Source organism: Pseudochaenichthys georgianus, chromosome 1 (genome assembly GCF_902827115.2).
Source record: "Pseudochaenichthys georgianus chromosome 1, fPseGeo1.2, whole genome shotgun sequence".
Taxonomy (NCBI): Eukaryota; Metazoa; Chordata; class Actinopteri; order Perciformes; family Channichthyidae; genus Pseudochaenichthys; species Pseudochaenichthys georgianus.
The window spans coordinates 10536572-10667191 of record NC_047503.1 but is presented as its reverse complement, the minus strand read 5'-3'; the positions used below and the strand labels follow the sequence as shown (position 1 = coordinate 10667191).

The 130620-nt window shown below is 41.2% G+C and overlaps 3 protein-coding genes and 1 long non-coding RNA gene across 4 annotated transcripts; 2 read left to right on the top strand and 2 right to left on the bottom strand.

The window, feature by feature from the left end:
* Positions 1 to 7344: 7344 nt before the first annotated feature.
* LOC117452234 (prostaglandin D2 receptor 2) lies at positions 7345 to 8742 on the top strand. The gene has a single exon (XM_034090742.1). It carries the CDS (start codon positions 7345 to 7347, stop codon positions 8740 to 8742), a length of 1398 nt encoding a protein of 465 aa, XP_033946633.1.
* Positions 8743 to 27564: 18822 nt separating this feature from the next.
* On the bottom strand, positions 27565 to 28316 carry LOC139434459 (uncharacterized). Its single transcript, XR_011643812.1, has 3 exons — positions 28263 to 28316; positions 27813 to 27873; positions 27565 to 27700 (listed from the first exon to the last, which is right to left on the bottom strand). It is a non-coding gene; the product is annotated as an uncharacterized lncRNA (long non-coding RNA).
* A 21643-nt stretch (positions 28317 to 49959) lies between these two features.
* On the top strand, positions 49960 to 112088 carry LOC117454368 (calcium-binding protein 5-like). Its single transcript, XM_034093587.1, has 8 exons — positions 49960 to 50019; positions 50907 to 51089; positions 83953 to 84174; positions 87345 to 87375; positions 95692 to 95826; positions 110524 to 110633; positions 110759 to 110906; positions 111164 to 112088. The coding sequence occupies exons 1-8, from the start codon at positions 49960 to 49962 to the stop codon at positions 111187 to 111189; spliced, it is 915 nt and encodes a 304-aa protein (XP_033949478.1). The 3' UTR covers positions 111190 to 112088.
* Positions 112089 to 112275: 187 nt separating this feature from the next.
* On the bottom strand, positions 112276 to 122011 carry LOC117452224 (up-regulator of cell proliferation-like). Its single transcript, XM_034090731.2, has 3 exons — positions 121967 to 122011; positions 121893 to 121906; positions 112276 to 114730 (listed from the first exon to the last, which is right to left on the bottom strand). The coding sequence occupies exons 1-3, from the start codon at positions 122009 to 122011 to the stop codon at positions 112276 to 112278; spliced, it is 2514 nt and encodes an 837-aa protein (XP_033946622.2).
* Positions 122012 to 130620: the final 8609 nt, after the last annotated feature.

Below are 130620 nucleotides of genomic sequence, written 5' to 3'. Positions count from 1 at the left end.
CATAGATGTAATATAAAGAAACTCACAATACAATTCGCTATGGGATGTACAGACTGGTAGATAACCTAACATTTTTCTTTAAGTTAATATAATGGGAAAACGGTTGTATTGCTCTTTACTATGATAAATTATAAAAAGGAGCAGTTTAATTTATGAAAAAATATTGACTACATAAGGAAATATACAACAACTAAGAGATACTCACACTTGAAAATGTTTGGATTCTAATAAAATAGCCCTGCAATAAATCCTACCACTGTGTACTGTTGTTTTAACAGTTTCAGAAAGGTGTGGATTCAACTTTATGGGGCTGTTGCTTTGTAATATTTCATAATGAGATGTTGTTCTAATATCGTGTCCAACTTATCCAATGGGGATAAGTAAATATAAAAAACACACACGCTTTGAGTGGAAAACTACAATATTGATATGAAGTCATTATTGAAAGAGCACTGCTACAAATGTCAGGCACCTAAGTAAGCACAATAAGCGATAAATCACAGCCCTTTGTTCATGGAAATGTTATCCTTATAATGAAGGAAGCATAAAGAAACCCACAGAACAAACAGTTTGGTGCTGTAAAGTAGTACAGTATAGTTTCATTATGTAGTCAAGTCCAAAGGTTAGGGTTAGGTGACACCAAGGTCATAACTCAAATGATAACTCAAAACGTTATTACAAGCACAAACACTATTTTATCACTAGCCATATATGCAGTTGATGGGGAAACAGTCACGTCAGCATTATGTCATGGATATATTTCTTCACATGTCTGTATTCATGTGCAGACAGGGTGCCGTGTTTGCCTCGTCTAGGAAGTCACTAGTGGGGCATGAGTAAGTGACCACGGCTGGATGTAATACAAGAGTGAATATCTTTGAATACACATGGACAGAGCAGTGGAAGTAAATAAATGAATATTTTCTCAGACACACAATAGTGTAGCACTAAGAGAGAGCAGGAGAAGGCTTATTTGAATTTCATCACAGTACAACTAGGGTTGGGTATCGTTTGAATTTCCACGATTCTGATTCCGATTCTACTTTTCGATTCCGGTTCTTAACGGTTCTCAATTCCGATTCTTTGAGGGGGAGGGTACAAAAAATGATTAAGTTCTTGTTGAGAAAAACAAGCATATCTGCCTTCTCAGGCATACCAGGAAGAAATGTTTGAACATTTTAAAGCAAAATGCTTCAATCTGGTGCACTTTAAGCAGAATTACTAGAGACTAGATCTAGGGGGTACATAAACACCCATATGAAAAAGATCGGTTTACATTTGAATAATTAAATAAGTATGTGAGCATAACCAATAACCCATAGCCAATAACAAATACATGGAACGTATTTTATTTTGTTGTTCATTCATATTTTATTTTACTATTTTATTTATGCATATTTTTTTAACTCTCCAGTTTAAAACGATATGTCTGGTTTACTGTCCTATAGTATACATTGGAATGATTTCAAACCTGTTATTTCCAGTGCCTTGGAAATATGTGTTTACATAAATTGTGATCAAAACGTTTGAGACCCACTGAGATAACTTAGACTAAAGTGAACTATCTAAACACTCAGAGTCCTTTACCTCACTGAGCTGTAGTCATCAGCCTCAGTCTGACTGGAGAGGACTCTCCCTCCACATCATTGTAGAAACATCTTCTTCTTCTATCCGTTAGAGCCGCTAGCACCAGATGCTAATAACAACAGCGCCGGTTCCAGTGCACCCTCCCTTTCTCCCTCGCTCACTCGCACTTTGGCTGTGAGCTGCGGGTGCCAGATAAGCCAACATCCCCCATTTTCATCACTTGCAGCGTCCATCGTACAGGGCGAATGAAACGTGTAACCGGGGTGAAAAAGGGTGTTATATTTACTTAATTATGAATGTTGTTACATCAAGGCCGAAAATTAGGATGAGCACCAACGGTCAAAACATTTGTTTTCCCTCCCAGAGCTGTCAGCGCAGCGCCTCCCAGATCTGGCGCCCTAGGCGAACATCTATAATGCCAGTGCAACGGGCCGGCCGTGTCACTACCCGATCCGTCCCCCTGCCCGATCGGTACTGCGCATGTGCGAGATGGTCCGCCATATTGGACAGCTCCGGACGGCATCCCACGATGGACACTTGACACAGTGGCTTTTAGCAAAGCTCAAAAAGAAAAACCGAGAGAGATTAGTTATTGTTATTACAACGTGACTTAACTATTATTTAACAACTCTTTTTATTGCGTTCTTTTATGTGGGGTTAAGTACATTGTCAGAATAACTGAGAAATGGATTTAACTTCTGTGAGACAGCCATATGCCATACATTTTTGCATACATTCACAGTAAATATGTATTCAGTATGATAGCTGTCTAACAGAAGTTAAATTAATTTCTCACTTATTCTGACAATGTACTTAACCCCAAATAAAAGAACCCAATAAAAAGAGTTGTTAAATAATAGTGAAGTCACGTTGTAATAACAATAACTCATCTCTCTCGGTTTTTCTTTTTGAGCTTTGCTAAAAGCCACTGTGTCAAGTGTCCATCTCGGGTTGCCGTCCGGACTTCCGGACCATCTCGCACATGCGCAGTACCGATCGGGCAGGGGGACGGATCGGGTAGTGACAGGCCCTGCCGCCCTGGTCTCAGGTTACACTGTAGGAAGTGTAGGTACAACGCTACATTTCCCGCCTCGCCGCAGTCATACAGTAGGCTACGGAGAGCGGCGAGAAACATTTCCTCAGGCATCGAAAAGCGGAACTGAAATTCACATTTCTAAATGATGCCGTTGGAATCGAAATGTCGTTATGAACGTATCTCAAATACGTTTATTTTCTACATATCTTTGCCATTTATTGTCTTGCTTAAAATAATGATAATAGTCATTTATAAATCAGTAGGCGAGGCTGTAATTTCGCCAGCTGTTACTCTCATGAGCGAGGCAGAACATAATAGTTTTAACATGCCAAAAAGCTGCTGTGTCGTTTATTGCACCTCAAACATTAAAACAAATCCAGAGTTACGTGTTTCTGTACTTCCTCTAAGAAGAAAGGACAGTAACAGAAGATCTCTGTGACCCCAGATGTGGTGTTGTTCATGCGATATGATATCCGGAAAAAAATTCAGATTAGGATGGCCGAAGACACGACACTACCCATAATCCCCAGCTCTCGTTTGGGACTACAGTCCCGTTGACAAACCCCGTGATTAATCTTCAAACTCTGGGATTGGATGTTGGAGTGGCAGTGCGCCAAGGTTACGCCGAGCGTCAAGCGCTTTGAAATGGAACAAAACCACTGCAGACTATTCACAACTGGACTTGAACGCCCCCCCAGAACTACACATGCTGGCTATTGTGTTTCGCAACATGTTCTCTATGGCACGTCTCTACTGGGAATTGTAGTTTTAAAAGACGTTTTCGGTTTTCCCAAAATTAGAAGTTGACAGTATTACATTGTGTACAGCCCTGGAGGTTTAGGCGATAGGAAACACATTGGTGTGTACACATTTAAAACATGTAATTACTAAATGGGTGAAAATCGCTTGTAGGCTATCCATAATGGGCAGCATTAATATATATACATGACAGCTCATTGTTACTTTGTAATTCTACTCCACTACAATGCAGAGGTTAAGCTGGTATTTTTACTCCACTACATTTATTTTAGTTACTTTGCAGATCCTGATTAATGATGTGAAATATAAACAACCCTTAAATCAGACTTTAGTTACACCTGAGTACAATTCAGGGAAAGAGGATTGTCAAGTGCCAACAATCAGGCGAGATATTTGATAGTTGGTGCTTGAGAAGACTAAAAATGTATCTCAGATCTCTATAAAGTATATTAATTACTCATTATTCTTTACTAATAGTTAATTAAAAACTGTATATAATTGCTATTTTGCACATCCCTTTCAAGATTTCAAGATTTTCTAAGGTTTATTGACATATCATATACACAACTAGGGAGGGACTGTCATGGTTGACACGTCTCATCAACGTTGCGTGGAAGTCGGAAACAGTACCGAAGGAGTGGCAGACCGGGGTGGTGGTTCCCCTTTTTAAAAAGGGGGATCAGAGGGTGTGTGCCAATTACAGAGGCATCACACTACTCAACCTCCCCGGGAAAGGTACTAAGGTACTCGAAAGGAGGGTCAGGCCGATTGTCGAACCTCAGATTGAGGAGGAGCAATGCGGATTCCGTCCTGGTCGTGGAACGACGGATCAGCTGTTTACTCTCGCAAGGATCCTGGAGGGGGCCTGGGAGTACGCTTATCCGGTCTACATGTGTTTTGTAGACTTGGAGAAGGCGTATGACCGAGTTCCCAGGGAGTTACTGTGGGAGGTGCTGCGGGAGTATGGGGTGAGGGGGTCTCTACTCAGGGCCATCCAATCTCTGTAGTCGTGGGGGAGGGGGTCTGCAGTTCGGTGGACTAAGGATTGCACCACTGCTTTTTTCAGATGATGTGGTTCTGATGGCTTCATCGGTCTGCGACCTTCAGCACTCACTGGATCGGTTCGCAACCGAGTGTGAAGCGGCTGGGATGAGGATCAGCACCTCCAAATCTGAGGCCATGGTTCTCAGCAGGAAACCGATGGACTGTCCACTCCATGTAGGGAATGAGTCCTTACCCCAAGTGAAGGAGTTCAAGTATCTCGGGGTCTTGTTCTCGAGTGAGGGAACAATGGAGCGTGAGATGGGCCGGAGAATCGGAGCGGTACTGCAGTCGCTTTACCGCACCGTTTTGACGAAAAGGGAGCTGAGCCAGAAGGCAAAGCTCTCTGTCTACCGGGCCATTTTCGTTCCTACCCTCACCTATGGTCATGAAGTATGGGTCATGACCGAAAGAACGAGATCGCGGATACAAGCGGCCGAGATGGGTTTCCTCCGCCGGGTGGCTGGTGTCTCCCTTAGGGATAAGGTGAGAAGTTCGGTCATCAGGGAGGGACTCGGAGTTGAACCGCTCCTCCTTCGCGTCGAAAGGAGCCAGTTGAGGATGCCACCTGGGCGCCTCCCTAGGGAGGTGTTCCAGGCACGTCCAGCTGGGAAGAGACCAAAGGGTAGACCTAGGACAAGGTGGAGGGATTATATCTCTTCGCTGGCCTGGGAGCGCCTTGGGATCCCCCAGTCAGAGCTGGTTGATGTGGCCAGGGAAAGGAACGTTTGGGGCTCTCTGCTGGAACTGCTACCCCCGCGACCCGACCACGGATAAGCGGGAGAAGATGGATGGATGGATATATACAACTACGGTGTAGTTATGCAATTAATGAAAAACTTGGGTCACAGGTTCCTCAACAGTGCATTACAAGACATAGATATGTAGAAAATAAACGTATTTAAGATACGTTCATAGGAAACAAGGGAGAAATATGGGAGAAATATGTTTCTAGAAGATATGTAGAAAATAAACGTATTTGAGATACGTTCATAACGAACGTAACGTGGGAGAAAATACATTTCTAGCTAAACGTAATTGAGAATGCAGTTTAGTTCTGTGGGAACGTAATTTTTAGGAGACAGGGTTGCACAGTATGTATCATTCTTTACAGCTCTTCCTTTTAGGAAGAGCTGTAAAGGTTGAGACATTCATTTTAAGCTTTTAATGTAACTTCTTACAATTATTTTTTATAATTATCCCTTATTTATTTTTTGGGGATATTCATAAGCTGGTTTGCAGGCAAGTAGGTCATTTATTTACATAGTGTGACGGTCAAAAATAATAATTACTGTTTGATTGCAGTATAGACAAACATGTCCGGATTAGCTCTGCTAATGTTAGCTCACATTAGCGTAGTTTAATAGCTGGCTTTAATCAGATATTTTTCCAACTTCTTTTATCAGCCAAACTAGCTCTTTCGGTTAAAGAACTTCACCCCTCACAAAAGATTGTATCTTAAGAAAAAGTTTCATAACCAAGAGAAAAGATATTGTGGCATTTTCTGAAAGTGTATTTTGACAACTTTTATAGGATGGTAGGGGTAACTCCGCACATTAACATCATAGCCTTCCCAAGCCTGATTGGATGGAAAGAGGTCACAGAAAAGTAGTCCATATTTTGATATGCAGAAATGGGTTTTAATGAACCCATTCTCATCATCAAAATATTTGCAGATTTTGCACTAATCTTACCTCATACAAAGGGCAACATTATTGTAAAGTATATATCAGTACAGACAGTCTGGGCAGGAATGTTTTCCGTTATTAACAGACATAAAGATCATCGAGATTCTTTCATTGAGATTGTGCTACCACAACCGAAATAAACAGCATGCTGGTATCAACTTTAGTTCTCAAGCATTCCCCGACTGTATTGCTGAACTAAACAAGTGTTGTTTCCCAAGAGCTGGTATGTGGTTAGACCACAGGAACAGGATTTGACATGTTTTTTTTGTATCAAAGGGACGATTGTAAATGGGTTTCTACTCCTTTGGGGTTCAAGATAATCAGGGCTAGGTAACTCTAATCAAATCAAATCAAGTTTTATTTATATAGCACATTTATAAACGATTTTTGGTCTACCCAAAGTGCTGTACATATAATAAAAATAGCCTACAGTAGAGACACTTTACAGCAAATACAACAGGACAGATTGTTCAGAATATCAGTATGAGAAACACGACACCCTCTATCCTCTAACTCTAGACTTTTGTCTTATCAGTGTACTGTGGTACGCTCACCTATACTAGCTGGTATGTAAAGCATTTTCCTCTTGAAAAAGGCACGTATTGCCTTAGGGTTGGCATTACTGTACGTAAGTGTGTCAATGTGCAACTTGAAAGGCTGTAGCATGAGACGGAAATATATCATAAATGAAAATGTCCTGGCATTATGTCATTCTTGCTCTTGTAATTAAAATCCCAAAACCTAGGAGATGGTTGCAACAAAACTGAGTCACGGCAGATTACAGTAGAGGAAGATTTCCTCACCTGTAATCATGTCTGCCATGTTGTTGATTTAATTCCTACTATTATCAGCCTATTGCATTTCACAAGATTTAGTTCTCTCGGCAGCCAAGTATTGTAATTGATCAATAACGACTGACGAGAGAGAATAATGGTGCTCATTTAATTGAGTCACTTTATATAAGGAAAGGGAGCGGTTATCAGCTGTCGACTCTACAGGCAAAGGCATGTCTATTGCTCATAAAATCTTCAGCATCATTCTTGTTGATGTAAATCTTTTCCATTGCACAACCGTCCAACAACATGGACAAACATCAGCTAGTGAAAAATATAACATGTATTTGGCTTCCAAACAAGAACAGGCGTGTGTGCCAGCGATGTTTAACCCTGCCTCTGATTGTAATCACCTCTCCATCAGCTTCTTGAAGCTACTTTTTTTTCTTACAGAGCACCAATGTCCAACACGACCCCCACCACAGATGCATCAGGCGGACAGCTGTTCTGTCCCCTGCTGGAGATGATGAAGGAGCACCGCCTCAACAACAACACACAGGCCAATTTGGTGGTGGTCTGCATCCATGGACTGGTCTCCTGCCTGGGGATTTTGGAGAACGCCCTCATCCTCTGGGTGGTGGGCTTCCGCCTGAGACGCCGCACAGTGGCATCTATCTGGGTGCTCAATCTGGCCATGTCTGACTTCCTGACAACTCTGACGCTGCCCCTATTCACCTACTATCTCTACTCCTCACATAGTTGGGAGCTAGGCAGCCTACTTTGCAGTACGCAGGCGTCCATCTTCTTCTTAAACATGTTCGTGTCGGCCTTCCTGCTGGCAGCCATTTCAGTGGACCGCTACCTTCTGGCGGCCAAGCCGGTGTGGAGCCAGAATCATCGCTCAGTGCAGGGAGCGTGGAAGGTGTGTGCGTTGGGTTGGCTGTGGGGACTGATCAACACATTGCCTTTCTTCATGTTCCGCGCAGTGACCGAGAAACAGGATGGGAGAAAACTGTGCTATCATAACTTTGCCTTGTATTCATCCTCTCAATCCACTCTGGAGAGAGATTGCAAAGTGAGGCAAGCATCAACCGCTATCTCCAAGCTCCTGCTGGCATTCCTGTTCCCCCTGGTGGTAATCGCAGGAAGCTACATCCAAATTGTTATCAGCCTGAGGAACAGAAGCAGGAGGAGGAAGCAGAGTGCCGGGCGGCTCATGGATACACTTATTGTGTCCAACAAAGACGGGGCAATAGAAGCCACAACTCCTACAACCACAAAAAACTCTAATATCTTTCTCAAGCCTCTGTCTTCAGGACCATCTTTATCCCTGACACCCACTTACTTGTCACCAACTGTCCCTAATCCCAATCAGCTGTCCAAGAGCTTCACCAAGATGGTAACATTTGTGATCGCAGCTTTTGTTCTGTGTTGGGCACCCTATCACATCTTCTGCATAATCGAAGTGACAGCCCAGTATTGGCAAGAAAATCTCAATTTTGTGGAGGTGGGAATGCCTTTGGCAACAACCTTTGCATTCTTAAATCCTGTGTTGAACCCCATTCTGTACGCCTTCAGCTGCCCAAACTTCTGTGTGAGAATACGACAGAGTCTGGGAGAGGTGTTTGACGGTCTGGTAGAGGAAGGAGGGGGGTTACTTTTGGTTCCTGGGAGAACTATAAGAGCTCATATTAGACGGAAGGGCAGTCGAGATGTGAACTTTGAAATGCCGCGGTCACCAAAGGGCTCAAGTTCACTGTGTCCATCAACTCACAGCCCATCGCCCCAACCACTGCATTCACTCTCTGAAGGTCTCAAAGACACTCATAAATCAAAAGATGTGGTTGAGCCTAGCTGAGACTACATTTTTGTTGGAAACATGTCCAAAAGTCTCCATGTAGATATAGGCCTTATTCAATGGAAGCCACCACAAAAAGCATGTATGGAACTCTGTCGCTCAGTTCATTTATCATCTTGGTCCAGACTGAAATAACAATTATAGGTGATACCATAACTTTTCCGTGTAGCTTCCGCATGATTCAGACTATTTTGTTTTTTATTTAAATGTCTTGAAAACTATTGTGCGAAATAAGTATTCCGCCACAGGATGCATTTTGATAACATTTGTTAATTTTCATCGAGCAACACCATGAGCTCTTCAAGACAATATTTGCATTGTGACTTCATTTAAATATTGTCCAAAAAAAAAGTTTGCACAGCATTGAATGGCATCACTCTATGCCATAAATCAAGTTATATGTATTATTATAAATCTTATTCTAATGCAATTTGCAATAGTACGGAAGCCATTAAAGCCAGTGAAAGGGAATGAAAAATTCTCGTTACTTTAAAAAGTGCTTTTTTAAATCTGTGGAATCAGGTGAAATAAAAAAATCTTACTTCAGATGTATTTATTTTCTTTATTATTTTGTCATTATCATTTTCACAATGTTTTCTTTTCTTTCTGAATTTCAGCCACATTATGTGCACCGCATATTCGAAATAGGACTACAAACATTTATATTTTCTTTTCACCAGACACTCTAAACATGACATAAATACATTTAAAGCCAAAAGCAAAAAAAATCAGTGGTGTTCGAGAACTTTGTTACACACAATTATATTATGTACATTTTGTTCATAGTTTATTTTGGGGCATATGCAAAAAGACAAATGCCAACATGGATAAGAGAAAATGCAAGGGATGCTTGAGAAATTGTCAGCCAAAAAAAAGACACACCTTTAGAAAAAGATGACTTGTGTTTCCGAGGCTGACACAATGAATTTATAAGAATAGTCCCTGACTTTCTATCGCTTTAAAGCCTTTATTTTTCTTTAGTTAACTCCATCAGCAGCTCTTCTGGCAACATCTCTCCTTCCTCTTCTCTCTTACTGTCTTTTTGTTGTAGGTCTACATAAATGTGTTGATTTCAATATATTTAAATAACAAATAATGACACAAATTAACTGATGTTATATTTTTCAATGTATATGGTCATTAATTGATGCAAATTGACTGTAAGCTATTTTGAACTGGGTTCTTAATGTTGCAATGTTGTGAAAATTAGTTGTGTTTGGCTTTCCTTCATTATATTGGAAAATGTATTTTATTTTCAAATGCCCTTTTCGATATTTTAATTTAATTTGAGACTCATGACTCAAATATTTTCATTTGGGGGCTTAACCAAAAATAATGATACATGATATCGGTTCAAGCTATGCAGACCTCGGCCACTAGAGGGCAGCACAGCACTGATAACACTGACATAAAATGATAATGGTGGATTATGCTCCCCCTTAAAGTCATGTATTTCAGATGCACTTTAAATCTGAACTGTTGAACGTCTGACAAACCTTCTGAGTGATTGGATTTTATGTCAGATTTTCCTTTTGATTGACCGTCTCATCCCAATATTCCAGCCTGTCCTCCTACGAAAAAAACCGACCAAATAGGTTGATTGTTCAGCAGTTTACAACCCATAGTCACGTTTTAAAGTGTAGCACCTCTAGTGGTCGTGTACGAAACAACATGCTCCCGTTGATTGCAAACGCTCCGGAGGGTCGTTTATTCACAAATAACCCTCTCTGGAAAATCCTAAATTGTAGAATAGTTTGGCCATTAAAATGCTTTTTGATTAGATTTCTAGCGAGAAGTGTATATTGTACTTTTAGAATCTACGTCCAGTGGATGTGTAGGATCTATAGTTTGATAGACATTACGAAGATTATTTGAGGTCTCGCCAGGAGAATGTGTACTACGTCTTTACGCAGCGTCCATGTAAAGTTGGCGTCAACCCTCACAGGTTGAAAAGAGTATTTCCGGTCTCGAAGTTTTCATAATAAAACCGGAAGTATTCCCCTCACTGTCAAATGATTACACAGTGATATCTGCATTACTCATCCACTAAAAAACATCAGTTTATCTTTGTTAATTACACAATATTGATTGGTTTAAATTGTGTACAATGCTTTTGTGTTTTTAACCTTCAATTCGGAGAAACAAATAGTTTTTTTGGAGTTTAGACACTACAGAGTTTCCGAAGACACTACACTACCCAGAATCCTCAGCTATCGTTTGGGACTACAACATCCGCTTTCCTTTACAAACCCCGTGATTAGTCCTCAAGCTCTGTGATTGGATGTTGGAGTGGCAGTGCGACAAGGTTACGCCGAGTGTCAAACAGCTCTTTGAAAGAGAATGTAACCACGGCAGACTCTAGCCGTCCTCCACTAGCTGTTTTGTTGTAGAGATCACTACAGTATCTTCTTAATATTTTCTATTCTATATTGCTATCATTGACCTTCTAATTTCCCCCTATTTTGTATGTAGGCTACTCTTAATATTTAAATGTTTTCATCAAATATAACATATTGAACAACAAAATTAAATAACGTGCTTTAACCACTAGGCGGTGCGGGTTAAAAAACCAGTGGTCTAGTTAATAAAACATAATATCAAACATAATATTACTATTAACTTTATGTAGTGTTCCGTCAATTATGCTAAGTTGTGTCATGTTTGTGATTGTCATGTTCATGTTAGTTTATGTTCCACTTCCTGTTTTATTTTGTACTCACCTTGTCTCATTCCAGGTCCCTTTACTTCCTTGGTTATTTTTCCCGCCATCGTTAGCGTCTGCCCCGCTCCTGATTGTATCCACCTGTTCCCACTTACCTCATGTATATATTGTCCTGTCTCCCCTTGTTAGTTGTCAGTTCGTCTTGTTCGTTGTCCCAAGAAGCCAGACCCAAGCCACCGCTTTTTCCCTCCATGTGAGCGCTTTACTTTTGACATTTTGTTATTTCCTCTGAAAGGAAACCCCCGCAGCGAGGCTTCCCCCGTTGACAATCCACTAGCGCAGTGTTTCTCTAACTTTTTCATACCAAGGACAATTTAACCTATAAAAAAACACTCACGGACCACCTGACTCCACAAATATCCAAAAACAATAGGCCTGCTCACCACTCCAACAGTACTAAACAGCCTATGACAGCTTAACCTTCGCTACATCGCCTCGTTCACACAATAAATCAACAATACAAATACAACTACAGATTATATAAGCATTTAGTTCAAATGCTCTCAGGTTTTACACCTCTTATGAAATGGAGACTACATTTATTACGGAGTTTATGTCCGAGCCAACAGACTCACAGATCGTTGGCTACTGAGAGATATGTAAAATACACCGCATGTAGTACGACACAAACCTCCGCTGTGGATTTTCAAAACAAAATACAGTAAAACTATGGTCGCAGGCCCAAGTTTAACGCTCTGAGGTCTAAGCCATATTTTCACATGTTAGGCTCGTCTGGGCTTTTTTTGTAAAAATGCTATTAAAATATGAACCATGGTGACCATCGGGCTGGCCTGCATGGTCTGTCTACAAAACAAAAATAAAAAAACGTTTATGCAGCCCCAACAACAGCCTCTGATTAATCAACAGACTTCATGCAATGCTTCATTGGATGCATATATTAGATAATAATCTCTATCTTACTCCTAACACATCTAAATCTACTTTCAGCATGGATAAATGTTCATAAAATACATCCATTGTTTATTCTATATGCCTCTTGAAATCCTAAAAACACATAATTTTGCTAGAACGGATTACAAATCGCCTGAAACTGGTACAAACAAGTGGCAACATGTGACGAAGGTGTTGCGCTGGGCTATATCATGCAAACGAAAATCGAAGCAAGCACACTCAGAATAAAGTATTTTATTTTCTTTTTTTAAATGTTTTCGGATTTCATATCACATAAACACCATATCCCAATGTGCATTGCGGCTAAAACATCCAATCACAGAGCTTCAAGTTCGATGTTTTCAAAACCTCTGAAAAAATAAATGTGTCTCTCTGAATCGAAAGGGAAAAACACAAAAGCCTTGTACACAATTTAAACCAATTCATGTTGTGTAATTAACAAGGATAAACTGATGTTTTTAGTGGATGAGTACTGCAGATATAGCTTTAAAATAATTTGACAGTGGGGGGAATACGGTTTTATTATGAAAACTTCGAGACCGGAAATACTGTTTTCACCCCGTGAGGGTTGACGCTAACTTTACACGTGCCGTTACACGTTCTCCTGGCGAGACCTCAAATCATCTTCGTAATATCTATCAAACTATAGATCCTACACATCCACTGGACGTGGATTCTAAAAGTACAATGTACACTTCTCGCTAGAAATCTAATCAAAAAGCGTTTTAATGGCCATACTCTCCTACAATTTACGATTTTCACGAGAGGGTTAACTTATTTGTGAATATACGACCCTCCGGAGTGTTTGCATTCAACGGGAGCACTAGAGTTCTAAATTGGTTTGAATCCTACTTAAAGGACAGACACAACTTTGTTTCTATAGGTAAATACACATCTGAGTTGACAAATATGACATGTGGGGTACCTCAAGGCTCCATCTTGGGGCCTCTTCTCTTTAACATCTACATGCTACCACTGGCTCAGATAATGAAAAACAACAAAATAAGTTACCATAGCTATGCGGATGACACACAAATTTACGTAACAATTTCACCAGGAGACTATGCTTCAATTCAAACACTGAGTAAGTGCATTGAACAAATCAATGACTGGATGTGTCAGAACTTTCTCCAATTAAACAAAGATAAAACTGAGGTAATGGTTTTTGGAGCCAAGGCAGAACGTATAAAAGTTAGCGCTGAGCTTCAGTCTGCAATGTTCAAAACAACAGATAAACCAGAAATCTAGGTGTAGTCATGGACTCTGACCTGAGTTTCAACAGTCACATTAAAACAGTTACTAAATTAGTCTACTATCACCTAAAGAATATATCTAGGATTAAAAGACTAATGTCACAGCAGGATTTGGAAAAACTTGTCCATGCTTTTATCTTCAGTAGACTCGACTACTGCAATGGTGTCTTCACAGGTCTCACTAAAAAATCTATTAGAAAGCTGCAGCTGATTCAGAACGCCGCTGCTCGAGTCCTCACTAACACTAAGAAAGTGGATCACATCACTACTGTTCTGAAATCTTTACACTGGCTTCCTGTGTGTCAAAGAATAGATTTCAAAATACTGCTGCTGGTTTATAAAGCTTTGAATGGTTTAGGCCCAAAATACATTTCTGACCTCCTGCTAAATTATGAACCATCCAGATCTCTCAGGTCTTCAGGGACTGGTCAGCTTTCTGTCCCCAGAGTCAGAACTAAACATGGAGAAGCAGCGTTCAGTTATTATGCTCCAAATATCTGGAACAAACTCCCTGAAAACTGCATGTCCGCTGCAACTCTGACTACTTTTAAATCCATGCTGAAGACTTTTCTTTTTGCCGCTGCTTTTAATTGAACTATTCACATCTTAAACTGCACTGTAACTTTTATCCATGTATTTTTTCTTTTAATGTTTATTTTATTATCTTTTCTTTTTAATGACTGATTTTAAATGCCATTTTCTTAATGTCTTTCGTTTTTTGTAAAGCACTTTGAATTGCCTTGTGTTGAAAGGTGCTATATAAATAAACTTGCCTTGCCTAGAGGTCGAAAACTTTAAAAAGTGATTATAGGTCGTAATAAGTACTAGAACTATCGACCTACACTGAACAAAAATATAAACGCAACACTTTTGTTTTTGCTCCCATTTTTCATGAGATGAACTCAAAGATCTAAAACATTTTCTACATACACAAAATAATCATTTCTCTCAAATATTGTTCACAAATCTGAAAATATCTGTGATAGTGAGCACTTCTCCTTTGCCGAGATAATCCATCCCACCTCACAGGTGTGGCATATCAAGATGCTGATTAGACAGCATGATTATTGCACAGGTGTGCCTTAGGCTGGCCACAATAAAAGGCCACTCTGAAATGTGCAGTTTTGCTTTATTGGGGGGGTCTGGGGGGGTCCGAAAACCAGTCAGTATCTGGTGTGAGGGGTAGGATTAGGGTTAGGGGTAGGGTTAGGTTGGGGAAGATGCTCACTATCACAGATTTTTTCAGATTTGTGAACAATATTTGAGAGAAATGGTTATTTTGTGTATATAGAAAATGTTTTAGTTCATCTCATGAAAAATGGGAGCAAAAACAAAAGTGTTGCGTTTATATTTTTGTTCAGTGTATTTGGTCATAATAAGGCCTTGAACAATCGACCTACTTGGTCGTATGAGTTGGAGGACTTCTTGCAATATTCTGGTTCCATCACACACAAATGGACACACACACACACACACACACACACACACACACACACACACACACACACACACACACACACACACACACACACACACACACACACACACACACACACACACACACACACACACACACACACACACACACACACACACACACACACACACACACACACACACACACACACACACACACACACACTGTTAGGAGATTTGGTAGACAACTTGTCCACTTTCTTAAATCTCCTCGCGTTCCTACACGAGCCATTATCTTACAGGAAGGAAACCCAGAACCTACAAGTAACCGTTTAACAATAATCCAGTTTAATGGTAATATACAATGCAATACAATCAAGTACAATCAATACAGTACAAATTACATACAGTTCTGTGGGATCCCACATTTACCTGATACTCACGTGAGCCAGCCAGCCAGCCAGCCAGCCAGAGAAGAAAGAGACCGAACACAGCGGGGTTTCTGTCTATATCCCTCGCTGACCCAAGGAGGAGTTATCTGCGCCTCCCTTCCAGACCAGTGATTGGCTGCCCAAATTATCATCAACACCCCACATCTTAAGTCCCCAATCCCAGTGGCTCAGCTTCCTTATCACAGGGATCTGAGATGACTATGTCAACTCCACACCTTCCCCCTCTTCCTTTGTCCTCACAAAACCACATGTTAGCAGGCCCAAAACCAGCCCAGTTTTCTACACAAATCATTTTCAAGCTTCTTCACAGTTTGCACGAATACATACAAATATTTCCTTACAATTCCCTCTTTTGCACTCTTAAAAAGAGAGTGCAATTTACACAAGGCACTTGCAAAAAACTGCATCCTTGTCTGCTGAGTCTCCATACTTTTTATTCTCAGTGTCCACAGTGAAGGGCACTCCGTCCAGGCTCTCGTTGCAGATGACGCAGCGGAAGCAACCGGGGCGGTAAGACTTCCCCAGGGCCTGCCGGCCTGCATGTCCATGATTAGATGTCCACCTGCGTTGCACTTGTCTGCAGACTGCTGGAACCCAGAGTACAGAAAGTCCTCTTCACAGAAAACCCTTCCTGCGTCATAGTAGAACGCCTTCCCTCTCAGCCTTCGACTACAGGCGCTGCAGGTGAAGCAGCTGTCATGGTAGAGGCTGCCCATAGCTTGGCAGGCCTGGCTGGCTCCATACACCGTCTTGTTGCACTTAACCCACACTCCTGTTTCAGCGGAGAGTGGAGTCCCCTGTGCCGTCCTGGCTTGCCGTGTCTTTGTCCCCTCTGATCCGCTGATGGCGGTTTCCGAGTCGATGCTGAATAGATGTCCTCCCGATCTTCCTTCTCCGGTCCGATGATGATGCCTCCCGGGACGACTGCTGGATGGATGATGGATGTCCTTCTCCTCCAATCCGCTGATGACAGCCTCCGAGTCGACCTCCCTGATGAGAGCCCGATCCGTCCTGATGTCGTCTAGGGTCCTCGCAGGTGTTTTCCCCCGCCGCACACTGGCTCCGCACAGTGGTACCAGTTGTCCCCCTTTTGGCATCAACAACCTGTGTGGAGAAATCTGATACAAATCCCTCAAGCCTACGCTCCGGGCTCTGGGGCCCTCGGCTGTTTAACCCACCAGTGCGTGGCAACTTGGAGCCTGTTGGTGGGGTATCTTAAAACAACAGACGTGTGTGCACAGGTTTTCTAAATTAATTGTGCTGCTTCAGAATCTTGGACTGTGCCCACTAAATAAGAACCCCAACATCTTTAGGTAAACTAAATAACATATTTCAATAGCTCTGAATTTCTGACAAGCATCTGTATTTATTTTTAAATGAAATCCCTGAGATCCCATTAAAAATCTAAAAATATGATTTGAACTGCTAATGTTTCTGGTAAAGAAACACACTAATCTTATGGATTCAAAAACAACCAAAATCACAATACTAACAAAGTGAATGGCTTCCTGGTGATACTGCTTCTACCCGTCAGTGCTTAGATATTATCCCACTGAAAAAATGAATACAGAATTCCCACCAACTGTCATCAAATGTCTTTCTAAATGTAGATGAAATGTATATCCCCATAATGACCTAAACAATAAAGTCTATGGCTTTTACTTCTTTACCAGACTAGTTACATGATGTTGTCCAAATCACATTGTGTCTCATTACATTACTATGTTTTAGCTTAACTGTAAATATGTTCTTTCTACATTTCAAACCTCAGTTACTTTAATACCTGTTGAAACATTAGTTGACACATTACTCACCGGTCAGCCTCTCCAGTATTTCATTCTGGACTTACATCTCTCTGGTAGCCCCTTGGCCACTGATTCTCTACCTGTGCTACCTGCTATAACTCAATCAATACTAGAGACATGTCAACATTCACCAAACAGCCTCTTATCCCCAAATATGGAGCAGGTCAATTCTAAAACTGTCAATCAATGGTCAGATTGAACAATGGAGTTGGGCAGCAGGTTCCTTTCAGTCCCTAAATGAAAAATGTACATTGTAAAGTTTACACTCCCCCTTTTTTACACATTCTCTCATGTGTAAACAAAAACCTGTATGGGAAGAAAACCTTCAGGTCATAATGGATTATAAGACAATACCAAACATTTTTCCCAGTAAACACTTGAGAGTGTTTCTCTCCATCATTCAGTCCTAAAAGAAACAGAATTCCAAATTTCCTAGTTTGAGTTTCACATTCTGCAAACAGCCACCTCCTGTGGGAGTGAAACATCATCAACCAGATTAGATACGGTTTCCCCTTTTGTGCAATGTTAGGAAAGCTCTCATTTCACACATTATTATCACACAAAAATAATGTGTTAGTCCAAAACATGCTTGATTAGTCATCGTTTCAAATCACGCAGTTGCACTGATCAGGTGCAGACATACACACACTCACACTCACACTGTCAGGTTGTAAAGTCAGGTCTGGTCAGGTTCACCGCAGAGTCAGTCATTGACAGTGCCTTCCCAAGTTACCCTGTCTGTCAGGGTCAAAGGTCAGTTGGTCTCCGTCTTTTTGGCCATGTGTTGTGCTCTGCAGAGACTTTGATGTTCCAGCACAGGCCAGCATCCTCCGTCTATACAAATCTGTATATATGGAGCACCATCATTTATTAATTCACAATTACAACTATAATGTTCAAGATATTTCCAACCCCTCCTTGCTGTTTCCCACATTCCCTGAAAAGTGTCTAGCCAAAAAAATGTCACTTCCTTATTGTACTATTACTATTACTGCAATTCATTTACACCTAATTAGTATTAAAATGACTAATAGATCTATTTCAGAAACATGTGTACCTCACTATCTTGTGTCAAAACATTACTAGGATCTGTAAAGCTCTGCTATTTATTCCATAACTCATTCTATCAATTTATCTTCAATTCTGGTGCACTTAAAGAACAATGTTACCCTCTTTCACAGTGCGTGGAACTCTGGGTGTCTGAACATGAAACCAGTACCTCAAATTGAAATACTATATTTTGTTTAGAACCAGCTTTCCCTTCAACATGACCTATATAAATAAATATTTATCTGATCTTATAGAGCTGTTACTAAAACTCTCCCTTTGAACTGATCAATACTGTAACAAATTAAAACACTACCAAATTCACACACGAATAAAAAGTCCAGTGCATACTTCCTTCATGCCCCCCCCCTTTTTTTTATCAGTGTGTATTAGACTGATTTTCCACTTCCCTTTAATAGTTCCCCTCTTTTCCGCTATTTTTATTTACCACTTGACTAATTTATGGTCCATACATCTTCTTATCTTCACTTATTTATCAAGTCAATTCAAGTTCTTTACAATACATTAGTAGATACCTTGTGGATTCTTCACAATAACTAATCCCCTCTAGGATATGAAATCCATTCATCTTCAAGCAGATACTATGTCCTTATTTATGTTTTGTTCACGATAACAATGGTATAACAACCACATGTCATCAATTCTGATCCACCTAAAAACCAATGTTAAACTCTTTAGCAGTGTGTGGAACCCTGGATGTCCGAACATGCAACCATTCCTCCCTCCTTTATCAAGGATTTAAAAACAGAAGTCATTTCATATTTCCCATGGTAATAACTATGCTACAATGGTGAAATCAATTATTTAGATTGGAATACTATATCTGGCTTGGCACCAGCTCTCCCTTTAACATTATCCATACAGATAAAGATTTGTCTTATAGAGTGGTTCCTAAAACTATCCCACTACTTTATTCACACGTGAATAAAAATGTCAAAGAATATTATGTTAACCTGATGAAAAGATTGAAGAATATGGTTGTATTCTGAACCCTCAGTGTGTTCTCATTTTACTCTAATAGTTTACTGCTATTTTTAATTTAATAAATCTTTCTGTCTTTACGTATTTATGCTTTAAATGTGCGTTTTGTGAATAAGTGTGTTTATGTGTAAACTCACTCATTCCCGTTTTCCTTTTCTCCTCCTCTGGTTTTCTCAAGCCGTGACCCCGGCCTCCTCACTTCTAATCGACCATGCCAACTCCTCTGATTCTGTGTTCTCTTCAGTCCCTCAGCTGTAACTTCATCCGCTGTCAGCCATTGGCCCAGTTACCTCTGCATGCCCCATCTTGCACTGCTTTGCATTTTATCCCCTCCTTTACAGTCTCCCTGCTGTTTTTATGGAGGGCGGATTCTGCTCATCTCCCACACTTTGCTCTCGTGCTCAGCTTGGAACTTCATGGTCCCGTCTGAGGGACCGATGAGCGTAGATTTCTGCCCGTCAGCATGCTGTTTGGTTCTGGATGCCACAGGTGGAGATAGTTCTGGCTGCAGTTGTTGTTGTTACAGCTCTGGTTCTCTGTCTGTTCGATGGAGAAGGAGGAGTCTCCCGTTGGGTTAGGTCTTTTGTCTGCTTGGAGGGTCGGGACCGTAGCCTTTTCTAACTCAGAGGGGGAGTCCAGGTCTCGGGACGCATTACCTATAAAAAAATCTAGCACACTGAGGTTAAATAAATCCAACCCTTTCCACTCTGACTCTTTGTAATCATACTATCTGTCTTAATTGTTAAATGCCATCTAAACAACCTAATTGATGTCTACAAATGATATTACAAAAACCCACTCTAAAAATTGTTTCATCCATTGCTACATATGTACCCAACATAACTCTTTCAGGAAACCATTTTCTCCTATACATTGAAAAACGTACATGTTTCCAGCATCACATATTCCACACACCACGAAAGAACATCTACATATTTTCTCCAATATTTTAAGCTAGTTTCTATAACAAGATTATCACGTGTGACATAATAATCAGATGTCTTGTTTTCTAACCAAGAATATTAAACTTTAAAATGTCTTTTGGCCAGTTGAAGTCCTGCTTACTTCATCCTTAAACTCTACTTTAATTTGAAACCAAAAAAGGTCTTCCTTCTCCACCATGATCCTATCTCTATATCAAAGTCCAGACAAACTGATGATTTATCTTTATAAACCATGAGGAATGACTCATAAAACACTATTCTCCCTTACTTCAGTTCTAAATCAAATGAGCCAGACAGGAAACCCCTTTTAACCACTTGAAATTGTTTATCTAAGTTGTGTTGCAAGCAGGTTAGATCTGTAATGAATTAAAATCAATATTTAAAGACGCAATATAAGTTAAATATATTGTTAAGGTAATTACTGTTTTATTGTGAAGGCATCTCTGGCGAACAGCGGCCTTTGGCTTTTATTTTGAAAGGCCGTTCCGGAACAGCCGTGTTCCTAGAAACACGGCAAATTGACAATCGTTCCAATGCATTAACTATAGTCGTGAAAGAGACAAGGAGGGGGAAGGCGTGTGGAAGCAAGCAATGAACTGAAAATGCCACCAATCCTGTTTTAACGTGATGGCGCACATTGAAAACCTAAACGCCTTGTCATAACTGACAAGCGTTCAAAAACCTTTCTGCTTATCCCTTAGGCCACTATTTTTGTCTTATTCATAACCTAAAAATACAATTGTGATGAATAGCTTGCTTTTGTATCATTACATTTACCAACATAAAACAAGGTCTGTACTAATCAACAATGACAACCCACAGACAGCTCATTTAGTTAAATATACGCAATATATTGACTTCGCTTTTATTTATCTGACTTAATTAACGTGCTTCCCCCCCTTTCAGCCACTAGATGGCAGCAGCAGAGCACAAATGAGCTTCACTCTTCTGACTCAATGTCTGATATCCATAGACAATGCTCATACAGGTTATTTAGGTAAAAATCACACAGATTTATTCCCCTTACATTTTGTCCGGCTTGATAACGTGCTTCATATGTCGTCACGCAGGACTCTCTGCCTACCTTGCGATCAACGTTATGTTTACGTCAGCCTTTCAAATTAATTTTTACAGACAAGGGAAACGGGAGCCGGTCTCGTCACAATGTAGGTGACGTTAGCGCTCTCTCCCAAGGATTTAACAGATAAAAGTCCGCTGACACTTTCGCTTATTTGGTCTTGGACTCTTATTTTACCCCCAGTTATAAACGGCGGACCGATCTTAAATATCGATCATCCAGGTTACGTCGTGTGGGACTCACACCGCACATCCCACGAACTGCACCGCTCCTACGCCACTTCCGGACTAAACTACCTGAAGATCCACGCTAAACTGCTCTAATTTCTTGTTACGCAGGACTCTCTATACCTGACGATCAACGTTCACGTGTTATATATAACTTTCCTAACATGGTAAAAAAGATGCATTGTATACTCCATTCAAACTTCAAAAACACTCTGAAACGCCTACAGACAATCATACATGGCCCTGCTATTGTCCGAGGCGCCCAAAAGTGCTTGTTCCCGACCCAGTGTGGTCCTCTGAATCCTTCCACAGCCCTGTCTACTCGGAAACGTCGGAGATCACCATTTGTTAGGAGATTTGGTAGACAACTTGTCCACTTTCTTAAATCTCCTCGCGTTCCTACAAGCCGTTATCTTACAGGAAGGAAACCCAGAACCTACAAGTAACCGTTTAACAATAATCCACTTTAATGGTAATATACAATGCAATACAATCAAGTACAATCAATACAGTACAAATTACATACAGTTCTGTGGGATCCCACATTTACCTGATACTCACGTGAGCCAGCCAGCCAGCCAGCCAGCCAGAGAAGAAAGAGACCGAACACAGCGGGGTTTCTGTCTATATCCCTCGCTGACCCAAGGAGGAGTTATCTGCGCCTCCCTTCCAGACCAGTGATTGGCTGCCCAAATTATCATCAACACCCCACATCTTAAGTCCCCAATCCCAGTGGCTCAGCTTCCTTATCACAGGGATCTGAGATGACTATGTCAACTCCACACCTTCCCCCTCTTCCTTTGTCCTCACAAAACCACATGTTAGCAGGCCCAAAACCAGCCCAGTTTTCTACACAAATCATTTTCAAGCTTCTTCACAGTTTGCACGAATACATACAAATATTTCCTTACAACACACACACACACACACACACACACACACACACACACACACACACACACACACACACACACACACACACACACACACACACACACACACACACACACACACACACACACACACACACACACACACACACACACACACACACACACACACACACACACACACACACACACACACACACACACACACAGGTGTAATATAGGCCACAGCAGTGCAGGATTACCATAGAGGTAGTTGTAATTTGGAGAGAATATTAGAGAGTGAAAATCTACTATACAAAAACGGAGCAGGATTTAATCTGGCACACAAATCTCCACTTCCACTCCTCTCTGCTATTCAGTTCCAACATATTATCGCTCTCTCTCTGTCTCAACAGCCAACAACAGCCTCTGATTAATCAACAGACTTCATGCAATGCTTCATTGGATGCATATATTAGATAATAATCTCTATCTCACTCCTAACACATCTAAATCTACTTTCAGCATGGATAAATGTTCATAAAATACATCTATTGTTTATTCTATATGCCTCTTGAAATCCTAAAAACACATAATTGTCCTAGAACGGATTACAAATCGCCTGAAACTGGTACAAACAAGTGGCAACATGTGACGAAGGTGTTGCGCTGGGCTCTATCATGAAATCGAAAATCTGAACTATGGTGACCATCGGGCTGGCCTGCATGGTCTGCCTACAAAACAAAAATAAAAAAACGTTTATGCAGCCCCAACAACAGCCTCTGATTAATCAACAGACTTCATGCAATGCTTCATTGGATGCATAGATAATAATCTCTATCTCACTCATAACACATCTAAATCTACTTTCAGCATGGATAAATGTTCATAAAATACATCCATTGTTTGTTCTATATGCTTCTTGAAATCCTAAAAACACATCGTTTTCCTAGAACAGATTACAAATCGCCTGAAACTGGTACAAACAAGTGGCAACATGTGACGAAGGTGTTGCGCTGGGCTATATCATGCAATCGAAAATCGAGTGCGGAAAACTTTAATTAATTAATTAATTCACTAGCATTCTTCTTTTTTGTTCTTATTGTTTTTCTCAGTAAGTATGGTATATGGCTAAGGTACATTTAATCTTAAAATGTTAAGGGTTGGTTTGGTAGGCTGGAGTTAGGGTTAGTTTCAGTGTAGTGTTTTGTTTTGGTGATTTAGACAATTGATGAGAGTTGACATGTGAGCTAAGCTAACACAGCTAGGACCCAGCAGCATGTTCCTTGCTGATGTACGGTCCCAGTACAATCGGATTTAGGCTAACCCAGCAACAAGCTAATGTGGCTTCATCACGGAATCCCGGATCAAGCTGTTTCACTTCGCTGAGTGACCACAGGACAAAGTGCAGGACTCCAGTGAGACGAGACGAGCCGGACTGTGTGGTTCTAAAAGTTAATGGACAATGTTTACTTAAAGTGCACCTATCATGCTATTTTTAGGCAATAGCATAGGTCTTAGATATATAAAAATATATAAAAAACATGTATGAAGTGTTTTGCTCAAAGTACCAAACAGATCACCCATTCTAGCCATGCCTCATATCCCTCTAGTTCACTTACGGCCCGTCTACACTACAGGCATCGAAAAATGCTTTCAACGCTTAGCCCATTCACTTGAATCGGGTGACGTAGTTGATTTTGAATCTTCGCAGAACTGCATTGTGGGGAGCGGAGCGTGGCTTTGCAAGCATCGCGAGCATCAAAAGTTGAGCAATGTTCAACTTTTGAGGCTCGATGCTTGGCAATCTGACAGTACAAGCGCTAGCCAATCAAACCGCGTGTATGCTGAGAGAGAGTACGCAGGTAATTTCCTCATATTCCAAAAAATGGAGCGGTCGTGAATCACCCGGTGCTGTATGATCAGTCTCTGTTCACCTACCGGGATACAAACCGGAGGAGCGAGGCATGGAGGGAGGTGGCAGAGACAGTGGATGAAACTGGTAGGTTTTCGCCTGTTTGGGGATTTTATATCCAGTTTACTTCGTTTTAACATTGCTATTGCTTTGTATGCCGGGAGCGGGAGATTCCTGATTGGTTGTTGGTCGCCTTGGGCGCGTGAAATCGCCAAGCCTGAGACACGCCCAGCTTCAAGATTTTTTGATGCCTGTCGTGTAGACCGGCCGTTATTGTTTCAAAAGTGCTGATTTTGGGTATAAAGCTTGAAAAAAAAATGTGATAAATGAAAAAAAAAGGAGGGGGCTGAGCTCATGCGGGACCCGGCAGCTACTGTCTAAACTAAATACTGCCGTGATGAAACGCCATATCATAGATTATCAAGGATTATTTCTGAAACAGTATGGAGCTCAAAGGCTTTCTCTCTTGCCGGTTGCAAGGTGAGTTCCTTTTTATTTCCTGCTTCTTCACACACATGCTCTCCAGTACAGGTTAGCTCTGAGTGTTAGCGATGCTAATGTTGCACAGACCATATTACGTCCAAAACAGTCGGGCATTGTTTTTGATAGCAACTTTCTGATAGTGCCGTGGGTCCACATTTCCGATATTACGTCATATCGGACGCAAATCTGGATCAGCTCCGTTGTACCCCCATTTTTTGAGATTTGGGTACGGAGGAAAAGAGAGAGGGTTTTATTTTCTGACGCTGCGTGAATTCCCTGACACACCGGGGACACATATTTATGTATAAAAGACATCAAAAAGTGCATTTTGCATAGGTCCCCTTTAATGTCAATTATTTGTACTGTTAAAAATGCCCAGCAATATCATCTGCCCAGATAATTGAGCATTGATTTAGGTGGTTTACATTTCTCCCACTGTCATTCCAAAATGCACTACAGGTATGGACTACTGTTTTTGCTTTTCTGTCAAGTTTTTTGTGTGTAGCATAATTGACTAAGCTACAACCAGTGTTGGGAAAGTTCACTTTCTACATGAACTAGTTCAGTTCACAGTTCACATATTTTAAAATGAACTAGTTCAGTTCATAGTTCATAATTCAAAATTTTGAACTAAAGTTCATGGTTTCAAAAATGAACTAATTTATAGTTCATAGTTCTTTTTTCAATAAGTTGCTGCGAGCTATTATTTGTCTCCTGTACGATGTTAATGGGCCATTTCAATTTTTACAATATCCTCAGAGGGCCGTACAAGTTATTGACCTCTGCTTAAAAAAACTAAAATCACAGCTCATTCATTTCATTCTGTGCAAAGAAAAAGCAACCTCCTAATCCAGATATCTCACCATGACTCGCGTATGCATGCACGTGCAGGGTGTGGCGTGACCACCTAAACAGAAAGATAATTTATGGACACAAGATGTGTGCAAATGTATTTAGTTTCCTATCCATGTGAACATGGTTTAAGTGGGGGGGACCTAACCTCCTCTAGAGGGGTCCGGGGGGCATGCTCCCCTGGCAAGATGTGTTGCACTTTGAGAGCAACATTAGGAGATCTATGGACACATCTCTCAACACCCAAACACAACTGTAAGCAGATTTTCTTTTAATTTATGGATATTTGACAAATCACTACCCTTTCAAACTGTATTCTTCTTTATTAATAACTGTCTTATAGTATTTTATACCTGTTTACTTTATTCTCTTATTTTTTTTATAACTATAATGATCATATAAAGATGTGCCTTTACCTCACTGGTTGTAGACAAAGCTTCTTATATTCGTTAGCATAGCTAGCTAACCAGATGCTAATGACAACAACACAGTTATTGACTGTATGACAGATGAGCAGATCGCCACTGGGCTTACAACTAAAGACACAGACACGCAGAAACTGTGGCATGTGTACGGACTTATCGGTACTGCAATTTCTGAAGTGCTGGAGTGGCGTTCTGGTGCTCTCCGTCAGAACTGCACCCCTGTCAGTCGAGACATATACCACGTGATGACACGTTAGGCTCGTGTTGTGTTCAAGGACCCTGACCTTGGCCAGGAAAAACAGGTACTCGCTTGTTTAATTTTTTTGCGGTCTAGATTTCTTTCATTTTTTTATTTTTTGCGTGTGTTTATAAATTACCTCGAGGGCCGTACCAAATTGTCTCGCGGGCCGTATACGGCCGGAGGCCGGAGGTTCCCCACCCCTGCCGTAGAGTCTCACTCTGAGCGAGTGCTGCTGCAGCTGCTCTCGGCTTCGTCCATACCAGAGCTATTTAATAGAAGAGTTACGACACCGGAAGTCCAAAAACGGTTATCGTCACGTGGTTCATGTAGACGAGGGATCGTTCCCCGGAAGTTCATGGCGGGCAATGTGAATGCATTGATAACAGGAGATAGAACTACGATTTTTGGTAATTATTAGTGAATAAAGGTTTTGATTTGCAATATTTATACAACAAATCGATATGTGTATGTATTTACATCAATATGTTTTCAAAAATAAAATCGAATTTGCTAATATTAAGTGATAATATTAGGATTAGTGTGAACAACTAGTTTACATGTTACTAACAGTGCCTTGGTTAAAGAGCCTGTTGCTGTTTATTTATAGCTTTGAATTCTTTCAAACCAATATTATCTTCTTAAACTTGTATGGTAGTCAGGAGGATCACTTTCTAATGTTTATTGATACATTTAGAGGGAGGGGATCTAAAGTAATGCTTTAAAATTCAGATTGGATTCATTTCTACCATTTTCTTAAATTCATGGTAGTTTCAGTAATCCCCTGGTCTTTATGGCTTTCAGAAAGGACAGGAGACCGACAGGATATGATGATGATGATGTTAAATGTGTTGTTTTAGGAACATCCATTGCAAATACATGGAATTCAATAAACATTGAATAGCATATCATGCAGTTTGTCGGTGCCTTTTCCTCCGTGTTGTCCTGGTTTGCTGTGCTGCCTCCTAGTCGCCACCATGGTTTGCTGTGCTGCCTGGGGATGCTCAAATCGCTCAGAGAAAGGAGTACGAATGTACGGCTTCCCCACTGACACAGAGCGGAGGAAAAAATGGCTGGCTCAAGTCAGCAGGAGCAATTTCATGACCAACAGCAACAAAATATGTGATTTATATACAAACACTGCATTTGCACTTTTTCACAAAACGAAAACCACACCATTGGGAAAGCTTAATGTTTTGTTTAATACAAAAAAAACAGGGAAAGGCTTGAAAAACACTGAGAGTTGAGACTCAGGGTGCAGGGTGAGGGTCTCAGTGCAGGTATTCAGGCTCCATTGAACCCCCCTCTGGTTCTTGTGCTGAAAGAGGGAGTAACAGACAGGAGAAAGGGTTATACACACCTATATAGCACACCTATTGCCTTGGGGAGATAACGTGTTTACTTATATAAAACAGTAGTATTAAACGTACTTTGTGTTTTCACTCTCACTTAAGTCCCTCTCCCTTTGCCATCAATCCAGAATCAGCTGGGCTGCAACATTATACAGACAGGTAATAATCAACAGAATCACAAGGACACAATATGGCTCTGCTAAAAACACTCACTCTTACACGCACCAAAGTTATATTTATCTAATATTTAACTCCCTCCACCCCCGCATACAATCCCGTTTAGAAGCCCCTCTTCTCTAATTCAACATGTTGGACGAAATGACATAGAGAGAACGGAATTTACAATTAAAAGGCTGTTCAACGTGTGTTGCTAACTTGCTTCGGTATGCTAGCTTAATCTGTTATCTGTAAACGTTCCCTAAATCTACTAATTTAGGGATAATCCACTGACATCCTTTAATACACATGTTCATTTGAATCAGATGTACTGATAATATCCGCAATATACATCTTTAAACTTCTTCTTACCTTTAAAAGTCCGCCACGAACGGTCTATTATGCAGAAACTCCACAGCTCTGCCAGCCTTGGCGCTAACTTCCGGGGAACGATTGAGAGGCTCCACGATCCGCCATTGCTGTAAAAAAGTGGTCCATTGGAGTGAACGGAGATGTCGTAACTCTTCTATTAAATGGCTCTGGTCCATACTAATTCATTCATTCATTCATTCATTCAATGCTCGCCGGTTCCGCGGTTCCACATTGTTTGTTGTGAGGAGTCTGATATATTTAGTATATTTATATTTTAGTGCGACAGCCAGGGGTGACAGGCGCGTACGCGTCACAGGCAGCTTGCTGTTGCCAGATTGGGTGGTTTTCCGCATTATTTTGAAGCCTGTTTACGGTGTGTTTTAACTGGGTTTTCGGCTGAAAGGCATATGAAATCTGGCACACTTTTGAACGCCGTTATAATACAGTGCTGAGAATGAACGCACGTTTGAACGCCGTTATACAGCGCTGAGAATGAACGCGTTCTCAATTACGTTCATCTAGCGGAAATACAGTACGTTCAGTTCACGTTCGCCCAAAATATGAACGCGTTCATGAACGATCGTTCATTGAACGCGTTCAGGTACATCACTGGCTACAACTGCATCCTTGTTATGCAATATCTGAATCTTGGAGTCATTTTTGAGCAAAGGATAATGCCAACAAACCTACAAATCAACTTGATAGTGATACTATTTGATGCTTTAATTCATTGAATCTGCCAACAATTCTGTAAAGTTAAGAGGTTTACTGTAACTGGACTAAAGACATAAACACATAAATAAAGGATAAAGAACAGCAGGAGAACAATGAGAACGTTTTTAACATAAGATGCTGTTAACGATAAGAGCCAGATAGATTATATAACGCACTGTGATAAATTGGCACAGATGAGGGATAAGGAAATAATGAAAGAGAGAGTAGGTGGAGGGATGATGGTATGGCTTTAAAAGGGTTTAATGCACTGCCACGGCACTTATAGCTGACATATGCTGACTAGAGAATTAAAGCCTGTTGCACGTCAGGGGTTTCTATTTAAACATAATGTACTGAAGTATAGACACATGACAAAATGTATGTATTATGACAATGCAAAGACATCATACATGGAAATCACACAAGCAGGATGTGTGACCAAACAACAATATATTCTAATATATTTATGTAACTAGAAGTAAAGTAATATTATCTGCCAATCAATTTAGTAAAGTTTGCCTCATAATCTGTTTTTATATTGCTATTAGTTAAATATGTCCCAGAATGTTAATCAACTTCATACTGTACACTACCTATAGATGTTATTTTTCATGTATGTGTCACCAGTGACATTATGAATACTTTCATTTATCATCTTTAAACATTGTAACGGCATTTAAACAAATGAAAACCCGTTAGCAGGAAATACCCCTCTATATTAGCAACATACCAAAACAAGATCGCTTAAGTAAAGTATTAAATCAACTTTTTGCTGTACATTTCTGTATTCAACTCACCCAATAGGCTTCAAGGCAGGAGAAGGATTTATTCTGTCTTCAAGTTGGTGGAGAAATTCCAATACAAAGAGTATTTGATTACTGTTAGACCAGACGCAGCAGCATGTGAAAAAGGTTGCCGCTGCAACTTGTTATCGTGTTTTCACGGAGTGGGAGTAAACTTTATAATGAGGGCCTTAGCCCGACATTTCAAAATATTTTATTTCTACTGCGCACTTGCCAACCACAACAGTACCTGGGGCCAAATGATCAACTTAAACCGACAAACAAAGCAACCTTTTATTGGTTTGGATGCATTACTATTGCATCATCTGACAACGAAAGTGTCTGAAGCCCAATAATCCCTAAAACTGAAAGTGAAGGTACCTATATTCTGTAGAGCTCATTGATCTCAAGCCCAAGGGCTTAATTTAGGGAGACGGAACGATTGTGATTCAGCTCGGGTGTGGCCAGCGAGCTCCATTCTGTCCCCAAATGCACTCTGGGTTAAGATAAGATTTCCTTTGTTCTTGAAATTTGATTTGATCCTTGCCAATTTCATTTTCCTTTTTGTACTCTATACTCACAAAACTTTGTCAAAAAAACACATCACAAACTGCGAGATAAAACAACATTGCGAGATAGAGTGTGTGGGTACACCAAATGTACCAAGCTCTAAAGCACCCATTGCTGAATGGTATTGATTGTAACAAAGTTGCTCCGATATTCACTGGGACGTAATAAAGTGGTGCACTGACAAGTCCTACAACCCGGAAGTGAGGTAGCATTTTACCACTACCGGTTCCCTCGTCTCAGAGTCAATGGGATTTCTCCATAGGATTTTGAAAAATAGCTGGAAATAAGGTCTGTGGTTGACACAAATTTAAGAGACGGATCACGTTTTGTTCTACGACATTAAATACATCAGCAGTGACCCCACTGGTGATTTCTGAAGAGTTTACGTGTCTGAAAAACGATGGTTGTTAACAAGTGGCTGAATAGGACTACAGAAGTTGTCGAGGACATTACGTCAAACACTTAAACAATCCCGCTAAGTTTGTTTGCCCCTGTTCTGCTTGAAAGCAAGTACCTGCGCTCTTGCAAACTGTAAAAACAAACGCTGCAACTTGTACACTTTTGAATCTGTATTTTTTAATATGGATCTTAAGCTGGCTTGACATTGAAGTCGTGCGACCCGGCTGTAGTTCGTTTATAGCATAACGTTAGAATTTTGCTTCTGGTGATTAGATTTATGATTCGAAAATTATAAAAGTAGGATAGACATGTGGATATTATCCGGCTGAACAAAACGTGCATTTATCAAACAGGTTTGTTTTCCACAGATCTTATTTCGAGCTATTTTCAAAAATCCTATGGAGAAATCCCATTGCTTCTTTCTCGAGGGAACCCATGCACAGCTTACTTCAGGGTAAATAAGTCATCCCTGCACCACTCTATGCCCCCATTGCTATTGTCATTTTAGATGTTAGCTTTTATCAACTCCGCCCAACCACTAGTCAGCCATTTTTTATTTTGTACGCTTTTCATATATTTATTTAAAACATATGAAACACCTCCTAGAGAGTTTATCAGAATTGTATCAAAATTGCTTTGTATAACCTTTGGACTAATGTGGACAATGATGTCATAGGTACGGTGGCCAGCAGGTGCAAATGCGGAACAACGGCCAAAACGCATACATTAGAAGGAAACAGCTGCAAATCCTGAAATGAAAAACAAACAAACCCCGAAAACAAACGCAACAAAAAAACGCTGCAAATACCAAAACGATATGCAAAGTCCAAAGCACATACACATAAAAAACATTCTGGAAGTGCTCCAGGCCTCTAGGGGGCGCGCTACGTGGAACAGATTGATGTCTGACCAGACATATAGAGAACGAACAAGAGTGATGGAAATCGGGAGGAAAGAAAGTTCATTTAAGTGGAGAAAGATATAAGAAGGTACGTTTTGTTTTGTTTTTATACATGGAGCGTCATATTTAGCTAGCGTTAGCGTGCCTAACAACTACACCAGCTGAGGAGAGCTTCACGTGAAGAGAAGATAAAGTGAGGGAAGAACATTGTTAAAAGAGATGACAAATCAAGTGCAGGCAAATAACACGGGCCATAGTGAGTACCGCGGAAAAAGGACATTTTAATTCTTAGCGGTTTGTTTATATGTATGTATTTGTGTATTAGATGTTGCAACTATACAGAGCTTTAGCAATTGCCTGTAACTATGGTCATGCTAATAAAGCTATTGAATTGAATTGAGAGAGAAAGAGAGAGAGAAGTGACAACATGTGAAGAGGGGCAAAGTAATGACAGGAGAGTAGTGTGCATTAGACATGCTCAAGAACAAATATAGAGAAGACATTCAAGGAGAGAGAGAGACAAAACACAGATTCAACGGTAAACATGATTGTGAAGCTGACCGTTGAGCGGCCCGACCAAGCAAGGAGGCAGAGGCAAAACGTCCCAAATATAACCCGGTGTGGGCATTTATTAAAATCATAGACCCATGACTCACAGCCTCAATCTCGCTGTTCTCCGTGAACCCAGTCAGCAGCCACAAGGAACTCACACACCACCCAACAAAACAGGAAACACAGAGCCTAAATACCCACACTAATTAACCCAACAAGACACAGGTGAGGGGGGGGAGGAGACAACACAGGGCACCGGGGCCCTTTCTCATTTCTCGAACTCCCCTCCTCGACTCCCCTCCTCGACTCCTATCCTCGATACTTAGTCCCGCCCACAGGAGATGCGAGCGGAGGAGCCGAGGAGGGGAACCGAGGAGAGAGGAGGGGAAGCAGCAGGCGGTTAGAGAAATGAGAACTCCTCTCCTCTGAGCGGTCATTTTAAAGAGACGTCCATTAATGATGACAGGAGGCACAGCAGCCCTCTGTCTGATGGACAGATGTGTTCATGATGACTTATATATTTACTTTGATTCATTCACAGTGCGGTATAATGAGACAATAACAGGCTACAGATGCGGACACACACACACACACACACACACACACACACACACACACACACACACACACACACACACACACACACACACACACACACACACACACACACACACACACACACACACACACACACACACACACACACACACACACACACACACACATATATATGTATATATTTATATAAATATATACAATTTCAGAATCAAACAGAGCACTCATAATAACGTAACACTATCAGAGACTGGATATATCCCCCCCCTCTCCCCTCTGGTCGCTACAATGAGGGAAATAAATTACGGGCCAAAAGTTGTATTTACAAGTATTAAAAGTAAGCAGAGGACACCAAAACAACTGAGCAGGGCCGGCCCTGACCAATTTGCCGCCCTAGGCGAGATTTTAGATGTCGCCCCCCCCCCCCCCCCAAAAAAATAAATAATCACACAGAAGCTGTATACGTTTTTTTGGGAGATTTATTTATTTTAACACATATACAACATTAAAACCTATAATTGCAGTCAGCAGCCTCGCCAACACACCAGTGCTTTCTAAAGGCATATTCACACATGGCCCCTCCACTTGCTCCCTGCTGAGGTCAGACAGGGCAACAAGTTGCTCCTCTGCTAGCAGGCACACAATCCACCTGAACTGATATACAGTCCGTGAGAGACTAATTGCCTCACCTTAAGAGCTGGATGTGTAAGAAGTACAACCCAGAAACATTTACTAATTTAAAACAAAAGCTGCTTTGCTGAACACTTAAACATACTAATTCTGGGTACCAAAATATTTGGTATCAATCACTTCAGTCTTGGTTAAAAGCTAGATTTAGCCAAAATCCAACTATTACAATACTACAGGCCTCAATCTCACACCTCAACACCTTACCTTAGCCTGACTCTCCTCGCCTTTCTTGAAGCAAAATTATCTATGACATCATCATAAGACAGCTGTTTTGAGACCACATGGTTGATGCTTATGATGGATAGTCCACTGAGACGTTCTTGTCCCATAGAAGCTCTCAGGTAAGTTTTGACCAGTTTGAGCTTTGAGAAGCTTCTTTCAGCAGCAGCCACTGTAACAGGAAGAGTGGCAGAGATTCTCAGAGCAACCCACAAATTGGGGTACATTTCTGTCAGCTTCTTCTCATGAAGGAAGGTCAATAGTTCCATGTTTGTCATCTTCTTTGATGGCAAATGTGGAACATTTTGCATTTCTGCAGCAAGTTCCCTGCCATCAATGGCTAGTTGTCCATCATGGGTCAGAGCAGAGCTCAGGGTTTGACAGTGCTTTGATAGTTCTTCGTCTGATGTGGTGGGAAAGTTGATGAGCACTCCAAACTTGTTATTTACCTCTTCAAGGTGCTGAAATCTCTCATCAAGTGAAGAGAGGGCTGTATCCACAACCACATTACAAAATGTGATTTCCATGTTTTTAAGTGCATCATCAATAGGCTCATCTGGAGACTCATAACCAAACTGCCGTTTTGTGGATCTCAACCGCTTTTGTTTGAGAACAGACTCCACGTTCATCTCCTCACACATCTCCTTTGCAGTTGTCTGTGCATCAGAAAATCCAGTCCTTCTGTAGCAGGTGAGGGAATCTCCTGTTTTCTTCAGCAGGTCGACAGCCACATCTAACTGCATGGAGGGTGACTGCATCAGTTTGCTCACATGCTGGATCTTGTAGAGGATGTCATACCATATGGTTGTGCAAATGATAAAACGGTAAGATCCAATCTCCTCAGCCAAAGACTGGGCTTCAACTCTCACCACAGGGTCTGCAGTTGTTTCCCTCACCTCCAGAAGAGCCTCTCTGATTTGCCCAGCCTGGTACTTTACTGCCTCAACGCTTTTTATCCTGCTTTCCCATCTGGTCTCTGACCACGATTTCAGGGTTGTTTTGACATGTTTCAGCAGGATGTCCCATCTATGCGTGGAGGCAGAGAAGAGTTTGTACAACTTTGTTAAATAGCCAAAGTAGCCTATAGCATCTGGTGAGCTCTTTGCAGCATCAGCTACCACCAGATTTAAGGTGTGAGCACCACAAGGGACAAAAAAAGCTCTTGGGTTCTGCTGAAGCAACCTAGCCTGAACACCTTTATTCTTACCCTTCATGTTGGCACCGTTGTCATACGACTGTCCTCTGCAGTCCTCAAAGGGGATGTTAAGTTCCCCCAGCCTTTTGAGAATGAGCAATGTCAAACTTTCCCCTGTTGACTGCTCTGCCACAAGAAAGCCCAGGAAATGTTCTTTAACCTGTGGTTTGTCTTCTAGCGATACAATCCTGACAATAACAGAGAGTTGTTCTTTATGACTCAGATCAGGAGTGCAATCCAAAATGATGGAGAAATACTTACACGTTTTTATCTCTTCCACAATTGTGTCCAGTATTTTAGAGCTGATTGAGTCAATCAGTTCATTTTGAATTCTTTTGCCCATATAATGTGTGTGACTGCCAGCTCCACTTTCCACCCTACCAACATGCTGCTTCATGACTGGATCGAATTTAGCCATAAGCTCCACTTCTTTTAAAAAGTTGCCATTGTCTGGTTGGTTTAATGTGTCTGTGGACCCCCTCAGAGCCAGGTTTCTCTCTGCTAAGGACTGAATTATTGCCACGAGTCGGGTGAGAACGTCGCGCCACCTATTTCTCTCAGCCTGAGCAAGGGCCATCTCTTGCATATCTATTGTTAGCCCCCTGGCAAGACGGACGTCTAACTCCTTCCATGTTGCCATGTTTGTGTTGTGCTCCTTGCTTTCTTCATGTACCTTGAGCAAGTGACTTGTATTTTTCCAGTCCTTTAGTCCTTCCCTATTGAGTTTGTAATTTCTCTGTGAAAACATTTTGCAGCAGAAGCAGTGCAAGCTATCATTCTTTTTTGAATACATCAACCAGCTTCTTTTGATTTTTTCTCCGTTGATTAAGACTCTGTTAAAATAGTCCTGCTGACACCTTCTCCCGTCTTTTTGTTTGGGAAAGGTAAAACTAGGTTTCATTTGATATGGTCCACTCTGAACAAACTCTGTCCTGTCATTATCAGTAAGAACAGATGGCCAGTCGGCAGGGTCTATTGGTGAAGCCTTTATCCCTGATGCTGTATAACTTGGCTCTGCTGAGGTGGAGGGGACAGGAGCGCTTGATGCTGTATAACTTGGCTCTGCTGAGGTGGAGGGGACAGGAGCGCTTGATGCTGTATCACTGGGCTCTGCTGAGGTGGAGGGGACAGGAGCGCTTGATGCTGTATCACTGGGCTCTGCTGAGGTGGAGGGGACAGGAGCGCTTGATGCTGTATCACTGGGCTCTGCTGAGGTGGAGGGGACAGGAGCGCTTGATGCTGTATCACTGGGCTCTGCTGAGGTGGAGGGGACAGGAGCGCTTGATGCTGTATCACTGGGCTCTGCTGAGGTGGAGGGGACAGGAGCGCTTGATGCTGTATCACTGGGCTCTGCTGAGGTGGAGGGGACAGGAGCGCTTGATGCTGTATCACTGGGCTCTGCTGAGGCGGAGGGGACAGGAGCGCTTGATGCTGTATCACTGGGCTCTGCTGAGGCGGAGGGGACAGGAGCGCTTGATGCTGTATCACTGTGCTCTGCTGAGGTGGTATGAGGCCCAACAAATTTCAAAAGTGCATCTGGAGAGAGAAGAGAAGTATATGTGACCATCAAGAGATGCATTATATTTGCTAGACCTAATTATATTATAGAAATCAGAAAACAGGAGCAGCTCACAAAATAATTAGAATATCATGGAATATATTGCCTCCATGTAGAATTGATGCATTTATCTCTGCAAAAGGAGCCCCGACCAAGTATTGAGTACATATTTGAATACACTTTTCAGAAGATCGAAATATCTGTATTATAAATCCTTATCTAATATTATACTAGATACAGGATTATTGATTGTCATGATCTGTAAGCTGTAATAATCACAATTAAAACAAAAAAGGTTTGAAATATTTCACTTCATGCATAATGAATCAAGAATATATGATTAATTTGTTTTATTAAATTAAAGAAAAACAGTTCTATGATATAGTTATTCTTTTAGATGCACCTGCAGATTCTGCGACTTACCAGATGGCAAAGAAGCAGCTACATACATTGTAATATAGCATATTAAAGATAAAGGCTAAGGTATGCAGTATTTACAGTAGTGACAAGCATTTGAACGCTGATGTAAACGTTACACTATTGATTATTGAACATACTTTAAAACTGTAAGGCAATACAGTTAAAGGCCTACAACTATAAATTATTGAGGGGATGTAAAAGGAATAGCATTTTAATGACTATCATTATTATCCTATTACTACAAGCAGGGCAAACATTGGCTCACCTCAACAGATATAGTAGATGATATATAGCAGGTGATGTAACTCTTTCCAAATGTCCCTGAATGTAAGGTGGGAGTAACGGTAATAATTGACGTTAACTCTAAATGTAACTATTGATTAGCAAACAAACGACCTTGCTATCGTCTAAAAGTAAGCTAGCAAGTTAAAACTGTTCCATCAACGGTAACTACAATCAATTTTTTTACTTTGTTTAATCATCATCACATTAACGTTACTGTACCTTTGTCTTTCTCCCGTTTGTCCTCCTCGTCTTTTCTTTTCTTTCTTCCCTGGGCACCAGATAACTTTGTTATTTTCGACATGCTAATTACCGTATTTTTTTTCTTCTCCCGAGTCACAGCAGGTCAAAGGCGGCGGGTCAAGTGTCAGTCAGTGACACTTGACCCGCCCCCCTCGCTCCTTGAGGACATACAGCCTACGGGGCTGGGGCAGTTCAACTTACCTGAATTAGGGGGGGGGGGGGCGCCATACTGTATGGGCGCTGTACGCAATATAGGCGTAGTTCTGTTAAGATAAGATAATAAGATGTAAGTAGTAGTACAAATGCCATATCAATCTCATTAGTATGCAGAAAAAGTGACAGGTCGCCCCGCCCCCTTTTGACCGGAAGTCCCGCCTTATTTGACCGGAAGTCCCACCTTTTTATTTTGAAAACCGGAAGTCCCGCCTCGTTCGACCGGAAGTCCCGCCTCGTTCGACCGGATGTCCCGCCCCCGCTTCCGGCGGATGTCCCGCCCCCGCTTCCGGCGGATGTCCCGCCCCCGCTTCCGGTTTACAAAAAATAAATAAAAATAAATTTAAATTTAAAAAATGAGAAAAATAAAATGCCGTTGTTTTCAATCAATTAATATGTCTAGGATATATATATCCCGCCTCCTAACCACTTCCTGTGTGGTTAATCCTGTATACAGTATCGAATGTAACTTACAAATACTTGCAAATAACATGAAATTAATCAAAAGTAAAGCATCTTAAAAAAAACATATATTTAAACCTCTCTGTTTTTGCAAACAGGACATGACAGGACATGAGGGGAGAAACCATATGGTGAAGGAGGGGGAACACACACACACACACACACACACACACACACACACACACACACACACACACACACACACACACACACACACACACACACACACACACACACACACTTTCCCCGCCCCTCACCCTCTCCCCCTGTCTAAATAAAAAGCCAGCGTCACTCTTAAATATTTTCAAGTCGAGAGAAAATGGCCAAGAGACGTCTTGATATGAATTTAATCAGCGAGACACCGGTGACAACTTACAGCCATCCGTTGGGTGCTCCAAATCAAAGTAAAGCATATAAAAAACAGATATTTTAAAAAGTCAGCCTTTTTTGCTAAAGGATAAGGGAGGGGGAAAACCCCAAACCCCCTATGGAGAAGTCATAAACCCCCTATGGAGACAAGCATGTTGTAAACAGAGGGGAGGTAGGTAATATACTTAAATATATATAGAAAGTCAGAGAATATTTATCAGAGGATAACGCATATACATTTTGTACAAGTCGACACGGGTGGATTTTGGTAAGAAAACAGAGTTTTCGTACTCAGACCGCTGCAACAATTTCAAGCAGATCTCTGCGATATGCAGTCGCTGTCCGAATATAATGATGGCTTTAATTATTTGTTAACAGTCATAAATGTATTTAGAAAAACCTGTGCTCTAACATTAAAAAGAAAAAGAAGGGTAAGGTTACCAAAAGCTTTTGATACAGTTTTAACACACACAGCGAGATCCCTAAAAAGTCACAAACAGAAGCGGGGAAAGAATTCTTTAATAAAGTTTTTCAAAACTTGTTGAAGAAAAGCGGTATACAACATTATATAACCGCCAGTGACATAAAGGCATGTATGGTAGAAAGATTTAACCGTACGCTGAAAACTAAAATGTGGAGGTATTTTACAGCTAAAAACACTCATAGATAGCGTTTTTTATGTATGACAACTTTACAACTGGTAGAAAGTTAAGTACTTTTTCTGAGCAGATTTTCTTTAAGACTGTGACTCTTAACACACCAACCCCCCGAGAGCCAGACATACTCATCCCCTTTTCAACGTATTTTGTTTTTGTCTTTCTCGCTTTTTTTTCCCATTATATTTTTGAAAAAACTACATAGTGATTGCTAGCAAAAATACAACATGCAACTAATACATTATACAATATTACGACTTTTGGCGATATTTTCAACACAATATACTTGTACCCTTTTTTTTTTTTTTGTAGGACTTCAAGATATGTTGCATGTCATGCATAAACACGGTGTCATCTTTCTTGAAACTGACGTGCTGTCCGTTTTACAAACAAGTTATGTTTATGCTTCTTCATCCTCTGAATGTTCCTCCCCCGTCCCTCTTCACAATAACAATCAAGGTGGATCTGTGAAATGAAACACCTCTTCCCAAAGCGTGACTACCCTATTGAGGGCATGCAGTAGGGGCAGTAGGGCAGTAGGGTCTAAATCGATGGGCCAGATATACTAACATGCAGAACGTACGGTATGTTTGAAAAAGACTAACCATTTATCCAGTTCAAGCTGTCTTTAAGATGTGACATAGCGCTCTGACTATTTCCCGTAAAATCGTGACAAACTATTACTTGTTCTTACATTTGACCTCTTGCTGCTTGGTTGAAAATGATAGATGAAAAAGAACTTTTTTAAAAAGAGTCAAACCACAAATGTTTTAAGATTGTTACAAAATGTAAAAAATAAAAATGGTCTGGAGACAAAATTAATTCAGGTGACTCTGGCTTTATTAGGACAACAAACATATAATACAAATGGGTTAGGGGTTAAATATAACCATCGTGGACTTAATAGTCTAACAAAATACTTTTATCTGAATACATTTGTTCTTTTTAAGAGCACTTTTTGAAATTATTTATTTATTATTTCAATGGAACAATCCAGTGTTTGTTAACATTAACGCTTTCTTCTCTTTTTTCTTGTGTTACTAAGATACTTTTAAACACACTTTGGTGTATGCAACACTTGTTCAGATAAACAAGGTTTTTTCTTTTCTGATAAACTTACATATTTTAGTTATTTTATGTTACCAAGATACTTTGAGATACACCCTGATGTACGCAACACTTAACAAAGGGTATAATATGAAGTAGTTGGTAAGGAAGGGGTTTTTCTTTAAGGGTGCAAAACTTTAGAACAGGGTAAAATATTCATTAATTTGTATTGAATTGAGTTTTCTTTTTTTTGATTTTCAACATACTATATGACTTTTACATATTTCTGACGTACTATACTTTTTTGACTTTTTTCTGTAGAATCTTGACAAAACTATTACTTGTTCTTAAATGATGACCTATTGCTGGAGATGAGATGAAAAAGCTACAACGCTTAAAGAACTTTTTTCTAAAAACTCTCAATTCTACACTGACTCCCCCCACTCAACGCAATAAGTCCCAACCCACTCAGCAAATCATCTAAAACGAAGGACCCCACCAAGACGACCGTTGAAAACTAGCCATGGATCTGAGAAAAACCAAGTCTGATGTAGCCTACCCTTATTATCACCAGGATAATGGATATGGGCTTAATGACTGGATGGTACAAAGTAGGGGAGAGGATGTTCCCGAAGAAGAGCTCTCCTCTATATGTAATAGTATTGTAAACGAAACATTTAAAGTGGTCCTGGAATCTTCATTTTTCAGAAACATTCTGTAACATTACCGAATAAATTACACTTACTCTTTTTCTTGTGTTACCAAGATACTTTTAGATACAGTTTGGTGTCTGAAAACTGAAACTGGTTGAATATGAAGTACTTTATAAGGAATTCGGATTCTTTTAAAGGCAGATTTGGGCTTTTTTCTCTTGCCAAGATACTTTTAGACACACTTTGAGGGATGCAAAACCTTAAAACTAGAAAATGAAGTACAGTCTGATTAGATTTTTTCTTAAAGACTGTTTCTCTAAAAGGTAAGTTTGTGATTTTAACAATTTTCCCTGACACTTGGCAGATTTGTGTGTAATTCTCTCACAAAGGAACTGTAAGATACACTTTTTATGTATGCAAAACCTTAAACTTTTTTTTTTTTTTTGAAAATAAAATACTTTGTCTGAATACATTTTCTTTAAAGGCACTTTTTTTTATTTTAACGCTATTTCAGTGGAAAAATACAGTTTTGTTGACATCAAGGCTTTTTTCTCTTTTTCTTGTGTTACTAAGATACTTTTAAACACACTTTGGTGTATGCAACACTTGTTCAGATAAACAAGGTTTTTTCTTTTCTGATAAACTTACATATTTTAGTTATTTTATGTTACCAAGATACTTTGAGATACACCCTGATGTACGCAACACTTAACAAAGGGTATAATATGAAGTAGTTGGTAAGGAAGGGGTTTTTCTTTAAGGGTGCAAAACTTTAGAACAGGGTAAAATATTCATTAATTTGTATTGAATTGAGTTTTCTTTTTTGATTTTCAACATACTATTTGTACACAATGACTTTTCCATATTTCTGATAAACTATACTTTTGACTTTTTTCCGTAAAATCATGACAAACTATTACTTATTCTTAAATGTCACCTATTGCTGGAGATGAGATGAAAAAGCTACAACGCTTAAAGAACTTTTTTTCTAAAAACTCTCAATTCTATAATTGACTCCCCCATTCAACGCAATGAGCCCCACCCTCCACTCAACAAATCATCTAAAATGAAGGACCTCGCTAAGACGATCGTTGTAAACTAGCCATGGAGCAGAGAAAAGCCAAGACTACCCCCGCGAGTTGCAGTCAGGAACAGAGTCCACCAGCAACACCACCATGTGGGAAACCCGAATCTTGCAGTACTACTGCTGCTGATGCTACTCCTCGGGTCAAGAAGTCTCAGTTTAGGGACACAGTGAAATCGGAGTTGTTTCATATTCTGGAGATGGTGATGTATCGGTACAGAAAAGAAATCTGCAAAGAATGCCGACGCAGTAACCCCGACCAGAGGCAACACGATTGTCGGAATGACATGCCCGATTTCTTCTTCAGAAACAATTACAAAGCGTTAATGAAAAGACTTTGGCTCGCCGACTTCGTTGCAGTGATTGACCAGAGTCTTATTGAAAAAGGCATTTGCGAGGATAAACTGAAGATAGGACGCGCTTCGGAAGCCTTTCTGCACAAGCTTGTAAAATGTAGATGCCTCAAGGAGAGACTTGAAATATCCATACAGAGTTGGATGGAGAAGAAGAAGACTAACAAACAGCAGTCGGATGGAGAAGAAGCCAGGGACTTGTTCGATGCAGTGACTTTTTTCTTTAAGTAAAATAAAAATGGGAAACTACTTTGCAAAACACTCTGTATATATTGATCATAATGTAGTCCTTACCCGTTTAATAAATGTGGTGATGGGGACGATTGAAAACAGAACGAGTAGTGACCCCTGTGTAAAAAGAATGGCCGAAGTTTGTAAACTGGAAGACATTTTGGATATCGTTCGTTCTAGCAGTATTATTCAGGGTCATTGGGAAACGGTTGTAAACGAAACATTTAAAGTGGTCCTGGAATCTTCATTTTCCGAAACATTCTGTAACATTATCTCAGAAATGAAACAAACATCAAAAGTGTATCATGTGCTCTCATTGTATGCTCTGTTTGTAGATGTAATGCATCTGTGTGTTGAAAACAGCATACACGTGAATATTTTGACTGAAGTGAAAAAACTCCATCACGATATCTCCAGTAATATGGGGAATTCTATGCTAGAGACTGTCCTGGGGATGCTACAATCAGTATAACTATTGATTTTGTGTGTGAAAAAATAAAAAAAGTGTTTTTTACATCTAAAAACTGTTGTCATCATTATAACAAGGGGGGCGTGTCTGATACATGTGTATTACAGTCCTTCTTGTTGTGTTTTTCAGTATTTTCTGTGTGTCTGTACACACAAAGCACACTTCATTATCTACTTTTCAGCTTTTTTTAAAAGAAAAGTGTGTCTTTCGGTAACTTTCTCAGAGAATTTAAGCATAAATCTGTCAAATGTTCAAAACAGCCTTGTTTTACTGAAATACCCTCAAAATGACAAACTGCCATTAAGAGTCAGATTCTTAACCAAATCTACTGACACAAAGTACTTCGTTATCTACTTTTCAGCTTTTAAATACAAAAGTGTATCTTTCGGTAACCTTTTTGAGAGAATTAAGCATAAATCTGTCAAAGATTCTTAACGAAATCTACTGACACAAAGTACTTCATTATCTACTTTTCAGCTTTTATACACAGAGTGTATCTTTCAGTAACTTTCCCAGAGAATTTAAGCATAAATCTGTCAAATGTTCAAAACAGCCTTGTTTCACTGAAATACCCTCAAAATGACAAACTACCATTATTACGAAATCTCCTCAAACAGAGTACTTTCTACAGATGAAGCCTCCCACTCAACGCAATAAGTCCCACCCCACTCAGCAAATCATCTAAAACGAAGGACGACCGTTAAAAACTAGCCATGGATCTGAGAAAAACCAAGTCTGATGTAGCCTACCCTTATTATCACCAGGATAATGGATATGGGCTTAATGACTGGATGTTACAAAGTAGGGGAGAGGATGTTCCCGAAGAAGAGCTCTCCTCTATAACATATCCATGTAAGGTCTTTAGGACAAAAGAGGACCATGATAACATGACATATGAAGAATATCTTTCTTTAAAAGATGGTATTATAGATAACCTTTATAGAAACAGTATATCTCATGCCACTCGCCAAGATCGCAAACGACAATTAGCAGAAAAGAATAGAAAAAGTAAAGAAAAACGAAGAAAAAGAAAAAGCAACATGAAAAGGAGAAGAAAAATTAAAAGCAAACGCAGAATGCGAATGAAAAGAAAAGGGACCATAGGACGGAAAACTAAAAAGACAAAAAGAAGGAAGGTGAAAAGAAAAAGAAACAAAGTGAAGACATTTAAACTAGAGGATGGTGTTGTAGAGCCATTACCGGATCATAATAATCTTATAGATCATCTCCCGCTAACCGACTGCTGCGAATGTGTTGAACAAATACCAAAAGCAATGTCAAAAAAACAGAGCATACAATGAAAGCACATGATACACTATAAATGTTTCGTTTACAATACTATTACTATATATGAAAGCAAAAAAATAAAACACATTTTCATTGTGTAATGGTTGTTTAATTGAAAAAACACAACATTCAACACAATTCATAGAAAACATATTACATTTTACCAAGTTAATGTCGTAGTGCATACAAGGTAATAGACTTAACGATTTGCACTGCTGCTTCTCTCCGCGTTTCATTGACAGTGATCGGTTTGTCGTTCAATTCACACAGCCCAAGTAGATGTTTAGGGGTCTCTTGGAAGTATACGAAAGCATTTTTTATATCAGATAAATGCATTAACATCACATGTAAATTCTCTATCCTTTCACCCGCAACGATTATAATCTGCTTTGCTTCTTCTTCGGTTTCTCCATTATTAGCTCTGAATGTAATCCTTTCTGGGACTTCTTGTGCTTCTTGTGGTCTGTTGAATACCTGGCGTAGGATTTGTTTAGCTGTAAGGACAGGTACCATATAATTGTCTTCAAAAGCTTTGTCTATGTCGTCACACGTTTTGGCATATCCTTCGCTGTAATGACAACCGACACTAGAATAGAGATCCTCCAACAGTCTTTTAATACATATTCTGGCACTGTCGCCAATTTGGGCAATTCCACAGTATCGCGCTTTTTCTCTCATTATACTGAAGCAAAGTTCTGCCATTGCTTTTGGTATTTGTTCAACACATTCGCAGCAGTCGGTTAGCGGGAGATGATCTATAAGATTATTATGATCCGGTAATGGCTCTACAACACCATCCTCTAGTTTAAATGTCTTCACTTTGTTTCTTTTTCTTTTCACCTTCCTTCTTTTTGTCTTTTTAGTTTTCCGTCCTATGGTCCCTTTTCTTTTCATTCGCATTCTGCGTTTGCTTTTAATTTTTCTTCTCCTTTTCATGTTGCTTTTTCTTTTTCTTCGTTTTTCTTTACTTTTTCTATTCTTTTCTGCTAATTGTCGTTTGCGATCTTGGCGAGTGGCATGAGATATACTGTTTCTATAAAGGTTATCTATAATACCATCTTTTAAAGAAAGATATTCTTCATATGTCATGTTATCATGGTCCTCTTTTGTCCTAAAGACCTTACATGGATATGTTATAGAGGAGAGCTCTTCTTCGGGAACATCCTCTCCCCTACTTTGTAACATCCAGTCATTAAGCCCATATCCATTATCCTGGTGATAATAAGGGTAGGCTACATCAGACTTGGTTTTTCTCAGATCCATGGCTAGTTTTCAACGGTCGTCCTTCGTTTTAGATGATTTGCTGAGTGGGGTGGGACTTATTGCGTTGAGTGGGAGGCTTCATCTGTAGAAAGTACTCTGAGGAGATTTCGTAATAATGGTAGTTTGTCATTTTGAGGGTATTTCAGTGAAACAAGGCTGTTTTGAACATTTGACAGATTTATGCTTAAATTCTCTGGGAAAGTTACTGAAAGATACACTTTGTGTATAAAAGCTGAAAAGTAGATAATGAAGTACTTTGTGTCAGTAGATTTCGTTAAGAATCTTTGACAGATTTATGCTTAATTCTCTCAAAAAGGTTACCGAAAGATACACTTTTGTATTTAAAAGCTGAAAAGTAGATAACGAAGTACTTTGTGTCAGTAGATTTGGTTAAGAATCTGACTCTTAATGGCAGTTTGTCATTTTGAGGGTATTTCAGTAAAACAAGGCTGTTTTGAACATTTGACTGATTTATGCTTAAATTCTCTGAGAAAGTTACCGAAAGACACACTTTTCTTTTAAAAAAAGCTGAAAAGTAGATAATGAAGTGTGCTTTGTGTGTACAGACACACAGAAAATACTGAAAAACACAACAAGAAGGACTGTAATACACATGTATCAGACACGCCCCCCCTTGTTATAATGATGACAACAGTTTTTAGATGTAAAAAACACTTTTTTTATTTTTTCACACACAAAATCAATAGTTATACTGATTGTAGCATCCCCAGGACAGTCTCTAGCATAGAATTCCCCATATTACTGGAGATATCGTGATGGAGTTTTTTCACTTCAGTCAAAATATTCACGTGTATGCTGTTTTCAACACACAGATGCATTACATCTACAAACAGAGCATACAATGAGAGCACATGATACACTTTTGATGTTTGTTTCATTTCTGAGATAATGTTACAGAATGTTTCGGAAAATGAAGATTCCAGGACCACTTTAAATGTTTCGTTTACAACCGTTTCCCAATGACCCTGAATAATACTGCTAGAACGAACGATATCCAAAATGTCTTCCAGTTTACAAACTTCGGCCATTCTTTTTACACAGGGGTCACTACTCGTTCTGTTTTCAATCGTCCCCATCACCACATTTATTAAACGGGTAAGGACTACATTATGATCAATATATACAGAGTGTTTTGCAAAGTAGTTTCCCATTTTTATTTTACTTAAAGAAAAAAGTCACTGCATCGAACAAGTCCCTGGCTTCTTCTCCATCCGACTGCTGTTTGTTAGTCTTCTTCTTCTCCATCCAACTCTGTATGGATATTTCAAGTCTCTCCTTGAGGCATCTACATTTTACAAGCTTGTGCAGAAAGGCTTCCGAAGCGCGTCCTATCTTCAGTTTATCCTCGCAAATGCCTTTTTCAATAAGACTCTGGTCAATCACTGCAACGAAGTCGGCGAGCCAAAGTCTTTTCATTAACGCTTTGTAATTGTTTCTGAAGAAGAAATCGGGCATGTCATTCCGACAATCGTGTTGCCTCTGGTCGGGGTTACTGCGTCGGCATTCTTTGCAGATTTCTTTTCTGTACCGATACATCACCATCTCCAGAATATGAAACAACTCCGATTTCACTGTGTCCCTAAACTGAGACTTCTTGACCCGAGGAGTAGCATCAGCAGCAGTAGTACTGCAAGATTCGGGTTTCCCACATGGTGGTGTTGCTGGTGGACTCTGTTCCTGACTGCAACTCGCGGGGGTAGTCTTGGCTCCATGGCTAGTTTACAACGATCGTCTTAGCGAGGTCCTTCATTTTAGATGATTTGTTGAGTGGAGGGTGGGGCTCATTGCGTTGAATGGGGGAGTCAATTATAGAATTGAGAGTTTTTAGAAAAAAAGTTCTTTAAGCGTTGTAGCTTTTTCATCTCATCTCCAGCAATAGGTGACATTTAAGAATAAGTAATAGTTTGTCATGATTTTACGGAAAAAAGTCAAAAGTATAGTTTATCAGAAATATGGAAAAGTCATTGTGTACAAATAGTATGTTGAAAATCAAAAAAGAAAACTCAATTCAATACAAATTAATGAATATTTGACCCTGTTCTAAAGTTTTGCACCCTTAAAGAAAAACCCCTTCCTTACCAACTACTTCATATTATACCCTTTGTTAAGTGTTGCGTACATCAGGGTGTATCTCAAAGTATCTTGGTAACATAAAATAACTAAAATATGTAAGTTTATCAGAAAAGAAAAAACCTTGTTTATCTGAACAAGTGTTGCATACACCAAAGTGTGTTTAAAAGTATCTTAGTAACACAAGAAAAAGAGAAAAAAGCCTTGATGTCAACAAAACTGTATTTTTCCACTGAAATAGCGTTAAAATAAAAAAAAGTGCCTTTAAAGAAAATGTATTCAGACAAAGTATTTTATTTTCAAAAAAAAAAAAAAAGTTTAAGGTTTTGCATACATAAAAAGTGTATCTTACAGTTCCTTTGTGAGAGAATTACACACAAATCTGCCAAGTGTCAGGGAAAATTGTTAAAATCACAAACTTACCTTTTAGAGAAACAGTCTTTAAGAAAAAATCTAATCAGACTGTACTTCATTTTCTAGTTTTAAGGTTTTGCATCCCTCAAAGTGTGTCTAAAAGTATCTTGGCAAGAGAAAAAAGCCCAAATCTGCCTTTAAAAGAATCCGAATTCCTTATAAAGTACTTCATATTCAACCAGTTTCAGTTTTCAGACACCAAACTGTATCTAAAAGTATCTTGGTAACACAAGAAAAAGAGTAAGTGTAATTTATTCGGTAATGTTACAGAATGTTTCTGAAAAATGAAGATTCCAGGACCACTTTAAATGTTTAGTTTACAATACTATTACATATAGAGGAGAGCTCTTCTTCGGGAACATCCTCTCCCCTACTTTGTACCATCCAGTCATTAAGCCCATATCCATTATCCTGGTGATAATAAGGGTAGGCTACATCAGACTTGGTTTTTCTCAGATCCATGGCTAGTTTTCAACGGTCGTCTTGGTGGGGTCCTTCGTTTTAGATGATTTGCTGAGTGGGTTGGGACTTATTGCGTTGAGTGGGGGGAGTCAGTGTAGAATTGAGAGTTTTTAGAAAAAAGTTCTTTAAGCGTTGTAGCTTTTTCATCTCATCTCCAGCAATAGGTCATCATTTAAGAACAAGTAATAGTTTTGTCAAGATTCTACAGAAAAAAGTCAAAAAAGTATAGTACGTCAGAAATATGTAAAAGTCATATAGTATGTTGAAAATCAAAAAAAAGAAAACTCAATTCAATACAAATTAATGAATATTTTACCCTGTTCTAAAGTTTTGCACCCTTAAAGAAAAACCCCTTCCTTACCAACTACTTCATATTATACCCTTTGTTAAGTGTTGCGTACATCAGGGTGTATCTCAAAGTATCTTGGTAACATAAAATATATATATATATAAAATATATGCTGACAGTTATTTTACTCTTATTTTTACTCATCTCCTATTTCATAGTCTTTTATTATTATTATTATTATTATTATTATTATTATTATTATAATTTATTTTATTAATCTGTGTGAATCTGTGCTGTCCTGTTTTTCACGCTTACCCTGTTGCTGCTTGTACAACTGAATTTCCCTACAGGGATTAATAAAGGTCCATCTTATTTTATAAAGCACTTACAATAACTGCAGCTACATCCTGTTAACTCTTGCTCTACTGAGCTCTTCCATCCACTTTTGTGCTTCTTTTATACGGAACTATAATGAATCATATTTTAGATATTCTACTTATCCTACTGTTAATAATTAAAGCTCCATTCAGTTACATGTGGTCTTAAATTATTGATAAAATGTACCAGACCTTTATTGTTTCCTAGAAAACAAAATGGAATTTCCTACTGAATCAAATCAAGCAACAAGTTGTGGTAATGATATATTGTCATATAAACTGTTGACCAGAATACTGTATATGTTGGAAGTGTGTTGTGTGTTAGATTGTACATGCACTGCACTGGCCCATATGTTGAACACAATATATAGTGGAAGCAAGGTGGGAGAGGATTTAGGACAAGGCTACATCAGAATAGACAACATCACAAAGAGGACATAAGTACAGGATTATTGACGATGTCAATATAGTGTCAGGCTCAAAAAAGGCAAAATGGACAGACATAACTACAAAATATATATGTATGTATTTAGTTTTTATTCAATAACTAACATTATTTGACTGGGAAAGACTAAAATGTCATTTTTTATCCTGTTTGCATGAATAAATTGGCATCTTTGCGTTACAGCAGTATTTACAGGAAGAGAGACCACAGGAAGAGAGACCAAAAGAAGAGGGGGAAAGAGTGGACAGATGAAAAGTGAGTGATGGATACAGGAGGAGGGATGAGAGGGATGAGAGAAGGAGGAGCAACAACAGTGGGGAGATATGCCTCAGATTATCAACCAGAATCAGATGCTCTAGAGACAGATAAAGAGGAGGAGTTGACAAGAGCGTGACAGGAGGAGAGACAGAGAGAAAGGGGACGTCTCTGTGCATGCAAGCTGGACTGAAAAGATGACAGACGCCAAAAGTGTATCGTCCACGGAGGTGCCAGAGGGGAAGTTAATAAAGAAGGTCAGTGGATATGCCAAAATATGACTTAGCTGTGCCCTAAATCCTTGGTGCTTAAACTCAACATGGTTTACTGTGGTGACCCAGTGTTCGTCTTCTATGGCCTGACTGGCATGACACACTATTTACTACTAACTAAATAGTAAAAAAAAGTGTATTTTTGCCACAAACTGAATTATTGTTTGTTTGTTGTTGTTTTTTTTGTGTTCAAGAAAAACATTTCAAAGCAATTACAGAGCTTTTCTCTTAGAGCTGGTACAATAAAACGGTAACACTGTCACCTAAAGAATTACTTTGTCATACAATTAAACTTTCTTCTCAATAACCTTACTAATCCTAACCCAACATTTAAGGAAATGTTTTTCAACATCTCTCAAAACTATTCGGTGGTTCGGCTTACGTTTAACATAAAGTTAGAAGGAATTTATCTTGACTTTATTGAAGTCCTGTTTGATTGACCAATCCTTTTTCTGATGCGGTCTTCTCCAAACATGACTTTGTACAGATTTGTTTGTGTATGTGAGGAAAAAAATGCAGACCAGACGTAGGAACTTTATTTGTTAAGGATCAGGCAGAAAAATAGTTATTTTAAATGATAAATTAGATGTGCATTTAATTTCTCCTCCAGGACAGGAGTTGTGCGAGTCTTTATAGTCTACCTCCCTGCTCTAGCTTCTTTCCCTTAATCTTTTTCTGACGCTTTCCTTTTCAGGACTTCAATCTGGGTGGAAATGTGTGAAAACTTTAATATATGCAATAGTGAATTCATTTCATATATTTACCTGCTGTCAGAATACCTGCATGAATAATCATCTCTTTCAGTTCTTTTTTTCTTTTTGTGAGACAGCTTTCCCATTTCATGTTGTTTTTATTCATCCCTCATTCTTCAGGGTTCCATCAAGAAGAAGATCGAATCATTAAGGCGATGGAGTTCGGCTAGCTTAAAGAGGCCTCCAAGGCCCAAGGCCAAGACCCTGAGTCTGTCTTCCCCAGTGGGGGACCCTGAAGAACTCTGGCTGCAAGAGGGAGACAGGAGAAAGCTTCGACCCATTGTCGACTCAGTCTTCGGGCAGGTAGGACTCTGAACTGGGTGTGGCTCCTGGTTTCTTCAGCTGTTATTTTGATTGTGAACAGTCTGATTTGTTTCTTGAATCAGATCTCTAAGCACTGTTAAAAAACAAGTGGTACGATCAGGTTTGTGTTCAGCCCTCACCAACCCATCTGCATGGGTTGCTGTGGTAACAGTTCAGTCATCAGTAGCTACAAAGCTACCATGGTGACAAAGTAACATGAGAAATCGAGGTTCATCAATTCTCCCTCCAAACAATTGCACTGTCAAGCTGGGGTGAAGAACATGTCCATTGCCCGAGACAAACCTAGCGCCAGACGAGGCCAGAACCCATTGGGATGTTCTGTTCTGACATGTTGTCCATCTTGCTCTGCTGTTTTTTTGCCATAGATATTTTTTCGAAAATTAATCGAAAAAGAACATTTTGGCTGACATCTTAAAAAAACATTGCTGTTTCAAGTGGTGTTGTTAACCTGTCTGTTATGTCAATGCTGGAGAGCAGAGTACATAGGACCCAAATACAGAAGACAGTTTCTTTAAATAAAAGTCCTTTATTGGCGATTTACCCAGAATTCACATGCAATGGGCCAGGCAAAACAAGGCAAAAAGCCAAACCTAACCCTCTGAAAATAAAACGTCCAACATAAAGACTCTGACAATAACTGAATGAAAAACCAGAACAGAAAATGCACACAAGACTAATCACAAGAACAAGACAGAGGTGGGGAGTGAAGAGAAATACAGGTGACCCAGGTGAACCAATCAGGTAATCAAACAGGAAGCAACAACAGACATACATTTTATCTAAATAAAACAGGAAAACAAAGACAGATCTTGACATGACAAAATAAAACAGGGAAAACGAATACAGATCATAACACTTTATATGCTGTCTGACAATGATGCAACTAACTCAGCCAGACATAGTGCTTCTGTCAATAAATGAATTAATGGACATCCCGACACTCTGAGAAGGTGAAAGGATGTCTCAATGCTACAACAAGTTTAAAAGTGCTCTAGATTTCAAAGCATGTTTATGATTGCTGGATTGCCTGGACACAGCGCTTAGGAAAGCAATTGTTGGCAGCTTACACGGCTAGTGCCGTTAGTGCCGCTAACAATGTTATCCTGGGGGTGGGGTGCAAAATAGCGGCCTTTAGCTAGCCAGTTGGGCAGCTTTGGCTCAGGATACAGAGCAATCGGAGGGTGATTCGATCCCTGGCCCCTGCGGTTTATACGTAGAAGTGTCAGTTGGCAAAATCATTTTGAGAACTATAGTTTAGATGAAATAAGAACCGTTGCTTGGCCTGAAAACAAAGATTTCCAAGGTATCAAACTATTGTTACTGTTTTCAGATAAGTGGGTCCCAGCTTTGTTTGTAACTCGTTGGCGCACATACAAATGCATAAACTCATGTTACTCAACGCTTAGTTCTACAGTACGACCGGTTTCTGATCACCCCCCCTTCTGCCGGATTTACTGATTAAATGAAATCGCAATAATCTATAATGTGTTACAGCCTCACCCATGAGTCATGACCTCCCATAGGACCATGAAAGCACATTTTTGCAGAGAATCTATCCAAACACTTGGACAGAACTTACTCTCATTTGATAATAAAAGTCCACTATTCTGCCACAGATGTAACGTTCCTTCTTCTTTATGCCTCTGCATATTCCTTAAAAAGTGTTCTGGGTTGTAAAAAAGTCTGAATGTGTATTTAGATGGACCCTGCCTAAAGAGAAACAGCTACAGTAATGGTTGAGTCTTGTTAGATATTTTTTTTAGATGTGGTTGATTTGATGGTTCATAGAGTGTTCTTGTAATTTAAGGTTTGTGGTTTTATTGGAGAAAATAAAAAATATGTTTTCATTTTGATTAAGGGATTAACTAGCCTAACTAACTAGTAACTAGCTTGCTACTTAGCGTTACTTTAACTATCAAGCAGCGTATATTATTACGCGGGGTAAAAGGTTACGCACAAATGTTTTACTTCAATCACTTCTAACTATGTTTCTGCTTTGGGATGCTACAAGCCTTTTCAAACTAATTGAAACTGTGTTGTTTAAAACATTGAATATTCAAATAAATACTTTGAAGTGTTCTCAAGAAAAGGCTTGTAGCATCCATAAGAGTAGAAATGCTACAGAGTGAATGTTCTAGTCATGTACTTGGATTCATGAACACATTTTAGCGTAATCTGTCATATTAACATACTGATATGCTGCTTGATCGTTAAAGTAATGCTAAGTAGAAAGCTAGCTAACAGGAAATGCTTAGCATTAAAGTTTTATTCAGGCACTTAACATTTAGAATATCTTTGCTATATTATAGAGAGGCAAAAAATACACTTCTCATTCTCAGTTGTCATTGTGAGTTACAGATTAGAAGCCTGCATTTGTACTTCTGTCTGAATCTATCTGACATACTGTAGTGACAATTATATTTGGCTATTTGAGTATTTGGCTTGCATGAGCTAAAAGCACGAAAGGGAACAAGGCGGTCAATTTGGGGGACTTTGGGTCAAAATGCCATGTTTAAAAAAACATCATCAACTCCACTTTGAATACTTTTTTTTCTCTTCCTCAATTTCCCCTGTTTAAACCCTCCAGTACTCATAGTGCAGTTGAGTTATCCATACACTCCGCAACAGATGGAGTGAATGATGAGAAACTGAAGAAAGGGAGGGCTGGGATGAGAGATGGATTGATGGATGTCATAAAAGAGAGAAGAGATTGATTGGAATGTAAATGAAGATTAAAGCTTAAAACCAGTGAGAGGACAAGACAGTCGGTTAAGACTGGCGTCACTGCAGAGACTGCACTTGAGGAACAGGATGTATTTTTGCTGTCAAACGACTGTGTACATGCTAATCCAGGTCCAAATCATTTTAATTACTTAGCGGGCAAATTGTATGTCCCCTGTCCACTATGAGTTATTTTATGTTGTGAATGAGTTATAGGGATTCTTCACAGTTTATTTTAGGTTGAATAGAACAAGTGAATACAAGTTGATATACGAGCATGCTGTTGTTTTCTTTGTTTTTTTCTTTGTACCTTTATTATTAGTACAGAAGTTATACAGGACATGGCGGCCTACTCTGATTACTGTTGTGTCAATTCATTTGGAATCTTAACATTCACATATTGTAGGCTGTTCTACCTTTTTTTCCTTCCGTCTTGTATCTTTAAATCTCCCCTAGACAATAGTTGTCTTAATAAATCATTCTGTGAACAATAGAACAACTAATGCCAGCTTCCCGCTAATTGTTCATGATGAAAGTTGAATATTTTAAAGATATATCACTACTGTATGTCGAAACAGATCAACAATGTCTTCCTGTGACTAACTCTTGGCCATCCAATTGGTCTGAGCGTATGTGGAATTGAGGTGGGCTCCGGTCAGAGCTGGCTGCTAGCGACCTGAGACGGCCCCCGCCTGTCAATCAAGGCAGCCACATCTGTAATAATGCATACTGTTAAACCTTAACATAATCACATCTTTTTTTTTCCGCAGGCTGAAAATATGTTAGTTTCTGCTGGCGTTTTTCCATGGAGATTAGCACATGTGAAATGGCACCAAATTGAATAGGTTCATTACAATATAACCAACCCGGTATCACGGCAAGACCTGGGGCCTCATTTATAACACCTTGTGTAGGATTCACGTGGGAAGGTTACTTACGTAGTACAAAGCAAAAAAATAGGTACAGAAATGTTCCGACATTTTCCGATTCACAAAACATTGCGTACCGGCGAGGAAAGTGCGTACGGCACTTCCTACGCCGGTTTCCCTTTATAAATCACAATCAACTCGAAATGCGGTGCAGGTTTTGCGGGCTTCACGTAACGCCCATATTTGCCTATAAATAGTCAAAGAAACGCCCATTCATTCATTCTGACTGACTGCATGAAGAAGATAGCAGGAAATGACGACAGAACAGCTAAAAAAGACATCTCACACCGTGTTATTTTTGGGAGGTGGAGATAAATCACATTGTTTGGTGGATGCAGTTTGAACCAGAGTAGCAGCATGGAGGTCGGATCGTCACCAAAATAAATAAATAAGTGGTCCGAAAAAGGTTAATGACAAAAGAAATACACATAGCCTAACCTTCCTCAGGCAGTGTGTTTGTCCCGGGGACAGGAGACCCCTCCTTGATGAGAAACTGTAAGAAATTATCTGGGAATCCCCCCGGAGTGGAGTCATATTTTTTTGTATTTGGTGGTGTGTGTTCCAGCTGTCAATCAGCAACTATATATCCATAATCCACCAGTTAAAGGAAATATAACTAATGTGTTGTGTTATATTAGCTGTACAATTTACCACATATGGTGTTCTTAGTTTCCATACCTCCTGTGTTTTACCAGCGACTTATCAAGTAGGCTATTGGCGAACGGCATAAAACTGTAAAAATGATTAAACATGATAGTATATAAAACCATGCTCGTATCTACAACCTATAGAAATGCAAAACGGCATAATTTTAAAGTAAGTCTGTCCTCCTGTTTACTGCATCATTTATGAGAATACATTTCTTAACAAGAGAACATAATCGAGGGGTGATCAATAACATTTCCGTATTTATTTATTTCTCCAAGTTATGTTTTTGTGTGCACTGAGGAGTCGCAAACAGGCGTTTGTTTAATCATTTTAAGATTGGCTTTAATCAATTTGTGAAAATGAATTCTTCATATATGATAAATGAGAGGTAGCCTATCATTCTATTATTTCCACATATTTCTCTCCATTCTTCCTTCTGCCAACGGTGTCGAAGTTTCTCGTCTCTCCCATTTGTGTGCGTAGTGCGTAAGTATGGGTTAGAGTTTGCGTGGAGGACCGCACATTTTCCCGTCAAGTTAGTATTTTATAAATCGCAAACATTGTGTAGAAACTGGCGTACGCCATTTTTTGAGCGTATATCCCTTTATAAATGAGGCCCCTGAACATGTGACGATTTACCATGCTGGGAGACGTGAAGATGTCACGATTCCGTCCCTTCAAACGTGACAGTTACACGGTATTGTTAACATGGCTCAACCAGTGGAGATATACCCGGAAATGCCAAGCAAATGCTACCCCGACAGTCGGTTGTTATTGTCAATATTAATATAATAATGATTTATTTTTTTAATAGTCACTCTCGATTTCGCCGATTTTCTTGTTGCCCCAGCTGGTCGACACCTCTTTTAGCAGAAACAAAGGCTACATTAATGTATTAAATCGATGTTAATCCATGTGTGTGGATGTGGAATTAATGGACGTGACTTTAAATGATAGGCATTTTAATGTTTTACAGTTTTTCTTTTAGGAAACATACAATTAACAATTTGTACTGATGTCTGAAAACACGTTCAGCTAGAACTCCCACTGTTAAATGTCAATATGTGTAGACAATACATACGAAGCAATGAGAACAAACCACCAAGGCAGTTTTAGCAGCAACAGTTTCAACGTTTGTGACTTTCTATCCCTTTGTCCTATTTTCGGAGATAATCTCTAATCTGTGTAACCTCAAGCACCTCAGAAAAATGTATTAGCAAAATCTTGACAGGTGCAAGAGGCATTATCCTTCTTTTTGGAATGAGAAAATGGAGATCAGGGAATGTAGGCAACCCAGAGAGACAAATGTTGTCATAGTCTGTAAAAGGACTCAAATTAAATCTGAATCTGTCGTCCAGCACATGATATACAAGGTTCAAGGTTCAAGGTTCTTTATTTAGTCATACGAAGAGAGCTACAGTGTAGTTATGCAAATGAAAATCTTGTGTCACAGGCTTCTCAACAGAGCAACACAAAAAACGGATAAACAGAACAAATATAGTGCAAGTAAATAGTAATATAAAAAGAAAAACAGTTTAAAAAGTGAAATAGTGCAATAAGAGTCTATATGCAAGTTATTGAAATATGATATTATAGGTAAATAGATAAATAATTTATAAATAATTTTTAAGTAGCAGCCAGATGAATATTAAAGATGTTGTTTCAACTTTTCAGTTGTTTAGCAGTCGTATTGCCTGTGGGATGAAACTGTCCCTGAGTCTGGTGGTTTTAGTCCGGATGCTGCGGTAACCCCTGCCAGATGGCAGCAGACTGAACAGTTTGTGGCTGGGGTGATGGGGGTCTTTTATAATCCGGAGGGATTTCTTCCTGAGGCTCTGGGAGTAAAGGTCCTCCAAAGATGGCAGCTCCGTCCTGGTGATGTTCTCTGCAGTTTTCACCACCCTCCGTAAAGCCTTACGATTGAGGGCGGTGCAGCTGCCGTACCAGGCCGTGATGCAGTCAGTCAAGATACTCTCTATGGTGCACCTGTAGAAGTTGCAGAGTATCCTGGAGTCCATGTTGAACCTCCTCAGCCTGCGGAGGAAGAAGAGCCGCTGTCGAGCTTTTTTGTTGATGGTGGTGGTGTGAAGAGTCCATGTCAGGCCCTCAGTGATGTGACACCGAGGAACCTGAAGCTGCTGACTCTCTCCACCATAGTCCCATTGATGGTGATGGGGGCGTGTCCCTCTCTCTGCTGCTTCCTGTAATCCACAATCAGATCCTTTGTTTTGCTGACGTTGAGATGGAGGTTGTTATCCTGGCACCAAGATGTCAGGTTTTCCACCTCCTCTGTACGCCATCTCGTCGCCGTATACGTAGCTTTCAATAAGTAATATATCATTTATTATCCCAAAATGATTATGGATCCCACACAGAAAGACTATTTGCTGAATTGTTTCCATCTCTGATATAGATTTTTGAATTCAAGCAATTATGACAGGGATTAGCTCCTATTAGCATAGCGGTGGGACTTCAAGCTGCTTTCATTTTCTTTGGGTGGCAGAACAAGCTAAAACTCGAGATAATCATTACCTATTTACACATCCAGGAGACAAAAAATATGTATATTTTTTTCTGGCAGCCCTATGAATAGTTACTCTCTTTAAGCTCTGCAATGGTCTCAACACACTCCTGAGAAAAGCTGGATGACGCTTAACATTAAAGAAGCCTGTCTCCTAAAATGTAATTTCCCATACAACCTAACTGCATGAGTTACACTTGGGAATAGGTGTTGAGGGAAACACAATTTCTAACGTAGGACTTTCACACAGGAAACCATTGTTCGTGTCCGATATAACGTGTGAAATTAAAAGTTAACATGCTGATAGATTTTATGTTATGTACGTAACTTGCGTACGAAACTTAAGTTGCATATAGCACAAATAAATATTCAAATCCTAACTGTGATCTTTTACTAAAACAAACCAGGTAATTTTGTTGCCATTGTTTTTTGTTTTAATTTAAAATATGTTTAAAAATGCGACCATAATCTGTTTAAAAATATATATTTATTGTGAAACTGGCAATGCAGTAGAGTTTTACAGGAACTCATTTTTATTGCAGAAAGGGTTTGCAACTGCAGAGTCAGGTGATATTTGAGGGAACCTTTCAGAATAAACATCCTTTTTATCCATTGGTGATATGAAAAATGTTTTTTAGAAGTATATGTCATTCCTCAATTAGCATTCATTGCCATGTATTCACTATCATTACGTTTGTGCTTTTGTTAAAAGAAAGTGCAAACAGGCAATTGGCTCAGTTAGAAAGACCTGATACAGATTGTACTTGTCTTTTCCAGTCATCATACCACCGTTGTGTTTTTTCCCCTAAACATGGCAGATTGCCAGATGGTTTCAGCTTTTTTCTATGTGCACTGCGCCTTCCGAACTTCTCATCTCACAGAAGGCTTGTTAGATAACACTGCACACATTGAATTATCAGAGGGATCAGCGCACATATGTATGGATGGCGCCGTAGAGTATATGCACTTAATATTAATGATGACAAATAGGTTCAGCATACTTGACATTTTTACCCGTGGAATTATGGTATCAAGCGAGATGCAATTTGTTTGATGACACAGATACTATCTGTGAAGGCTGTAGTCACAACATGTTGGTGACTGCACAGCTGCACTCAGTCTCTGCCTAGTTGAATGTGTATGTTAGCGTTGTATAAATGAATTTACAGTATTTGTGATACATTTTGTTTTCATCCAGCATATGCAAGCATGAAGCACACCCCATCTCAGCTAAAAAGTTGACCTGACCTCCACTAAAGCTGTTAGCACAACATTCCAAATCCTAACTTTTGGAATTTGTCCATCATGTTGTTTACTGGATCTTTTTTTTTCCAGCTTATATTCTCTCCTTGTCTTTCGAGCATCTGGTAATGTTTGTTTTTGTCGAGGGATAGAGCATGTATTCTCACCCAGCTGCTGTTTAATGTCTGAAAAGCTTTGTGTTTGTGTGAGACAGAGATTTTGTGCCTCAATAAAAAAATTGTTAAAGCTAAATACTTCAGGGAAAAACATTGTATTTCATTAGCTGGAGAATTCTAACAGGATATTTTTCATGCTTAATACGTCTTCTTTCAGACGAGGAAAAACAGACTGGGAAATAAAATACTCGAAATTTACATTTAGGTGTTTCTTTGTCTATTTGTGTGGGCAGATTTTTCCAAATTTGACCAACAAAAATAATTAGATAATGGCTAAATATTATATCGAAACTTATAAATAAATAAGTTATTTGGAGAAATAAATAAGTTATCTGGAGAAGTTTTTTGATGACACCTACGGTAAAAGCCATATTAACCTGGGTTGTGTGCTTTCCTTTGTATCTTATCTATACAAATGTTACATTTAATACCACCCTAAACCATTGTTCGGTTACATGTAGCATGATGAAAATAATGTGAAGCATTTCTGTGAAATATGTTGGGAAATCTAAGCTGGAAAAAAAAGAAAACATGACGGGACTGAAGCTTCCATTTGCTAATCTGGTGGCTGTCCAGCTGGATCAGTAGGCTAAGGCACACACAATTATATAACAGAGACACTGGTTTCAAATCCTTTGTCACAACTCATCTCATCAATCCCTGCCCTCTACGCTTAATAGGTTCTCAGTGGAATTATTTTCTGTAAATCCATAGAAAGGTCAGGCTGCGGGGTCAGCAGGAGAACCGTGTCTGTAGGCACTCGCTTCTCCATCCTGTGGTGTCTCTCTTCCCTCTTTCTTTCTTTCTGTTTAGTATGCCGTCTAAAAATCACAAAACTGTTTCTGTAACTAAAAATAGATTTTTGGTTGTACAGTAAGGCATGATGCTGACATCTGGTGATAGCATGTTAGTATTGCAGCTCAGTCTGAGTGTATAATAGCGACAAGCTAAGTTTTGCTGCACTCTTCTGGTGAAACATTGACAGTGTAACCACTGAAAAGCTTTCCATTTATAAATGCTTGCAGAAGTAGTAGTATTTACTTGTTGTTTTGGGGGAGATTCAATAAATACACCAGTGGTGGTGTGATAAAGAAATGCAAGACAAACTGGTAAGAATAATCAGAGGTATCGTTTTGAAAGACGACCGCACTCCCTCGCAGCCACAGTCGCCCATGTCATGAATGTGCAGCCATCTGCTTTCATTTTAAGTTAATGCCCGGTTATTTATTAAGCAATAAAAAGGGTTCAGAATAACAGCAGCAATGACGAGAGATTAACACTTCAGTATTTAATGAAATGGAGTATAATAACATGGGATACAACTCAAGAAACACAAAACAGGGTTCAAAGAAAGATACGGAGATACACCGAACATGTGTTATTATTATAGCTCTTCTTAATTGACCACATGAGATTAGGGCTGCATGTGCTCAGCATTGGCTTTACACACTGTGCTAATCTCAGGCGCAACACCACACGAGCAGCATCGGAAGTATAAAGTTACAGATCAGGTGAACATGTGTATCAAAGCCAGGCAGATGAACAGTATTACAACAAATATATACCTTTATGTACTTAATTAATTCAATCAGGAGAGACATGATGTATGGAATACATATTTATTATCGGTCACATTATATCAATGGAACATAATGATGACAGTTCATCACAAATGAATGAATGTTGTTTTGGCGATTAGGCCCAGGTTTTAGTAGGATATCAATCAGGAAGGGAAGAACCATTTCCGATGAACCCCCCTGGGTCTAGACACTGGTGGTGGTGATAAGTGGTTAGGTCCGGTTGGAATGGAGGAGGATAAGCTTGGCACTGAGTTGGAAGCAGGAGGCGAAGGGGTGGAGGAGGGTTGCGCGTTGACACCTGGAAGACAGCTGATAGAACAGGGGAGAGCATATATAGAGGGGTTAACAGGTGCGATGATTAGCCTTGTAAATGGAGGGGCGTGATAGGTTTAGCTGAGGAGAGGCGCTCCCTGTCATTTAGATGCAGGGAGCAAGTATTGCCATGACGCGCAATACGGAGTGTTAGGTCTTCCTGTCTGAACTTGCGCTAAGCTTCATTTCAATCAGGAGAGACGTGATGTATGGAATACATATTTATTATCGGTCACATTATATCAATGGAACATAATGATGACAGTTCATCACAAATGAATGAATGTTGTTTTGGCGATTAGGCCCAGGTTTTAGTAGGATATCAATCGGGAAGGGAAGAACCATTTCCGATGAACCCCCAAAAGAATGAAGTATGAAGTACTGAATGTGAATCTTACCTTGCGGGATGCAGCGGAAATCTATGGATGAAAAGGAGAGGTTAATACATGTGAGGATTTAAGCGACTGATGCCTCCCGGGCATCCTTCCTGGACGTACAGGGCTTCCCGGCCGTACGGGGCATCCCGGACAGACGGGGCATCCCGGATGGGGCTTCCTGGACATACAGGGCGTCCCGGACGTACGGGCATCCCGGAGGGGGCATCCTGGCCGTACAGGGCGTCCCGGACGTACGGGGCATCCCGGGTGAGCGGGGACTACCCGGACGCACCGAGCGACCCGACCAGTGCCCCGGGTGCCCGGAACGTGCGAGGCTTCCCGAATGTGCGGGGTAACCTGACTTTAGCAGGGAAACATAATACGGACCGGAGGTTTCACGACCCGGACATACGGGGCTTCCCGGACGTACGGGGCATCCTGGACATACAGGGCAACCCGGACATACGGGGCATCCTGGCCGTACAGGGCATCCTGGATCGTACAGGACATCCACACGGGGCTTCCCGGACGTACGGGGCATCCCGGAGGGGGCATCCTGGCCGTACAGGGCGTCCCGGACGTACGGGGCATCCCGGGTGAGCGGGGACTACCCGGACGCACCGAGCGACCCGACCAGTGCCCCGGGTGCCCGGAACGTGCGAGGCTTCCCGAACATTTTGCGGGGCAACCTGCTTTAGCAGGGACACACAGGGCAGAAGCAACACGCTTCGGGTTCAATAACCCATTTTTTCGGAAAGACTGGAGAGAGGCGAGCTCTTCTTGGGAGGTCGTTGCATTTATTTAGCTCTTCTGTTTCGTAAGATCACAGAAATTCTTTTTTCTGCTGCCTTGTTTACTTCTAGAAAACATGAATCCCGCTCGCTCTACCATACCCATACCATGCCCAGCACACCTGCACGCGCCACACCCCTCTCTTAAAGGGGTAGTGATCTCGCTCTGCATGCCCCGAATGTCATGACAATATAACGAAACATCTCGTGAATTTGCTGCAACTGCCTCTTGCCAGCGCTACCCTGACGCCTGTTTTAGAGGTGAGGCGCAGGAGGAAGTAGCTCCAATGGGATGTAGCTTGAGCCCTGCCTGCCTGCAGGAGGGGTTGTGGTTGAAGCCAGAATGGGTAAAGCTTCGCATGCGATGAGGACCCGTTCCGCGTGAAGCCGGAAGCGCCGCATTTGAGCGGCCATGAAGCCAGTGATACCCTCTTGAGAGACTGAAGGCGTACGTCAATTGTTTGGGTGAAGTAGCCCGTTTCCATTAAGCTGGAGGAACTACCGTGGAGCCCGATTTCCTTGTCTTTTCCTCCCACGTCCGGGTTTGCGGGGCGGCCGGCTGGAACCGCTAGCCGACTGGGGAATGCCGCCTGTAGCTTAATCCGCCAGACTGCGGAGCTGATGAATAATGCCTGGAGCTGGGACGAAACCCTGCTGCTGCTTGCGCGTTGACACCTGGAAGACAGCTGATAGAACAGGGGAGAGCATATATAGAGGAGTTAACAGGTGCGATGATTAGCCTTGTAAATGGAGGGGCGTGATAGGTTTAGCTGAGGAGAGGCGCTCCCTGTCATTTAGATGCAGGGAGCAAGTATTGCCATGACGCGAGTAGTGATACAAATGCCACTTCAATCTCATTAGTATGCAGAAAAAGTGACAGGTCGCCCCGCCCCTTTTCGACCGGAAGTCCCGCCTTATTTGACCGGAAGTCCCGCCTTTTTATTTTTATTTTGAAACCGGAAGTCCCGCCTCGTTCGACCGGAAGTCCCGCCTCGTTCGACCGGATGTCCCGCCCCCGCTTCCGGCGGATGTCCCGCCCCCGCTTCCGGTTTTCAAAATAAAATTAAAAATAAATTAAAATTAAAAAAATGAGAAAAATAAAATGCCGTTGTTTTCAATCAATTAATATGCCTAGGATATATGTCCCGCCTCCTTACCACTTCCTGTGTGGTTAATCCTGTATACAGTATCGAATGTAACTTACAAATACTTGCAAATAACATGAAATTAATCCCAAAAGTAAGGCATCTTAAAAACATATATTTAAACCTCTCTGTTTTTGCAAACAGGACATGACAGGACATGAGGGGAGAGAACATATGGTGGAGGAGGGGGAACACACACACACACACACACACACACACACACACACACACTTTCCCCGCCCCTCACCCTCTCCCTCTGTCTAAATAAAAAGCCATCGTCTTTAGTCACTCTTAAATATTTTTCAAGTCGAGAGAAAATGGCCAAGAGACGTCTTGATATGAATTTAATCAGCGAGACACCGGTGACAACTTACAGCCATCCGTTGGGTGCTCCAAATCAAAGTAAAGCATATAAAAAACAGATATTTTAAAAAGTCAGCCTTTTTGCTAGAGGATAAGGGAGGGGGAAAACCCCAAACCCCCTATGGAGAAGTCATAAACCCCCTATGGAGACAAACATGTTGTAAACAGAGGGAGGTAGGTAGGTAATATACTTAAATATATATATATAGAAAGTCAGAGAATATTTATCAGAGGATAAACCATATACATTTGTACAAGTCGACACTGGTGCATTTTGTAAGAAAACAGAGTTTTCGTACTCAGACCGCTGCAACAATTTCAAGCAGATCTCTGTGATATGCAGTCGCTGTCCGAATATAATGATGGTTTTAATTATTTATTAACAGTCGTAAATGTATATAGAAAAACCTGTGCTCAAACATTAAAGAAAAAGAAGGGTAAGGTTACCAAAAAGCTTTTGATATAGTTTTAACACACAGCGAGATCCCTAAAAAGTCACTAACAGCTGCGGGGAAAGAATTCTTTTAAATAAAGTTTTTCAAAACTTGTTGAAGAAAAGAGGTATTGCATATTATACAACAGCCATTGACATATAGGCATGTATGGTAGAAAGATTTAACCGTACGCTGAAAACTAGAATGTGGAGGTATTTTACAGTTAAAAACACTCCTAGACCTAAAAAGTATTTGCCCCGCCATAAAAAAAGCCAATATAACGCTAATTTGTTAAACAGGAATAATCCTATTGGCTGTTTTTAGAGTCATTTACATATTGCCTAGCCTATATAAGTACATTCCGAACATCTAAACAGCCTCTCTCCACTTTTCCTCCATCAGACAAAGATATCTGGTAAGTACTTTTTTTTTAATGTTATAATATCATGTAGCCTAGTTAGTTAGTTAATGCTGCTTGATGGGTGTTAAAGAACCTCTATGCAATTGTTGGTTTTTCTATTATATATATATATATATATATATATATAACAAACGTAGATTGCAATTTTTTAAGAAGCTTTTAATGAAGTATCCTTCTAAATACAAAATACATGATTAAGTCCTCAAGTAAAATGAAGTATAGATTGATGTGAAAGTATCCTGAATAACGTTTTTTAACATACATGCTCTAACAGGTGCTGTGACCGTCCTACAACTGAAATGGTCTCAGCTCGGATCTCTGCATCAAGTCAGGCCTGACAACCTCAATAAAGACTGTGCTCGAGAATTAAAAACTACCAGGTAAAAAATAAAATGCTTTCTATGTTTGCTTTTTACAATATGATAACTAAATGATTTTTCTTGTTAAATGTATAAGTATGGGTATTACGATAACATACTCATACCTTCTTCTTTTTATTTCTCTATCTTCTTCTCTATAGACCATCCCTGCCCCGTTACCAAAGGACAGCCGCTGTTTTCTTAAGGTCTGCTTTTTAAGGCTACACCATCTGGTTATAACTGTTATTGATGTATCAGCCTGATATGGTGACTTTACGTCCATAAAATGTAGAAGCAAAGTGAAATGTTTCTTCAGCGATACCCCATCTATTTCTGATTTTTTTTTTTTTTTTGTGGGGGGTGATTTCCTAAAAAAGATCAAGCATGGGTGATTTAAAAGGTGTAGAAAAATCTTTTATCGAGGGTTTACCGGACACTGGTGATTTATACAATGATGAGGGCTTTGTGTATGAAGACATGTCATTCCCGCAATGTTCTAACAGCAACAGTGAACTAAATCATGCTATAACAGATGTAGGCAAGGCTGTGTCCTTGACAGAAACAAATCCATATACAGATGTAGAAAGGTCTCTTATCGAAGGTTTACCTGATATAACGGAAATATGTAGCGATGATGAGGAATTCAGATATGGGGGCCTGTCATTTTCACTGTGTTCAGACAGCAACAATGAGCTAAATCACGCCGTAACAGATGTAAGCGAGGCTGTATCCTCGACAGAAACAAATCCTTATATAGATATAGAAAAATCTTTTATCGAAGGTTTACCGGATACACTTGAAATATGTAGCGATAATGATGAATTCAGATACAGGGATATGTCATTTCCGCCGTGTTCAGGCTACAACAGTGAGTTGTATGATGGGGGCTCAGTTGTAAACGATAGGCCCTGTGAGCTAAATGCCGAAGGCTCAGCTGTAAACGAACCCCCAGCCTTGTCAGAAACAAATTCAAGCAGTCCAACAAAAACATTAGACGCTGTCTTGGACTGGGTGATAGACTGCTACGAGGACCGAGGGGTTTTAGATCAGCCTCTAAATAATAACCCCAGTCCGAGTGGACAAAATAACAAAGCTTCAGCCGACGCCAGCCTACCCGTTTCCAGCATGCAATATGACGGGTGTGTTAATGACAGCTCAAATGACCCAGAATCACTCGTTTGCTCCATGCAGAGTAGCGTACATGTTGATCAGGATGACACCCCGAATACTTCGGAATCACAAGGCCCCTCGTCACAGCATAGAGGAGAAGGCAATGCATCTGAATCACAAGGCCTCCTGTCACAGCATGGAGGAGAAAGCAATGCTTCTGAATCACAAGGCCCCCTGTCACAACATGGAGGAGGCACAAGCGGAGATGCCGAGCCAAGTGTTTTCTCTCGACCTGTATTCAACAACACGGAAATGAGACAGTCTCTAGTCCTACCGCCTATTAGGGATGAGGCAGACTTTGGAGTCTATTTTGAGGGCCTGATGAGCAATGTGCATAGCATGCTTGCATATGCTTTTGCACGGGTAGAGAGAGAAGATATCGTGCAGATTGAACTACATGGTGAACAACTAAGGGGTAACGTGTCAGCGATTTTAAATGGTTCCGAAGACAATCTAGATGTTTTTGAGGAGGGGCTGTTCAATGTCATGCAATCGAATATGGCTTTAATGGCAGAAAGCAACATGGAGATTGTGATTCAAACTGTTCAATCTCCCCGCGGAGGGGTTCATGGTAAACGGATGATTAGTAAAATGTTAGACAACGAGATTGTTAGAAAGAAGAGGCGTTTTCTTTACGTTGTTCAGAACTCATCCAACCAACTGTGTTTCGCTATTAATTTAGCTCTGTTGTTACACGACAACCTCAATGATCATGAAGGTGTTGAGCGGGGTAAAGAGATTCAAAAGAGGGCGGGTTTGACAGATCATACAGCTGTGACATTCAGTGATATTGATAAATTCGAAGACATTTTAAAATGCAAGATAGTGGTATTTTACCGAAGCAATGATGATGATCGTACCCTCTGTAAATTCCAGACAGACACCCCCAAAAGAGATAAAACTGTGTTTTTATTCCTCTTTCAGAACCACTACTATGGTGTCAAGAACTTGAAGGGGTTTTTAGGTTCTTCATACGTCTGTGAACATTGTTATACAGGCTACAGCTCTCAATGGAGTCATACCTGTACTGGTCATTGCTATGTCTGCCTAGATCCCTCATGCACTCTGGATGAGTTTAAACCCATCTTTTGTAAAGACTGCAACAAAACATGCCGTACAGTCGGCTGTCATTCTCGACATAAAGAACAGAAACAGAGGTTAACAGACATTGCTAGCAACTGTGATTTACACAAAAAGTGTGTAGATTGTCGAATCTCTTACTACACCCCCAAGAGTACAGCAGATAAAACACACAAGTGTATGACGAAAAAATGTAAAACATGCTGGGAAAAACTACCATCTGTTTCTAAACTCGGGTGTGAAGCACATTTGTGTTACATAGGAGTGCTGCCTAAAGAGACAGAACACAATGACAACATTGTGTTTTATGATTTTGAAACAATGGCTGGGGCAGATGGGGTACATGTACCTTTCTTGGTGTGTACAAAAACCTTGGGGGGTGAAATTTGGGTCGGAGAGGGAGTCAACTGTGCACTGCAGTTTCTGACACATTTTAGACGCCCAAAGTTCAAGAATGCAACATTCATCGCTCACAATGCTAAGGGCTTTGACAGCTATTTCATTATCAACGCAATGATTGCACAGGGGTTAAAACCCCCGTTAATAATGCAGGGAAGTAAAGTGATCTCTTTTACTGACGAGGATTTCGGGCACAAGTACATAGACTCACTGTCTTATCTGTCTATGCGTTTAGCAGACATGCCAAAAGCTTTGGGATTTGGAGATAAAATCAAAGGATACTTCCCTCACGGTTTCAGCTCCAAGGCTAACCTGAGTTATATAGGCCCTTACCCGCCTGCACACTGTTATGGGGTTGAACGCATGACAACTGGTGAAAAGAGTGACTTTTTCACGTGGTATGAGACGGTACGCCAGGGTACTTTTGACTTCCGAGAGCAGGCAATGCTTTACTGCAAAAACGATGTGGACATTCTTGCCCAGGGGGCCACATTATTTCGGAAAGGTTTTCTCGGGGAGACAGGAGTTGATCCTTTTAGTCGCTCGACTATAGCTTCTGCCTGTATGAAAGTTTTTACCACAAACTTTCTATCGCCTAAAACTTTAGCAATTCCCCCACCCGACGACTACCGCCGTGAAAACAAGACATACTCAGATGCAGGTGTTCAGTGGTTGGAGTGGGTAGCTCAGACTGAAGGTGTTTTTATTCAGCATGCGTTGAATGAAGGAGAGAAACGAGTGGGACGTTTCGTCGTAGATGGTTTTGCCGAAGTTAACGGGGAAAAGATTGTCTGGGAATTTCTTGGTTGTTTCTATCACGGATGTCCCTCTTGTTATAAAGGGCATGAGAAAAATCCATTGTTAGGTGACACATTTGAGCATCTCCATGCTGCTAGTGAGGCAAAACTGCATGAGCTGCAGTCTGTTCACAAGGCCAGGGTGAACGTTATGCGTGAACATACCTGGGCTGAGATGAAAAAATCCCATCAAGATTTGAAGGCTTTCCTCAGGGTATACAAGGCACCAGAACCGCTGACCCCTCGCGATGCTTTATACGGGGGGAGGACATGTGCAGTAAAGCTGAGACACACAGCAGCTGCAGATGAATTGGTTCATTATTGTGATTTCACCTCACTCTACCCTTTTGTAAACTGCACAGGTCTATATCCACTTGGACACCCTCAGATCATATTCCGAGATTTCAAAGACCCTCGCAGTTATTTCGGGTTAATCAAAGCCACAGTAGAACCTCCTAGGGGTCTATACTTTCCTGTCTTGCCCCACGAACTGCAGCTGGAAAACTTGTGTTCACTCTATGCCGCACCTGCACAGAGTTTAACAACCAACAGGGGCCCTGCATGCATAGCAAAGAGGAGAGAGCATTAACAGGGGTGTGGGTGACCCCTGAATTCACCAAAGCCCTGGACATGGGATACAAGATGACTGAGATCACAGAGGTGTGGCATTTTGAGAAGAAAAGTGACAGCATTTTTGTAGACTATATACACGCATTTATGAAGGGTAAACAAGAAGCGTCAGGTTACCCCTCAGAGGCCTCAGATGATGAGAGTAGACAAAAGTATGTGGCAGACTATCATGCTAAGCAGGGCATCTTGCTGGATGCAGATAAAATCAAATCAAACCCTGCCAAGAGACAAGTGGCAAAGCTATGTCTCAACAGTTTCTGGGGTAAATTTGCGCAGAGAAACAACCTGACTCAGACTAAGATTGTGACCAAAACCGAAGAATTTCTCAACCTCTTGTTTTCAGCTAAACATAAGGTTAAGTATTTCTCATTCCTCAACGACCGGACGGCTCTTGTTCAGTGGTGTTACGGTGACAATTGTTACTCTCCTCCCAACAAAGTGGATAACATATTCATCGCAGCCTTTACCACAGCGTATGCCAGGCTGAAACTGTACAGTGAATTGGAGAAATTACAACACAGAGTATTCTACTACGACACAGATAGCATAATCTATGTCACCAGACAAGGAGAGAGCCCCCTACCGATGGGGGTCTATCTGGGAGACCTGACAGACGAGTTGGGGGGTGATACGATTAAAGAGTTTGTTTCAGCAGGCCCTAAAAGCTATGCTTATCAGACCAAAAACCAAAAAAAAGTTGTGATGCGCGTGAAAGGCATCACACAAACGCACGAATGTTGTGAACGAGTGAACTTTGACAGTCTGGCCGACCTGGTGGAGGGCTACGTTCAAAACCCTGAGAGGGGGAGGATAATTGAGGTCCCGCAACACAACATTGTGAGGAATAAAGAGGCTTTCACCTTGAGAAATGTGTCATTCACCAAAAAGTTTCGAGTTGTGTTTGACAAGAGACGTTTATTAGCGGGGGGAAATACTGTGCCTTTTGGGTATTGAGAAAATAATTGAAAAAGAGACAACATGTTTTCACCAAGTCAAATTGATTTTGACCCTCGACTGCGTGTTCCTTTTTCCTGTCTAGTAGTGGGCCCTAGTGGGTGTGGAAAAACTTTTTTTGTCAAGAATGTATTACAAAATTGTATTTATGTGATGGATGTCCAGCCTCAAAATATTGTGTGGATTTACACTTCCTTTCAGCCAATATATGCTGAAATGAAGGAAAATAATAAAAATATAAAGTTTGTCAAGGGTCTGCCTGAATCATTTGAAGATGAATCGTTGTTTCCGTCTGATCAGAGTCATTTGATTATATTAGATGATGTTATATTTCAGGCCTCTGAGCATCCTGAAGTAGTTAGACTTTTCACCCAGTACCGTCATCATAGAAATATGAGTGTTATGATGCTTACCCAAAATGTTTTTCACCAAGGAAAAAACAGTCGTACCATTAGTTTAAATACTACTTACATGGTCTTGTTTAAAAACCCCAGAGACAGATTACAAATGAATATACTTGCTCAACAAATACATCCTGGTAATAAATCATTTTTCCTACAAAGTTTTGAAGACGCCACCAAAGAACCTCACGGCTACTTATTCGTAGACATGACCCCCACCTGTCCAGACATCTACAGGCTTAGATCGGGAGCACTACCTAATCAATGGTTAGTTGTTTATGTACCAAAAACGAAGACTTGAAAAAACAGTATGTCGGCCCGTTTAAAAAGAAACATGCCTCTGCTGAAGGCCTTATGTCAAGCCCCGCCTTCAAAGCGCAAGGATATTCTCAAGAACTGCTCCACGGATTTTCTTCAATCATTCTGTGAACTGTCTCTAAATCTTTTAAAAGGTAATATCCCCCTGTCAGGCATTCAGTATAAGAAGCTCAAGAAGCAAAAGAAATTTTTCAAACTCTTGGCCAATAAAAAGACCAACTTAAAAACTAAATTCAAAGCCTTAAGAAAACAATCTGGAGGTTTTCTTTTGCTGCTGCTAGGTGCTGTGATCCCCATTCTAGGACAACTTTTAGGGGGGCTCGTTCGATCATGAGTCAAAAGATGTTTTTGCTATCACCTCATCAGTTTAATCAACTCAATCAGAATGGTGTAAACAACCCTCATAGTAAGGAAGCAATGAGACGTACTGCCGAAGATGTTCTGGATGAAAAAATGAGAGCCGTGCTAAATGAAACAGGATTACCCCCTTATGAAAAAATAAGAAAATACAACACCCTTCTACAGAGATATCTCGCCTTACTCAAACAAGACGGGGTTGAGGAACGAAATATTACTCTAACTCTACCTGAAGACAAGGGGGTGGTCAAAAGAGAAGAAAAGGATGCCACGTCCATTGATAAAATAAAACATGAGGTACTTCAAAACCTCCCTATGCGTTACCGTAAGAATGCCGATTACGTTATGAACAAATTAACCACTAGTACAGATGGATGGACACCGACGGGGGAATTTGTAGAAAAGGGTACAGCTGTAAAAGGCTCACACATGTTAGATTTATTTAAACATTTATCCTACGCGTATAAAACAAATGTCCGCGAGCCTAAAGGCTGGTGGGTTTTTCTAAATAGTCTGAATGAGCTCAACATTCCTTTATCAGCTTTTCAAAACCTGCACGCTCGTGAACAATATCGTATAATCAGAGAGGGCGAAATAAACGGAGAGAATATTCCCCTAAAAAGAAGAAGAAGAAGAAGAGGAAATAATAAATCTTGGGAGATGGCTGGAATCTCGGACCCCGCAGAGGAGGAAGAACCTCCGAGTGCCCCTCTTAAGAAGAAGAAAAGAATAAGGAAAGATAGAATATTAAGTCCTAGCTGGTTACATTTTACCTCCTAAAGTTGTATTATTTTTTTTATTCCTAATAAAAAAACAGAGCCATCAGAATTAATTTTGTCTCCAGACCTTTTTTTATTTTCTACATTTTGTAACAATCTTTAAACATCTGCAGAGAGCCAACACTATGATTAAAATTTAAGTCTTTATGACGGCTCTCACACCGTTGGTATTTTTTCACAAAATTCGTTACAACAATATCATTTTTTATCACATCATCCTGGTACAGAGATAATACATTTTCATATGACAGTCCCGACGCTCTTTTACATAGATAGAAAACACAATGCTGACCACAGGCTGTAGACATGACATTCTGAAGTTGCCGATTATGGTATAAAATAGTTTTACATTGTTTTTCTAGAAAATGTAAGATGGATTTTGGGTAATGATTCATTTCTGGTGAAAAACCGAACGAATCAAAAAAGGTTCCAACCCCTTCCTCTTCCTCCAAAGTCACTGCTAGCCAGTGTTCTCCGGGCATATGGGATGGGTGGGTGTTTACAATCAGGTAAACAGGATATCTAAATTTTTGTTTTCCTCTGGGGAGCTGGTCTGAGGCCCATACCCCCCCAAAAGAGTCCCCCACCATATGACGCAGGAGACTGTCCAATTGATGATTATTCATGTTGTAGTCTTCTTAGTAATAATCTACCAACACTTGACATTTTGAATTAATCTCCAGAATCGAATCAAAACAAGAATATACGATTAAAGTGGTAGTCTGTGGCAGCGGTACTCTGAACCTCATTTCCAATCTTAAACTGCCGCTCGTGATGGGAGACAGGGCTTCAGCGTCTTCCGCCGCAGTTAAATTAAACACAAATAATGAATATCCTTGTTCGAAATCATCTCTGTCTATACTCAGAGGTAAGTCTTTCATGTGTCTCCCTGTAGCAGTGAACATGTTGTAAAACTCTCTGACTGACGACCCCCGGTTAAATTGAGGTTGAAATGCTTTAGCCGGTACCTGCCTACCATCTTGACACAGAGCCATGTATTCTATATCATTATGAAGGAAATTAAAAGGTGAAAGCTCTCTCCTACCAGTGAAGGCTTTGTGATTTACCATACCCAAAACTAGGTATTTTGGCATATTACCCAAAAAGAGATTTTCTTGGTTGCATATTCTGGAATTCACTGGTATACTATAGGTTTTGATGTTTACTCTTGATAAGGGGTAGAGGGCGTTTCCTCTCATCAGAGCCGCTGCGTGCCCCAATCGCACAGCAGGGGAGATGGTGGCTTTTTTGATAAAAAGTGAAGCCCCTAATATTTTTAGACGGTATGTAGAATCATTAGCACACATGAGAGTAAAGGCATCGTTAGATCTGGTGAGTTTGATTCTCAAATCTACAGAGTTCAGGAGAAGCCTCTCGCTGAAAAAAATATCCGTGTGTAAGGCTCCCATCAGATGAAGCTCTCTGGATTCTGCTGTGAATGTAGATCTCTTTACCAAACCCTTGTTTGGTCCATCGGCAATCATTACAGAGTCCATAGCTCCCGCTGTGTCTTTATAAAATAAGCCGGCAGTGAATTGAGTTTTTAAAGTAGAATCAGAGTAATTCAATAGCGTTTCAATCATAGCACGGTAAGGATGAGTTGAGCTAGATTGAGAAATTAGCCTGTCCCCTAGAATAACGTCGCATTGGCTAAAAATGGTATTCAGAGGATAATTAACCAGGGCCACGGGGGCATCAGCTGCCAGATTAGTCCCATTGGCGTTGGTTATTTTGATCCTGAGATGTATCAAGGTGTCATTCATATCCAGGTATTTATCCCCGTCCCCGGGAATAAAAAATTCAATCGGTCCGTCCTCCGTAATGGCAGACAACGGAAGGACCTCAGTGTAGTGTTTTTCATCGATAGAAAGTTGTGTCATAGGGGCAGAAAATAAATCCAGTTCTGCCATGCTGCATTCTGCAGATTTATGATGTAAAAGAGCCATATTTAACACTCTAAAATATATCTCCTCCCAATACGTTCCTTCTCCGAGGGTGTTTTTTGCTTAATGATTTTCTTTTGACAGAGTGTTTTACTTTCTTGACAGCCCTCGGAATCCGTTTGCCTGGAGGTCTCTTCCTGGCCCTTCTTGCAAAAACCATCAGACCACCTGATCCTTCTTGAGATTCGGGGTCTGATTGGCGGCCGAATTTACGGACAGCCTTACCGATGACATCTGACGCAATATTTTTGGCCGCCGATTTCAGATGAGGTTTAGCTATGGCGAACCCTTTTCTCACCAGGGGTGCTACAAAACGAAATAATCTCGAAAATATAGAGCCAATGCCTCGCCCGTACATCACCGGGGCTCCATAAAAACCCGGCAGGGATCCCCCCGCTTGATTTTCATAATAACTCACAAAACGCTGGGGGTCGTGATCAATCATCGTTTTGTAAAAGATTGTCCTGCTTTTGACGGTCGGAAATGAAGTTTCACTACACTCTTGCCGTAGGTGAAATTTACTGGTTTGTTCTGATCGTTTTTTATTTCTATCTGTATATTCTCGATGTGCGTTCTGGTTACCGGTAAGTAATACGCAGGATTAAAATACTGAGTTACGGTATCGCCGAATGATCCTCTTATATCTACGGTTCTCAATAGAGGAGCAAAAGCATCGCCAACCCTCTGGTGACTGACCACATTGGTATAACAGTATAGATGTGTTGAGCCAGCATTTATATCTGCGGGGTAGGCTGCTGATTTATCATCAAATTTGAGCCACTGGTCTGATTGTATTCCAAGCATGTAAGAGAGGGGTTTTGGAAAGCGGAAACGATACTGGGCCCCTCCTAGAAATTCGATTTTCCTGTGAATCGGATTATAGTATAAACTGACATCAGAGTCAATTTTTTTGAAGCAGGACCCTAGTTCCTCCATGAGCTGAGTTATGCTATTATAGTAACCAGCTCTAAACATATGAAGCCTTAACTTGCTATTCGGGGTCATATCGGGGGGTTTTGATTTCTTAAACCACTCAAACCATGCTGCTTCCTTAGGTAAGTTATACCAGGTGTGCGGGTATGATATTTCTGTCAGGGCGACCTGCCACGAACCATCTAAGTGTAAAGGTTGTGCCAGGTTCACTTGATAACTAGAGCTTGTATTGTTTTGAAATACCTCTATGCTAGCATTGGACGGCAGCGTAATGTAGAACCCTTCATTTATCTCCATGGCTGTACTGAAGGACTGAGCGCTGATTCCGTATGCTTTTATACTTCTTTGATTTCGCCTGCATCAACCCAGCTGTTGAACTTTTCGGGCCAATTATGCCAAGATACAAACATTTGTTTTTTCCCCCTCACCACACGCCTTTTTAGAATTTTCTCGACTTGAAAAGCCTTGTCATTGGTTATCTTCACTTTTTGTAACTCTTTCTCATAAAAAGTCCCATTGATCTCTTCTCCATCATAATCTTTGAGCTTGTAAACAGGTGGCTGCCGAGGTAAGCCTTCAGACACCGTAAATAGTTCGTCAGTATAACTCTGCTCATATTTTTTATCAAATACCCCTCTCAATTTGGATATCCTTACAAGCTCGCCCTCCTTAAAGTTCATTCTGACAGCAGCTTTTTTACGTTGGCTAGAGGGGTTATACAGGTTCCGAAACACTTGAGCCGCATTTTCCTTTGTCACCTGCATTGGTGTCATTTTAATACTCCGGTGATAACTATTATTGTAACTTTCAATTAGTTCGGGTAAGATGTCTATATATCTATGAGTGTTTTTAGCTGTAAAATACCTCCACATTCTAGTTTTCAGCGTACGGTTAAATCTTTCTATCACACATGCCTTCATGTCACTGGCTGTTGTATAATGTGCAATACCTCTTTTCTTCAACAAGTTTTGAAAAACTTTATTAAAGAATTCTTTCCCCGCGTCTGTTTGTAATTTTTTAGGGATCTCGCTGTGTGTTAAAACTGTATCAAAAGCTTTGGTAACCTCTATACCCGTCTTTTTCTTTAATGCTTGAGCATAGGCTTTTTTCGAAAACACATCTACGACTGTTAACAAATAATTAAAGCCATCATTATATTCGGACAGCGACTGCATATCACAGAGATCTGCTTGAAATTGTTGCAGCGGTCTGAGTACGAAAACTCTGTTTCTTGCAAAATGCACCCTTGCCGGTTTATGCAAAGTATATGCGTCCTGCTCAGACAAATATTCTTTGACTTTCTCTACATTTATTTGTTTACCCATTTCATTCTGTACAGCTCTATGGAGTTTATCCACACCTCCTAAACTCCCTGGATTAGATGGATTGTAATACACCCTATGCATAACACGTTTCTCAGACATGTTTCCTGTTACAGCCCCGATGAGGTAATGAGTACGACAGTTTTTCTTACAATGCATTTTATTGATATGTCACACCCATGTATAGAAAAACATGTTACAAAAGAAGTAAAATATAAAAACAGATCAAAAATAAAACATACTTTAACGAAAAAGTATCAAAATAAAATAAAAACTCTTCCTAATGCTGCCAGAAGGCCCAAGCTGCTCTTGTAATCTTCATTTGGGTTTCGTCGTTCTCTACCAGCTGTTCGTATAGTTTCTCGATTTTAGCCTCAAAGAGTCTGGTGTTTCTGAGGTTGTGCAGAATCGCCTCGGTAGCTCCAAAGACTCTCCTCTCCGACACATGAAGGTGGTTCTGGTGCAGAGCGTCCCGAATGGCTGGAATGAAACGAACGGTCCACAGTCTCTTTACCACTTCATCATAGTGTCGATCCAAATAGTATTCATCGGTAGGGAATAAACACTCGTGCTGCCTCTGACTGGGGTGATCGACTTGACATCCGTTACATGTTTCCTTTCTGTAAAGGTACACGACTCTATCCAACAGATGAACTACAACCGCTTTTACCGTGTTCAGGAATGCCGATGTCCTAATACGTTCTGTAGCACCACCCTTGGGAGCACAAGTAGAGCATGGCATATCAATGCCTACTGTTGTTGATTCCTCTGGAGACTCGGGTGGAGGTTGAGGCATATCCAGCCACCCCGTGATATCAATGTCAGCCATAGCGCTGTCCAGATCTGGTGTCCAAAATGTTGGTGAGGATGGCGGTCCTGTAGGCGTTTGATCCAGGCTGCAGATCGTGGTTTTTCTCAGATCCATGGTTTCTGCTCTCTAAAAATGTCCTTACGGGGTCCTTACTTTTTAAATGATCTGCTGAGGTGGGTGGGACTTGTTATGTTGACTGGGGGGCGGAGTCCTCTGCAAACGTGAGGGTCTTTTTCACCAGTATAATGTCCATCGATGTCTGACTTTGTTTAAAAAGTTCTTTAAGCTTTGTAGCTTTTCCATCAATCATTTCCAGCCATGCAGTCAGAGGCACCCTCAAGGACGTTTGAAATACCCCACAGGTAGAATTAAACTACTCCAAAACAAAATCATCAGAGGGGTCCTTACCCAACGTCACCAAACGGCTTGAGCGGTAATACCAACGCCCAGAGGGTCCGCTTTTAGTTTCCCAGACGGTGCCTGTCAGGACTCTTCTCCCCTCTGGTTGTGTGGGAATATCTCCTTCTTCTTCCTCCACATTGAGGGGTAAGGATGCAGGCTCTTCTTTAATCTCGCATGCTGTTTGTGTTTCTTTGTTTTTCTTTGCAAATATCTTGTACACCTCTGGTTCCACGATGGTTTCTTGATGCACTACTTCTTCCGATACAATGGTTGCTTGTAGATCTCGGGAAGACACCAGAGTTAACACAGCCCAATCTGTTGAGGTCAGTGTCGCTTTAACACTACGGGGTCCATACGTTTCTCCATTCTTCAGATTGTAGAAATGCAGTTCATTAGCCATATAGTTGAATATATAACCCCAAACATCGCCATTTTTTAGAATCCATTCTTCGTGAAGTTCTTCGGCTGTAGGCGTCTGAACCCGGCATACAAACTGCATTCGTTTCTTGACTGGAGCACCCAACGGATGGCTGTAAGTTGTCACCGGTGTCTCGCTGATTAAATTCATATCAAGACGTCTCTTGGCCATTTTCTCTCGACTTGAAAAATATTTAAGAGTGACTAAAGACAATGGCTTTTTATTTAGACAGAGGGAGAGGGTGAGGGGCGGGGAAAGTGTGTGTGTGTGTGTGTGTGTGTGTGTGTGTGTGTGTGTGTGTGTGTTCCCCCTCCTCCACCATATGTTCTCTCCCCTCATGTCCTGTCATGTCCTGTTTGCAAAAACAGAGAGGTTTAAATATATGTTTTTAAGATGCCTTACTTTTGGGATTAATTTCATGTTATTTGCAAGTATTTGTAAGTTACATTCGATACTGTATACAGGATTAACCACACAGGAAGTGGTAAGGAGGCGGGACATATATCCTAGGCATATTAATTGATTGAAAACAACGGCATTTTATTTTTCTCATTTTTTTAATTTTAATTTTTTTATTTTTTTTATTTTGAAAACCGGAAGCGGGGGCGGGACATCCGCCGGAAGCGGGGGCGGGACATCCGCCGGAAGCGGGGGCGGGACATCCGGTCGAACGAGGCGGGACTTCCGGTCGAACGAGGCGGGACTTCTGGTTTCAAAATAAAATAAAAAGGTGGGACTTCCGGTCAAATAAGGCGGGACTTCCGGTCGAAAAGGGGCGGGGCGACCTGTCACTTTTTCTGCATACTAATGAGATTGAAGTGGCATTTGTATCACTACTGACGCGCAATACGGAGTGTTAGGTCTTCCTGTCTGAACTTGCGCTAAGCTTCATTAGATGACAAGTATTATAGTGGGGTAGATAATTTTGGAGAAACCAGCTCGAGTGCGCTATAATTTGAAAATACACAACCGGAAAAAATCTGCCACTTCCTTACAGAGCCCCTCCTCCAACACACACGAACGCGCACATGACCAATGAGGGCACGAGATAAGTTTGTGCACAGATGGAAGGCTGACAGGCAGGTAGGCCATCCAGTTATTTTAGCCGGGCCGGCTAAAATGATTGGTCGTGCTTTTTACAGTACTACGGCTTCCACAGATGACATTTTTTTATGGATTTTTTGTCAAAGCAATTACTGTAAGATATTCATTGCTATCGAGATGTTAAGAGCATTCCATGGAATATAACAAAAAGTATATCTCGAGCTGATTTCTCAAATGTACCTACTCCACCAACCCTTAGATGCATAAGTGGGTCTTTTTGGACCCGGTGAGGTGGTTTTCTTGAAGTATCTTTGTAATTACATTTTTTTATCATTTCATATTCCTGCTATTCCTCAAAAAACATGTTTTGGATATCATGCCATTCACATTTTTAAATTTACATTTTAAGAAATTGTAGTTTAGTGGGTTAACAGCATTCCAACTTGTATATCACCGGTCCATGCCTCAACAGCTCTACGCCAAATCTGAGATCTCACCATATGCCGTTTCCATGGAAACACAGTCCCTCGCCATAAAACATGATGTCGCTATAACTCCTATGAAAATGTTCAAAAAGTGCTCAAACTTCACGTGTGCTAACAGTCCAGCCGTGAAGACATCTACGGGACAGTTTTGAGATTTCTTCAAATGCTGTTGCCATGGCAACACAATGCTCACCATGAAACATGGTTTTCTCACAACTTCAGTTCAAATACTCCAAACAGCCCAAAACTTCACAGGTTTGGTAACGATGCAGCCATCAACGCATCTAAGCGCATTATGGGATGTCATCAAATGCCGTTGGCATGGCGACAGATCATTCACCATCAAGTTAGTGCAAAAGTTTGCAGTTCAAATATTCTGCTGCTTTTCCAAGCCTTTTTACTTTCTTTTCTTCTCTCATCACACATTCAAGCCCCCTGTGTTCATTTATCATTTCAATCTAAATTCTTCACTTTCTTCTTACACATTACATTTCAGCATAGCAGTTTAGCGTCAGATTTTCAGCATAAAGCATTCCCACTAGCAATTTATTCAGGAATTGCATTCTCTAGTTTTTGTACTACCCCAAGCTTCCATAAGTGGGTCAAAAATTACCCGCATGCATTTTCTATGGGATCCTATGGGAAACTTTGATTCTTATCACCTGTGGCTATCAGGAATACATTCACTGTAGACCACACATACGACATCACAAGTGACACCTCTTAGGAAGATTATTTTACACAGCAATATCTGATACCCGTCAGTATAATAATAATAATAATAATAATAATAATAATAATAATAATAATAATAATAATAATAATAATAATACATTATTTGTATAGGGCTTTTCAAGGACTCAAAATCGCTTTACAATATAAGGGAAGGTTAGGGTGGGGGGTATAGGACTATCAAACTTGATCAACCGGCATGGATTGATGGGGGGGGGGGGGCTATGAGTAGACAAGAGGAGAAGAGATGAGTCTTGAAAAGGGACTGGAATACTGTGAGGGTCTCAGAATAGCGGAGATTTTTGGGACAATATGCTCAACATTTTTTTTTGCAAAATGTAAAAAAAATGTCAAATTGTGTAAAATTAAATATAAAATATATCTAATGTGAACCAAAATACAATACTAAATATTATACAAGTGATTTTTCTTAACCAAAATGACTAAACATGTCATAAAAACACATATTATTCTAATACAGGTCCTTTTAGACCCACTTATGGAAGAGTGTAGGGTCCAGTCACTTGTGCATCTAAGGGTTAAGTTAAGAGTTTGTTTTTGGGAAAATATGATTCATGAAATAGGTTAAGGAATTATTATTGAAAAGTAGGGAATAATCTATTCAAGAACAAAATAAATCAAGAACAAACAAATCTAAAAACATACAATACAAAAATATAGAAAAATATTGTTCTAGATATGATTTTAACAAGAGGAAATCCACATTTATCTAACCAATTAGCCATTATATGTTCATCATGAAACACGCTCCGTACAAAATTATATTCACTGTGACTCATACAGACGGTATTACATAATAATGTAAATGTTACATTGTATTCAGGATCAGATATACCCTTTTCAAGTTTCAGAAATGGTAGTTAAGTATGTTCAGACTCTTCAGGGTTCCTTTAAATAAATAAAAAAGGAAATGCCACCAAAGAAGCTCAGTTTGATTCATCTCCATAGACTCAGGGTGGCTCTTCCGAAAGAACTATGGTTCTGAAAGGTCACAGCAGGCCCTGATTGGTCCCTCAGCTTGCTGCTGTAATGACAGGCTAAACCTTACTGAAGTGTGTTTCATTCAGCTGTGAGAGTGACTTAAAATGGTGTGACTGTAAGTACAACACATAGGAATTGGGCCATGAGATATCACTTTTGATAGTTTCATTAATATTGGAAATATTATGGACAGTGATCCACACCGCTACCTTTCACTACTGGGATAATCAATCCGTTGTGAATTCCCCAACTCTTGACTGTCTGACAAGTCAAGAGTTGCCCTGTAGTAGTAATGAGACCATCGGCCAATACCAGTTTAAAACGTCCAATACCCAAAATCCCTAACCCTAAATGAGCTCAAATCATAATACTGCACCAGGGAATTCTAAAATGTTTCCACCTACAAAAACCTATGCAGTTAAATTAATTTGACGTGTGCCGAAAAACATCCCTACATATAGTGACTTTAAGCCTCTTACACACCAAACTGACACCAAAGAACACGTCCCGACGGAACGTCGCCTCACGTCTCCTGCGTCTTGGCCATGTTTCGCACTGGAACACACTGCAACGACTTCAGCCGAAGGCCAAGTTGCACGTGTGCACATGTGTGAGTGGCAATAACTCTCCTTACCAGCAGGCGTCGATAGTGTGTATTCGTCATTCAAAAGAGGCAACAACCGGAAGACAGACTGCGTGATAACCGAGAGAAGAAGAACAGAGTGCGTGATGTAAACAAACAACAAATAGCGTGTGCGTTCCATTTTCACTCTACAACGAGAAGCTCATGGGGCTTTCCCGAACCTGTGTCGAGAGCTGGAGTTAAATGAAATCTCAGAATTGCCTTCTTAATAGTTAGTTTGAGTCCCTCACATCCGTTTCGCTTCTCATGCACTGATTCGCTAAACTTAACAGCCAATAAGAGTGATTTCCTTGGCCGACGGCGAATCGGCGTCGGCACGGCCGAAAAGACACGACGGTGCAGTACACACCAATCTGAGTAGGGCGACACGACGCTCATCAATGGCCCGACATCTATCGACGCCGATAATCGGCTCCGTGTGTAACAGCCTTTAAATGTAAAATCTACTCTGCAAAGCAACAACTAACTAGAGCTGTCAGATATATATATAATGAAGTGGACAGTAAAAAAACTTCATAGCACTGGTGTTTGCTTAAGTTTTCTTCTATAACAGAGTAAAAAGTCAAATCGTGCTGTAATCTCAAATAATATGCTCTTGTTTCTTTTTTATTGTAAATCTGTGTTTTTTTCTCTTGTTAATTTCCCACTTTCAGAGAATTAAACTAAATTGCGAGTTTCAAATGAAAATAATATTTTCAAACAGGCCATAAGGTAGAGGCACCATAAATACAAAAAATGCAGATAGACTAATGAATAAAAGGTACTTCCTTCACGTTACTTGTTCATTTCCACTTCCATCAGCTCACTGTTTTTCAGGGTCTCTGTACTTACAAAACAAAAATAAATAATCTTCTATTGCTCCCAATTGAAGCTCGTATTGCCATGGCCTGTCAACATAACTCTTTCCTTCTAATCTGAAATACCAGGGATTAAACAGGCAGCCAACTCTCCATCCATAAATCTACAATCCCCTCCCCCTTTCTCTCTCTCTCTCTCTCACTCTCACTCTCTCACACACACACACACACACACACACACACACACACACACACACACACACACACACACACACACACACACACACACACACCCCCACACACACACACACACACACACACACACACACACACACACACACACACACACACACACACACACACACACACACACACACACACACACACACACACACACACACACACACATAAACACACACTGATTTCTGCTAGTCTTTTTGATGTTTTGGGAGGCAGAGAGTGGGAGGTGGGTGGGGCGGATTAGATTAAATTGGTCTAAAATCAAGAGATCACTCATGGCCGGGGGCCGACAGATAGAAACAGTGTGTGTATGTGAGAAAGAGATAGAAAGGGAGAAACAAAATGATCCAGTCAGCCAGAATCTGGCAGCAGCAGGTCGTTCAGCCCCGATATGACCCGGCTCTCGAACCCTACCCTCAGTCAATCTCCAGCGTCCTGCTGCTTTTCCATAATATCACACTACACCACGTCTCAAATCTCATCATGACAGCCTCCAGCCTCCATCCTCCTATAGGACTTTAGGATTTAGCGCGACATCATATGCCTATACCTTGCCTCTCATTTTGACCAATAGGATCTTGAATGGTAGAAGGTGCACTGAGGGATCCTCATTCGCTTCCAAGAGTATTGGTAAAGTATTTGCCTCACTGGGCGTGGAAGACGTTGCCCCATGGAACGCATTGGATTGAGTATGGATTTTGGACTTTTATGTGACAATTGAACAGAGAAAGACAGGAAGAGGAAAAGAGGCAAAGGTACAGGGGAGACGTGTAGGGACAGGAGTAAGGGAGGACAGGAAGAAGAGGGCGGGGAGATGGGAAACATAAACAAGGCTTCTAAAAAGAACGGTAAAAGAAAGAAGGTAAGGGTTGATTTCATTCCTTTAAGCTAAGAGACACCGATTTATCAAAGTACGTTTGACTTATGAAGATAAATGATTTGTAAGCCTGATCATTTGTGAAAGTTAGTCCCGAACCCTAAAGATTGACAATTCCCCAGCTAAAGTTGAACTGTAAACAACATCTTACGACCATTTCAACAAATGTTGGTTCTTATAAATCTATATTCTAAAAAGCACAAGACGAATGGTCTTGTGAATTGCAAGAGACGGAATTTAAGTCGCAACGTTGTCTGGATCCTAATTCGGTTCGTTCCCCTCCTCTAAGGGGGAGTCGTCTGTAGAACGAAGCGGCGCCCCGTTGGCTGCCGCCATGCTGGGGGGCATGGGGGGTGCAGGTGAGCTTGACACTGATGACGAAGATGAAGGAGCGAGCGAGCGGGACTTCGACGAGCCCCTGTGCGCGCTGGTTCAGAACTGCAACATGCTGCACCACCTAGTGGGGCCTGCTTGTATCTTCCTCAGACAGAGCTTTGCACAGAGCCAGATTGTATGTATAGCATTCTCACACACACACACACACACACACACACACACACACACACACACACACACACACACACACACACACACACACACACACACACACACACACACATACACACACACACACACACACACACACACACACACACACACACACACACACACACACACACACACACACACACACACACACACACACACACACTATGGAATAATCATAGCCCATACATCTCTTCATCCATCCATTTTCTCAGTGGTGTCTAAGTACAAGTGAAGGTGAAGTTCCAGCCTATCCCATCTCCACCAATTACAATGTCAACCCCCGACCTCATCAATCCTATATACCTTCATATCACAATATTTCACAGGAGGTTGTGTGATTGTGCTAGAAGAGCTGTTATAGTCATTTGATTTACAGCTCTTTGAAGGCAGCAATGTGCCTTTTTGTTTTTAGGGGGCGGGGCTACTAGGTTTAATTTGAAAAGATACGATTCCTTTTATATCTGTGGAACAAGTTTAAGAGTGCTAAATGACTTCCTACCAGAATAAAATCAATGATTTTCATTATAGATATACAGAAGGTTACACCATATCCATCGAATTTACGCTCTGGATAAAGTCCGTAAAAAAGGTTACCCTGCTTTGAATGTGATTTATGCAGAACTTAATATTTGTATGGTTTTTAGTTATAAATATGATAAACATTTCTGAAGGAGATATTTATTTGACTGAATACAATGTATCAGAATAAATAGTTATTTGTTCTAAAGGCATGTACTACCGTCAGAAATATCCATTATATTATAATATTCCAAAATAATGATCACATAATCATGCAAACATGGCTTTCAAGTATACCAGTAAAATAGTAATACACTAGGAAAGGTTCATTGTTATAACTATATCTAACCTTAAACTATTTTATAATATGTTTGCAAAATTATTTAAAAAAAAAAATATATATATCCATTGTTGTGCAATTGTGTGACGGATTTCTTGCACATACTGTATATCCTATAGTAGAAGTATGTTGTAAAAAGGGGGCCGATTGTACTATAATGACTAAGAAACTGGCCTCCCAATTGGTCTAGATTATAATTAAGATTATTCATTTTCAAACAGTGCTAAAGATAAAATGTGTGCCTTGCATGTCTTCTGTAGAGATGGGGGGGCATGGCAGAGATCAATAACAGAGTAATTTCCCCACAGAACAGCTAGCAGCGCTAATTGAAAAGAGCCATTAGGATGATAGTGTAGTCACTGATCACAGCTTTACTGAGCTATAGGCTTCTGAGGTATTAGAAGACCTTTGGCTGAGTCGATAGGAGAAAGTAATTATTTTAAGGTGTAAGGACACCAAAACTTGAGTTAAAAGGTGAGTGAATTGGATTATAAATGAATGATCAAAATAGCTACCAAAAATAAAAAAGTACCTACAAAAACTCAAACATCCAATCAATCTTAGCTGAACTTTGTGTTAAGTGCTAATTAGCTAGCTGTTAACATGCTAAACTAAAATGATGACCATGTAAAACACTGAGCCGATAGCTAACCAGCTGTTCTATGTAACCAAACAATACCAAACAAATGTATCCGATTGTCCACTTGTAGACAAAAGCACCGATAAATTGGCATTCGCTCTATATTTTCAAAGACGCATCAGAAAGATTTGTTGCAGACAACCAAGTGGTATAGCACCACTCTGCGATTCCAAATGTTGTAGTGTAAAAAGTGTTGACAGCAAAGCCTCCAACCGGCTCAGCAGAACAGACGATCCTTGCTGCCCACATGTCTATTCTCTCCTCCATATTATATTATTTTCTTCCCTGTTTTTTTCTTGATGAAAATGATCAGCTACATCATCTAAACTTGTGGGACAACTTCTTCTTATTGGTTGGGAAATGGGATTCTTGACAGAGAACACAGATTAGTGTCACTTTTGTGGATATAGTGAGAGTAATAGCATTTACTATTTGTCAATCCCCCATAATCCCCTTTGTACTCTAAAATGGCAGCAATGAGCGCAGTAATAATCCCTTCTTGTTTGTACAAACACCGTTTAACTATTCATTTGGTGTAAGTGGTACCTTGTTTTTGCGACATGGGAGAATTACTTGAATCTTTACTTTAGGAAATTGTAACTCCAACATGTCTTTGCTTCAATACGTTTTGTTAATGCTGGGTTGCTGTTTTTTGTTTTTGAGAGCAATCAGAGTGTTGTTTGGGAATAAAAGTAGAAAAGAAACACAGATGGTAGCAAGAAAAACATTTTCCTCACCGCCTCTTTGCCTGAATTTGCCTGAACTGACAGTAACAAATGTTCAGCCAAAAAGACAAATCGGTACACGGTGTGCAGGTGTGTACGTGTTTGTTAATAGGGTACTGGTCGAACAGCAGATGACACATGCAGATGAAAAAATCATTGGAAGATAGGAAAATGAAAAACCGATAAGCCTTCGTGAATTGTAATACAATTTACAGCTGTAATCTCCCTGCCACTGTTCTCTCCCCTGTATCCTCTAATCCCGGCCCATATCATTCCTGTTGATGATGTCACAGCATGAACAAATATATCCATGCATCAACTTTTGGCTATGCAAAACAGGGTGAAGCCAAAATCAAATACACTGTAAATGATTTATTGGTATGTGGCTGTAGCTACCTGTTACTGTTTTAACTCAGTACTAGGAAGTTTAGGCTCCAAATTAGGTCTTGGTTTTTTGGGTTCCTCATAATTGTATCAATATACAAAGCCTTTTATGAGTTTGCATGCATGTATTGTGAATATGTATGTGTATGCATTTTCCTGTATGTTTGTGAAGGGATAGGGTTTTCCATGATGCGTTTGAAATGCTTGTTGTGGAGCATGCATAAGCTAAAGGCGTCTGCCATGAGATTGGACACAAGCTTTTGTGGCAGATCAACTAATAAGGTTATAAGGGTCAGTCAGATCAAAACCCAAATAATCCAGCAATTGAATCTCTGTTTAGGAACAGGGAATAAACATGTTTACAGGAGCAATGGAACCACTAGAACCTAAGCACTTAATTTGTTCTAGCATTTTATGTCATTGTGAAAATGTGCCTGATCACAGAATGAAAGTTTGTGTTTGACCTGACTGGCTGTCCATTTCTCTCTTTGTGTGGGTCTATTCTTCTATCCGCCCCACTGCAGGACAGAGATCTACGACCAGAGGAAATGGAAGGTAGATATCAAAAGTGTAATCAAATCATAGCTCTTTCTCTCCCTGACTCCTGTCTTCTTCCTTTTAATCCTGAAACCCTCTGTTTGAATCTGAAAAAAGTGCTTTACTGTAAAGAGTACCATTTAGACTTTCCTGACTTTGCCCTACGATTTCCTGACTTTGGAGAAGATCGAATTTTAAACAGCGTGAAAGAAAGGAGCATGGTAGCACTTACTAATAACGCTACTATAACAAAGGTCGGTAGCACTTTATATTAAGGTACACAAATTAACCATCAACTAGTTGTTCATTAACATGCATATTAGCAGTATATTGGCCCTTTATTAGTCATTATAAAACACTTATTAATGCCTTATTCTACATGACCATATTCTCAAGATACTCAATAACCCTCTAATTAGTGCTTATTTTTTGCAAGTAAGGAAGTTGTTGTACATGAGTTTTGGTCTTAATATGCTCTGCTCAATATGGGCCTAATAAGGTAGTACCACAATAATAGTAATTCTCCCATAATAACACTTAACAAATATGATCTATTCTTATGTAACAAGACATGAAACTATAAGTGTAAATAACTAAAAATTGGATATTTATATCTAAGAATATGTTTTGGGGTATTGACAGTTCAGCTACCAATAGCAAGGTGATATTGACCTGTATGTTTCATATTTGCACATTTATATATTTGTAAAATGTGTACTGAAGGTACTGGAAGGTACTGAAGTGTGCATCTAGACCGGGTGACGACACTACCTATTGACGCAGCAACCACTGTAAGTTATATTCTTGTTTAAATAGATGTCTCTGTTTCATTGATTCTACTCTGTAATTATTCTGTAGTTATTGTAGCTAAAGCGGCGCTTTTGAGAGATTTTAAATCTCAGATCTGCTCACGTGAACCTGTTACACAGGTCTCAGTGGGTCACTCAACCCTGCATTACAATATAGGCAGGGACACTCTGCTGTCGCCCATCAGCTCTAGAGAGTTAACTAATTAGAGGGGCGTGGCCCCACAGCTGTGAGAACTCAGCAATCAGGCGTCCATTTTAGGTAGCTCTTTCCTGGAGCGTCAGACAGACGAAGACATTGGAGTCCTGCGGGCAGTGTTGGGAAAGTTCACTTTCTACATGAACTAGTTCAGTTCACAGGTCACACATTTTAAAATGAACTAGTTCAGTTCATAGTTCATAATTCTAAATGTTGAACTAAAGTTCATGGTTTCAAAAACGAACTAATTTATAGTTTATAGTTATTTTTTCAATATGTTGCTGCGAGCTATTATTTGTCTCCTGTACGATGTTAATGGTATTTGGCTGGTAGTGGATCTGTTTTGGCTCTCTTTTTTATTCGCCACTCGCACATACCGTGAAAGGCTAGTCGTGTGCTTATTCTCAATGTGCCGTTTAAGGTTTGTTGTCGATGTACGGACTTGCTTTTTCAAACCGGGCGGACACAGTTTACAGGCAAACGTTTGAATTTTTCCGTCTGAGTTAGTAGGCTACTGACTTTAACGTAAAACTCTTTTAAATGCTCATACGCCGACGCCGTAGAGTCTCACTCTGAGCGAGTGCTGCTGCAGCTGCTCTCGGCTTCGTCCATACTAATTCATTCATTCATTCAATGCTCGCCGGTTCCGCGGTTCCACATTGTTTGTTGTGAGGAGTCTGATATATTTAGTATATTTATATTTTAGTGCGACAGCCAGGGGTGACAGGCGCGTACGCGTCACAGGCAGCTTGCTGTTGCCAGATTGGGTGGTTTTCCGCATTATTTTGAAGCCTGTTTACTGTGTGTTTTAACTGGGTTTTCGGCTGAAAGGCATATGAAATCTGGCACACTTTTGAACGCCGTTATAATACAGTGCTGAGAATGAACGCACTTTTGAACGCCGTTATACAGCGCTGAGAATGAACGCGTTCTCAAGTACGTTCATCTAGCGGAAATACAGTACGTTCAGTTCACGTTCGCCCAAAATATGAACGCGTTCATGAACGATCGTTCATTGAACGCGTTCAGGTACATCACTGCCTGCGGGAGTCACGAGGGTGGCATAGAGGAGGCAAATCCTACTCAGATTGAGCTAAGTAGTGATGGCGAGATGAAGCCTTATGAAGCTTTGAAGCTTTCCAGCCAATTGGTTCGCAAAAGGGTTCATCTCATGAGGCTTCATCATGGGCTTCATCTGAACACAAGCCCCCCTGTTGGTCAAAGTGTGTAAAACAGGCAGATTGGACATCTCAACAGTGTGCTGTATCTCATACCGAGTTCCCAATGAGTAAAGCCTAACTTAACTCTAAACAACGAACATAAAATCATATTTTCATGTTAACAATATTGTATGTATTACAGTTTAATGATTGTGATTGAAAAGCCTAAGGAGGCTGCTAAACATTGCAAAGAGGGATTTGTATTCCTTAATAATATTCGTAAACGTAATCATGTTGTAGCCTGAGAAAGGCTAAACCTCAAAGAATACATTTATTAACTACATTATCTCATGTAGGTGTAGCTTTTATAAACAATAAAAAATACGTGTTGTTCAGTCGTTGAACCAGGGACCCTGCGGTCATGAGTCAACTGCTTTCCAGCTGAGCCACAGCACACACACTAAAGCACCCTGAAAACACTGCAACATATGTATTCCTGTATTTATTGATGTTTTTATTCCTACATTTATTTATGCTTGTATCTATTTATAGTTAGGACATGTTCCGACCTCTATATGAGTGAGGGTCTGAGCTCTCTTGATTCCATCATGTCACCGGGCCCGGGTACAGGAGGGGTAATATGGTTCTTATTATACATCCATGGGTATTATGAGCGTTGTGGTTCAACGATTCAACCGATCTGAATCGCTTCGTGAAGCAGTCACGTGGTATCGACAGGCAGCGAGGCTTCGTTTGTCATCGGTGACGTCACTGGCCCAAAACGATACAAGCCTCGATACATGCTTCACAAAAAGCTTCGGGGATTACTCGACACACGCTCCGAAGCCTCGGCGCGATACGTAACATCACTAGAGCTAAGTATCGCTGGTGTTTTATTTAGTTTTTCAGCCCCTCAGGCTATATTCATGTGTATTTTCTCCATTCCTGTTCATGTGTCTTCTCGCAATTATCACTGGCCCCGTGTATCTCCTAATCGCTATAACCGCCCTGCTCTCGTCTATCCCACATGCTCCACTGAGATCCAACATCTAGTTTCAGGTGGCCTGTGGAACTGCCAGTCAGCAGTTCCTAAGGCTGACTTCATTTCTGGCTACGCCTCCCTGCAGACCCTGGATTTCCTTGCTCTCACTGAGACCTGGATTACAGCAGCTCTCTCCACAGCATATTCCTTCTCCCATACACCCAGACCCACTGGCAGAGGAGGTGGCACTGGTCTCCTGCTCTCTCTCAAATGGAGCTTTTCCCTCTTCAAGCTACCTAACTTCACTCCTTCCACATTTGAATTCCATGCCGTCACAGTAACCCATCCTATACAATTAACCATTGTTGTTCTCTACCGTCCACCAGGCGCCTTGGGGGACTTCTTGGAGGAATTAGATAATCTCCTCTCACACATCCCTGAAACTGACTCTCCCACTGTACTTCTCAGAGACTTCAACCTCCAGACAGGGAAGATAGACTAACTAACATCTCTGTTAACCGCCTTTGCTTTCTCACTGTCTCCATCCCCACCAACTCATAAAGCTGGCAAAGTCCTTGATCTCATATTCTCAAGGAACTGCGCTACTTCTAACCTCTCTGTAAACCCGCTCCACACAACCGATCACTTCTTCATTTCATTCTCTCTACCCCTTTCCAAACATAACAAACTAATCTCTTCTCATCCTGCACCTGTCCGCCGTAACCTTCGTTCCCTCTCTCCCTCTACCTTTGCCTCCTCGGTGCTCTCAGCCCTCCCTTCCTCTGACTCGTTCCAACTTCTGCCTCCAAACTCTGCTGCAGAAACTCTCCTCTCTACTCTCTCATCCTCTCTGGACTCTCTCTGTCCTCTCACATCTCGGCAGGCTCGTCAGTCCCCTCCTGCTCCCTGGCTAAATGACGCACTGTGTGCTAATAGAACCATCCTTCGGGCAGCAGAGCGGAAATGGTGGAAATCCAAACACCATGACGACCTCCTAACCTATCAGGCTCTCCTATCCTCTTTCTCTGCTTCGATCTCTCAGGCAAAAAGCACTTTCTTTCAAGATAAGATCCAATCTTCCTATTCCAATCCCAAAAAACTATTTTCCATCTTCTCCACCCTCTTGGACCCTCCCAAAGCCCCTTCCCCTTCCTCCCTTCTGTCAAGCTACTTTGTTAACCACTTTGAAAAAAAGGTTGATGATATTCGCTCTTCTTTTTCTGATTCACCTTTACTCACCGCTGGGTCACCAGACCCTCCTTTCACCCACACACTAACCTCCTTTTCCCCTCTCTCGCCAAGTGAGGTTCTTACCCTCATTACCTCTGCCCGCCCTACCACCTGTCCTCTGGACCCTATCCCCTCAAACCTCCTTCAGACTATCGCTCCTGATATTCTACCGTTTCTCACCCATTTCATCAATACTTCTCTAACTTCTGGTCACTTTCCAAACAGTCTCAAGGAGGCAAGAGTAAACCCTCTCCCAAAGAAACCCACTCTCAACCCGTCTGATGTTATAAACTACAGGCCTGTCTCTCTCCTCCCGTTCCTGTCTAAAACACTTGAACGCGCTGTCTTTAAACAACTCTCCTGTTATCTCCATCAGAACAACCTTCTGGATCCGCACCAGTCTGGTTCCAAGGCAGGTCACTCCACAGAAACTGCTCTCATTGCTGTCACTGAGGAACTGCACACGGCCAAAGCAGCATCCCTCTCCTCTGTCATCATCCTGTTGGACCTGTCTGCTGCATTCGACACGGTGAACCATCAGATCCTCCTTCACACTCTCCAAAAACTTGGAGTTTCAGGCTCTGCACTTTCCCTCCTCACCTCATACCTCACAGACTGCACCTACAGGGTAACTTGGAGAGGGTCCGAGTCCGACCCTTGTCAATTAACTACAGGGGTCCCTCAGGGCTCTGTTCTTGGTCCCCTCCTCTTCTCCCTGTACACAAACTCGCTGGGATCTGTCATTAGCCCGCATGGTTTTTCATACCACTGCTACGCTGACGACACCCAATTAATTATGTCCTTTCCCCGCTCAGAGACCCAGGTCGTCGCACACATCTCTGCTTATCTAGCTGACATCTCTCAGTGGATGTCTGCTCATCACCTCAAGCTCAACCTTGACAAGACTGAACTGCTTTTCCTTCCGGGAAAAGATTGTCCCACTCTTGACCTGACAATCAACATCGGCACCTCTGTTGTTTCCCCGACTCAGACTGCAAGGAATCTGGGTGTGACCCTAGATAACAACCTGTCCTTCACCGCAAACATCGCTGCTACAACCCGCTGCTGCAGATACACGCTTTACAACATCAGGAAGATACGTCCCCAGCTGACCCAGAAAGCCACGCAGGTTCTGGTCCAGGCTCTCGTCACGCCTAGACTACTGCAACTCCCTCCTGGCTGGTCTACCTGCATGTGCCATCCGACCTCTGCAGCTCATCCAGAATGCAGCGGCTCGTCTGGTCTTCAACCTTCCTACATTTTCCCACACCACACCGCTCCTCCGCTCTCTTCACTGGCTTCCGGTAACTGCTAGAATTCACATCAAGACACTGGTACTTGCGTACCATGCTGTGAATGGATCTGGCCCTTCCTACATCCAGGACATGGTTAAACCGTACACCCCAGCACGTGCACTCCGCTCTGCATCAGCCAAACGACTCGCTGCACCCTTGCTGCGAGGGGGACCCAAGTTCCCATCAGCAAAAACACGTGGGTTTGCTATCCTGGCTCCAAAATGGTGGAATGAGCTCCCCATTGAAATCAGGACAGCAGATAGCTTACACACCTTCCGGCGCAGACTGAAAACTCATCTCTTTCGACTCCACTTCGAGCGATAGAATTACTAACAAAGAACTGCTAACAGAGCACTTATATACTAATAAAGGACTGGCTTATCTAAAGCCAGTTGAGTAGCACTTGAAATGTTTGGCTCTATGAAACCTGATGTACTTATATGATTCTGTTTTCTTCAAGTTTGTGTCTTCCTGGTCGAATGTACTTATTGTAAGTCGCTTTGGATAAAAGCGTCAGCTAAATGCAATGTAATGTAATGAAGGTTAGACAGGAAACCGGGTACAGGAAGTAGGAGAAAGTGAACTGAATAGCATGGCAGTAGACATCCATGAGTAGACTGCTACTAATTTTCCCTATGCAACCTGAAGAGTAAAAGGGTCAATCAATCAATCAATCAATCAATCAATCAATCAATCAATCAATCAATCAATCAATGTTTATTTATATAGCCCAATATCACAAATGTTACATTTGTCTCAGTGGACTTCACAGTTTGTACAGAATATCAGTATGACAATACGACACCCTCTGTCCTTAGACCCTCACATCGTACAAGGAAAAACTTCCGGAGAAAAACCCACAGTTTAAAGGGGAACATGGGAGAAACCTCAGGGAGAGCAACAGAGGAGGGATCCCTCTCCCAGGACGGACAGACGTGCAATAGATGCCGTGTGTAAATCAAAGAGATAATACGTAATGTACGCCTTACACTTACACTGTAAGGATTAGTAACATGTATTGTGTTTATGTAATGACATTTGGAGATATTAAAACACAATGAGAAAATGCGTTCTCAATGCTAGCGTTAGCCATAGGCTACTAGCCTGTATACATGCTTATTGCACAGCTAGCATTAGCTATATATACCTTGTTTACACTTAGCGGTCCTATGTGTTAATCTGTGTATGTTACACTTGCATGTATGAGATCATTAAGTGCCTTGTACCTTCTGTTTTCATAGTTTTCACTCCGTTTGAATGTCAGTGGACTGTAAATAAGTCAATAAAGGAGCATGGCTGCTTATTCCCTGGCTTTTCAAAAGAGTTTGGCTGGAGTTTAATCTATGTTGACACTGAGACAGTACAACACATAGAGAGAACAGTACACCTATTGTGTAAGTACGTACACGCAGGTCACACAGTATGATCACAAATACATAAACTCTGTTAAAAATGAGTTTTTATTAAAAAAGTACAGGCTGCATATGTGTTCTCAGCCTTCAAGAAACTTGACATGTTTTGGTACATGTATGTCTCTGAACCTCTCTTTAGTGGTTCATTAATAAAACAGATATTTCAACGTGTGCCTACTTTGTTCATGTACTGTTGAGGTTAATTTCAGTAGTAGTGTGCTATAATGTATTTACTTAATGTGAAGAGGAGGCAACTTTAGAATAGGGAACCTGTTCAGGTCAATTAGAGTCAAACTACTAGCTTATTGGTTATGAACAAGACTTCACTTTAAAATAGAGAACATGTTCTTATGTATAAATACCTAATTAGAGTCAAACTACTAGCTTATTGGTTATGAACAAGACTTCACTTTAAAATAGGGAACATGTTCTTATGGATAAATACCAAATTGTATACATAAGAACATGAGTTATTTAGACACAATTAACAGTCACTTATACTTTCATGTATTGTTACATAAGAGCAGATCATATTTGTTAAGTGTTATTAAGGGATAATTACTGTTCTTGTGTTACTACTGCCTTATTAGGCCCATATTGAGCAGAGCATATTAAGATCAAAACTAATGTATAACAACTTCCTTACTTGCAATAAATAAGCACTAATTAGAGGGTTATTGAGGAAAAACTCAACTAAAGGCTTATTACTTGTAGAATATGGTCATGTAGGAATAAGGCATTAATAAGTGTTTTATAATGACTAATAAAGAGCCAATATACTGTTAATATGCATGTTAATTAACAACTAGTTGATGGTTAATTTGTATACCTTAATATAAAGTGGAACCCAAAAGTCTTCTTAGTTATTATGTATTCAGTACAAATGATAAGTAGTTAGGCATGATTTATACAGATTTGGGGGCCAGGTTGTCGCAAAATCCTATGGGAAGGTGTGTATGGTTTCCATTTAGTACTAGTGCAGTTAAAACAGTAATTAAGATATTAGCATTGCACTCCTACAACAGTGTCATTCAATAACTATTAAAGCAGCATATATAGAGACTGAACAAATTATCACCACCATTGTCAATTTGTTTCTGCAAAATGTAACCATCATGAATTGCGACAATCACTACAATTCTACACATAGCGAGCTTTAACATGGGATCCTAACTCGTGTGAGTATACCCTTAGAATCGCAGTGTTTGTCTAGCACTCATTCACTCTTCTCCATTGTATTTTCCCTGCAGAACTGCGTGAGGCATTCAGGGAGTTTGACAAAGACAAGGACGGCTTCATCAGCTGTAAGGACCTCGGCGAATGCATGAGGACTATGGGATACATGCCGACAGAGATGGAACTGATCGAACTCAGCCAGCAGATCTGTAAGTCCTGCATGCACAGATGTAAAAATAAACACAAAATGCTAGTGGAGCCTCGCAGATGGGGGTGCTGCAGCCCCTTCAGCATCCCCCCCTTCCCGTGTCCATTCGCGATGTCTCGCTGTCTCACAGACCCCACATAACAAGCAGGAAATGATCCCAGCTCACACTGTCCGCTCCTCGCCGCAGCGAGCCGCGCAACGTCCCGCCAACACCCAGACCCCACGCAGCATTCTCATCTGTTTGTCCTTACTGGTGTCATTTTCTGGTTGCTAACGCCATTGTAACACATAATCACTGATGTTCCGCTGTAACGGTGGTAGACCATAGTGGTAGACTCATCAGAACAGAGTGGGCGAGCTGACCAATCAGAGCACAGTGGGCTCACAGGGAGGTGGGGGTGCAGGAGCTCCAACAAGCCGTTTAGGACAGAGAGTGAATACACATACTATACAGAGATGCTGTATGAGAAACCAATGTGAGTTTGGAAAATTGCACAATATAAATCTATTCTAGTATACCTCAACAATGGAATTATGATCAGTAGAAATAGCCATGACATAGGACCTTTAAGCACAAACTATAACTCCCTAAACAAGCTGCAATTAAAATAAAAGTTATAAGTTATAAGTTAAACCTATCACTTTGGTCACTGACTGAGATCAATGCAACATATACTTAAAACAACGGTATGAATAAGCGTTATTTTTTGTTTTTTTTCTACAAAAGTGTGCCCTTTAGGTGCCGTAACTGTTATGCCACAAATCTACTTAGAAAAGTACCATCATTTTGAGGTCACGGCTATAGAAACCTTTAATATTGTACAGAAACGCAGTATAACAGTACATTGCATTCCAGAACGGTATCTAATGTAGCGTGAATGAATACCATTTATAAAGCAAGAAACGGGGGGTTACATATTGTAACCCTAGGTCTATAAGCACAGGCAGAGCCCTCTACTGGACTCTATGGGTACTACTCTCATCAATGATACGCAAGGATTCACACACTGAAGTTGTATAAACGTAGCCGGCCAATGAGGGCGAGCCTACCTGAATGCACGCGCACATACAGTAAGGCAGCTACACCTCTTGACTGTCATCCTACACCCTCTTCAGCGATGTTGTGCACCGGCAGAAATGTTAAAAGAGTTTCATGTCTATGTTGTTTTATGGTTCTTTTGTCACTCACCATTTACCTGTCATTCCAGGTTTCCTGATTATCCTCCTCTTGTGTGTCTCCCGTGCTCATCAGCACCAGCCCCTCCCCTGATTATTTCCACCTGTGTCTTGTTGTTGTGTGTTTAAATTCCCCAGTCTCCCAGTGTTCTGTCAGTTCGTCTTGTCTCATGCCTAGGTCGGATCTATGCTCTCTTTGATACCATGATGCTTTTTGTTCCTCACTACGTGAGCGATGTTCTTTTGTTCACTTTTTGTCATCTCATCTAGAGATTAGAAAGTGTTTATTTTGTTCATCAATTGGAAAATAAAGTATCTTACAAATACGTTACCTCTGTTTACTGGGTCGTGCAATTGGGTCCAATACTCTGAGTTTCTGAGTTCGTAACAGAACGAACTAACCATTATGGACCCAGCCGACCCAAGAATGCTTCCTGCCGCCCTGTCAGCACAAGGCGTGAAGATTTATCATCACGAGGAACAGCTGGGCATAGCCAATCAGGGAATAAAAGAGCTGGGAGGACGCCAGGCAGAGTTTCAGGAAGTCATCTCTACGCAGATACAACAGCTGACTGCACAGATGACTCAATTATTCACTCACCAACAGACTGCTCCTCCGGTGACGTCATCCACAGCTGGGGGTTTCCTTGTCAAGAATCCTGCTGACACAGTCAACCCAAACCAGGCTGTTTCTTCATCTTTACGGCTGGCCCTTCCGGAGAGATTTTCCGGAGACTCTATGAACTGCAGAGCCTTTTTGGTACAGTGCGATTTGCATTTCCAACACCACCCAGGAGCCTTTCCATCAGACCATGGTAAAGTGGCATTTATCGTGTCTCACTTAACGGGAAGAGCTGCAGCCTGGGCTACTGCAGAATGGTCTAGAGACACCGAGTTATGTTACTCATTGGCCGATTTCATAAACACTATGAGTCACATTTTTGACCACTCGTCACCTGCTTCAGATGCGCCAGCTCAACCGTCAGGTGGTTTATTATGCAATCGAGTTTCGCACAGCGGCAGCGGACAGCGGGTGGAATGTTCCAGCTCGTCGTGACGCTTTCATGACTGGACTTTCAGAGCCAATAAAGGACCAGCTGGCTCCACTGGAGGTGCCCCGGGATCTGGAATCTCTCATCGCTGTGGCCATCCGGATCGACAACCGTCTTCGGGAAAGAGAGAGAGAACGCCGACGCACCCGTGACGTTCTTCCCAGTTCCCAGGATTATTCTCGGAGGGTCGCTCCGCCGGGTGAGGATTTCCAGCCCGTGGTATTGGACCGTCGGAGGACAGCGCTTCCAGTTAACCAGGCTTACTCGGGAGGAGAGACAGCGCCGTTTACGGGAGGGCTGCTGTTTCTACTGTGGTGAACTGGATCACCAACTCTCTTCATGTCCGGGAAAAGATCGAGCTTACCAGTCAAAAGGAGGGCGCTGGTAAGCAAGTTTTCCACTGACTTGTCTCCTCGACCTGTTTCTCAGGTAAACATTTTTATAAACAATCAGGCCATAGACCGGGGTGTGTTAATAGACTCAGGGGCTGACGAAAGTCTTATGGACTGGAGCATAGTCAAACAGCTAAAGATAAAGACTGTTCCGCTATCCCGCCCTATTAACGCCAGTGCCTTAGACGGCCGTCTGTTGTTTACAGTTACACACTGCACTGAGCCTGTTCAGATCACTATGAATAAGGACCATACAGAGAGTATGCAGTTTCATATTTTTTAGTCTGCTCAGCACCCGATTATTTTGGGATTTCCATGGCTAAAGACACACAATCCTAACATTGACCTTGCAGGGTTTTTCTTCATGGGAAAGAAAGACGGGTCTCTGAGACCTTGCATAGACTACAGTCCACTAAATGACATTACGGTGAAAACCCGCTATCCTCAACCACTCATGTCATCTGCTTTGAACTGCTTCAAACTTACCAAGTTAGATTTAAGAAATGCATATCACTTGGTTAGAATAAAAAAGGGGGATGAGTGGAAGACAGGATTCAATACTCAGTGGTCACTATGAGTACCTAGTAATGTCTTTTGGACTATGCAATGCATCGGCTGTGTTTCAAGCTTTTGTGAATGAGGTTTTGCGGGAATTTTTGAATGTTTCGGTATTCATGTGTCTTGATGATATTTTGATTTTCTCCCCAGACACTAAATCTCATGTTAACCATGTCCGCCAGGTTTTGCAGAAACTGCTTGAGAATCAGCTATATGTCAAGGCAGAGAAATGTGAGTTCCACACAGAAGAGGTTTCTTTCTTAGGATACATAATCTCACCTAATCCAACCCAGTCTCACGGCATTTCGTGTTCACCAACACGATTTTTAATCTATTGATTCGTGTTCACCAACACGATTTGCCCCTTTTTTTTGTGTTGCACAGCACGATTTTAAAAGCAATGTATTTCTACTGCCTGCAGCACGTCTTTTTCTCCGGTCGGGTCGAGGAAGACCGGAAGCTGTGTGGTTCATAAAAACATGTTCTTACTCAATATCAAGCCACAGTTATTGCTTTTATTTGAAATCGTATAATTTCTGACTTTTGTTGCCGTCTGTGAGGAAAATAAATGGGGCTCAGAGCCTCAGGATACTGAAATCTGTATTTTTTAAATCTTGTTTTCCTTCTAATTTATTATTCTTTTCAAAATAACACACTGTTATTTACTCACCAATAACACTCAATTATCCTTGCTTTTATTTATTGGTTTAATTCCATAATCTCTGGCTTTTTTGGCATCCGTCAGGAACTGAATTTCAAAATAAAAATAACCGGAAACAGACGTAGGCATTTCGAGCGATTACCCAAGATCCTCAGTTATGGTTTTAAGCTCGCTTATAGAGAGGCGAAGTCACGCCCATCTACTTCCGGCCCATGGGACCCCGGAAGCGAAAAATTAACATTGAATTCAATGGAGAGAGAACACGTATCTTTTGATCCCGTTTGAATTGTGCCACGAACTACACATATGATGTTTGTCAATCTTAAACAATAAGTTCCATGTCAAAAAAGTCACATTTTGTCGTAAAACTGTTGAAATATAAGACTATGAAAAATACGCGACTACAAAGACTACAAATCCCAAATCCCATTCTGGCTCGCGTAAGTGATGTCACAGGCGATAATGCTCCAAGTGGTTGCGACTCGTAATTAAAGCGAAGAAGAAGATCTCATAACCGATTTATTCCCTCCAATAAATAAGAGATTGCTAAAAATAAATTCACTTTTACAAGATGCATGTGTGCTTTGTACCAGGTTGTAATCACATACGTGATCAAACCACTTGCTCGTTCTATCGATTCCCGTCTGATGAAAGGACCAGGAGTCGTTGGACCAAACATATCAGGTAATACACATGTTGTGCATGGAACATATAGTCAAGTTAGCTACCTAGCTAGTAGCGACGAGTAGCGAGCACGTTAGTTAGCATTACATTACTTAGCCTTATCATTTTTAGTAGCCTTACCATGAAGTTATTATTTTATTACATGAAGTAAGAGTAAGAGTAGATGGTAAGTATTTCGTGAAACATTTGAAGAGTAGCCTACTGCGCCATCCACCGGGTGCTATGGAAGCAGTCAGGGAGAGTCGAAGGCAGGCAGGGAGCTTTGCATGACAGATTCTTCTGGACGTGTTTCATTGTGATGACAGTAAGGGTGAGTCAATCTGTTTGTTGGAAAGACAGTAGTTGAGTGATTACTGAGAGAAAATTATTAGAAGGGATAATTATTCAAAGTGTTACTGTTGTGTTACTTTAAAGTGTTGTTACTGACCTTTTTCTCTTTTATTTCCTTTCCCTCACCTGTAACTGCTGAGACCCTGAGGAACATGCACACTGACCTGCTCTGGCAACCTGATTTCCACTGTACGTAATAGTATTTGGTTATGGTATATTATTTATATACATCAAAGGCACAATGCACCCCCCAGAGACACACATGTATTGAGTGTGATATTGTGCATAGGTCAAGTGAAATCATCTTTACACACTAGAAAACTGTAGGAGCGGCAACTTGTTTTGAAATTGAATTTTTAATATCCGAAAATGAAGTTGATATGTTTTCTTTATTCTTCTCTCTTCCCAGCTCCATCCATCACCGTGCTCTGTTCCTGCAGGTCCTGCTTGCTAATCATTATGCTCATATGTTTTCACACAATTACAAATAAAGTCAATGTATTGTATGACATGAAGTTGTGCTTCATTCGGAGTCAATAATACATTCATTCTGCCTTCATCCATTCTGCCTTCAACTGCACAATGACTGTGGACTGCACCGACATCCATGTAGCTGCCCCCCCAGTAAGATGAACCAAGCAAAGAGGGTCACTATCATGCCCAAGGACCTCCAGCTGGCCCGCCGCATCCGCGAGAGAGGGCTTAAACTGACCTGAGACCAGCACACCCAAACACAACGGCTCTTTTAAGAGCCACCTACAGTTTCAAAGAGTTGCAATCCTACGTTATTATAATGATTCAACTATGTATCACTTAGTTTACTGAACCGTGATGAATGAAAGAAATGAGTGAGGTCGTGGTTTACTGAAGTTACAAAGACATTAATATATGAGTAACAGGTCAGTGTAAACACAAGCTTCTGTCAATTATGGATCATTCAAACTATATACAAATAATATGTAATAACGTTCTAAAATAAGTATTCGGTATATTCCTTGATAGCTTTTGGAGAAGGTTGTTTTTAAGTTTACTAAAAATCTATCGTTTCAACTGTTTCACTTTATAAAAAGGAACAGGTGAGTGGAGCATCATTGAGTTTCTTATTCTGTCAGTAAATTATCCAAATGAATGTTTTTCATTATTTTAGTCAACCCTAAACAAATTGATTGTACCTTTTAATAATGACCTTACATGGTTGGCAAAGTTAAATTAACTTCAGAAAATCAAATCTGTTCTGAGAAAAAACTAATAAATGTTTAAAGATAGGAACTTGCCATCCCACTGAAAAACAGTCCGTAGAGATTTAAAGGCGTAGTTGTAGTTCAGTCCAACGTTTCATTTGGATTCATTTCTCCAACAGTCAACTATTTTCATAAAGAATATATATATTTTTCAAAGTCAACTTTATTGTCAATCTTACTCAGTTTGTGTTTATAGACAGAGATCAAAAATACTTTTAAATCAAATAAAATTATACAATTTACAGATATGTATACAAATATATATATATATATATATATCCTATATAATGATGGTGGACACTTCACCTCCAGCAGGGCAGATGGCTGCACAAGTCCATCGGGGGATGCTCCCAAAACACCAACTCACTCACAAAGAGACCAGACTCGAACACTGTCTGCTGATAGGCCTGCACAAAAGCCTTCACCCCTCGTTTACAAACCCCCAGTTGACAGCCATGACTCCGTCCAAGTTGTACCCCCCGAGCACCCTCTTCATGAGGGACGCGCATGGAGTGGATGAAAGTCCCGACCGCAGCACAGCACCAAACTTGCTGGCTGTCAACCTGCCCCGCCTGTGTAACTGCCACTTTGTCCGCTGTCTGTTTGTCTGTTTGTCAGTGGCTGTCTGGATGGCAGCTTGCTGGTCTCTGCTCAGTTGCATTGAGGCAAGAATTGCCTCAAGCCACCGACCCCCATGCCCCTTCACCAGCTCCGGCACGGTGACAATGGCCTGATGTTGAGGCCGCGGCTCTGGCTCAGGTGACAAAAGCCATGCCATGCCACACTGTGCGCCCCTCAGTGCAGACCTGAACCAGTCTACATCCTGAGTGGCGATGTCTCTGGCCAGTGGGTTGTATGTCTCCTCTCACTGTTGGTAAAGTTGAGACACCGGCTGGACTACTTTGGAAGTGCCAGGCTTCCTCCACTGGCACTCAACATCTGTGGAGCTGATCTGCCACATGGCACATATTGCCAATGCTGCAGCGTGGCTGCATTTGTACATCCCCCGTGCACAATCACAGACAGCGCTCTGCATCGCGCCATCGTCTCCCATGCAGATCTGTACAAATAAAGTAAGTACCATGTTTGTTAGCATGCTATAATAGATTGAATGAGCAATAATACAAGGATGGTCCGGATCTGGGGGTGGGAGGGGTTATTTTTCCATAGTTTTGTCTGATTGTTGTTATTGTTTGTTTTTTCTGTATTTTTTGTAATGTGTGTTGTACTGGTTGTGATTGTACATTGTATTTTTCTAAATGTGTATGAATACATTTTTGAAAAACATTTGATCAACAATAAAAAAGGATTTGGTCAGGATCTAGACTCAGTGTGTAGTTTATTAATTAATCAATGCTCTCTACATTAGGAAAACACATACCAGTGTACCCGAGGGAGTCACGCACAGCTGTGCCTAGATAACCAAACAAATTGACAAGATAACCAAAACCCTTGAATCTACACACAGCAAATAAACTCAAATGACACAACGAGATGTAAAAGGAGATCACACATACAGTATAGTCGATATAAAACTGGCCGCTTCAATCTGAAGAGCAACTAAAACAAAACACGGGAGTTTACCTTGTTCTTGTGAACACTAATGTTATCCACAGCACACACAGACCACGAAGTACTAAAGGAGAACACTAGTTACTGAAACAAAACACGTTAGTGTACCTTGTTAGCTAATGTTAGCTAGCTGACATTAACGTTACACATTGCACTCATATTACTCACCAACATCTTGTAAAGCCGGTCCCGCTGCTCTTTCAGAACCGAATAACTCCCCTTTCGTGTATGTACAGCTCTCAACGTGTCCAGACTTGTAGTCACCTCGTTTTATACTTTTATTCTCATTCTGAAAGAAACAGGTGAAATTTGCTAACGTGACGGCCATCTTTGTGATGGTGACGCGTATTGTGCGAGACCAAGAGACCTGTAGTTCACTCAGCGGTTTCACACAAAAAAATGTGTAACTTCACAGTTTTACGACACATTTTAATTTTTTTGACTTGCAAAATATTCTTTTAAATTGACAAACATCATATGTGTCATTCGTGGCACAATTCAAACGGGATCAAAAGATAACCTTTCTCTCTCCATTGACTTCAATGTATAATTTTACGCTTCCGGGGTCCCATGGAGGCTCCCGGAAAGGGAGGGACTTCGCCTCTCTATTGGATGTTTTAGCCGCAATGCATGCTGGGATTTGGTGTTTATATGATATGAAATCCGGAAAACATTTTAAAAGAATAAAATAATACTTAATTCCGAGTGTTCTTGCTTTTCTCTTTGAAAGTCATCACATAACGGCATTGTAATACACGGTTCGGCTGCATTGTATATTACAGATCTGCCGTAGTTCTTTATTTATAGAGCCCTGATGAGAAGACCTTTGGAAAAACTGAGAAAATGCCGCCAAAACTGAATACTTGACATGGATCATAAATATATTCAACAATTAAACAACATCTTCAATTTCTCTTCACACAATACGTCTCCTTGCAGTATCAACACTAATTCGGCTGACTTTTACATTTGATCTAATTCACAGATAGGTTATATTTACACCATAACGGTACACAGCTGATATAAAAGGACTGTCGTTTTTAAAGATATTACTGATTTTCTTTGAATGTAAGAATGTAAATACTGAGTCTGAAATAGTATAGCAATATGCTGTAAAATTATGTGAAAGCATGAATAAAACGTGTCCTACACTAATAATGAAACACAGTTATTATGGCTGTGTGTAGCTTGTGTGCACCGCCTAGTGGTTAAAGCACGTTATTGAATTATTGTTTTTACGTGTTATAATATAACACATAAAAACAATAATGTACTCTTAATATTTTTTTCATCAAATATTATTTGAATACAAATATGAAGAGTACATACTTTCATAGGGGGAAAGTAGAAGGTCTGTGGTAGAAATATAGAATATAAAAAATCAAGAAGATACTATAAGTGATCACTACAATAAAACAGTTTAGTGCAGGATGTACAAAGATATTAATAGGAGGAGGTGCAAAACAGAAAAACGAATTAACCTTTATTTAAACATTAAATAACAGATTAAGGTCTTCTTTTAAATAAGAAAAAAACTTTGGGGGTATCTATCTACAGATACATATTAAGCCTGACAAAGTACTTAACGTCTAATATATTGCTTTCCTGAATGTTGAAGCACTTATTTTAACTGATATTATACATATGAATTATACTCTTATGTATGTAGATAGAATAAGAAATGTGCAGAATATGAATATGTTTAATGGTGGAGGTACACACATATTGATAGATGTCTTGTAATGCACTGTTGAGGAACCTGTGATCCAAGTGTTTCATTCATTGCATAACTACACCGTAGTTGTGTATATGATATGTCAATAAACCTTTGACAATCTTGAAAGGGATGTGCAAAATAGCCATAATATACAGTCTTTAATTAACTATTAGTAGAGAATAACGAGTAATGAATATACTTTATTACTCGTTTCCATTCATGTCAATTGCAGATACATGTTTAGTCTTCTCAAGCACCAACTATCAAATATCTCTCCTGATTGTTGGCACTTGACAATCACCTTACCTGAATTTTACTCCGGTCACGTGTAACTAAAGTCTGATTTAAGGGTTGTTTATATTTCACATAATTAATCAGAATCTGCAAAGTAACTCAAATAAATGCAGTGGAGTAAAAATACCAGGTTAACCTCTGAATTGTCGTGGAGTAGAATTACAAAGTAACAATGAACTGTCATGTGGGTATATATTAATGCTGCGCATTATGGACACAAGCGATTTTCACCCATTTATTAATTATATGTTTTACATTTGATAACACCAATGTGTTTAATACTGGCAACTTCTAATTGTGGGAAAAACGAAAACGTTCAGTAGAGACGTCCCATAGAACATTTTGCGAAACACAATAGCCAGCATGTGTAGTTCTGGGGGGGCGTTCGATTCCAGTTTTGGATAGTCTGGCGTGGTTTCGTTCCATTTCACACAGCTGTTTGACGCTTTGCGTAACCTTACGGGGACTGTAGTCCTAAACGATAGCTGGGGATTATGGGTAGTGTAGTGTCTTCGGCCATCCTAAACTCAGAAATGTTGACAATCGCAATGATGCTCGAAATGTCCCTAGGCCTACGTCTGTTTCCGGTTATTTTTATTTTGAAATTCAGTTCCTGACGGACGCCAAAAAAGCCCGAGATTATGGAATTAAACCAATAAATAAAAGCAAGGATAATTGTGTGTTATTGGTGAGTAAATAACAGTGTGTTATTTTGAAAAGAATAACGAATTAGAAGGAAAAAAATATTTAAAAATACAGATTTCCATATTCTGAGGCTCTGAGCCCCATTTATTGTCTGAGCCCCATTTATTTTCCTCACAGACGGCAACAAAAGTCCGAAATTATACGATTTAAAATAAAAGCAAAGTAAGAACATGTTTTTATGAACCACACAGCTTCCGGTCTCCCACGACCCGACCGGAGAAAAAGACGTGCTGCAGGCAGTAGAAATACATTGCTTTTAAAATCGTGCTGTGCAACACAAAAAAGGGGCAAATCGTGTTGGTGAACACGAATCAATAGATTAAAAATCGTGTTGATGAACACGAAATGCTGTGAGACTGGGTTGCCTAATCATATCCAGATGGATCCTGCTAAAATCAGTGCAGTTTCCCAGTGGCCCACACCAGACTCCAGGAAGAAGGTTCAGCAGTTTTTAGGGTTTGCTAACTTCTATAGGAAGTTTATTAGGAATTTCAGTTATGTTGCTGCCCCTCTGCATGTTCTGACTCCTCCTAAGGTTCCCTTCAAGTGGACTCCACAGGCAGACTTCGCTTTCCAACGCCTCAGAGAGAGATTCACATCAGCTCCTATACTCACCATTCCAGATCCCCATCGCCAGTTTGTGGTCGAGGTTGATGCTTCCAATGAGGGAATTGGAGAAGTATTGTCTCAGCGTTCTGAAGAAGACAACAAAATGCATCCATGTGCTTACCTGTTGCGGAAGTTGACTACGGCAGAGAGGAATTATGATGTGGGAAACAAGGAACTGCTATCCATAAAAGCTGCCCTCGAGGAATGGAGACACTGGCTAGAGGGGGCAGAGCAGACGTTTTTTGTCTAGACAGACCACAAAAATCTGGAGTACATAAGAAAGGCTAAACGCCTCAACTCCCGTCAGGCCAGACGGACACTATTTTTTAGTAGGTTCAACGTCACACTCTCTTTTCGTCCCGGATCCCAGAATCAAAAACCTGATGCTTTGTCTCGTCTTTACGATCCAGAACCACTTGCTGTAGAGCCCAAGACCATTCTTCCACTTAACCGTGTGGTCGGAGCCTTTTTCTGGCAGGTGGAGTCGGACGTTAAAAAGGCGAATGTCATGAATCCAGCACCTAGTGAGTGTCCCAACAATCTGCTGTTTGTTCCTGAGGCTCTTCACTCCAAGGTCATCCACTGGACTCACTCATCCGTGCTTTCGTGCCATCCGGGAGTAACAAGGACATTGTTCAGGATAAAACAGCGGTTCTGGTGGCCAGCCATGAGGAAGGATGCGACGGAGTATGTGGCGGCTTGTCCGGTGTGTGCGTGTAATAAGACCTTGTCTCAGGTCAAGATGGGCTTACGGTCCTAACAGTGGTGGATCGATTCTCAAAGATGGCTCACTTCATCCCATTGACCAAGCTTCCGTCTGCCAAAGTCACCACAGAGGTCATGATGAATCAGGTATTCAGGATCCATGGATTCCCTGATGACATTGTTTCCGACAGGGGTCCACAATTAATTTCCATTTTTTGGAAGGAGTTTTGTTGACTCATAGGTGCCACCGTCAGTTTGTCATCCGGATATCACCCTCAGTCAAATGGACAGTCGGAGTGTCTGAATCAGGAACTGGAGACTACGCTACGCTGTCTCGTCTCCCAGAACCAGACCACCTGGAGTGACCACCTCACATGGGTCGAGTTTGCCCACAATACTCTTCCTACCAGAGGTCGCGTTAACCGAATATTTTCCGTCTATGACGGATTTTTTTTAACAATGACGGAAAAATCTGGAAGCAGTCCGTCATTTTGACGGATTAGAACAAACTCAGAACAGCGCCAAAGGTTCCCCGCAGCAAGGCTCCGGTGTTATGCATGTCTGCCAAAAAGGAAATGATACCGTTTCTAAACCCAACTTTGCCGTACAAATCATTTAAATGTCTGTGAGTTTTGTCTTTACGCTGTGCGCACTCCCGCGAGGTGCAGTGGGCATGCATAACACGGCGCCAACAGTTCACGAGCGTGCGCCCCGCCCCCCGTTGAAAGTTCACGACCGTGCTCTGCCCCCCCCCCCCCCACACCCCCGTTGACAGTTCACGACCGTGCTCTCCCCCCCCACCCACCCCACACCCCTGTTGACAGTTGACGACCGTGCTCTCTCTCCCTCTTGGCTGGGTAGAGCCTATTTGGTCTGAATAAGCCCATAGCTCCCCCCTGCAGGTGCCAGCGCAAGTGGCTATACACTGCGCACTATGTTTCCCAGGTCCCTAAGGAGCATGGGGAGAACGTAAGTGCACCATGTCCCCCACACTCACACACGCTTACCTCATGTAGAGTGTGCATGGACCGTAGTGGGGAAGGCTTCCAGCCCTGTATGGGGCTTACTGCGCACCACGTTTCCCAGGTCCCTATGGAGCATGGGACAACGTAAGTGCATTAGGTCCCTGGGGGTCAGATACAGCTTACTGACCCACATCCCTCCTCCTTTCACCACTCCTGTGTTGCCCCAGCAAGCACTGACGATGAAAAAGGAGCCAGACATGTCTAAGAGATACTTACCTTATGAACGGGCCTGGCGTAGACCAAGACACCGCCGTGTAGGTGGACGACTAAAGCCGTCTAGCTGTATAACCCTCGACCTGGAAGAACTCCTCAGGTTCTTGGGAACAGAGGAGGGGTTCGGTCTGAGTGTCGCCCTGCTACGGTCACCATGAACCAGAAGGCATCCAGGGTGCACCGATAGAGTGGTCAGTTCGCATACTTTCTTGGCAGAATTCAAAGCAAGCAGCAAAGCTGTTTCTGTTTGCTTCTCTCTCTCTCTCTCTCAATTATAGCACCCACAGGGAGGAGAGCTCCAGAGGCTCAAACAGTTCTGTAACCAAAGCCTCGAGCACCAATGGCAGTTCCCATTGCGAGGTGGAGACATGCACCACTGGGCGCTGTCTCCTGATCCCCTGCAAAAAACGCTTCATAAGCGGTTGACTAAAGACTGGTCTTCCGCCAAATCCCGCATGACAGGACGAGTTGGCTGCTGCATACACCTTGACTGTGGCATGAGCAAGCCTCTTGTCCACCAGTATCTATAGCTAGGATATAATAGAGCCCAAATTGCTAGAAAGCCAAAACACAGGAAGTATTTGCCTTTTGTACGTCTTTTATACATGAGAATATGTGTCCCCGGTGTGTCAGAGAACTCACGTGTCTCAAGTGTCAGAAAAAACAACCCTCTCTCTTTTCCTCCATACCCAAATCTCTAAAAATGGGGCTGCAACGGATCTGATACAGACTGATACAGATTTGAAAGTTCTCTGACGTCAGGAACGAGGAGCTCCGCCTATATGGGCAACTCTCCACCTATCAGGGGAATGTGGGGTTGGGCCACAGCCGGCCATTGCTGCTTGAAGGCTCTGGAGGCCCTGTAGTACATATGCCAGGCCTGTAAGTGGCGCTGTAGTCTGCCACAAAAGCAGCGAAGAAGACTTCCCGCGCATGGTTGCCATGGTTGCCCTTCTGTTTATTCTCTCTTTTTCTCCCTCCCCGAGGCAAGTGTTTGCTCCTGCTGCTGTTATTCAATGGAATCCCTACCTCGCTGTAATTCTCTCGGGTTTGCCACCAGCAGATGACAAACACCCACCTCTCCGCTTCTTCCAAGGAACGAGGGCAGAGTTTCAGTTAGATTTTTTTCCGCCGGTCAACAACAAGTTTAAATCTTCCGGACAAAATTAGAAAAGTGCAGGTCAAAGGTCTTCTTTGTTATTTATTGAGCTTTAAAACAAATGAATAATGACTATATAATCATATAAGAATAAAACAAGGTGGACGGAGATCTCTTTTTCTCCCCCTCTTCTGACAGCCCAGCAGCTGATCTCAAAGCACGCTCCCCTCTCCTGCAGGGGGGCGTGGTCCGCTGCAGCTCATTTGCATTAAAGCTACGTGACAGAATCAGCCCCTGCAAAAACAGGGCTGGAAAGGTCAAATAAAGCGAAATGAGGCATGGCTAAAATGCAGGATCTGTTCGGTATTTTGAAAAAAAATATATATTGATATACTTTATATAGGTATGGCCCTATAATATATTGTTCAAATATAGCATGATAGGTCCACTTTAACTAAGGTACTAAACAGTCAGACTCCTGCATTTTTCTTGCGAACCTTGTTGCTCTCTATACTACGTAACTTGACTTTTGTATTGACATGTGGGTTACAAATTGATTACGTGAGTTGCAATAAATAAAGTGCCTTTATTTTGTAGGTATATTTCCCTACAGTGAATGAGAAAAGCCTGAACATTTCTTGCCTACTTGTTTTCTACCCCTTAAGGTGGCGGCAGAGTGGACTTCGAAGACTTTGTGGAACTGATGGGTCCTAAAATGCTCGCTGAGACAGCAGACATGATTGGAGTCAAGGAGCTGAGGGATGCCTTCAAAGAGGTCTGCCAGACAATTTGTAGCAAAAAGATCACCCCCTTTCACAAACTTTAATTTGTTTCAACTGTAATGCATGTATTTGTATGTGCTTTCAATGTTTCATACTCTATATACTTTTTATTTCCCAGTTTGACTCTGATGGTGATGGTCAGATCAGCCTCAGTGAGCTGAGGGAAGCCATGAAAAAGCTAATGGGGGAGCAGCTGAACCACCGCGAGATAGACGAGATCCTGCGAGATGTTGACCTCAATGGGGACGGAGAGGTGGACTTCGAAGGTATGTGATTTCAGAAAGAAAAATATAAAAGGGAAAAAAATTGTTTTATGTGGTACTCATCACTCAGCTTGTTTTTCAATCAGGCTAATAAGATCAGATTTAGAATCAAGTTTATGGCCAAGTATGTTCACACATACAAGGAATTTGCTTTGGTATTCAGGCTAACTAAATACACAAATGGAGTATTGAAGAAAGTATGTATTTAAAAGCCATGCTCCCTTCCCTTCAACAATAACACCACACCTTTTTTTCCACAGAGTTTGTGCGAATGATGTCTCGCTGACTCTTCACCAAACTATTGCGCTACTGCACCAACATGGACCGGACTGCACACCGTTTAATTCTTCATGATGTACAATAATCGTATTGGTGTTTGTAGTTTTCCGTTAATTCAACATCTCTCAAGTATAAGAGAATCCATTTGATGTGTAACTGTTGTATGAATGTAATAATGTATAATTTATGTAACATGTACTAAGAGATTGTAAAGTGATAATTCAGCAGATGGTTACTCAAAGCTTCTCTTCAGAAGTGGATTTAAATTTGAATGTATTTGAACTGTGAATACCATACGGGCAACAATTTGGTTTGCAGTACATAACAGAAGTTACCTGATTTGTCAGTTTACACACAGTATGCTATCAATCAATCAAGTTAAAATTAGAAGATAAGTTACTTTAGGTGTTCAGTTGGCCTGTTGAGATTTCCGAGGATGTTTTCTTTTTGTAATTTGGGTGAACTGGCCCTTTAAACATGCAGTTTACTATATAAACTGCGTGAATCTTAAGTATTTATTATCATTTACCACAAATGTACTATCTAAGCTCTTCCATTCATAAAATTGTGACTGTCATTACTGTTGAATATTGTAGTGTAGAAGGCAAAAGTGACATTGGATTATTTATACACTTTTATTGCACATACAGCCTCAAAAATACATAGCAAAACTTTTATTCAGGACTTTAGATACAATACAACCTATATCTGCAAATAAATCTTGCAGATGTTGTATATTCAGTGTCAACTATCTTTTTGATACAAATTTGATAACAATAACAGGATTGTTCTTTTTGGTCTACACACCTGTCACAGGTCCTGTTTCTTTTTGTTCAGGCGAAAATGAATATACAGAATGTCACAAAGTAGTACTTGCTTATTTTCTGCAACTATATACATGTTTAATGTTTGTACAGTGTCAGATATTTTAAGAAATGCATTATACATTGTAATGTATTAACAATTAATAAGAGTGACAATAAATGAGTTTATATTGCTCAGTAATCTTTGATTTTCTCTCTTTTTTTTTAAATAAAATTAAAACATGCTCCAGGGAAATAATTGGATTTTCCCTTTGCCATCTTTTCCTGTCTCACAAACCTTTCCAGAATCTATCCACATCGCTGATAAATTGCATCAGATCACCTCTTCCCTGGCACTTTTTGAGGTCCCCTATGAGTCTCTTTTTCAAAGCATGTGCCGTCTCACTGTAGTCAACACTGAAAGGTGCCATTGGTGGAGTCCCGTTCCAAACCGGAGGCATGTACCAACTGAAAGTGTCTCGATCAAACTCCATCACATCTGAGCACTTAGTGATGTTGGCCTTCCTCATCCTAGTGTCCTTTCGGATCACTTCATTGAGCTGTTTCACCAACTCTTTACCTCTCTTCTTCCTCTCTACATCAGGACTTTCTGACATGTTGGTGTGCACAAAATGACAGAGTGGCTTCTTGCCCACATTCTTCAACCTCGTGAAAGCATGAAGCACCATTTCTAAGAGATCTTTCTCTTTTGAGTTGTCAATGGAAACACTGACGATTGTGGCGTCACTAAGTGCTACAGCGAGGCTGGCTACTTCTATGTCACGTTCATGGCAGTGATCATCTTGGACAATCTGATGTGGTTTCAGTCCCTCTGTGTCAATTATCATGATGCAGTCGCACTCCAGTTTCCTCCTGACGTGTTCGTTGACATTGATCAGGTGGATGAACGCCCCTCTGGTGCATGTGCCTTTGCTGACTGCAAACCTGACCCCAAACATGGTGTTTAGCAGAGTCGATTTTCCTGAGTTCTCAGCTCCGATGATTGTGATGACTTTCAGCTTACTTTTGGAATGCATAGACTTGTGAAGCTCCCTTAGCACCTCAGTGATCCATTTCAACGGAATGTTTGCAACATCTCCATCAACGAGCTCAAGAGGGAAACCATCTAGCAGCATCTGAGCACAGAGTTCAGGAAGTTGTTCCACCGTCTTTCTTTGACTGCTGAATTCTGGCAGGTGGTTCGCACATAGGAACAGCTGGCCACACTCTCGGAAAAAGTGCTCAAGGCGTAAAGAACGAGCTGATATTTTCTGATCAATCTCTGCAATCTTTTCTGTGTCTTCAGGACATTTTTCCCTTAGCTCTTTATATTTATCTTTCAGATCCGACAGTTCATTTCGGGACAGATTGTCCAAATCCATTTCCAGCCATTTGAGGAAATAGTAGCGTTGCACTTCTGAGGCCACCCCGTGAAAGAATCTAAGCATTGCAGCTTTTATCTCTAATCTTTGCTGGTGAGTTTTAAGATCTTTTTCTGTTATTTTTAAAGACTTGCGGTAGTCCTCAATGTTTTCATTGCCAGCGTTTCGCAGTCTCCAGTACTCAGTTTCGAGCAATGAAAGCTCTTTCCAGATGTGTCCCTGGGAAGGTAGTTGTTTTTCTTTGAACTTAGAGGGGTCAGCGATGTGTTGGATGATGTTATCTGCATTCTTCCTAACACCCTGGCATTCATCAATGTCCTCATCAACCAAGATATCACAGCGGCGAGCTGTGTCTGCCAAATTTGCCAGCGACACTTTGACTGGGCAGTTTCCAAGTATCTTAGAGACTGATTCCTGGAGGGCCTTTACCAGTTCTGACTCCGTATATTTCCTCCGGCTCACAGTAGTTGTCTTTAAACTAGGTGTGATTGCCATCGTTTTGAATGTGAAGCTTTTCCCCTGTATGCTGCTTATCAAAAGCAACCTGGCTTCCACAACCATCCCTTCCAAATGCTTGAAGTAATCAATTTCTGACTCATCACAGAAGATGTACACAGCTGCAGAGGTCTGGCAGAGGAATGAGAACTGCTTGTCGAAGTCCCTGATGTCTCCTCTGAGGTTGGCGACGGCCAGCGGCTCAGTGAATTTGTCTGTGTTCTTTTTCCCACACGGGAGGTACCAGGTCATTTCAACTAGCCCCTCAGAAATCTTCCTGGGTACATCACCACCCTCCATGTTACGATTATAAAATATATCATAACACTCCTTAGTGTTGCTGAGCAGTTTGTTCAGCACCTGAGATTTGGACAGGCTCGTCCTCCCCAGCCTGACGAACGACAGCAGAGGAATATCAGTGAGCACAAGTCTTTCTTCACAGCTTACGTTTCTGAATGCCAGTTTGGAGGGGCTGAAGGTCCGAACTATTTCGCGCATAGCCCACAGCATCATGGTGATTTCTCTTGTGTCATGGTTGGGCATGAGGAGCGGGACCGCAAACTGGCACAGTGCCATTTTCACAACCATGTCTTGCTGAAGAAAGCCGTCGGAACAGAGAAACAACGCAGTTATCAGGTCCAACGGATTGATGGTGTTTTGCTTGTCTGTATCAACATCTTTGGACACCCATTTAACAATTCGAGCATTTGCATTTAACATCATGAGTTTCCTCAAAAAAGCCTCAGGATATGACTTTGGGCTTTCAAGTTTGCTCTCTGATGTATCACTTTGATTGATCTCAAGAACAGTGCTTAGTGTGAGCTTGTCATCATAATAGTCTTCAAGGCCCATCTTTGACAGCACCTTCCTGAAACAGGCCTCTGTGGATCAACACGAAGAGATAGATGAATGAGGATGTCACAGTTTGCTCTATATCTATTAGTTAGAGGGGAATTCCATACAACGTTGACTAAATATTTATTAAGATCAGTTAGTCTCAGAACTTATCCATGGATCGAGCAATTTTTTCTAATTCAAAATGTGTTTTATTCTTAAACACCTTTTGTTTATTTTCCCCCACTCTCTCTCATATAATCTTGCACTTATGAAAAGTTAGCACGTTAGTATGAACAGTGTGATTTTAAAATAAAAGCAGGGGATATAAGCCCTCACCTGTGAGTATCGTTGTAGAGACAGGCTCACTGCATCTGTCGATCAGCATTGTTGAGACTTCGATGGTGTATTCCGTCCCTGGCTCTAAATTAGAGATTGTCTTGAAGCACTCTTTTGTCTGTATCGCTAGTGGCTCTTTTCCCTGACTTTTGAGGGCTATAATGAACTGATGCTTAATTCCCTCCATGTTTTCCCCTTTGGTCCATTTCAAGGTCACGGCGCTGGCCTCTGAATGTGTTTTGGTTAAGAGCCGAGGGGCTGGCACCGCTGTAACAGAGTAGTCATTTGAAAATACATTATTTTTCATGCACACACTCCAATGTAAAGATATTTAATGGTTTGTCATCTCAAATGTTTACCTGTGAAAACAAAGTTCTCAATCCATTCACTTAAATTGCCATCATTGTCTGTGGCAACACTGAATATATACCGCTGTCCAAGCTCAAGGTCGTTTATTTCAAATTGATGAGCATCTTTGACGACAGAGTAACCTTCCAGCTCCCTTCCGTGGATCCACTCTCCTTTAGTCCACTTTACTCTGAAGATCTTGGGCCCCTTCAGTCCCTTTGGCACTCCCCAGCTCAGGATCACAGAGTCTGTTGTCACTGACTGGAACTCTATTTTACCAGGAGGGGGCACCACTGGCAATCATAAGAAAGCACAAAAAAATCGTTTGTGTGATTCATGTTACACCTTATATCCATAGGCGGCACGTGAGGCTCAAGTTTGGGAAGGCTAAATCACTTTTTTTTACCTGACGCTGCCCGCCTCCGGCGTCTATAGAAAAGAGATTAACTCAGTGAAAGCACCGCTTGCTGAAAAATCAGAGCTCAGTGTGCGGAGTTTAAATCTATCAAGTCATTTTACAGGATAAAGGAAATACAGTTTAAACTGCTGTATGCAGAGAAGACGCCGACGTGTCGCACTTATCATTCATATCACATCATCTATCATCTAATATCATAATATATCATATATCTCCTTATCTGAGTCAGCTTCTCGAGCCGTATCTGGCCGTGCAACACTTACAGTGTCACATACTGTATGCATAAGTATTATTTTAAGCAACACATTAGGTTGACGAAACACTCAAATCAAATGTAATTAAAGTCAGATCCACTCGTGTCTTAGACGGGGCAGTGATATCATAAAACTGTTGTACGCTTTCAAATACTCTGTAGTTTATTTATTTTTTAACCAGTTGTTCTGTATTCTCCTTGCAGGTGCAACTCTGTGGCTTGTATCCTGGATTATATGTTTAAGTCATGGATGTTTAAAGTTCATATTTGTCTAATATTAGTTTACTTTTCATTAATGAAGTATGACGCTGCGCTGTCAGTACACTTGTCCCTGTTTGTGATTGGTCAAATGTAGCTAACCCCGCCCCTTTCACGTGAATGTGCTTTCAACTGGAGAGAGAAACCTTGGCTTGATTTACCGAGTTGATATTAACCAGCGTCGTAGGACCGCTTAGCGAGATCTCGTTTGTTAGGGTTAGTTAAGATAACTCAAACATATCCAGGGTCTGTTGAACTAGCTTCGTAGTACAGTTTACTGGTGGCTGCATAGCAGCACTAATGTCAAAGACACAAACTTTATACATTATATTTTTATTTTACCAGGATGCAGTGACACAAATATTTGGGAAGGCTTAGCCTTCCCTAGCCTACAGTACCCGCCGCCCCTGCTTATATACAAACATGTAACTGTGAAACATTTTTAACTCACACAGGCTCCATCCTCTGCTAGACTCTATGGGAAATATTCTTCTCCCATCACACGCACGCATTCGGTCCCTGACATTTGCATAAACGTATACCCATACATAAAGACCATCCAATATGGCAGCTTTGCTGCTTTCCTTTTACTCTTGATAGAGGATGGCATCACCACTGCAAGAACCTTATCTCTGCGTCCCAGCCAAACATCTTAACTTCCTGAGGTTTGTAAAGCAGGTAAGCCATTTATTTTAAGGTTTTCACGGCCCGGCACGCCTTGCTCAACCTGCTTTCGTTTTGCCTTTGCTCCTCGACAAGTGTATCAAGGCGTCCTGACTAAACATACCATAATATGAGAGCCCCGATTGCAGGGCTAGGGGATTTTTCAGAGGGGTCAGAGACATTGTATACTGACGCATCCCCCCTCAATGAGAGCCTCGCAGCCCGTATTCCTTCTGCAGACAGCCTACCTTCGCTGCTGCATGACAGACACGCTGGAGTAATTGATCAATTAAATAGCGCTGGTCAGGATCAGTATGGTGGGTCCATGTTTTGAGGTGGGCGTACATTTGTTGGGGCTCCGCCCACTGTACCCATTAGAGCAGGGGTTCCCAACCTTTTTTCCCAAGAACCCCCCCAAATGACTCCTGTTGGAAGTTGCGCCCCCCCAGGATTCATTAAATTGGATTCCCGCTGAATGAAGAAATTAAAGGATGGCGCAAGTGGAAACAATTCACAAAAATGTAAACTGTTTAAAACACATGCTCAAAGTAAGCCGGATTTTGCCGATGTGTTTATGTGGATTCAAAAGTCGTAAATAATCTACAAAATGGAGGAGACCGATCTGATCGGAGCAACTGTGACAAATAATCCAACTGAAACTGGCATGGACAATGACTATGTTTTAAAAATGCGCTTATCCAGAAAAGCCTGGTTTGGACACTTTACAGGCAGAAGAAACATTTATATAAAAGAAAGAATTATACATTTCTGTCTTTGTATGCCTATAATAGCTACTAACTTGAATTTGTATTCAAATTAATTAATCAATTATTTTTTATATTTTATTGTAATGTAAAGACAAGGCTTTTAGTGACAATCATGTATTGCCTTACAATTATATGTAAAAAATAAATAAAATAAAAAAAGTCTAAATATGATATTTGGCCTCAAATCATCTGAGGCCTGGCGCCCCCCCTGGGATCTTTGGCGCGCCCCCCAGGTTGGGAACCACTGCATTAGAGGGTGGCGTCTGTGTGAGTTATAACTGGAATAAGGTTAAGTATTGTAACCCAAGTTCTATGTTTAGTAATAGTCATTTTTTTTTCCTTTTTTTTACATGTGAACATTTTGGGTAGAAAATAACAAGATATAGAAATAATGTCAAGAGCACAACATTTTATGGTTTATACCTTTGCTTTACCCTTTGTCAAACCTATCATAACATCTATCCACAACATTCAGCACAAAACTGTTTCGTTTTTTTCCAGGTGCAGTACATTTCAAAATAAAATGGAAGATTTTTGTAAAAGACAAAGGTAGTGTTTACTTCTGTAGTATTTACTCACCTGTCTCAGATTGTGCAGAGTTTTGTCGTTCCTTACCACGAGATATCTGTAAAATAAAATAGTGTTAATACAAAATTGCAGCATTTCACGATTATAGGATATTTTTGCCTCATTTACACGTGTTATGTGTATGTCACCGTTGCATTCAAGCAGCAGATCTGCATCTGAGTACTCCTGTAGAAGCTATTCCCCTCGGCTTTGTCACACACATTGATGAGCTTTTGAGTCTGCATGACTTCAATGTGTTTCGGTGCCTGGAACTTGAGGTAGGATCTGGGATAGAATGAAAGAATGGCTTACTGTTAACTGAAAAACTCCCACTTTGGTTGGGAGGGGCTACCAAAATCCAAATAAAATTTAAGTTTCTAGTAGTTTCTTTTTGACACATTTAATCACATGATTTCAAATAATTTTTATTTTTAAATATGCCTTGCCATGTTAACTTGCAAATGACTAATAGTAGAAATCAAAATGTCTTGTGACAGTTCTGTACCTTTTGCCCTCCTCCTTCTTGTACGTGGAGTCAGCAGACACTCCTGACAATTCTTTTTTATGGAAGACAGACAGTAGACTCTTCCCCTCTCTCCCCTCTATCTCACCTCTCCACCCTGCCCCCACTGGACCAGGACTTTAACACCCCCCCCACACTCACAAAATCCAGCACCAGTCACTTTTACGCTGCTATGGAAATTTTTGCACTCACATTTTTGCACTCTCATTTGCACTATGTACACCATATTGTTTTATATATCCTGCTTACTTGAAGTAAACGGTTATTTTTGTGTTTCTTTGTAATTATTGAGTGTTATATTTTAATGTGTTATTGTATACCTCGGGACTGTACTGCAAAAAGTACCTCCTACATGAAGAGTTCATCAAAACGTGTGAAGCAAATGTGAGGCTGTGAATTTATTTGTACTCAATCTTTGAAAGTTGGTTGGCCATACATGCACTTGGAACAAAGTTTAAGTGAAACTTTCAGGGCATTCTGTTTATCAAGATTCAGTGTAGTTAATATTAAGATGATCCAAGTACTCACTGAGACATTTCATCACTTTTCGAAAAGATTATGTTGTGCAGGTGGAAACTAAGGCTGGGAACATTAACATCTTAACCCCTGCAATTAATATGGAAACCTTAAAGCATAAAAAGCTAATTAAAGCTAATTAATGAAATTACTCATTTTGACCCCAACTTCCTCCCGCAATTCCAGCGCAGATTTTTACCATGAATAGCATGGCAGTAAAATAGCAGAGAAAGCGGAGGAACTGACACAAGCTACATGTGTTGCACTGACTGGAGACCAATGGAAATCAGTAAGCAGCCATGACTAACCCCGCGTAACAGCAAAACTAATCCCTGGTAAATGCTTGGCTCTTGTTTGCGTTAGGTGCAGTGAAAACAAAGGAAAAGCATATAGCTAAAGCATGCGCTAGCTAGTTTCTTGAAGTTGTGCAGGAGTGGGACAAACTCATAACTTTAGGAAGCTATAAGTGCTCTCAATATGATAGCGGCAGCAAGAATACTATCATACGAGCATATGCCCTGTGTAGTGCACATTATACTAAGGGTCATGACAGCGGGTTTGTCTATGCTTTAGTTGTGTGTCCGAATATTCAAAATAAAGCTGAGATGTTATCCAATTAAAAAACACCAAAACTCAGTAATTACAGGCAATACATTCATTTAAATAATTGAGGCATATAATACGTATTTAAATTGTACTTTCTTCAATGAAGAGGCAGGTCCATTGATGACTTCCTTGTCTCACAAACATGTAAAACCTTACTTGAGGAAAAGTACCTACTTTTCAGAGAAAGGTTTTTAGATCACAACGTGTAAAGAGAGTTAGTCGCCATAATTAATTTGAGGCAGTGAATTTATTTTTACTGACTCTTTGAAAGTTGGTTGGCCATCCATGGACCACTCAGGACACTCGTTCACAGATCCACTGGGCACTGATTGTGGTGTCTTCGATCTGAAATTCATTTTTGTTTTAAGCTCTCTGAATGGAATAGATCGCAGGGTGCACAGAGAGCTAATCTCGAGGCTGTGAAGTTATTTTTACTTACTGTTTGGAAGCTGGATTGCCATCACTGGAATGGAAACGCGTTGATGGTGCTGTCCCCAATCTGAAATGCATTTTGTTTTATTTTTTAACAAAAACATTTGGCTTTCTTCTTGAAAAGCACATTCAGTCGGATAATGGTAACATTTACATTTTGCAATAACTTCAGTCCTATCTACTTGCAAGTTGTGAAGAGTAATAATTAGGTTTTCTTGTGAGAAAGTTCTGGACCTTTTTCCCTCGTCCTTCTTAAGGCCCTGACACACCAAGCAGTCACCAGAGGACTCGCCGATGCCGACGCCGGCTGTTGCGTCGTCGTGTTCTCCTGCGTCTTGGCCATGTGTCGCACGGGAACACACCGCAAAGACTTCAGTGCGTGAGTGGCAATAACTGTCCTTACCAGCAGGCGGCGGTAGTGTGTATTAGTCATTCAAAAGGGGCAACAACCGGAAAACAGAGAAGAAGAACAGACCGTGATATAAACAAACTGTAGTGCCGAGAGATATGGAGTCAGAGGAAGGTGCCCGCTCTGTATTAATGTCATGTTGACAGGTTATCATTATGTAGGCGTTGATAAAAGCTCATTCTAATGTTGTGTGATGTGTTTATGAAGGTGCGAAATAAAGTTTTGCATTGCCCATCCTGCTATTTGTGTTCTTATCACACAGCGATAAGAAACAATAACAATGTGCCTACATAACTGTCAGTTGCAGCCCTAGCATTAGTATTGTATATAGTAACAGCTACAACATTAAAATACTTCTATGCAGATTGAGGAGGATAATGGGAGAATGAACAGAGAAACATCCATCTGAATAATAATAACTTTATTTGTATTGCACCTTTCATACAGGGGATTGCAGTTCAAAGTGCTTTACATCAGTAAGAAATAAGATATAAAATCAGTGTAAAACAAGCAGCAAGAGCAAAGCATAAAGTGGGATCAAATAATGCAGATATATATATATATATATATATATTAGGGCTGTCAAACGATTACAATTTTTAATCAGATTAATCACAGTTTAATAATTAATTAATCATGATTAATCACCATTCGAACTATGTCCAAAATATGCCATGTATTTATGTATATTGTTGTGGGAATGGAAAGATAAATGAAAGAATATATATATATATATATATACAGTTGCAAGAAAAAGTATGTGAACCCTTTGGAATTACCTGGATTTCTGCATAAGTTGGTCATAAAATGTGTTCTGATCTCCATCCATCCATCCATCCATCCATCCATCTTCTCCCGCTTATCCGTGGTCGGGTCGCGGGGGTAGCAGTTCCAGCAGAGAGCCCCAAACTTTCTTTTCCCTGGCGACATCAACCAGCTCTGACTAGGGGATCCCAAGGCGCTCCCAGGCCAGCGAAGAGATATAATCCCTCCACCTGGTCCTAGATCTACCCCATGGTCTCTTCCCAGCTGGACGTGCCTGGAACACCTCCCTAGGGAGGCGCCCAGGTGGCATCCTAACTAGGTGCCCGAACCACCTCAACTGGCTCCTTTCGACGCGAAGGAGGAGCGGCTCAACTCCGAGTCCCTCCCTGATGACCGAACTTCTCACCTTATCCCTAAGGGAGACACCAGCCACCCGGCGGACAAAACCCATCTTGGCCGCTTGTATCCGCGATCTCGTTGTTTCAGTCATGACCCATCCTTCATGACCATAGGTGAGGGTAGGAACGAAAATGGCCCGGTAGACAGAGAGCTTTGCCTTCTGGCTCAGCTCCCTTTTCGTCACAACGGTGCGGTAAAGCGACTGCAGTACCGCTCCCGCTGCTCCGATTCTCCGGCCCATCTCACGCTCCATTGTTCCCTCACTCGAGAACAAGACCCCGAGATACTTGAACTCCTTCACTTGGGGTAAGGACTCATTCCCTACTTGGAGTGGACAGTCCATCGGTTTCCTGCTGAGAACCATGGCCTCAGATTTGGAGGTGCTTATCCTCATCCCAGCCGCTTCACACTCGGTTGCGAACCGATCCAGTGAGTGCTGAAGGTCGCAGACCGATGAAGCCATTAGAACCACATCATCTGCAAAAGGCAGTGGTGCAATCCTTAGTCCACCGAACTGCAGACCCCCTCCCCCACGACTACGCCTCGAAATCCGATCCATGTATATTACAAACAGGATTGGTGACAAAGCGCAGCCCTGGCGGAGGCCAACCCTCACCGGAAATGGGTCCGACTTACTGCCGAGGACCCGGACACAGCTCTCGCTTTGGGAGTACAGAGATTGGATGGCCCTGAGTAGAGACCCCCTCACCCCATACTCCCGCAGCACCTCCCACAGTAACTCCCTGGGAACTCGGTCATACGCCTTCTCCATGTCTACAAAACACATGTAGACCGGATAAGCGTACTCCCAGGCCCCCTCCAGGATCCTTGCGAGAGTAAAAAGCTGATCCGTCGTTCCACGACCAGGACGGAATCCGCATTGTTCCTCCTCAATCTGAGGTTCGACAATCGGCCTGACCCTCCTTTCGAGCACCTTGGAGTAAACTTTCCCGGGGAGGCTGAGTAGTGTGATGCCTCTGTAATTGGCACACACCCTCTGATCCCCCTTTTTAAAAAGGGGAACCACCACCCCGGTCTGCCACTCCTTCGGTACTGTTTCCGACTTCCACGCAACGTTGATGAGACGTGTCAACCATGACAGTCCCTCAACACCCAGAGCCTTCAGCATTTCCGGGCGGATCTCATCCACCCCCGGGGCTTTGCCACTGTGGAGTTGTTTGACGACCTCAGTGACCTCCCACCGGGAGATTGGTGTTGATCCCCCGTCATACTCCAGCTCTGCCTCTAACATAGAGGGCGGAGTTGTCGGGTTCAGGAGTTCCTCAAAGTGTTCCTTCCAACGCCCTAACACTCCATCAGTTGAGGTCAACAACGTCCCATCCTTACTGTACACAGCTTGGATGGTTCCCTGCTTCCCCCTCCTGAGGTGTCGGACAGTTTTCCAGAACAACTTTGGTGCCGCCCAAAAGTCCTTCTCCATGTCTTCTCCGAACTTCTCCCACACCCGCTGCTTTGCCTCGGCCACGGATGAGGCTGCTGCCCTTCGGGCCTGTCGGTACCTTGCAACTGCCTCGGGAGTCCCCCGGGATAACAAATCCCTGAAGGCCTCCTTCTTCAGTCGGACGTCTTCCCTGACCACCGGTGTCCACCAGGAGGTTCGAGGGTTACCGCCCCTTGAGGCACCTAGGACCTTGAGACCACAGCTCCCCGCCGCGGCTTCGGCAATAGAGGCTTTGAACACCGACCACTCTGGTTCAATGTCCCCAACCTCCACAGGAATGCCCGAAAAGCTCCGCCGGAGGTGCGAGTTGAAGGCCTCCTGAACTTGGGCCTCCTCCAGACGTTCCCAGTTCACCCGAACTACACGTTTGGGCTTACCAGGTCTATCCAGAGGCTTCCCCTGCCACTCGACCCAACTCACCACCAGATGGTGATCAGTTGACAACTCCGCCCCTCTCTTTAACCGAGTGTCCAAAACATACGGCCTCAGGTCCGATGATACGATAACGAAATCGATCATGGACCTTCTGCCTAGGGTGCTCTGGTACCACGTACACTTATGAGCATCCTTATGTTCGAACATGGTCTTTGTTATGGCCAATCCATGACTAGCACAGAAGTCCAGTAACAAACCACCACTCCGGTTCAGATCAGGAGGGCCGTTCCTCCCGATCACGCCCCTCCAAGTGTCTCCATCATTGCCCACATGTGCGTTGAAGTCTCCCAGCAAGATTAAAGAGTCCCCTTCAGGAGCCCCATACAGGACTCTTTCCAGGGTCTCCAAGAAGGCCGTATACTCTGAACTGCTGTTGGGTGCATAAGCACACACAACAGTCAGAGTTTTCCCCCCCATAACCCGCAGGCGTAGGGAGGCGACCCTCTCGTCCACTGGGGTAAACTCCAACAACGAAGCACCTAACCGGTGACTTGTGAGTATCCCCCCACCCGCCCGGCTCCTCACACCTTGAGCAACTCCGGAGAAGAATAGAGTCCAACCCCTATCCAGAAGTAAGGTTCCAGAGCCGACGCTGTGCGTAGTGGTGAGCCCAACCAGATCCAACTGGTACCGCTCCACCTCCCGCACAAGCTCCGGCTCCTTCCCCCCCAGAGAGGTGACGTTCCACGTCCCCAAAGCCAGCTTCTGTCGCCCGGTTCTGGTCCGTCGAGACCCTCCGCTTTCACTGCCACCCTTCTGGCAGCGCACCCGACCCCATCGTTGTTTCCCGTAGGTGGTGGGCCCGTGGGACGGAGAAGCGGAGGTGTTGCCCACGTTGCCTTTTCGGGCTGGGCCCGGCCGGGCTCCGTGGCAAGCCCGGCCACCAGACGCTCGCCGACGAGTCCTCCTTCTGGGCCTGGCTCCAGAAAGGGACCCCGGGCTTCCTCCGGGCTGGGTATCCTCACTTCTTGTTTTTTTTTTCATGAGGTCTTTTGAACCAATCTTAATCTGGCCCCTTGCCTGAGACCAATTTGCCATGGGAGACCCTACCAGGAACACAAGGTTCCAGACAACACAGCCCCCAGGTTCATCAGGGCACACAAACCTCTCTACCACGGTAAGGTGCTGGTTCTTCATCCAAGTCACAACAATAGAAAAACACAGTCTGCTTAAACTAATACCACACAAACAATTATATGTGTTCATGTTTTCATTGAACACACCATGTAAACATTCACAGTGCAGGGTGGAAAAAGTGAACCCCTAGGCTAAAGACTTCTTCAAGAGCTAATTGGAGTCAGGAGTCAGCCAACCTGGAGTCCAATCAATGAGACGAGATTGGAGGTGTTGGTTAAAGCTGCCCTGCCCTATAAAAAATACACACCAGTTTTGAATTTGCTATTCTTAAGAAGCATTGCCAGATGTGAACCATGCCTCGCACAAAAGAGCTCTCAGAAGACCTACGATTAAGAAATGTTGACTTGCATAAAGCTGGAAAGGGTTACAAAAGTATCTCTAAAAGCCTTGATGTTCATCAGTCCACGGTAAGACAAATTGTCTATAAATGGAGAAAGTTCAGCACTGTTGCTACTCTCCCTAGGAGTGGCCGTCCTGTAAAGATGACTGCAAGAGCACAGCGCAGAATGCTCAATGAGGTGAAGAAGAATCCTAGAGTGTCAGCTAGAGACTAAAGCCCCTGTCACACTGTCCCGAAATTGACACCCGATGGACACACGATAAAGGAAATGTTCAAATTCGGCTGTGATCGTAGCAACATCGGGCCATTCGTGAGGGCATCTTAAGCCATCGTATGACCGCCGGTGGAGTTTCTCAGGCTCCGGCAGCAACTTCGTGAGTGGCAACTTCGTAAGCGGCAACTTCGTAAGGCACTCGTGAGGGCATCTTGTCAAATCGTGTCATCTTCGTGTTATCATCGGTGCATTCAGACTCACTCTGATCGGGGCGAATGCCCGATGGCACCGAGGATAACAAGATGCCCTCACGATGGCCTTACGAAGGGCAAAATTGACACACGAATTCAACACGAAAATGAACCTTCGCAAGGTCCTTCGGCAATTTTTTGGCATGCCAAAGATTTTACCACCGCTCACGAAGTTGCTGCCGGAGCCTGAGAAACTCCACCAGCGACCATACGATGGCTTAAGATGCCCTCATGAATGGCCCGATGTTGCTACGATCACAGTCGAATTTGAACATTTCCTTTATCGTGTGTCGGGTTGTTTTATTGCACAACAAAATAATGTAAACATATTATGTAAATAACCCAATTTGTGTTCTGTGAAACTAAAAAGGATATAATATATTATTTTGAAGAACAGTTGACAGGAAGTTGTTGTTGTTGTTGTTGTTATGGAAACAACATTGTGGAGAAAACGTAATATTTTCTACATATAAAGACGGATAAAGTAAAGAACAAAGTCTGAAGATATCAGTACAGTATCATAGTACTGTAACATAATTGTTTTTGTTACTTTCATTGCAGTTGTATGTCTTAAATGTAATGTAAATGTTGCCTTCGTGTGTGGTTCGGGGCCATCTTCGTGCGAAATTCACAATTCCATATTCGTGTGTCCATCGGGTGTCAACTTCGGGACAGTGTGACAGGGGCTTTAAAGAAATCTCTGGCACATGCTAACATCTCTGTTGACGAATCTACAATACGTAAAACACTGAACAAGAATGGAGTTCATGGGAGGACACCACGGAGGAAGCCACTGCTGTCCAGAAAAAACATTGCTGCACATTTGAAGTTTGCAAAAGAGCACCTGGATGCTCTTCTGGCAAAATATTCTGTGGACAGATGAAACCAAAGTTGAGTTGTTGTCAGAGTGATTGTTTGGTCCGACTGCCTGACCCGATGCATGGCCGATTCAACATGTTGAATCGGCCATGCATCGGGTCAGGCAGTCCAAATAAGGCGTGTCACGGTCGACGGTGCGGGACACACCAAATTGAGTTTGGGTGACAGGACACGCTTCGTCTTCCGACTTACGAAAACAGCCGAAATCGGCCTGGTGTGTCAGGGCCTTTAGACTTTGAGTCAGCAGAAACTCCTGACAATATGTTGTTGTTGAAACCAGACTGGAAACTCTCCACATTCCCCTTGACAGGCATTTTCATTGTAAAATATTTATGCTGATCCGACATTTATAACACCAAAACTCAGTAATTACAGGAAATACAAGAATTTAAATGATTGAGGCATATAATATGAATTCACATTGGACTTTTCTAAAATAAAGAGGCAGGTCCATTGATTTCTTCCTTGTCTCACAAACATGTACAATCTTACTTGAGGAAAAAGTACAGACATTGAGTTCTCACCGAAAGGTTTTTAGATCAAAACGTGTAAAGAGAGCTAATCACCATAATGAATGTGAGGCTGTGAATTCATTTGTACTCACTCTTTGAAAGTCGGTTGGCCATCCATGGACGACTCAGAACACTCGCTCACAGATCCACTGGGCACGGATTGTGGTGTCTTTGATCTGAAATTAATTTGTGTTCAAAGATAGCTTTCTACTTGCAACATGCATCCAGAAGACAGGTGTCTGTGTCCCATGTGAAACAAAAAGTCACATTGTACGTAGGTAACATAATGACTCCACCTTATTCCCATTTCTACTACTACTAATAACAGTAACGTTACTTTTACTTGGGCAAAAGTACATAGACCTACAGATGTAGCACCTCATTTCAGACAGTTTGAAACGCGAGGGCCGTGGCCGGCACGGGGTCTGCCCTCGCTCAAAGGAAAACCTCCAGCGTGACTTGAGACCGCCGCCTTGATAAATACATTTAATTATAATGAAGCCAGCTGCAATGAATCATTGATCCACCAGGGGGTGCAGTGGGGTTCCACACTGGAGCTCATGTGAAATAAACTCTGATACGGTACAGTCTGGTAGGCTAGGCTACTACTCTATAGCGGATCTTTGTTAAGATCCATATATCACGGATAGGATCATACTCTGTGCTAAATAAGAGACATGTAATCATTTAGGCTACAAAACATCACCATGTTTTTATTTAACAAAAAAATGTTGGTTAGTCCTCAACTACTGTACAAAAACATCAGGAAGCCCGCCGGCTCCAAAAACGAACGGGAGGAAATGATCTCAATTTTTAATTCTAATGTAATCATCATCTTCACCACGATCATTTATGTTTATGTTTGCCGAATTTACATGAAAGCACTGAAAAATATGAATATACCTTAGTCAACTTCATTAAAACGTTATTAACGTGCCTAAACTCAGTAATTCACGAAAAATATTTATATTTTAATGGAGCCTCGTCAGGCAGATCAGGGTCCCGACGCGTAGCGGAGGGATCTTGATCAGCATGAAGGGTGTTATTTTCCCCTTAAGGAACAAGTCACTGCACATTATTCCGCTTATTACATGGCCACTGCATTCTCAACAAAGTAACGACATGACTCCCAATATTAATTGAAATGCTTTTATGGATTTAGAAAATGTTTTTATTGATTTAAAAAATAGTTGTATGTATTGATTTCATTTCAAACCTTTATTTAACCAGATTGGTCCCATTGAGATCATAGATCTCTTTTTCAAGGGAGACCTGCAGCATATAGGTTCCACATGAAACATAAAACAATAAAGGACATTATACATTATATTTACAGGATACATTTACATAGTTATAGACATTTACAAGTGCCCATAGTATCAACAAGCATTTCATTTAGCCTAGCTTTAAAAACATGCAGAGGAATTGCTCAGTTTCAATTCTTGCTTAAGATTGTTCCAAGCAAATGGAGCTGCGCACATAAAAGCTGTCTTACCTAAGACAGTCCTTGCTCTTGGCACATCTAACAATACTACATTGACATGCTACATTGACACTAATTGACATGCATCCGCTAAGAAAAATAGTCCGTTGTTACCGTTTTTTAAACAGTCTGAATGAAACGGCAGCTCTGAGCTGTGTGTTTACACACCTAATGGCCCATCAGGCACAGCTCTCTCTCCCCCCCTGATCTTACAGCTACACCATTGTTTGGTTTCCATGGTAACGTGTCTCTTTAGTAGCGTCCGCAACTGGAAGTCAGGGTGAGGATTGTTCACAGAAAACAGAACAAGAATCGACAACTCTGCTCACACCAGCCAGGCAAAACAGTGCACTTCTCTTTCCCGCACTACTGTGACGGGGCTGGGTCAGCCACTAACATATTCATATTTCTCTTCTCAAAAAGAGAAATAATGAACGTTAGTTTTTAACTGAAATGATCAAATAAAGTCAACATTTCACAGTGTTTACAAACATTGACTATACCGTTCACCAGCCCCCAGCCCCCTATGCTTATGTATGTTGCAAACTCTTTGTTTAAAACTAATTGGCCATCGAATGTGGAATGTGTGTGTCCCAACCCAACTTTGTTTACAGCAGTGATCTTCTCTTCCTCTCTGCAGCAGAGAGCTAAGCGCTGTCAGACCGGACCTAACCCTAACCCTGAAAAGTATTATCATCTGAAAGTAAAATTAATCATTATGTTATTAGTATTAAATACATACAAGTATTTTTACAACTTGTATTTCGAAATACTCCGTTGTAATTATTGATGCATAAATGTGTTCATCCATTCAATGTGGCATCTGCTATAATTGGGTTAATGTATGATATTACTTAATAATACAATATATTATAATATATGATATGATAATTACATTTTAGTTTTATTAATTTCTTATTTCATAGAAACGTATCAAACATGTAATTAAAGAATAGTGATATACACAGTGATGGATGTTAAGGTTAACGTTTATAATAAATAGTCAGTATCTATCCATATTCATAATAATATTTATATATTCAACAACCATTTTTAATGTAAAAGGTTCATAAAATAAAAACACAACACTGTCATTGCAAGTCACACTCAGTTGACTTTTATGTTCAACTGCTAAATTTGTTACTGATCAAAAAGGGCTTCTATTACCTTAAATAAACTCACTAATCACGCAAAATGATAAAATACGGCGAAGATATTAAAATATATGTGCTTCCATTTTTCATACTTTTGAAATACATTTGTATTAACTTTATATCATCGTATCTCCGTGTTTACTGGGTATTTTTGCATGAAACAAATGCTGGCATATAGTTTCAAGCCAGTACTTGTCCGGACTGTTGTTTTTATGCAACACATCCTCACTCCCAGGTCGGCCTATGTTGACGTTATATCAAGTCCCCTGTGTCGGCTTTTTCCAATGCAAGGGGGGGGGGCCTTAGCGTCCATTTTCAGTGCAAGGGGGGGGCCCTTAGCGTCCATTTTCAGCTTTCCGGGATGTCCATATGCTTCTATGGACGCTCATGGAAGCACGGCATTCGTATGTGTCGGCTGCCCTTAAAGGCAATGTGAGCGTCCATTCTCATTGGATAACGGAGAATTGTACACCCGGAAGTAAGTATTCCCCTTACTGTCGATTGGTTTTACAGTGATATCTGCACTACTCATCGACTACAACACACCAGATTATCCTTGTTAATTACACAACATTGATTGGTTTAAATTGTGTGCAATGCTTTTGTATTTTTCCCCTTCGATTCGGAGAAACAAATATTTTTTCGGAGTAAAGGATGGCAGAAGACATTACACTACCCAGAATCCCCAGCTATCGTTTGGACTACACCATGTGCTCTGTTTGACAAACCCCGTAATAGTCCTCAAGCTCTGTGATTGGAGAGTGTGCTCCAAGGGTTACCGAGCCTCGAACAGC

Coding starts and splice junctions, on each gene's coding strand:
- LOC117452234 (XM_034090742.1), top strand. CDS start 7,345: ATGTCCAACACGACCCCCACCACAGATGCATCAGGCGGACAGCTGTTC.
- LOC117454368 (XM_034093587.1), top strand. CDS start 49,960: ATGACAGACGCCAAAAGTGTATCGTCCACGGAGGTGCCAGAGGGGAAG. Junction 50,020..50,906: donor AGGGGAAGTTAATAAAGAAG/GTCAGTGGATAT, acceptor CTCATTCTTCAG/GGTTCCATCAAGAAGAAGAT. Junction 110,907..111,163: donor CGGAGAGGTGGACTTCGAAG/GTATGTGATTTC, acceptor TTTTTTCCACAG/AGTTTGTGCGAATGATGTCT.
- LOC117452224 (XM_034090731.2), bottom strand. CDS start 122,011: ATGGGTTTTGTCCGCCGGGTGGCTGGTGTCTCCCTTAGGGATAAG.